The following is a 144,179-nucleotide window of genomic DNA, read 5'->3' as shown; positions in this document are numbered from 1 at the left end:
CCATAGAGTAAGTTGTTCTGCCAGGCTTAGCTCACCTTGGGAGGTACAAGGTAATCAAGGCTTCTACCAGAGAAGCTCAATGTGCAAGAAGGTCTGAGCTAGTTGCAGCAGCTCAGACCGCATGCCACTTACAAGCCACTCTTGAGTTCCTATACCAACAGTTTACTTACAAACTCTCCAGGTCAGATTCATGTGCCTTTTCATACAGCATTCAGAAAAAGTTGCACAAGAAGTAAAACTTGGCTTATTTCCTCACTGTAGTTAAGCCAAGTTTTACTGCCTGTTCAACTTTTTCTGAACGCTGTATGGAAAGGCATATGAATCTGACCTGGAAAGTTTGTAAGTAAAGCATTTTAAACTTATCAAACACATGGTCTTTTTTTTCTATGCTGGGGAAGAGGGAAACTTTGGAAGGAACTTAGAAGGGCGTATTTGAAAGGTCTAACCACCTATATTTCCATGCTAATTTCCACGCATATGTAGTGATTTTAGATTTGCCATGTGTCAAGAATTTTTCTTTTTGAAATATGGCAACCCTAGTGATTAAAAATATCTGCTGAGGTTCTGTCTCCAAAGAGTACTTACCCCAAATATGGATCTTTGCATCCTGGGAATTCGCCTTTTATACCTATTTCTTCTTTGACACCAGCAAAGTTAGCTCTGTTGACAGAAGACCTGGGCATTATGTGAAGCCACTTAGCTGGTGAATGTGCTGTGAAAACACAATGATTTTAGTATGCGCAAACTGCTTTGAAAGCAATTTATATAAAGTTCCCAAAACAGCAAAAACGCCAAAGAGTACTTGCCCCAAACTTGGATCTTGGCATCCAGGAATTCTCCTTTTATTTTTATTTTCCCTTGCCACCAACAGAAAGCTCCTATTGGAGTCAATAGGAGCTTTCTTCACTACAAGAACAGAATCATGGCAATAGGGCCATGGGGAAACTTCCACTCTCTGTATGCTGAGGTTTTTTCTCTATAATTACTATTATTTTAAATCCCTGACGTGCTTTCAAAACACATTTAGTGCACTTCCAGGCTGCCACCATTTGGGGTTAGGATTCAATTGCATACCAACAAATTTAGGTTGGACAATTATAACTCGTTGGAAGTACATGCACAACAAACCCACTTCAAACCCTTATTTTTGTTATAAGGAAAGGGACAGGAAAACGCAATGGAAAATGTGGGATAACGCTTGCTTTGACACATCATCTAACATCCCTGCAAACAAATTGGAATGAGTTCTCATTAAGGAGCCAACATCATCTACAAATAAACCAGGGACTCGTTTACATTCGTGGACCTATGATGTTATAAATGTGTTCTAACAATGTGACACTAGGTGGTTCTGTAGAGCTGAAATCCCAAGTCAACAAGAGTTTCTATTGTAATATTTTATAATGTTTCTTTTCATAGGGTTTCACAGCATTTTTATAGCTGTATAGATCCAGCCCAGGATGAACGTTCCATAAACAGCTCATCTGAAGGCACCCTCAGCTTCATGTGCAATTTGGCCTGAAGATGGCTTTCTAAGAATACAAATGGCAAGGAGCTATATTTTTAATATGCAAATGAGGCTAGTAGAACAATAGGAAAGCCATGCTGCCATAGCACAGAAGTCAGATATCACAGAAGTCAGAAGAAAGGTAAAGTACAAATGTGCCAGAAGTAAATCCAATTAAAACTGAATACCAATATTTCTTCCTATCCCTCACAGAAGGCAACATCAGGCTACAGAGCTTTTTGCACCTAAGTCATGAGTCCAATGGGGAAGAATTGTGGTATCTTCTTCACAGTGGTATGACACAGACAGTTCCCATATAGCAAGAAAGCAGGTTGTTCCTTAGAAAGGGGAACAATCTCCTACTCCAGTTACAGAAACAGATAACTAGCTCCTATCCACAAACAAATCTCCGGCTCAGAAGTATAAATACTACTCACAGGTAGGGGGAGCATTTCCAGATTATGGTGGTCTCAGAGGCAGGGGGTTAGCAGGTGCTCCCCTTCAATATTTCCTGCAATCTCATTTACTCTCCATTTCATTCACCAAACAGTCGTATTTAACGCGCCACAGGTGGCACTGTGGTCTAAACCATTGAGCATCTTGAGCTTGCTGATCAGAAGGCCAGCAGTTCAAATCCACAGGATGTGCTCCTGTTGCTCTGTCCCAGCTTCTGCCAACCTAGCAGTTTGAAAGTATACAGTGCAAATAGATAAATAGTTAAACCATAGCTGTCAACTTTCAGATTTGAAAATAAGGGATCAGCAGCCTCACCTGTTCCGGGGACAGTCTACGGGATATCTAACAATCTGGGATAGCAGCAGGAAACAGCACTGGAATAAGGGAATTTCCCACAAAAAAGGGAAGGTTGACAGCTATGTAGGTAAACAGTGTGTCCATGCACTCTGGATTGTGCCAGAAGCAGTTTAGTCACGCTGGCCACATAACCCGGAAAGCTGTCTGTGGACAAATGCTGGCTCCCTCAGCCTAAAAGCAGAGATGAGCACCGTACCCCATAGCTGAATTCGACTGAACGTAACCATCCAGGAGTCCTTTACGTTTTGTTTAATGTACGCAGCAAAAGTTTTGCTCCCTAATAATTCCCAGTGTTATCCCTTTGCTCCTCTAAACCAGTTTTCTGTAGTCATCCTGGTAGGAAACACTTTTACGAAAACATAACTGAAAGTCTTTTACAAGTCAAATCTGTCTGCCTGAAATCTGGTTCAAAATCAAATTACTATGTGTTTGGGGGGGAAACCCACAGCAAATGATCTCCCTTGGCCTGTATGTCAGCTGTCTGTTGACCTACGTGTGACACACACGTAGAATTGCAGCAGCCAAGGAAACAGCAGAAAAGCAAATGCTAGTGTCCATTCTACCAGGTGTGTCAGCAACTTGTAAAGAAGGGGTTGCATTTTATTTTTTTTAAATAGGTTTCTAGCCCTCATGGTTGCTGGGGAAATTGTGAAGACTGTTTGTGCCCTCAGTGTCCAGCACTACATACCGCTGCTTCAACAAATGCATAAATCACAGCAAAAGAGACAGACTTGCAAAATGTTTTTCATACATATTTTATAGGAAAGTAAATGAACATTAAAAATACAACAACTGAAACATAGTAGGAAATATATAGAGGGTTGTATCCAACAAAGTTATACTCAAGAGTAGAGCCATTGACATTAATGGATCTGAGTTATTCATTCCTAAGTTATTAATCCATACATCATTTCCAAGCCGGCTCAGTAGCAACAGACTGTTGGGAATGAGGGAAACAGGAAACGGCGAAAGCGAATGGAAAGGAATATCCTGAACTCTCCACACGGCAACATTTTGTTGCAGCTTGTAGGCCCACTTACGAGTTACTAATTTGTCTCTGGGCTTAGTTAGCTATTTGCAGAGCAGGCATTTTTACAAGTGTCGCATAACCTTTGTTCCACGCTTACAAGAAATTGATCCTTTAGTGTGGCAGCACCTGCACATTGGAACTCCTTGCCTGTTGATGCCTTTGCTGTACTGTTTTCAGAGGCTGCTGAAAACTGCTTCTCTTTACAGCAAGCCCACCCAGACATGCATATTCGCCATGTATTTTAATATGTACTTTTTTTATCTTATAGCATATATTTTTAAAGCTGTCGATTTTATTTCGAGAGGAAAAGATTAGGCTGACTCCCCCCCCCGCCCCCCGCATCCAATTCTGTCAGTAATTTTAGTGTATATTTGATGCAAACTGCTTAGAGGTTTTGATGATTAAATGGTAATATAAAGCCTGTCAAAATAATTAAATAAATAAAAAATAGCCCCCCCCCCATTAACCTTCAAAGCCTTATGCAACTTGTACCTAAAAGGACTACCTTCTCACATATAAAGGCTGCCCCACCTTTGAGATGTGGTCTTCTGGGTTCCTTTGCTGTGCGTCCATGCCTTCTTTCCAGTAGAGGTGCTTCATTTTGGCTGAGGGGGAAATTCTCGTGGAAGAATTTTCAGGTTGTTGTTGTTTAAAATAACCCCCCCCCTTTTCCAATTTCCTCAATAAATGGTGCAGAATGTCCATACTCCTCTGGAGAAGATAATGTGGATAATTTTGGTACCTGGGTTGCAGTTAGGCAATTTGAGATGCTTGAACTTAATTTATTTATATTTATTTATTTACTGCTGTAGCTGCCAGCTCCTAGGGGCTGAGATTCGTTCACCACTACCACCACAAAATATCTGAGGGGGCTGCCCCTCCCCCCCCAGTTTATGGGCATTGCCATTCAAATGGTGTGTCTGTGCCGCATCTTCTGATCGATTATGCAGGGCAGAGCAGGGCCCCTGTTTACTGCATTTATACATTCCACTTTTGCATCAAGAATAAAGGGGGAGAGGAGAGTGACATTGGGATCCACTGCCCCTGGGGATTCTGCCACCTGAGGCAGTCAGCTCACCTTGCTTCATGGGTAGACCAGCCCTGAACTTAAAGCCTTCCTCATTTACTTCAGCATGTATAGTCAGCCCTGCTGAACAGTGTCCTCCAGGAATTTTGCTCAACACTTCCCTCAAAATCCTACCCTGATGGCGCCCTTGTCTGAGAGGCCATTTTTGCTCAGCCTTACCCGAAACAGGAAAGGCTTCAATGGCAGCATTTAAGTGACAAGTTAAAATGGTAATATCCCTTTTTAAAGCAATCGCTCTCCTGTTTTATTGGGCTTACGGTTTTTGCTGCTGGTTGCCTTGGTTATTAATGTTCTCCTTTATTGTTTTAACTGTTATAATTTTGATCCGCATTTACCATTGTACATCACTTCAGGATTTTTGTACGGAAGATTCAAAGATTGAAATGAGCTCTCTGCACTGGAGATGTGGGGAAAGGGGCGCAATTTGCAAACCTGGCAAGGGGGCAGCTTGCCCCGTGCCCCATTGGGCTTCCCTCACCTTTTGGAGGAGGAGGAGATGCTGAACAGACATTTATTGTAGAGATGGGGAACCATTTTCCACCCAAGGGCCACATTCCTTTCTAGGGGCCAGAAGCCAATGAACTGTAGTGCCAGAAAAATGAATGCAATTTTCACCTTTGTACAGTAGACAGAGCTGTACAAAACTGCCCAGAGTGGCTGGGGAAACCCAGCCAGATGGGCAGGGTATGTATGTATGTATGGGACGCGGGTGGCGCTGTGGGTTAAACCACAGAGCCTAGGACTTGCCGATCAGAAGGTCGGTGGTTCGAATCCCCGCGACGGGGTGAGCTCCCGTTGCTCGGCCCCTGCTCCTGCCAACCTAGCAGTTTGAAAGCACGTCAAAGTGCAAGTAGATAAATAGGTACCGCTCCGGTGGGAAGGTAAACGGCGTTTCCGTGTGCTGCTGTGGTTCGCCAGAAGCGACTTAGTCATGCTGGCCACATGACCCAGAAGCTGTACGCCAGCTCCCTCGGCCAATAAAGCGAGATGAGCGCCGCAACCCCAGAGTCGGCCACAACTGAACCTAATGGTCAAGGGTCCCTTTACCTTGTATGTATGTATGTATGTATGTATGTATGTATGTATGTATGTATAAAATTACTATTACTATTATTATATTACTACACACACATTCCTCTCTATCCACTATCCATCATAAGGTCAAGATTAAGCCCAAACTTCACTAGACAGTCATCTGAGCATGGCTGACCACTCCCTTTTAATGGACCACCAGTCATGCCATCTGTGGTCAAGCAAAGACCACACCAAGAACACTGTGCATTTGGACAAAAGCAACTTGGGTCAGCCCCAGTTATCGTGGAGGCCACGAAGCTCTGGGCTAGTCCAGAGGAAATCTGCATGAAGCTGCCAATAACTACCAACCTCTAATAGCTTGGTAAGGGGCGCTGCTGGGTACCAGCACCATCTCCATTCTCTCTCTTTGGCCCAAGGCACTTGAGCTCTGGCCGGAGTAAGTTAGGATCTGGCCATTGTACGAAATCCCACCCTGCTTGTTATACGGTGAACAATGCTGAGCGCAGCCGAACAGCCCTCCTCAATCAAGACAAATTGTGCTCCGCGTGATTAAACGTAAGGGGATTATATTATAGTTAGGCAAGACAATGATGAACACTACTTCTGCTAGTACACAATGACCATGTCATCTAACTCAATTAATCACCATCTCGCACAAACACAGTGAGTCTTGTAATATAGTCAAGGATTAGATGAATGAGTCTCTGTTAGGCCTGGCGTTTCATTGGGCTCCTGAGCCCTGATCAAGCATTTCGAAGCAGCTCCTTTGAGCTGGTGAATCCTATCAGAGAGGCACACGCACTCGAGGGTGCACAAGGCAGGTGTCCAAGAAATCCAACGCTGTTGCGCCTAATTTACTACATCCATAGGAGCCAATTCCTAGAGGCCAAGGTCCCTTCAGGTTCCGCCCAAATAAAACACTTGAGGAGGCCAGCCATCTCCCCCTAAGTTGATGGGCATTGCCATTCAAATGGTGTGTGTGTTGGGCATGTCTTGTGATCAATTATGTGCGGCAGGGCTTACCTGGGCCCTCCCGATATTTTATTCAAATTGTCACCCCTGGCTGCATCTGTGCCCCTTCCTCTGCAAAGCTGTGCAACCTGCTGCCATTTTGATTCCCAGAGAAATAGGCAAGGAATGTCAACAGCATTGATCGGATGAATGAGCCTCTCAGCTGCTTGGGGACTTTGTTTCATAGACTGAACCACAAGAAGCTGGTAAAAACCAGTGAAGAATTTGACAGATTGTATAGCCTACTTCCTCTCTTTTTAGCTTTCTTTTCCATGGATCAGATTTATGCCAGCAGTCCATGCACTTGCCTGAGTTGCAAAAGAAGTTTCATACCCTCCAACACTTCTCCAGTGAAAATTGGGACGTCCTATTCAAGAACATTAATAGTACTTTTTATACCCCCACCTATCTGACTGGGCTGCCCCAGCCACTCTGGGTGGCGTCCAACATATTAATAATAACAAAAACTTCCCTATACAGGGCTGCCTTCAGATGTCTTCTAAAGGTTGTCTAGTGACTTATCTCCTTGGCTCAGGGGTTATGCAACTCCATACCCTCCAACATTTCTCCAATGAAAACAAGGACGTCTTATGGAAAAGCGGGACATTTGGGATCAATCGGAAACAGGGACGGCTTCTGTAAATCATGGACTGTCCCTGGAAAACAGGGTATGCAGTTCACCCTGTGGACACAGCCATAGGAAAAACACTGGACACTTTCCCATCATTAATCTGCACTAGGTACCATCTGTTGATACAATTCTGCTTTTTAAGAGATTCTCATATTCTTCAGCCCACGTAGCCTAAACTTCTTATCCTCCTTCACCTGGGTACAGCTTTGCTGAAGTTAGTCAGAACCTCATCTATTGATCTTCTGCTTTTGAAATCCCCTCTGGTGCTTGAGCTGGAAGAACAGACTTGATCAGGTTGCAAACAAGGCCTGCTCCAAACCAGCAAGATGCTTTTCTATATTAGTTTCTGTGGTGACTTACTCTCTCCTCACCCATGAGATCTGTGTGTTCAATTTATTTTCAGCTTGTAGATTTCACACGTAGTTTCACTGTTCTCTATATTGTTTTCCCTTAAACTTTCCACTCTACAGGTGACTATAGAAATAAGGGTATGCACTGATCACAATGCTCTTTCTTTCTGTAAAATGCTTTGAGGGTTATTTTTCTACAATCAAGCAGTAGATGAATGTTATGGAATAAGTAATATGAGTGATATTTGGTTCCAACTTTGATTTGGCGCTTCAGAAATCGGCCTGTGCTGAGCTTTGACTGCTTGGGAGAACACCTGCTTTGCCTTTGGTACAAATCATAACCTTTCTGAATGCTCATTGGCTCTCATGTGAAAAAAATCAACCAATGGCAGTAACTGTTTCTTGACGGAACATAATGAAACTTGCAGTCAGAGTAGCCTCTTTTAAGTGGACAAGACCTGTCAAGTCCCAAATAAATAGGTTCAGGGTTTGTTCTGGGCACCTTAAAGTTTGAGATTACTCAATATTTGTGTATAGTAGTAGCAGCTCCTACTGAGAGGATGAACATTGTTAAGTTTTAGAAGGCATACGGGGGTTTGGAGATGGTTAAAAAAACCCAAACTTTGACACACACACACACACACAATTGTTTTGTGAGCAATTTATATGAAAATAGCTTACATTGGCGAGGGTCCCCTTGGTAAGACACTTGCTAAATTTCAGGGGTTTATGCTTGGCACATTCCAAGTTGATTTTAAAGAAGACTGAAAAAAAGGATTTCCTCCCTTCCTTGAGGTTTTGTGAACTATTTGTATGAAAATGACCCATGACAAAAGTGCTTCTAGTTAATAGCTGTAATTTGCAAAGTGAACTCTGAGAAACATAGGTGCAGATATTAGGGATTTTTGATGGATGGGGACAGGGAAAAAGCTTCAGACTTGTGTTCTACTCCATCGGCCCCAACTCACAGAAGCCAAGTGCAGAGCAGATTTGACAAGACTGGACACGTGCAGATGTGGCGGAAGCAAAAGGAACTGAGCATCTAACGTCTTCCAAGCAAGCAGCACCCGCAGAATTAGCAACGGCTACAGAGCCACCAAGATCAAGGCTGATGCATTCATTCAACTTGCACCCCCAAAAGCATTGTGATTGGAGAGCCCTTTATAGAAGCCAGGTATGAAACTATATGCCCCCAGTGCTCCCCAACCCCATGGCATTTTCCTTATATGCAAAACCGGGGGAGAAAATGCTACGTTTTGCCAACACATTGTCTGCAGCTTTGTCCTGTTCCAAATTGCTTTGGGAAGGCCTAGATTTGCCTTGGGAGTATTCAGAATGAGCTTGCTGCTTCAGAAAAGTCCCATTATCTCCCCCGCAAAATTCAGCTCAGTGTCAAGTACACCCCTATGCAGAACCTACTTTTCAAGTACCTAGATCCACTAAATCTGCATTCAAGAGCATTTCAGAGTGTAAAATTCTGCGTTTAAATTTGTATCTGATCAAGCCTGTGACAGAATTAGTTGTGCCTACACTCAACGTCTCCCGTTCTATGAACATGGGAGAGGAAAGCACATGATTTGATTGCATGTTTACATCTATTACACACACACACAGAAAAAAGGGAAAAAATGTCAGCTCACATTCATAATAAAATAATAAAAATTATTAAAATAATAAAAATAAAATAATACAGTGGTACCTCAGGTTACAGACGCTTCAGGTTACAGACTCTGCTAACCCAGAAATATTAACTCAGGTTAAGAACTTTGCTTCAGGTTGAGAACAGAAATCGTGCTCCGGCGGCGCGGCGGCAGGAGGCCCCATTAGCTAAAGTGGTGCTTCAGGTTAAGAACAGTTTCAGGTTAAGAACAGACCTCCGGAACGAATTATGTGAGTACTTAACCTGAGGTACCACTCTACATCAATTCTGACATATATCGTAGGATCGGGACCTCGAGAGTCATCCAGTCCAACCCCCTGCAAAGCAGGAATCTCAGCTAAAGCGTCCATGACAGATGGCCACCCAACCTCTGCTTAAAAAACCCTCCCAAGGAAGCAGTCTATATGTCCAAATAGATATTCAAACGGGGCATACTCTCAGATTTTGAAAAGCTACCTGTTCTGCAAGCCAGCAGGTTTTCAGCATACCTGAATTTTAGGCACAGGTTCAACTCCACCAAACTTGGCCACACTGAACTAACTGGGGTCAACCTGTTCTACTGATAGCTAACAGGAAGAACACAGCTGTGTGGGGGCCTTAAGATTAAAAATACTTTCCGTACTGTGTCTCAAAAATGTAGCAACCTGGTGAATGGGACGTGGGTGATGAAACTACTTCATCTTGCTCTTTCCTTTGGACAGCAGCCGTCTGAAAATGCTGGGCCCCTGCCTGTGAGTAGCTAGCTAGCCAGGCTCCATCACTGTTTGTATGCATCACTGCATACAGCATTCACATGTGGGTATCTGATCCCTGGTCTTGCCCATCTTAGTCCTTCACCCATCAACGGGGTTTTGGGATTCAATTGCTGCTCTCTCTCACATACACACTCTGACCCAATCATTTCGACACTATGCTCGGCTATCTCCAAAGCATGCTGAAATTAAGCTAACAGATCATTTAGACCAGGCATCCCCAAACTCGGCCCTCCAGATGTTTTGCGACTACAACTCCCGTCATCCCTAGCTAACAGGACCAGCGGTCAGGGATGATGGGAATTGTAGTCCCAAAACATCTGGAGGGCCAAGTTTGGGGGTGACTGATTTAGACTGTCAATATTAATCTATACATTTAAGTTAGGATTGATGAGATATTCTTATTGTCAATGCCACAGGGCTGTTTCATCGTGTTATCTTCGTTATATTTGCAAAATAAAATAAAAAGGCCAACAGAGCCTGCGCTCACTGTAGATGAAGAATCAATGTGTATAAAGTTTATTTACTTCAAAATTTGAAGCAAATATTGACAAGGAACAGAATAGTAATGTTTAAAGATGGGGAAGTGGGATACTGGCATTTTATGGAGGGACCCCCCAAAATAATTTAAGTTTTATTCTTGACTACTAGAATCCTCCCTTAGCCCTTTCATTACGGACAAACTGGGCCCTCAAATCACTTGGCAATGCAACACCATTAAAAAACAACATCCAACCCTCTCATTAACACATTCCATTATCAAAGACTAAAAAACAGAATAAAATCAAAGAAGAGCACCAAGCATTAAGAGAAAACACCAAGTAGAAGTTTGAAAAAGTGAAGGCAGATTCTCAGGGTGCCAAACTGCAAACATGGTTTAATCAAAGGAATGCTGCACTCCAACCATTTCAGATCTAAAGGCAGATGGAAAAGCTAGGTACACAAAAGAAGTTCTCAACAAATCTTAAGTTTAGATGCTACGGAAGCTTTGGCAGTCATCTGGTTTGCATCTGGCACCTACAAAATGCTAACTATACACCTAGCAGGTGTGATTAGGGATGGTGCTTCCAGTCTGGGTGCCACCACCGAAAAGGATCTGTACCTCGTAGCCAACTTATCTCACCTCTCAAGGTGAGCCACCCAGGGCAGGACCACAGCTGAACAGGCAGATTCATATGTGAGCAGTTACTCCTTCAGATACCCAGATTCCTTTACATTTATGGCTCTCTAGATCAGAACCAACATTTCTTAAAATACCACATTGCAGAAGTCCCATTTAATTCTGCACATAAAATAGCAAAAACAATGGCCATTTCCAAATTCACTCAGATTTGCCCAATACTGTCTCCTCCTCCTATTTATAGTACTGCTCAAACCCCATTTCACAATGAGATATTTTTCAGGCTTGTGATCTCAACACAGAATGAGAAATTGCCTACAGGTTTCACAAACTCAATCCACAGTAGTACAGAGATTTCCAAATGTGTTAAGAGAGTTTTGAATAATCGCTTTTCCAAATTTTTAACTGTCACTTATTTACCTCAGTTTGACTTTGAATACTTATTAAGGAAAAAAGGCTATTTAACAATTGACTCAAAAAATGTTGTTGCATACTCAAAATAAGATGATTTTTAGATACACTTGCTGGGCAATACTCAACAGCATAAAACAGCAACTGCAGAAACAGTGCTGTGAAGAATCTCCCCATCTTTCAAGAGTTTTAATCTGCTGCAAAGAAGCACTTCAATTTTTCTGTCTCATTTGAGAATTTCAGTGGGTCCAGCACTATAAACTTACCTTATTACTGTGAGGCGATCGATGGTGGTGTGTTTTTATTTCCAATACAGTGGTACCTCAAGTTAAGAACTTAATTCGTTCCAGAGGTCTGTTCTTAACCTGAAACTGTTCTTAACCTGAGGTACCACTTTAGCTAATGGGGCCTCCCGCTGCTGCCACACTGCCGGCGCGTGATTTCTGTTCTCATCCTGAAGCAAAGTTCTTAACCCAAGATACTATTTCTGGGTTAGCAGAGTCTGTAACCTGAAGCATATGTAACCTGAGGTACCACTGTAAACATTTTCCCCGCTCTCTGCAACCTTCCAAGCTGCCTGAGCTTTCCGATTTGAAAGTTTCATGGGAGGATCCACCTCATGGAATCTTCCCTTGAGCTTTAATTTAAATACAGACACCTGAGAAGACTGAAGAGCGCAGACCACTGGTTAAAAATTATAGAACGAAAGGACTCACTAAAACTCTTCTGCCCACTCAGAAGGCAAGTGCTACAAAAACCCTACACCAGTACCATGATAATTTCACCACCAGCGTTCCCTCGCTTGTTTGATAGTTTCCAAATGCAATTTCTTTTCTCCTTCTTTGATGGAGAATGGTTGAAAAACACAGGAGAAAATTGCAGTACAGGACTAGCAGAAACAATTCAGAAGTATTTTATAGCAGCCGAATACAATGCTGGGCACCATAAGGGGGTGACCTTTGGCTTTCCAGGTGTTGCTGAAGGACAACTCCAATCAGCCCCAGCAAGCAAGGCAAGTGATGATGAGGTAAGGTAAAGGCAGAGAACCCCAGGACGGTTAAGTCCAGTCAAAGGCGACTATGGGGTTGCAGCGCTCATCTCGCTTTCAGGCCGAGGGAGCCAGTGTTTGTCCACAGACAGCTTTCCAGCTCACGTGGCCAGCGTGACTAAACTGCTTCTGGCACAATGGGATACTGTGATGGAAACCAGAGCACATAGAAATGCCATTTACCTTCCCACCGCAGTGGTACCTATTTATCTACTTGCACTGGCATGCTTTTGAACTGCCAGGTTGGCAGGAGCTGGGATAGAGAAGCGGGAGCTCACCCCATGACAGGGATTCAAACAGCTGACCTTCTGATTGGCAAGCCCAAGAGGCTCAGTGGTTTAGACCACAGCACCACCCGCATCCCTATGATGCTGAGTTCTGCAACATCTGGAAAGCCAAAGGTCATCCACACCTGATATACAACCTTCAGTCTCTGCCCACTTCATTACTACCACACCAGCAAGTCACTGCCCCTATTCAAAGCTTGCTGTCAATTAAACTTTACGTACCAAGTTCTCAGGTGTCCAAATTTGCTGTTTTAATAGCGGTCGTTCTCTTTCTACAATGTAAAAGGACTTGCAAATGTTGCTAGATGCTTCACAGTTCAAAGCACTGTTGACTTAAAATGTACTCAGAACACAACTTGATATTGCATTCTGGGGTTGGGAGAGAAACCAGTTTATTTTTTAAACTCAAAGCGCCACTAAACTATATAGTTCTATAACAATCTGTATAACTGTGAAATGAGCTCAGAGCTGTCACACATGGAAAGGGAGAGAGAACTAGACAAGTCTTCAAACACTGGTATATCAGCCAAGAGACTGAGCTACAAATCCTATTGTCTCCAGGTGAAATATCGCTCTACCATTCAATTTATAGTGGTCTTAGGAAAACCACTTACACCCACCATATGGGGACAATACTTGCCTTTCTTTACAGGGATGTTTGTGTGGATTACAATAAAATAAGGGATGTGAAACGCATCTAACACCGGAGGCACTTCACCACATGCTATGTATTATTGCTATGTACTGTTTTGCTTTTGTTTATGGGTGCCATGCATACCTACACAAAGCAAGTCCTGCTAAAATCCATTGGATAAATGCACGGCAGAGAAAGCCAAAAAGGGGCATGGTATTAGATGACCCAAAGGGGGTGGGGAAACGTTTCGAGGAAAGGGGAATATTTTTATGCAGCTGTAATGCAAAATCGGCTAAGTGCCTTAGAATGGAGTGACATGCTATTTGTTTTTTAAAGGCAAAATGGCCCTTTGCATCTAGTTCAGATATCGGGGGGGGGGGGTTGCAGGGGGAAATCAAATGCTTTAAAACAGATTGGTTATTACCAGAGACTTAGTTTGCACCACGCAAGAATATCAAGATCTTTGGATTATTCTAAGAAAAGGTATGCCTTTAAAAGTATGCCACCGAAATTCTGAGCTGGGTTTCAAGGCTTTTCCAGGTCTGCCTTAAGATCAAACAGCTTCCTGCTATTAACATTTAATCAAAATGCCCCTTTAAGCATATTTCTAAATCTGGCAAATGTACCACATGACCTGCTAAGGTAAACACATTGTGGGAAAGCAGCAGATGAATGACATGCATTTTACCAACTGCTGCACCAGTACAAGGCCAAACCATGTTTGCACAGTTGATCAGCGCCTGGAAAATGTTCTGCTTGAGAGATGCAAACTGCACTCCTCAAACCACTTGCGCCAGAGGACAAGTTCCACACGCTTTATTGAAGTTACCCAATAAATGCATTAGAAGGAGCAGTTTAGAGAAAGTAAAACACACACACTTAAGGTTTCAACATGTACACCAAAACTGGAAGCAGCACTCAATAGTGTGAGCTATTGTTAAAAACATCTGCAATGGCATAAGCAAACAGCTGAGTTTTCTAGCAAATTACCGGGTCAGGGTTTTAAGCGCTGTTCAAGTCACATCCTGCACTTATCCCAAAAAAAGTAAATGGGAGGTTCTCTTAAATGCAACATTGAAAGTGCATCAAATCTAGGGAGCTGATTCAATGCTGGAGATCTTGCTTCAAATGTTGCATTTGTTCTTACACTGTTTTATAGAGGGCTGCTGGTTCTGATCAAGACTTCCATTGCAAGAGTTGAAGTGGGTGCCCATTTTGGAATTTGAAGAGCCTGAAGCAGATGTTAGGCAAACAGTGGAACTTTAATTGTAAGAAGTGTTTCTACATAGTCTTTTGTTTCAAGATGTTGCAAAATTTGATATAAGCCACATTCGAAGCATAAACAAAAAGTTTTGCACCACCTTAAGTACTAACCAATAAACTGTTGGCATAGGGTTTTTTGGATTACAGTCCACATGAACCCACCTGCAACATCCCGGGTTGCAGGTATGGTATATAAGCCCGCCATCTCTGAACCATGTGCACAGATCCTGACAGCATTATCTGAAGAAGTGGACTGTAGCCCCAGGGAAGCTTGTGCCAAAATGAGTTTGTAAATCTTTAAGGCAACACAATACTGTTTGGTGCAGTAAAAACAAACATTGCTGCTCCTCTGAAAAAAGTTTCAAAGCAGAAAACAATTGGTGTAGAGATATTCAGCAAAAGTACGTCTCCAACATCCCCTCTACCCAAGTTTGCATGAAACGGGCTATAAAAGACTGTCTTGCAGATGGAAATGAGTCAGGGTCAGTAACGTTTTCTATTAAAATTACTAAAAATTCTATTAAAATTACTAAAAATTACTTTACGCTCCCCCAGCTTGGCTGACGGAGTAACTACTTTTGCTATTGCCAAATCTCAGTAAGTCTCCACGTTGGAAGTGAAAGGTTGCTTAATTATGGAAAAACTTAAGTCTTAAGGACATGTTTCATCTCAGAATTAACATATTAGGTTAACGTTATACTAAAGTTTGAGGAAAGATCTTTCAGCCAAAGTGTCTAGCAGTTAACATACTTAATTGTATTTTCAATAATGTATTAGTACAGCTTCCATTCAGGCACACTATCAGTTGTGTTCTTACTAAAATGTTTAACTTTACAAAAAAAAAAAAAGGATTTTGAATTTTAGATATTTCACTCTTCAAATATATTTCTGTCTATAAAAAATAAAGGTTACCTGATTTAGACCCTGATCAATTTTCCAAAGCCCTTTTACCATAAGACAGCAATACCTACTCCAACAGTCTTAATATGTGGCAACATACTACTATACCCTGAACAAAGGCTTTCATATTAAATGTTACTCTTTAAAAACCTTCATACAATTAAGGGGTGAAGTGATGTTAAGAAAGCAAAAATCTGGTATACGTTAAGAATTCAAGAAAAATAGCAAGTATTCTGAACTTGTGGCATGATCCCACCTATGCATCTAAGTTTCACCAAGTTTACTCTTAAGTTTCACCAAGTTCTATGCAACTTACTTCCAAGTGAGTCTAGGAGTGTAGCTTAGGTAGTGCTACAGAAACTATTCAAGCCCCATCAAAGTGGTGCACTGCCTGTAGCCTTTATTACCTAGTCTCTGAACTACATGACAAGTTCAAAGACTAGGTAACAGAGGCTACTGTTAGTTCCTTTAGAATATTAGTATATTTAGCAAAGCAATTTTTACAGTGGCATTTAGAAAAAACAGGTTATTTCACAGAACACAACAGCTAGCACAGTTATTAGCATTTACATTGTGGCACCTTAAAGACCAACTTTATTGTGACATTAAGAGAGCTCTCAGCTAGCGTTCGGTTGATCTCAGCGTATCATTCACCTTTCCCCATTCAGTAAAACAGCGCATTTAAATATCCAGATGTTGTGCTACTTCAGCTTTCAGAAACTAGGAGGCCACAACCTTCAAAAGAGCAAAGGCTTTATTTAAACACAGGCGTACAGTCTGGTGCTTTTGCATAACCACTCTGAGTAGTGCCACCTCTTCCAGCCCATTTGCTTTCAAGCCCTCCCATCCCACCCTGTTGGAAGCAGCTTGTAGTGACGTGTCCACCTGGGTTTCAGGAGTGCTGCATTAACTCCTTGGCTGCTGCAGCCCCTGGAGACAAAGTTCTGTAGTGCACTGACTTCTATCATAATCAGAGTCTGAGTGTCACAGAACTTTGCTTCCAAAGGCCAAATCTTCTTTTTCTCCACTAAAGGGAGTTTCGTCAACTGCAAGGCATCCTTTTCTTGCCAAATAAGAGGAGGATGAAGGAATTAAGAGATGCTGTTAAGACAACAAGCAAGCCACTTATATACAATTAGGTAACCCAAGGAGCAAGAACCTGGCATTTAACAGGCTCCTGTTCCTAGATAGCATATTCCAGTTTGGGGGGTCCCAAGAAACAGATCTGAAAACCACAGAGAGAAAGGAATTTGTCACCAGCTGGATTCCCAGCTGCAAGTAGGGGCCTATCCTTAGGTACTCTCCAACTTGGCACCACTGGGGGTGGGGGAAAGCTTCCTTTAAAGCACAGCCCAGGTTGGCAGCTTACCCCCCCCCCAACCAGCTGAGGAATAAGGGGAAGCTGGAAAACAATAGATGACAAGGCAGGGGCAAAGCCCATTCCCCATATGCTGAAGACAGGACACCAGGCACCTATTACAGGGACTGCCTTAAAAAAAAAAAAAGGGTGGAGGCAGCAAAGCGCTACTAGGGAAGATCACAGAAGGCCACGTCTACATATATCGTCCATGTACAATGCACACGCTGCACATGCAAGCTTACCAATGCTCCCCCACAACACACCCACCCAGAGCATTAAAACACCCTCTTTGCACCAAGCGACGCCCGACAGAAACCAACCCCCTTTATAGGCAAGGTTCTGCAGCCCGGTCCAGGGAGGGGGAAGCCCACCTGTCTCGTTCCGCGAACGGATCCGGATATGCACGAGCCCGGGCGCGACGCCCCCCGAAGGCAGGAGCCTCCGCCACCCACCCAGCCCGGCTGCGAGCATGCACGGCGAAGCGGAGGCGGCGTCGCAGGCAAGAGAGCCCTGCCCGTGAAAGAGGAAAGCGAGCCCCCCCCCCAAAGGTGCAGAGGAGGCGGCGTCGACATGGCAAGCAATTCCGTCGCGTGTCCCCCCAACACACACCTCTCCCCCTTTTGCACCTGGAGCAGCTCCCAATGCAACAGGTCCTTGCCAGCTGCAGCGGGCCCCGGTGCAAAAAGGGAGGGCGGGCGTCGTCCCTCCCGCCCCCCATACACAAACCCCAGCGCGGGAGAGAGGGGAAGGGGCTGGTGCAGCGCCGAGCGGCGGCGCATCTTGGCCGCGGCTGCTGGCGGAGGCAGCGCCCCCACTTCCCACTCCGGGGTTGCAACGGCGGCAGCAGCAGCCGCCGCCTCTTCCTCCTGCTTGCTTGCTTGCCTGCACCGCACCGCACCGCACCCCACCCCGCCGCCTGCCTCCCTCCGTCCCCCTCCGCCTCGCCGCCGCCTGCCGCTCTCCCTTTCCTCCTCATCCTGCTGCTGCTGCTGCTTCTGCTGCTCGCTCGCTCGCTCGCGCCCGGCTCCCGCGAGCCCCGCTCCATCTTGACTTTTGCCGACGTGGAAATTTTGGGTTCGGAGACGAGCTGCGCTCTTATTGGCTGGCGGAGGGCGGGGTCGGAGGTCACGGCTGCTGTCGCTGCTCCGCGCCAAGGAGTCTCTCTCTCTCTCTCTCTCTCTCTCTCTCTCTCTCAGGCAAACGGCAGAGAGAGAGAGAAAGAGAGAAAAGGGGTGGGGCGCAGCCAGCAGCACGGCCACGCCCACCCCGGGGAGAGGCGGAGGGAGCACCTGGGGGAGCGAGTTTGGGGGAGGAAGCGGGAGGGAGAGAGAAAGGAATGGGGCGGGAGGGGGGAGTGCGCGTGCCCCGTCCCAAGCGGTGCGCTGCCCTCGGCGGGGAGGGGGTCGTGAAGGCGGGCGGGGTGGGGGGGAAAGGAGGGGAGGGAAATGGGTGTGCCTGGAGTTCGAGGAAACCTATGGACCCCGGTAGAAGGAGGGGGCGATATAGGGGAGCAGAGGAAGAAGATAGGAGGGGAGCCCCACCCCCAAAGCAGGTTGTCCTGCCCTGCAGAACTGCAGTGGGCAGCTTAGGTGGGTTGAAGGAAATGACATTATTAGGGTCACTCAGCGGGATGGGTGGGGTAAGGGATAGCGAGCAAAGCGAAATGCCCTCAGAAAAGGTAGAAGGGGGTTATCTGAATTGCAGGATGCCTATAGAAGCTAGGAGAGGATATGTTTAGTAGATCTTTAGTCTTCCTTCCTCCCATGAATGGGAAGCAGTTTGTAGCAAACACACCCCAGTGGGAATGTGCTAAGGTGGTGGAATAGCATCTTAGGGGTGAGTTGAGGTGGCTGGGAAAGCAAGCAAGTAAGGTGACGTTTGAGCAAGGGTTTGTTTCAAAGAGGTCTCGGTCCCTGGATTGTATGAGGTATTAATCAAAACAAGAGGGTATGTGAGCATGCCGCAGTACCCAGGCCAATGCAGGAGGCCATAACCGGCCTTGACCCCTCTGAGGTAGCACTGTTTCACTTCCCACCTCTGGGCGACTGTTACCCTGATGTAAGCAGACACATAGAAACTGTACATAGTAAATAGATATTTAATGCACCTTGTGTGTATCGTCAAGTTTAAAGTTGGAGGCCCTGAGCTTGGAAGGAATTGTGCATGTGTTTACCTTTGAGGCTTGTCGTAGTTGTTATTTACCAAGGTGTAAACCAAGAAAGGAGCAATTGCAAATTGCCACTCTGATACTCAGCCCAGCCCAGTCCTGCCTGAACGTAACTACCCTATGAGGAAAAGTTACAATGCTTTGTACTTTTTAAAGAAAAAAGCGAAGTAAACGAAGGGGATGTGTGGCTGAGATATGTAAAAGTGTGGAGAAAACGGATGGGGAGGGGGGCAAATCTCCCTCTCCTATTTCTGGAACATGGGATCATCCAATGAAACTAAATGTTGGGGAGATTGTGGACTGCAAAAAAATTTACTTTTTCATGTAGCATACGGATAAGTTAAATTATTTGCTGCAGGATGTAATGGTGGCTGTCAAATTGGACAGCTGTCAAAGTGATTAGACAAATTTATGGAAGGTAAGTCGTATCAATGGCTACTAGGAATGGTGGCTCTACATTGCCACTAGTACCAGAGGCAATATGCTGGGAAACAAGGGCTGAAGTGTGTCCTGCTTGCAAGTTTCCCATTTGCACCTAGTAATCCTATTGTGGGACCAGATAGAATAGATAGGCCTTTGGTCTGATGCAACCCAACTGTTCTCACATTCTTTTGTATTCCGTTCCAAGTAAGTATGCGTAGGTTTGCAATAGTTTAAAGTTAATGGAATTATCTTCAGTTAGATCAAGACAAGTCCAAGTTGGTGGACCAGGGCTGCACATATTTAAATAGCTGCAAAGTTAGAACCTGCTGTCCCGTAAGAAACAACATGTACCTACAGAACATACTGTGAGTGCAAGGTGTGCGTAACAGTTCTGATTTATATCGAATCAGCTGCCACAACCCAATTGTCTGGTCAGTGTGTTTTTAGGCACTGTGACGAAAAAGAGGGTCTTCTGCGGAGTGTTGACTGTATGATAGCGATGCAGATTTCTGCTGGCGAATTGGTCTTCATTGATAAATAGGATGCATAAGACCGATAACTGCAGCCCTCAAGTAGTAAAATTATATCAGTAACCTAAAGCAGCTGGGAGATGGCATTCCACACAAAAGGAGCCAAAGTAGGTGTAAATCTTCACCCTCATCTTGAGCTAACCAGTAGCAAAACAATTAATACAAGGTAAGGCGTTTTCCAGCAAGCACAATGTTAACCCAACTTGCATGAACACACATAAGTCTGCCAGCTTCTGAACCGTGTCTATGCAGCTGTCGCTATGATAGGTTTAAGCACAATGCTTAGCTTGGATAAGATTTCCAATGACCAATCAGCAATTCTTCTCAATGGTTTTCTAGGGTTGTTTAGCTCATAAATATGCATTGCTCAAAGGGCCCCAATGAAACAGTCAGGCTAAGTTGATTTGTTGCCACACCCTGAAGTTGCCTTTGTGCACTCATTTTCAAACTAGCTTAAAGAGCTGACATGCAAACACAAAACCAGGCTTACAGTTGTCACAGCTACAGCTTTCTAAGGCTTTCCTGCCCTTCCCTTTCTTGCTGCACAAATTTGCTGCAGTTTCCCCTTTCTGGTCTGCACACCTAGGCTTCCCCCCCCCCCTTCAAAGCACTGTGCAGTCTCAGTAAAGCCACTGTCACCATCTAAAAGAAATGTTTTATCAGATCCTTTTTCACGAAAGGCTTCTAAACCTAACGGTGACAGAACAGCTGCATTCTAGTATTTTAGAAGATGCCGGTTTCCTCCAAGCAACCCATAAAATAAACTTGATAGTGATTCTGCCCAAAGAATAGCAGCAGTATCTGAAACTAGCAGCTGACCAATACGTTGTTATCTTAAGAGACCAAAGATTTCTGGAAGGTTGGAACTGTTCCCCTTTTATCATGGGAACAGAGGATGCATATACACTGTTGCAGCTATTTCATTCTCTGATGTTGCACATCTAAGCATCACTGAACATAGCAAGAACTTCCAAGGATACGTAGGACCAGGCCAACTAGTCCCATATTTGCGATGGCGAACTGGTGGCCTGTAGGTTGGATCTGGCTTTAAGGTCAATTTTGCTTGGCTCTCACAGTTACATTAGTAAGGGATGGATAAGTTACGAGACAGAACTTTTCTATACCTATTTATGGGTAGGGTTCTATGTAATGCAGCTGCTGTGTCCAGGTCCATGGATTCCATAGTAATATAGGCCTTAAGCTTAGGAAGTACCAGAATTAATATAAACGTAGACAAGGATTGAATATCTCTTGAGAAAGAAGAAGGGCTCCTCCAGCCAATCTGTTTATCCAGCATTCATCCTGATTTGTTTGCACAAACCTTACTGTGGTGGTTAGACTATATCCATTCTTCATTGAGCATTTGTTCTGATTTGTTTACAGAGCAGTTAGACAATGAGCTTTCATCCTGATTTGTTTGTGGTGGGTTTACACTTCTTCCTGTTAATCATTCATTCATCCCATACTTTTCGGTGCATTTTCAAAAAGTTGCTTGGTTTTTTAAAGTGAATTTGTTGTGTTAGGGCAAATGAGTTCTTTAATCCACTTTAATTGCACAAACCTAAAGTTCCGGTAGATGCTTGAATCTCTCTCACAAAATACTGGAGGAACTTGAAGTTATTCGTCCCTAATTCAAACACTAGATCAAAAAGTCACATCCACACCGTACAGTGGTACCTCTGGTTACAAACTTAATTCGTTCCTGAGATCCATTCTTAACTTGAAACCATTCCTAACCTGAGGTACCACTTTAGCTAATGGGGCCTCCCGCTGCTGCCACAGTGCTGGCGCACAATTTCTGTTCTCATCCTGAGGTAAAGTTCTTAACCCCTAGGTACTACTTCCGGGTTAGCGGAGTCTGTAACTCAAAGTGTTTGTAACCCGAGGTACCACTGTACATTTAAAGCACATGGCTTCCCCCAAAGAACCCTGGGAACAGTAGTTTGTTAAGGGTGTTGAGAATTGTAGCTCTACTAGATGTAAACTTCAGCTTCCAGGATTCTTTGGTAGTATAGTATAAACGTCCTTTATTCTCTCAGGTACAACTTTAGGGCTTCATAGGGGCACCTTGGAGGTGTGAATGGAATCCCTTCAAAGTTATGATAAGTGGATGAAGAATACCTGGGTCTCTGGAGTCTCTTTTCCTCTCAGTGTCTAACATTATCTCCATCTCTTCTGAGGAGCCTTCTGACTATATAGATTGGAGCCTTCTCTCAGTAACTTAGAGCTCTCATCTTAGCCTGCTTCTGTGAAGAACCACATATACATCTCTGCTGCTTGGAGGAAGAGTTGGATATAAAAAGAATCAAGAAAAAAAGAAAAATGAAGAGCTGACAATTCCCAAATTAGGATTTAAAGATATAAATGAACAAAGACTTGGGGAACGAGGTTCATGAAAATGATTACCAATGCCTTGTGCAAGATCATTTTAGCCTTATGCCCCTAATATATCTCCCTGTGGTCACCAGTGGAGAGGAAAAAAATGTCCTGATTTGCCCTATGTGATAAATGGAAATGTTTACCCTTACAGACTTAAGCACCAGTATAATTTCCTTTGAAGATGCCTGGTTAATAGGTTTTGCTGACATTCAAGGTCTGTTTGATCATTACATTTTGGGTCAGAAAGGAATTTCCCTTGGGTCAAGTTAGCTGCTACTGACTCAGTGCTTTTCTTTTCCCCCTTCTCCTATAGAAGCTGTCTGAAAACCTGCTTCTATGGGTGTTCTACAGCAGATCTCTTGCTCTCTGGATTACATGGATCAGGTGATGATGGGAATGGCTATAGCTCAGTGCTCTTGCATGCAAAAGGTCCCCGGTTAAATCAGCAGCTAGGGCTGAGCAAGAATCCTGCACAAAATCCTAGAGAGCCACTTCCAGCCATCGTCACTGCACCTTGGGCTATGGGTGGATCATGAGCAGGGCCTCCCTGGTCAATCTCAAAGCATGGGCCGCTTGGCATTGTGGGAGACACTCATTTAAGAACTTAGGTTATGGGTGGTTATACTAGTACAGCAGTTCCCAAACTCGTATCTGCAGCTGTTTTTGGACTACAGTTCCCATCATCCTGGTCCACTGGTCCTGCTAACTAGGGGTGATGAGAGTAGTAGTCCAAAAACAGCTGCAGACACGAGTTTGGGAACTGCTGTACTAATACCAACCCCTTGAATTGAGCCCAGTAGCTCACAGGCAACCAGTGGTGTTTTAAGGACCTCCTCTAACTGCCCCCCATTTAACAGCTGGGCAGTTGTATTATGTATCAGCTGTATCTTCAGGACCATCTTCGGGTGTAGCCCATGTACAGGATGTTTCATCCGTCCAGTTGTGAGAGATCCAATGATCAGAGCATGGATAACTGAGGCTAGGCTATCCTGGTCCAGGAATGGCCAGAGTTGGCAGAACAGCCAGAGTTGGGCAGAGGCAGTCCTTACCACTGAGGCCACCTGCAACAGCTTTGAATCGAGGAGAAACCCACAAGCCACATCCGTTCTTTGAAGGGGAGTGCAGCCACATCCATAATAACCCATCTCCCTAATCCCTAAAATTGAGAACCACCTACTCACCGTATCTCTGTCTTGTCAGAATTCAAGCTCCATTTATTGACCTTCATCCAGTCCACCATGGCATCCAGGCATCTGTCCAGCACCTGCACAGACTCTTCTGGTTCGGGTGAAATGAAGAGCAAACGAGAGAGCTGCAGCCCAGTTCCCAGGGGCTTCATACAGAGGTTGAACAGAATGTGGGGACAGACTCGAACCCCAAGCACAAAGGGAAAGGGCATGAGTCCCCCAACAATATTCTCTGGTACCAACCCTGCAAGTAGGAGCATAATAACCAAAAGACAAGTAAAACACCGCTGAAGGATTGAGGAGAAGTGACCAGGAACGTTGCCCTGTCTGCCAATAAATGTGATTTGGACCCAAGAGGCTTCTTTCAGCTTCCAAACAGGGCATAAGACACTTGGGTAGCTCTTGCGAGAGCCTCCTGTTTTCATCTGCAAGCCATGCTTGCCCCTTTGCCAATATTGGGTTGTGTTATTCAACCCCTTGAGATGCTTAGTCCCTTCTCAAACATCAACTTTTAACTTCTTAAGGAGCAAACAGAATGTTCTGCTTTGGGAACTGAAAGAAATTTTTCAATGTTTTTGCTCAAGACGGGAGCATCAGTATTAGTGCGTACAATCAGGCTGATTGACAGCAAGCTGATTGAGATCCTGGCCTTTCCTCTTAGCAGTTGCTGGTCTCCTGCAGATGACCTCTTTATTGAGCTTTATTGCACAAAGCTTACATGGAGGTGAGAATATGCCCAGCCTTTATTTATTGAGTGTTCGTTGTGATTTGTTGGTGGGTAGTTTATCTGACAATAAGCATTCATCATTGTACATTTGCATGGTGGTTATGCATCTTCCCATCATTCATTGGTTCATCCCATACTTCCCCCTGTCATGTTCCTAACTGCAAAAAACCTGGATTAGGACGACAGATGCTTTCATCCACTTTAACTGTGCACAACCTCAATTTGCAATATGTGGCTGAATCCCCCCTGTGAAATATTGACAGGCCAGAGTGGGCATTGCGGTCTCCCAGTTCCCATCGCAAGCACCAGCTGGAGCAAAGAGGGCCTGTGTATTTTAGCAGCCCCTACTATTACTGAGAGCTGGTCAAATTGAAGAGAGTCTCCTTTTCCTACAGGAGGTGCTACAATTCCATGCATGCTCCAAGTCCTAGAAAGATCTGAGCTAGGGTGAATTGATGTCATCAGCTTGCCCCTTCATAACCAAAAGGATCCTGAGTTGGAGAGGGAAGTGGAACCCAGTTCCTTACCCCCAGCTCACAATGACACTTTTGGGGATTTGGGACCCAAGGACGTATGCCAGGGGACGCACACCCTCTTATCCCATGCTGCCAAAGGTCCTTTCAGTTGTGAAACCACAAATGCCACAGGGCACACACCATGGAGCCCAATGTTGTTCTCCATACCATCAAAGGTCCTTGCCATTGTCAAGGCGTAGCTCTCCCTGAACACCAACAAAATCTGGGGAAGATGTACACCTCGGAAATGTTCACAGGCAGGGCTGGCCCACCCACAAGGCAAGGTGAAACAACTGCCTCGGGTGGCAGGATTCACAAGGCAGCAGATCCAGCCCCCAAGGAATGCATTGCCCACCACTGCTGCCACAGTAGCAGCCCCTCCACTACCGTGCTCCCCCCCCCCGGGTGGGGGACCACATTTACCGAGAGGCCACTGCATAATTCCACCTCCACAACGGCCTCCTGAATATGAAGCACTCTTGGTCTCCTCCCAACCCTAGGAAGAAAATGGCAGGGACTGCCCTCTAGGGTGTCTTGTCTGGCATGATTCAGAGTGCTTCCCCCCCCCCCCAAGACAGCCTTGGATTCCCAGTTCAGCCACGGGGCAAAGTTGGTTTGATTCCCTCCACCCTTGTTCCTGATGTAGATCTTCACTCACCCCTTCCTCCCTGGGGCGGGACCGTTTTGTGGTTTGCCTCAGGTGGCAAAATGTATTAGAATCATAGAGTTGGAAGAGACCACAAGGGCCATCGAGTCCAACCCCCTGCCAAGCAGGAAACACCATCAGAGCACTCCTGACATATGGTTGTCAAGCCTCTGCTTAAAGACCTCCAAAGAAGGAGACTCCACCACACTCCTTGGCAGCAAATTCCACTGTCGAACAGCTCTTACTGTCAGCCAGCTTACTGAGCCAGCTCTGTTCACAGGCCCCCTCTTGGGTGATAACTTTCCAAATTAAAATAAGTAAGCGATTGCTGAGTATAAGGCCATGAGAATTGCAGTGCTGGATCAAAGGAAACGTCCATCTGGCCCAGTCCATTTGTCTCCCAACAGTGGACAGCAAGATGCATCTAACCAGCATTTGGTGAGGTTTCCTATTTAGCTGCTATAGTTAAAAGTCATTGACAAAACCTATCCTCCACTTACCAGTATTCGTCTGTTGCTTTGTAAAAAGTGAGCAAGTCAGTTGCAATCACCATGGCTTTCTACATGGTTTCTCTCATCCTTAATACATTAGTTAATGTACATTATAGTACTTAAATATTGTTATTTTTTATCCTGTATCTCTATTCATTTCCCCCACCTTGCATCCAAGCAGCTCAGGGTAGTATATATGGTTCTCAGCACTACCGTTTTATGAGCCTAGTATAAAAAAGTATTAAAAAAAACATGCAGAATATAAAGTGATCATCATCTCAGCAAGTACTGAATATGTTTAAAAACTGGGATCACACGAATGAACAAAGGCTAAATGCCGAAGTTGACCCTGGAGCTAAATCACTTTCCTTACACCTATTAGGAAGTAGCAAGTGCATAATCAGGGAGCATTGCCGCAATGTTTTCGTTTCATGCGCTTGTGACAGTTCATGTGCATAACCTTAAACACAGGTGGAAGCATTTATCTAAACGACAAAAGACCTTTCCAGAGAAATCTGCATGTATTGACTTTTCAAAGTATTTCAGTGTCATAGCTATCATCCTTTCTAGTTGCTACTCCCAATGTGGACATACATCACAATAATATAAGTGAATCAGCCTATGAATACAGGAACTAAATTACAGCCTTACATACCAATATTCATCTCATGAAACTGTTATCTGAAGGTAAATTTTGGAGAAAGCATTTCTCACCTTTATTTCCTCTCTTTCCATCCCTTTGTCTTCATATAGACTCCCCTTTACTTTGTTTTTGCTTTTTTCCCATGTGATTCTTTTTGCCTTCTATATTTTCCTGCCTTTCCTTGTGCTTCTTTTGCATCTGAGATGTTGCCGTTTCTTGATTACATTTCGTTCCCCCAATTTTTTTCTAATCACACCCCAATATTGGGGCAAAGGCCTGTATATGCAAATGCCACAGAGTTGGCCTTTACACTGTAACCACTCTGCTATGTGTACTGGATATTGATTTTACACTCTGTGTGTGTGCAGCCCAAAAATCAATATTTCAGTAGACTCCAGTGTGTGTGTGCTGGTGTAATGGAGCCCAGCCTGCTAATGCAACACGCAGGGGTCCTCATTCAGAGATTGAGGTCAGTCACTAAATGGAAATGTGTTTTCTTATTTTGTCGACTTCAGAGTTAGTATAAGGGCCAGTGCATTGAACATATCAGGTTGCTTCAACAGAACATTGCACTGCCCACACTATATTTCTATAATATACTGTAGATTTCAAAAGCAAATGCCTTTCCTGAGAAATTTTGCTTCTGCTCCATATTGAACACAACAGGCTTTCTTTCCTCCATAGGAATGCCAGATTCAGTCTAACAGTGCAGTCCTGTGGAGGAAACCTATTGTGTTCAATGCAGAGCTAACATTTCTCAGGAAGCGGTATTTCTGAGATGTTTCTTTTTCTCCACCACCTGGAAAAAGAAGGTCAGGTTAAAGAGTTTTCTCCAGATATTTTCCAGCCCATTCTTGTGATGGGTGCCATCTTCCTCGCCCCCACCCCAAACACCACACAGCAATGCCAGATTCAGGGAATTTCTGAAGACCACGTTGGACAGTGTAGCAATTTAGAGTGTCCTGTGTGCACATTTTCCTTCTGTCGCCCATTTCTTTGAATTGGAAATTGGGAGGGTCCTTGCCTGCCGAGGAAATTCAATCCGTTTGTTGAGTCTTGTGTTTCAGTGAGACGAGGTCGCTCAGAAGGTATGAGTAAAGGCTCACATAATGTCTCCAGGATTAATGTCCAATCAAGTAAATAAATGGTGGAACTCGTTTTTCCAGAGATTAGTCTACCTCCAAGCCAAGGCTGCTATCCTGAGATCAGTGGTGCATGTTCTTGTAACTGATTGAAATCAATGGGACACGACTGGGCATAAATGAACAGAGGATTGCAACCATAAGGTGTATTTTATCTGAAGCTCTGGTTGTCCTGGTTAGCTTCACTATATCAGTGCAATAAATTGTTGGGAGAAGGAGAAGATAAATTATTGTACAGCATCACAGTATCTCATCATATATAGGTAAAGGACACCTGGACTGTTAAGTCCAGTCAAAGGCGACACTGGGATGCGGCGCTCATCTTGCTTTCAGGCTGAGGGAGCCAGCGTTTGTCTGCAGACAGCTTTCCAGGTCACATGGCCATCATGACTAAAAAGCTTCTGGCACAACAGGACACCGTGACAGAAATCAGAGTGCATGGAAATGCCATTTTCCTTCCCGCTGCAGTGGTACCTATTTATCTACTTGCACTGGTGTGCTTTCAAACTGCTAGGTTGGCAGGAGCTGGGACAGAGCAACGGGAACTCCATCATGGGGATTCGAACTGCTGACCTTCTGATTGGCAAGCCCAAGAGGCTCAGTGGTTTAGAAAACAGTGCCACCCGCGTCCCTGTTCATCATATATGCACCATATCTCACACTATGAATGCAAATATAGTCATCACCACACACAGGTCAACTAAGATTAATAGCTAAACCTTTCAGGATAAGCAACCCAACTAAAGAGAACTCTATATTGAATTTGAATCATTAGGTGGCGGCAGCAATGATGATAATTAATATATGTGATAATCTGAGAGCATTGCAGTGCATGGCAAAAGCCATATTATGTTGAAGTTAGATATTCTTACTTCTGGTGAAAAGGAACAGCCGGGCTATTTGTGCTGAGAAATTAATTTTGCTAATAAAGTGTAGGCTTTATGGCATATAGGTCATTCAAGAAATACTCCATTATCCACATGAATCAATACTAGAGAACATTAAAATTAACTTTAGCCCTTTTGTTTTTTAAAAGTTGACAATACGTGTTGATAAAATTATGCATATTGATTGGGAGAATTTCTTAGGTTTAATTTGGCATTGCTATGTCATTTGTAGTTGTTGATTACAGATTAATAGAGTAATTAGTGCAATAGAGGACGGGCAGCTGTGTTGTCAGAGTTAAGTAGTACAGGAAATCCTGGACAGGCAGAGATGTGATTCCTCTCATGGTGACAGCTAGGAGAGAAGTAAAAGTGGCTGAAATTCTGTTTGCTGAAATTCTGTTTTTGGCACAGCTGTCAAAGAGACCCAACCCTTGCCCTAGCTGATAACACCTCAAGACTGCCCCTTCAGCAGGGCTGGCCCAAGATATTTTGGCACCTGAGGCGAATCCCAAAATTCCCACCCCCTTATCAGGGAAGAAGGGGTGAATAGGGTTGCCATACCTCCGGAATTTCCCAGACATAGCCAATATTTGGCAACTGGAAACAGTGCCCAGGCGGAAGTGTCCTGGAAAATATGGACATATGGCAGGCCATGTTGGAAGTGTAGATTCTGGCAATTTTTATTAAAAACACCTCCTAAATTATTATTATTATTATTATTATTATTATTATTATTATTATTAGCAAGAAAAGCTCAACAGCTTTGGGCAAAACTAAAAACAAAGAAGCTCAACAAGAAATAAAACAAAACGGCACAGGCAAAATGCAAAATAGAAGCAGGAACTGACAGAAAATTCCCTCATACTCGGAGGGTCCTGAGTTCCTCTGAAACAGCACACCTGCGCTTGCCACCTAAATGGAAATAGAAACTGGGCAAAGCAAACTTCCCCAGAGGAGTTCTACAACTTTGATGCAACTGTAGAAAAGACAACTGTCCCAGGTAACCTTCAAAAGTGCTGCAAAGGCAGCTGGAGCGAAATCCCAGAGGAAGATCTCAAGGAAAATATTTTCCCCTTTGGGCTGTAGAATAGAGCAACATTCTATAGACACAGCATAGGGAACACGTGGCCTATGAGATGCTTGTGGTCCTTAGTCTGACTTCATGAGGCCCCAGAAATGGGCTGGTTCTGAGAGAAAGAAATGGGGGGGGGGGTGTATGACCCCCTGAGAGTGCAATACAAGCCTGCAATGCTATAGACTCTACCCATGTTAGGCTCTGACTCCACCCAACATCAGCTGCAGCCCCCACTGACTCTTCCCATGGGTCAACAGCCTTTTGTAGGAAGAAATTACTCCACTCCTGCTGTAGACACAGGATACGAGCAACCATTTGTGGTACCAGGGGACAAGGAGTGTGGCTAATAGATGAGCTCTTGCCCTGCTTGATATGATATGGAGATCTTGCTTCTTCTTTTTTTAAAAAATAATATTTTATTGCTTTTTTCCAGATATATATGTAAAGTCAAATACATAATAAAATCCACAAAAGAAAAAAGAAAGAAAAAGAAAAAAGAAGAAACAATAGAACAGAAAAATTAATTTTTTTCAGAACATTTTTCATAACCCTCTGGACTTCCCCGCGTCTCCCTCTCCCTGCATTCTTTATAATAAAGATATCAGCAAATTGCTACCTTAATTCATGCGTTTTCTGTACTTTCAGATAGTTTTACTTTAAGTTTAAAATACTTGTTGTCAAATTACCTTTATCCTGAAATAAACATCAAGATTACTTTAAACTTTGGTTCTTTACTAATCATAACTTAATTTCCAAAGTCCTCAAGTTTTGATTGCTGAAGCTAGACTTTCCCAGCCATGCAAGCTCTTAACATTCATATAGCTTATGTTGTTTTTGTAAATAGTCTTTAAATTTTTTCCAGTCCTCCTCCATTTTTTCTTCACCCAAGTCTCTGATTCTGCCAGTCATCTCAGCCAGTTCCATGTAGTCCATCAATTGCATTTGCCATTCTTCCAGCGTGGGTAAATCTTGTGTCTTCCAGTATTTGGCGATAAGGATTCTTGCTGCTGTAGTTGCATACATAAAAAAAGTTCTATCTTTCTTTAACACTTTCTGGCCGACAATGCCCAGGAGGAAGGCCTCTGGTTTCTTAGGGAAGGTATACTTAAATACCTTTTTTAACTCATTGTAAATCATTTCCCAGAAGGCCTTCACTTTCGGGCAAGTCCACCAGAGGTGAAAGAATGTCCCTTCAGCCGATATGGAGATCTTGCTTCTAACCCACTTTGCACCTCTAGAAGGAACATGGCTCAGTTGTAGAACATTTATTTTGCTTGCAAAAGGCCCACATTCAATCCATTGCTCTCTGGGAAAGACGATGGTTCTATTGTTGTATTCTGCCTTGAATGCTTTAGTCAAGATTTTTGCTTTGCAGAGAGTTGGACCAGATGACCTTGGATTCCCTACTAACTCTATAATTCTAAGCCGTGAAGAGCAGTTGACAGTCAGTGTGGACAACACCAAGCTAGCTGGACCAATGGACTGACTTGACATAACACAGGTTCCCATAAAAATCTTTTAGATCCTTCCTCTTTATATTTCCATATATTTGCCACACTTAATATTTTAATTATCTCTTATATACGTTTATTTTATACCTGTTGTTATCTGATGTGAATCTTAAGGGGGGGAGGTTGGATGTAAATAGGTAGATGTTTAAAGAATAAGATTGTTAATAAGTAACAAGATGAAATAAATAAACCTTATTTCACTTGTATGTGGATTACATAAGGTTGCACTCTTTTTTTTTGGAGGGGGAAACAAATATTTTTAAATGTGTGAGAAAATTTAACTGTGAAACTGATTTCAAAGAACTGCGGCTAATTAAAATCGTTCTGTACAATCTGCTTCTAGTGCTCTCCAAGATATTTATATCCTGAGAACATCTTCGGTTCACACATTGTCCCATGGAAGACAGAGGAGTGACTGCTGACTGCATTTGTAAAGTAAAGCCATTACAGGCCCAAGGTCCGTGGTGGGTTTTGGAGCAAGATCTGAGAGAAACGAGCGAGGCACACAAAGAGGACCACGACATCTTGTGGAAAAGTTAATTAGGTAATTAGACTGAAAGCTGGTGTCTGGTCCAAATTCAAACCAACGAAGCTTCTTATTTGAGCATGGATTTGAACCTGGGTCCTTCTGGAACTAGGAAAGAAAGAGAAATTTAATTCACATTTAAAGGTGAGCTTACCTGATTCACACCTTCTGAAACAATGCATGAACTGGGACGGCTCAGTTGGTAGATTATGAGGCTTTTCATATCAGGGTTGCGGGTTCAAGCCCCACACTGGGCAAAAGATTCCTGCGTTGCAGGGGGTTGGACTAGATGGCCCTGGTGGTCCCTTCCAATTCTATGATTCTATGAAACGGAACCATCCTTTGAAATTCACACTACCCTGAATTTTGCCATGCAGCTCCCCAGCCAAGTAACATGTAAAAGGTAAAGGTAAAGGGACCCCTGACCATTAGGTCCAGTTGTGACCGACTCTGGGGTTGCAGCGCTCATCTCGCTTTACTGGCTGAGGGAGCCGGCGTACAGCTTCCAGGTCATGTGGCCAGCATGACTAAGCTGCTTCTGGCAAACCAGAGCAGCACACGGAAACGCCGTTTACCTTCCCGCAGGAGCGGTACCTATTTATCTACTTGCACTTTGACATGGGCAGGAGCAGGGACCGAGCAATGGGAGCTCACCCCGTCACAGGGATTCGAACCGCCGACCTTCTGATCGGCACGTCCTAGGCTCTGTGGTTTAACCCACAGCGCCACCCGTGTCCCTAAGTAACATGTACAGCGATGCCTATTCTAGAGCAGGGGCAGGCAACCTAAGGCCCGTGGGCCAGATGTGGCCCAATCGCCTTCTCAATCCGGCCCGCGGATGGTCTGGGAATCAGCATGTTTTTACATGAGTAGAATGTGTCCTTTTATTTAAAATGCATCTATGGGTTATTTGTGGGGCCTGCCTGGTGTTTTTACATGAGTAGAATGTGTGCCTGTATTTAAAATGCATCTCTGGGTTATTTGTGGGGCCTGCCTAGTGTTTTTACATGAGTAGAATGTGTGCTTTTATTTAAAATGCATCTCTGGGTTATTTGTGGGGCATAGGAATTCATTCATTTTTTCCTCCAAAATATAGTCGGGCCCACCACATGGTCTGAGGGATGGTGGATCGGCCAACGGCTGAAATAGGTTGCTGACCCCTGTTCTAGTGTAATCTGTGCTTTAAAATGCATGGGATGAAAGGAAAAGAAAACATACAAAAATGCATCACGTCTGGCGAAACTGCTTTGCAAAAATGTGCATATTTGTGTGAGAATATCCTAAACGTGGAAAAACGGACTGAGACCTTTAGCTTGGTTAACCAAGTATATTTATTGGATCGCGTTTGCAAAAGCGGGCTCCCATCACATCTCCGTGTGACCGAAGAGCCCCGTTCAAGCAGTGCCTGAAGGTTTTAAGCCCTAACTGCCGCCCCTCCTTCGGAGGCTTGGCTTACAATCTTCCTGTTACAAAATAACATATTTCTAATACAATGTACTGTTCATTTTAACTCATTGCCTTTTTAGGAATCGCAAGGTCTTAAGCTTGTTTCCTTCCTCTTTTTACCGGAGGAACATGTGCCTGTTTCACAACCAATTTCAGGTTCTGAAATCTTCCACTGCCAGCTTTTACGTGGCACATCCATTCTCTTTGTGATGTTCGAGGCAGGCCCTATTCTCACAATCCCCCCTTTTCTTTTTCCATGCTTGCCTCGAACTCACACAATAGTTCCAAATGGTTCCCTTCCTCCTCGTCTGTAGGCACAGGTTCATACCTCATTTCCATCATCGGGGTGGCTACATTCCGCTGCGTTAACAGGGAAAGGGAGTTGTTGATTGTTCTAACAAAGATAGGTAACACACAAGGGATCAATACACATCCTACGGCTATTAATCCAATTAGGGCTACGATAGCTTGCAACCCTGGTAATTTTGGGAACCATGAGCCGAATAATTCCTTAAAATTCAGCCCCTCCCATGTTTGAACAGGAACATGAGCTAACTTTATCATTCGATCGGCTATGTCCTTCACTACCTTTCCATTGTCATCTATTTCAATGCAGCAATTAGTTAAATTGAATTTTCCACAAACCCCGCCCTCTTTTGCCAATAAATAATCGAGTGCTAACCTGTTTTGCATAATATAAGTGCGACTCTTTGCACTCTCTTTAGCGAGTTTTGTTAATGCTGAAGCAGTTTCATTGGTTATTATTTCTACAATAGCTTGCAAGCGGATTATACGATTCAGCAAATAACTGGGGTCCCGTCCAAAGGATCCAGCGGTTCCATCATTAGCCCAGGTAGCGGGGCCATAATATTGGATTATCCTTTCGGGGGGCCAATCACTGTCCTCCCATTTTCCTATGCTGATTGCCCTTTTTTCCCGGGGTCCAATTTCATCATACACTGGCATACCCAACCTAGCTTTTGCTGTCAGGGGGAGCAAAAAAAAGCTTGGTCGTAGAGTAGCCAGTACACATGACCCCACCCAGTTTAAAGGCAAGCGATTATAAGCATATCCCCCACATGCCCAATAAAACCCATCCGGGGTCGTCCATTCCCTTAAGGTGTTCTGGGGATCCTGGAGAAAAGTCATGTTGGTCATGTTGGCTAAGGCTGATGGCCAATCCTTGGAAGCATTTTTGGAGCTCCACCATTCCTTGCCATTCCACTGTCCCAAGCAAGGGGTATTTCCTACCCTTATACCCTTTTTATCTGAACCGTTCCGGGCAAAGCATTCTACTCCCACCAGGCTATTAGATATTTGCCAAACTTCATTACCTGGATGATGGTACGTGTAATTTTTCTCATTCCTCAAAATTTCAGTATAATTTACCTCATGCGCCACCCAGGGCCATTGGTTCCCCATGTTTGTTCCCCCGCACACAAAACAATTCTTTACTGTTAGTTCTTTGGCTATGGTTTCAGCCAGGTTTAGAAACATGTTATATGCTTTTGGTGGTAAAGGTAAGTTGTTTAGTTGCTGTATTTCCTCTTCGAAATTTTCATATACTGATATAGGTTTTTTGCTTACCTTGGTAGTGTGAATCATTATGATTAAATACCCATAGGGATCCTTCCCAGTTCCATCTATCCCCAACCCTACATGGATATATTTGGGTTTGGTGGAGGGCAATTCCTTAGCCCATAGGCACACAGGGTTGCATTTTCCCGAGCTACAGGTCGTAGAAATTCCTGCCCGGGTAATATTGACACCTTCTGGACCCTGATACGAAGGTGATTCATCAACCCCCTTAGTATACCAATAATTGATCATCCGGGTGGCCCCTACGTTAGAGCCGGCAAATTGCTGGAATAAATACTTATTTTCCTGGAGGTAAGCTCTTTCCCAGCTCAGTGACCCACAGGTAACTCCATCTTGATCGTTAGGCCCCTGTCCCTTTGTGATGGCAGTGCATGCATCAAAGCAAACATGTACCTTATCTGCACCCCTCGTGATGTTGTGGGCTATATACCCTCGCCTTTGTTGTGCCAGGGTAAACATGTGCGCTCTTTCTCCAGCCTTATTTGCCGTCCCTCCTTTATACCCATACACATATATACTAGATGTAATGGGCCCTACTGCTAGGGGCTCATAACACTCGGTCTTGTTTTCCTTAGTTCTGCACCTAAAATATTGGGTTTGGTTATGGACACAGGGTCCTAGTTCTTTTTCACATTCCGGAGCAACATTATAATACATCAATGTCCGTGTAACAACAGTCCCAGTTTTAGTAACTTGGATGCAGTCCGTGCAGGCCTGTTCGTCCGTGATTGCAGCCGTGGCCCATAGCAAAAGTGTCCAGGTCATCTTTGGCCAGTCCATCCTTCTCCTCCTCGAGCTCATCCCCCCCTTACCTAGGTTCGTCGGATCGTGATTTTTAGCGGGTTGCTAGGATCGACCCGAGCGGTCCAATCCTGTGGTGCCTTCTTAACCCGGTGATAGTGTGTCCACCCGTGCTCTCGGGTCCGCACTGCCGATTCAGTTGTCAGCAGAACTTGATACGGTCCCTCCCAAGCCGGGGTTAGCTTCTCAGTCCGCCAGGTTTTTATGAGCACCCAGTCTCCAGGCTGGTGGGGATGTTGGCTTCCAAGGAGAGGTGGTCTCTGCGCCAGAAGACCTCGTCTGTGAAGAGACAATAAAGACTGGGACAATGTCTGCAAGTATTTCCTCAAAAACATGTCTCGGAACTGCGGAATGGGGTTTCCCAAGCAGGCCAAATAGGGCCTTCCCATTAACATCTCGAATGGGGAGACCCCCGTGTCTTTTCTCGGGGTTGTTCGAATTCTCATAAGGGCCAGAGGGAGGTTCTTCGTCCAAGGTAGCCCATTTTCCAAATACAACTTTGTCAAATGTTTCTTAATTTCCCCGTTTGCCCTCTCCACTTTTCCACTACTCTCGGGGTGCCAAGGGGTATGTAGGTCCCATCTTACCCCCAAAGCCCGCATTACTTCCTGAAGCACCTGTTGGGTGAAATGGGTTCCCCTGTCGGAATCCATCGCCTCCATCATCCCATATCTGGGAATGATGTGTTCCAGGATGATCTTAGTGACTACTTGGGCAGTCGCTCTTCGACTGGGGAACGCCTCCACCCAACCCGTAAGGTGATCTTTCAGTATCAGCAGGTATTTCATCCCTCCCTTCTCTGGCAATTCTGTGAAATCTATTTGGACCCGCTGAAAGGGCCAAACAGCTAGGGGGCGACCCCCTTTTTCCCGTTGCTTTGCCCTCGTTTTATTCACCTTTTGACATATCAGACATTTCCAAGCCACCCCATGCGCCATTGCCCATATGTCTGGACTCCAATATAGAGCCTTGGCGGTGTTAATCATGGCCTCAGTTCCTCCATGGCTACTTTCATGGATTTTCTCCAATATTCCTCTCATTGTGTTTTTATTCACCACCAGTTGCCCTTCGACTGTTCTCCATTCCCCTGTCCCTCCTCGCGTACATCCCAATTTTTGCAGGCGTTCCTCTTCTTCTTTCGTAAAAACACCTCCCTTTACTGGTCCTTCGATCACGGGGATCCTTAGAGCCAGTTCCTTAACTCCTGCTTCCAATTCCCCTTCCTCTGCGGCTTCTTTCGCCCGTTTGTCCGCCCACCGGTTTCCCTCCTCCTCGGGACTCCTTCCCTTACCGTGTCCCGGGATGTGTACTACAGCGATCCGCAAGGGGACCATCAAGGCTTTAAGAAGGCGGTCCACTAGTTTCCAATGATCTATTTCCTTTCCGTTTGCTTTTATGTATCCCCGATCTCTCCACATTCTTCCAAACGTGTGAACCACCCCCCAAGCGTACCGGGAGTCCGTCCAAATCGTTACCTCCAATCCCTGTGCTTCTTCGAGAGCCCGCGTGAGAGCCATGATTTCACACTTTTGAGCTGACCACGTCCCTGGCAATGCGGCCGCAACTATGAGTTCGCCCTCCTCAGTCACAACCGCATACCCAGATCTCCTTTTTCCTTCTTTCACATAACTTGACCCATCTGTATACCATCTTTCTCCTCTTTCCAACGGCGTCTCCTCCAAGTCCTCCCTTACTTTTGAGACTATTTCTATAGATTCTCTGCAATCATGTTCGTCCTCCTCCCACTCTTTCCGGGCGCCCGCAAGGAATTCGGCAGGGTTTAAATTTCTATCCGTCCCTATCACAATGTCTTGGCTAGTCCTAAGAATTGTCTCGTAAGTCACCAAACGTCCCTCCGTCATCCAGGTGGCTGCCACGTTTGTGAGAATGGAGGAGATTTGGTGGGGACTGTGCACTATTATTGGAGCCCCAAATGTTAGTTTCCTGCTTTCCACCACTAATAAAGCAGCGGCCGCCACAGCCTGAATGCAGGTCGGCCAGGACCTAATCACAGGTTCCAGTGTTTTACTTAGGAATGCCACCGGCTGAAACCGCCCCCCTTTTTTTCTGGGCCAAGACCCCAATTGCTACTTGTGGAGCTGTTGTCACATAAAGGTGGAACACCAATTTTAGGTTGGGCAGTGCTAACACCGGGGCTTGTGTCAGTAGTTCTTTTATTTTTTCCCATTTTCTCTCATCATTTTCTTCCCAGGTCACCTTTTCCCCTTCCCCAAGTGTTTTTTCATGCAGAAACCGCACCACCTTGGCGTATTGATCTATCCACAGCCTACAATATCCCAATAGTCCAATCATTCGCCTTACATCCGTTTTTGTGGTCGGGGCTTTTAATTCCAGGATCCCTTTAACACGATCAGGGTCCAGCCTCCGAGTTCCTTTTTCCAACCAGTGCCCCAAATATTTCACCTTTTCTTCTACAAATTGCAGTTTTTCCTTTGACACTTTCAGTCCCCAGCTTCCGAGGGCGTTCAACAGCTTAATTGAGTCCACCCTGACCTTATCCCTCTTTTCTCCCGACAGCAAGAGGTCATCCACATACTGGGTCAGGGAATTCCCTTGGGCCGGGAGGAATCCTACCAATTTTTCACCTAGGGCTTGCCCGAACAACAAGGGGGACTCGGTATATCCCTGAGGGAGGACCGTCCACCGAAATTGCTGTTTTCATCCGGTTCCAGGGTCCTCCCATTCAAAAGCGAACAAGTCCCTACTCTCCTCTACCAAAGGGCAAGCCCAAAATGCATCTTTCAGGTCTATTACTGTGTACCACCTTGAACTTGGCGAGACCTGACTCAAAATCGTGTAGGGGTCCGGGACCACGGGAAAGCGGGGAACCACGATGTTATTTATGTTTCATAAATCCTGTACCATCCTATAAGTCCCATCCTTCTTGGGTACCGCAAGGATGGGTGAGTTAAATGGTGACATCGTGGGTTCCAACAGTCCCTGGTCTCTTAGTTTCTGCACCACGGGGTTCAGTCCCTCCCGCCCCTTTTTATTCATGGGGTATTGAGGGGTCCATAATTTGACTATTCCGGGTTGAACCTGGATTTTTATCGGGCTGATATCCATTTTTCCCACTGTTTCCCCATCCGCCCATACCTCAGGTGATATTTGTTCCTCATCCTCCCCACGTAAGGTGTACATTGGGATCTCTCCTTGGAGGTCAAATAATTGAAACCCCAAACCTATCATCAGGTCTCTTCCTAACAAGTTGACTCCTGACATGGGGGCGTACAGGAGATTTCCCTGTATCGTCTGATTTCCCCTACTCAGGGTGGTGGTTTCTAGTATGTCTACCTCGTTTGGAGATCCGCTCACCCCAACCACTCGTAGAGTTCTCCCCGTTTTTCTTATTCCCTTGATTTCCTGATAGACTGACGACCGGGTGGCTCCCGAGTCCACCAGGAACATCAAGGGTTGCTTGTGGGGGCCCACCAATATGTTCACCAGTGGCTCTCCTCGGGCCCCTAAAGGAGAGTCGGAGGACCCCTAGTCAAACAATGTGTAGAGTCCTTCGGCGGGATTTTGATTGCCCGAGACCACCCGGTCCGCCGGAGTCGTCCATTCTTCCTTCCCTGTATTCAATCCCATCGGCTGAGGGGCTCTGCATTCCCTGGCAAAATGTCCCATTTTTCCACACCGAAAACAAGTCAGACGATCCCCTGTCCTCTGACCCGGCCTCCCTCCCCTTTGTCCCCTCCTTGCCGAAAAGGGGAGAACCCCCCTTTCCAGGTTCCCTTGCGGCGTTTGTTTATTCGCCGCTGCCTGAAGGGCTGACACCATCATCTGACATTTCTGTTTGTTTTTCGCCGTTTCCCTATTAACGAACACTTGCTGTGCCGCCCTGACCAGTTCGGTCATGGTGGCGTCCTGCCATTCCAATTTTTGTAGTTTCTTCTGGATGTCCGGCCAGGACTTCGTTACAAATTGCATGCGCAGGAGGTTGGTAAAAGCTTCAGTATCCGGTTGGATTCCTGAATATTTAACAAGGTGTTCCCGTATACGACCCGCGAAATCCCCGGGCGATTCCTCTTTCGTCTGGCAGACCTCAAAGGCTTTTGTAAGGTTTCTTGTCTGAGGGACCGCCTTACGTATGCCTTCCAATATCATGTCTTTTAAGTCATTCATCCTAGTTCGATCAGCTTGAATATTTATGTCCCATGCAGGTTCTGCCAGAGGAAATTTTGCGTCTCCCGCTACGGCCCCCGCCGCCCCTTGGTGTCTTGCATCCCATGCTCTAATGGCCGCTGTGCGGATCATTTGTCTTTCTTCCGGAGTGAACAAGTACCCCAATATATACATTAATTCCGTATACGTATGGATGTGTGGTCCCATCCACAACTCTAATTGTTCCGCCACCTCCTGGCTGTTCTCATGTAATTTGGGTAGGGTTTTCTTCAGCTCCCGCAGTTCACTAGGCTTCAAGGGGCTTACTACGTGAACCATTACGGCTGCCCCTCCATCATTTACCCCTCCCGGGACCTCCCTCAAAGGGTAATTATTCACTCCGGGAGAACTGGCGGGAGATGGCCAAACTGCAGCTATGGGTGTCCCTTCCTGCGTTGCCGGCGGACGCTTCCGTCCACCTGACCCATGGGTGCGGTCCATGGGCAAGTTCTGTAGATCCCTATTCAGGTTTTCTAGTTCCTTTTTCAGACGTCCGTGGTCCAGAGAATAAGGGGGAGGGGACTCCTTTTCGGATTCCGACCCCCTCTCAATCTCCGGAGCACTGGGTTGGGTTCCGGAGGCTTCCGTGCCCGACCCCAACTGTGGTCCCGGTTCCGGTTGTGGGGTCGGACCCGGGCGTCGCCCCGGAGGGACCAAGTCCTCCAAGTCCGATTCGACCGAGAGGGGATACTGCCGGAACCCAGAGGAGGGGGGGTCAGGTCCTATGAACTGTACATGATAAAAAACCTCCAAATAGTCATTCTCCACCTTCTTGCTTTTGTTCTGTAAATAGACTCTTAACTGGTTCATCCAATATTTATCCACTTCCCCCTCCGGGTTCCAACGATAGCCCCCATTTGGGCCAATCGGATAACCGGGCCACAGATCCCGGCAGAACCTTATCATAGTGATTTTAACCAGGTTCCGAATATATTTCTGTAAATTTTCCTCGGACCACTGTTGCAGAAGTTGTCCCAAGGGTGAATTGGGGTCTATACGTTTTCTTTTTCCGGCGTCATTTGCCGCCTCTTTTTCAGATTCCCGTCCTCTGCGGGCGGACTTACTCTGTCCCTTCCCCATCGTCACAAAAATACTCCCCAATCACACACACAAACACGCGGAATCGCCTGGCCGTTTCCCTCGCGGGAGGACGGAACCGCAAGCTAATCCTCCCGCCGGACCACCAGGGATCCGGTCCACTCTCACGCGTCCGTTTGGACTTCTCTTTTACCAGGGAGTTCGTCCCCCTCCCAGTTTTTCCAGTCCCCCTTTTGCTTCTTCCCTTCTACTCACCCCGTCGGTCAGTCCAGTCCTCCGTCAGGTAGTGGACAGGCAGGCGTCCCTGCAAGTTCTCCTGCCCGTTTTTTTTTTAAACGGCGGAGATCCTACCGATCACTACTTTCCTGTGGGTCTCGTCTAGCCCCTTTCGCCCACGGCGAGTCAGGTGGAGAGGACGGACTTCCCTGAAATCAAGGAAAGGCGCCTCAAGCCCCTCGTCTCCACCGACTCCCCTGTTGGACGGTAAGGAGCCCCACGTTGGGCGCCATAATTGTGAGAATATCCTAAACGTGGAAAAACGGACTGAGACCTTTAGCTTGGTTAACCAAGTATATTTATTGGATCGCGTTTGCAAAAGCGGGCTCCCATCACATCTCCGTGTGACCGAAGAGCCCCGTTCAAGCAGTGCCTGAAGGTTTTAAGCCCTAACTGCCGCCCCTCCTTCGGAGGCTTGGCTTACAATCTTCCTGTTACAAAATAACATATTTCTAATACAATGTACTGTTCATTTTAACTCATTGCCTTTTTAGGAATCGCAAGGTCTTAAGCTTGTTTCCTTCCTCTTTTTACCGGAGGAACATGTGCCTGTTTCACAACCAATTTCAGGTTCTGAAATCTTCCACTGCCAGCTTTTACGTGGCACATCCATTCTCTTTGTGATGTTCGAGGCAGGCCCTATTCTCACATTTGGAAAAAGTTGCCTTAGGAAATGTTTCTATTAGGAGAAATTTGTACTACGATGCTGATTAATTTACACAATTACTTTTTTAAAAAATGAATAAATTCAAACTGGTATGGAAATGTGGAGAACTGAATTTAAGATGGCCAAAGGGAGAAACGAGAGAGAAATTGGAACTGGCATAATCTCCTATCCCAAATTTGTAACACACAAGCCACTCTGCTGGCTCTCATGAACATCATAAAGTTTTTTCGCATCACCACTCCTCCTTTCTTTTGTATATTCAGAATCAACGGATCCCAACACAAGTTCACACTCTGTAAGAGCCCATTGTTGCACATGTAATTCCAAAATCCTGTCTAGCAAGTTTGTCCTTCATTCAAAGTGTTTGTTTAATCTGAATGTGAGAATTGTCTTTGTGGGTTTTTTTTTAAACAGCAGCATTATGATTAAAGGTATAACACAATGCCCACTTGACTGGGCTTTTGGGGAAAAACAAAACCAGTTCATTGTTTGAAACCTGGATAAAACCCGAAAAGGGCCTTTGATGTTAGAAATGCAACACGTTGCTTAACTTATGAATGGTTTCGCGGGAAGAGAAATGTATAGAAATACAGTGGAGATTTTATTCTTGTGAAACATCTTTAATATTTCAAACCAGGCAAGATCCTTGGAGAATGTTAACTATCTCTTCCTTTGCCCTGTGTGAAGAAGTACTAATCTGGATCAATGAATCTGAAATCAAGACCACCCTGCTTCAATTTCACCATGATTACCCCAGATTTAAAACTCCCAGTCCTACGCAGGTCTACTCAGAAGTAAACCCAACTGGGTTTGATAGGGTTGCTCTCAACTAGATATAGAAGCAATCTTTTCCGTACAACAGACCAACTATTCTGAAAAACAAGGGAAACCAATTCCTTTCTGACTTTTGTGTGCTGTGCAACTAAACACACATACACACATGGCAGAAGCCTGTCTATTTGTTTTCAGACAGCTGGAGGGGGCTTATTTTGTCCAAGACATAAAACCAAGAAAGAAGTTGTTAAAAAAAATCTTTTTTAAAAAATCAAAGAAACAGCTTTCCAATTGTCCTTTCCAATTGTTTGACTGATCTTGCTTGTGAGCATCCAACTGCATACCCTTTAAGTGTCCTGATTTTCCTCGGACATCCTGGAATTACAGACAGTATCCTGGCTTCTGATTTGCCCCGGAATGTCCCATTTCCCCCTTCCAATGCAGCTTCTGCTGAGCTTGGGGACACTGGAGGAGGAAGGTGGGTGCAGGGGGGGCACGCATCGCCCTGGGTGTCATCCCTAGGGGGGTGACAAAATCCCCCCGTGCAGACCTTTGTGGTGGAGCTCCCCCCCCCCGGCGGGTGAATTTGCCTGGCGCTGCACGCATCCCCCAATGGTCGGCGCTGTCACCCTGGTGGGATTTTTCATGGGATCTGCGTGCTGATTACCACGATCGCAGCGGGAGGATCTGTAGCACGTCGCTGCAGAAATCCGGCTGCCGATCGCTCAAATCCACTCGCTGACTACACAAAAACATCTGGCAGCAGCTCTTCCGCCCCCGGCGGATGTTGCATGCACCCCGCCCTAAGAAAGCTAGAACTCTGGGCTTTGGGGCACCCTCCCTAAAAGAAGGTCAACAACTCTGGGGCAGGGGGCGACAAAAAAATTTCGCTCCGGGTACCACCTGACCTTGCTACACCACTAGATGAGCGAGTGTTTGCAGCCAGTGCTGGTGCCTGCAGTGCTGCCATGCTCTTGCACAAGTCAACTGGCTCCCGCAAGAGCATGCCCCCCAAAGCAGTGGCGTAGCGTGGGTTGTCAGCACCCAGGGCAAGGCAAGTAATTTGCGCCCCGAAACCCGTGGATTTGCGCCCCTAACCCCCAGATGTTGCACCCGGTGCGGCCGGGCCCCCCCTGCACCCCCCACGCTACGCCACTGCCCCAAAGATGTGTGTCCTGATTTTCCTCAGAGGTTATGCAATAGGCCCCTTGTTGGGCACTGTGAGAACAGAATGCTGAACTAGAAGTGCCCGACTTCTATTCTGAAACAACACAGAAGGGGGACCGGTCTTTTAAAAGCCGAGGAAAAACAAGGAGGAAATGAACTTGAAGGCAGGAACCCTGTTGGGATGGAACAGAGGTTCCCAAACTTATTTGGCCTTCCACCGCATTTTTTTTTGGGGGGGGAATTACTCAGTGCCCAGCCCCCTGGAAATCTACCTTTTTTAAGCAAACAAATAGAGAGATGCAGTGACAAATTTGCATCCTTTGATGTACAATGGTACCTCGGGTTACATACACTTCAGGTTACAGACGCTTCAGGTTACCCAGAAATAGTACCCAGAAATAGCTAACCCAGAAATAGTACCTCGGGTTAAGAACTTTGCTTCAGGATGAGAACAGAAATCTTGCTCCAGTGGCAGCGGGAGGCCCCATTAGCTAAAGTGGTGCTTCAGGTTAAGAACCGTTTCAGGTTAAGAACGGACCTCCAGAATGAATTAAGTACTTAACCCAAGGTACCACTGTACCAATGCAATGTATGTGCTGGCCCACGAAGCTATGGCTCCTCCCCTATAAACATTGCTAGCGTTTCTCAATAATGGTGCTGCTTCTAAATTTTTTTCCACGTCTCTTTCAAAACTGCACACTACTGTTTTATATCCATCCCCATGACAGTTACAAAGAAAGTTGTGTGGAACGTGCAGCGATAGAGAGAATGATAGCCGTTTTATTCAGTTGTGTTCACAGCTGCACTTTGGAAACACTTTACTTCCATACAGTTCTAGGAACAGAGGTTGCCTTGCCAGCTTCATAGAAATACATTCCGTTTGTTAATCCTCCACAATTACTAGTGTCTGACTAAGTGGTGCATACGTGGAAATACATTGCTTTAGTGAGAAACGGCTGGATTTTTTCCCCCTGTAGCTCTTACGTTCTGATTCAATATATCTCTTGTTCCCTACCATGATGAAGCAATGTTGTTATCGGGAATTAGGAAATGTTTTTATTTACTTCTTTACTAGGTTCCTGGTCTGATTTTTTTCAGGGTAAAAACCCTCACACGGCAGATTACAGCATACTTTAAAATACCCGGTAAACAATCTATCCATCAAAACAATTAGAAAATGTTCAGTACACGAATCATTAAGTTTTGAAATAAGATAGCAGTAGTAGATAAAACCTCAGTTCCTTAATATTACCCAAGAGTAGACTGGAATAAAAAAAAATACTTCAAAATCCTCCAAACAACCAGCAAAGGGAGGGCAGCGTATGCAGTTCCTGGGAAAGGTTTATTCAAAAAAGTGTGGGGACACTACCAGAAAGGACCTGTCCTTGGTACTTCATTGTTTGGTACTGCTATGTGGGTTTTGCCAGTGGCCTCCATTTTGTGTCCAGAAGCGAAACAAAAATGAATGTAGGAGTCCCAACCCTTGTAGTTCATTTCTCGTAGTTTGGCCCCATAGACCAGGGGTAGGCAACCTAAGGCCCGGGGGCCAGATGCAGCCCAATCGCTTTCTCAATCTGGCCTGCGGACGGTCTGGGAATCAGTGAGTTTTTAACATCCAAAAGTTGCTTCAGCCAGTTGGGAATCCCATAGAATTGCAGATGCAAACTAACATAGAACAGAGGACACTTCTAGGATGAGTCAGGCAGTCTCAAGCCGTAGCTATTGTTCTCAAAAGGCAAATCCATTCCGGAAGGCCATTTCCCCAAGCTAACCTCCAGATGAATCCTCCTTAATGGACTACTTGCTCAAAATGAACTTTCCTAGATTGTATCCTTTCATTTCCTCATTTTTACCCAATCGCCTTCCACTCTCCCCTTTTGTTCTCTCAGTTTGAACCCTTCTCATTGGTTGCTCTTTCAGTTCCACTGGAATACACTTGGTGCCCTTTTGTACACATTGGCTGGAAAACTGCATTGCAAAACTCAGAGAAGTGCAGATTCCAAAGGATTGCTGTGTTTCTGTTTGGATATTGTATAAAGTGCAGATTAAGTAAGCTTGCCTCTCAGTGTGAACGGAATTGAAATTCTCTCCCATCTGTAACTATTGCCTTCCCCGAATCTGTAGGCAAGGCCTGAATCCTGCCAAATTTCACGACAGATGCAGTGGTTTCCATACATGGGTAGCCATTTCAGGTTTTTTTGGTGTGTAAAAAAAAAAAGTCACTTCATCTCCTCTGGTCTGAAAATTGCAGAGATGAAAGAGCTGCCTCTAGGCAAGAAAGCTGCAAAATTGCAGACAGATAGGCCCCAGGACTTTTGCTCTAGGCATCTTTGAAGTTTATTTTGGGATGGGGAGGACTAAAAGGGATTTGTTTTCTGTGGAAAATAATTCCTTCTGATTACAAACTACACCTGTCAGTCACGAAGAAGCTCTCCCTTCCGCTTCCTGATCCTGGCATTTTCTTTAATGCAGATAACATACATTTTGCTCTTTCAAAGCTTCTCCCTTCTCTGAAACGCCGTGGGACTGGAGTGCCCTGGTAAAATCATTCCCTCTGACTAAAAGCTACATCTGTCAGTCATGAAGGAGTTTCCCTTCCACATGCACCCGATCCATGTATTTCCCTTAAGCTAGAGACATAAATTGCAGCTTTGCAAGCTGCTCTTTCTCCCCCTCTCCTAGCCTTTTCCTAATATGGTAGGCTTGGTCACAGTTTTGCATTTAGTTGATTAATAATAATAATAATAATAATAATAATAATAATAATAATAATAATAATTTATTATTTCTACCCTGCCCATCTGGCTGAGTTTCCCCAGCCACTCTGGGCGGCTCCCAATCAAGTGTTAAAAACAGTACAGTGTTACATATTAAAAACTTCCCTGAACAGGGCTGCCTTAAGATGTCTTCTGAATGTCAGGTGATTGTTTATCTCTTTGACATCTGATGGGAGGGGGTTCCACAGGGCAGGCGCCACTACCGAGAAGGCCCTCTGTCTGGTTCCCTGTAGCCTCACTTGTGTGTTTACAAGTTGTTATTGTATTAGAAGATTATTGTATGTTTGTTTTTTAAACAAACAGGATCCCCTGCTAAAACTTGTGTAGCCTTGGGCAAATCCCACTTCAACTCTGGCAAGCCCCAAATCCCTCTGAGCCACCCAACCTTACCTCGAGATTTGAACTTTGACTGAATCCGATGCGCATTCCCATCCTACATCAGTTATACTGGTTCCAATTTAAGCTGCTAGTAATGACCAGGAAAGTCCTAAGCTGTCTGGGATCTGGTTGCCTATAGGACTGTCTCTGCTTTACACTGCAGTGGCTCTCAACCTGTGGGTCCCCAGATGCTGTTGGACTACAACTCCCATCATCCCTGAGCTCTGGCCTTGCTAGCTAGGGGTGATGGGAATTGTAGTTCAACAACATCTGGGGACCCACAGGTTGAGAGATGCTGTTTTACAGGTTCTCAGGACCATCTTCTCAAGCCCTGATCCCTGTTCTTGGTTCATATCAAACCCATTGGATGAGAATCCAAGACGAGGCCTTCTCTGCTGTGGCACCTCAATTTTGGAATTCTCTCCCTGGGGAAATCCAGCAAGTCCACTACTAACGATTAATTAGGAAGAGTGAGTTTCCTTAAGGAAGCTTGGATGCCATTGTTGATTTTCCCTCTGTGAAACATCTGATTTCTTCTAACATCTGTTTTTTTCTATCAGATTGCCAGAAATAATTGGACTGGTGGTCACAAGGCTCTTGCAACCCATGGAAATAAGAAGTATGACGACATAGGATTCTCATATCCAGTTATTATTTTCGTTAACTGTACGTTCTCATCCTTTGCCAGTGCAGTACACCTGAACATTGCTCTGTGTGACTGTGAAGAAGTACCCCAAATTTTTATAAAAAAGGAAAGGGAAGAGAAAACTCATTAGAGTCAACACAGAAAATAGCTATCTATCTTGGGAAGGAAACAGAGCCTTTTGCAAAACAAAATTAGCTACTCCCCTTGCAATCTATGGAGTGAATTGAACTAAGAAGGCAGGTAACTGAAATTGACGTTGACCTTCCCATCATTCCAAGAGCAATATTTTCATTATGATAAAATGTTATTTTAATAAAGTGTCTCCGGTGGAATAGGCATGAAGATTCATTTAAAGTAATGCTTACAAAGCTCCACTCTTACTCCCCACCTTTCTTCTTGCTACCTATGTTGCATGCAACGCAATGAAGAGACTCTTGTTCCTTATTTTAACTTTTGAGTTTCTTTCTCAGAAAAAAAAAATGTTCGTCAGTTTTGGTTGCAAAATATGATTCTGTGGAACATAGAATCATATAATTGTAGAGTTGGAAGGGACCTCAAATAAATAAATAAATAAATAAATCACCGCCCTCCCCAGCCAAGGCCGGGCTCAGGGCGGCTAACAACCAATAATAAAAACGAGTTGAATGAATACAACTTAAAAACAAGATTAAAATACAACATTAAAAGGCTCTGCAATGCAGGAATCTTTGGCCCAATGTGGGGCTTGAACCCACGACCGTAAGATTAAGAGTCCCATGCTCTTCTGACTGAGCTATCCAAGAGAGGATGTATTGAAGAAGCTGCTTCAGACCATGTCAGAAGATGGGCCTAGCAAGGCAGCTCACAACACTGAAAAACCTCATTCTAAAAGTAATAAAAACTAGTTAAAAGCAATAATTAAAATATGGTACACCAGAACACATTTAGAGCCATTCGCACTATAGTTTTCAAAGGCATGTCTGGACAGGAAACTCATAGTCTGCTGACAGAAGATTAACCAGTCCAACCTCTCTCAGGAGAGGATTCCACAACATGTAGAGCAAAGTATAGCTGAAATTGTGTCCTTGGAGACACTCCACAGCTAGCTAGCTAGCCAGCCTGCCTTCTATAAGGCAGCCAGTGGGAGGTGGCAGAGAGGGAACATCTCTGCCAGTCCCAGAGCTGAAGCGCTGAGCAGGCACAAAACAAGCTTTTAAGGTCTCAGCCTTGCTTTTGGGGCAAGGCTTGCTTGGCATGTCAGCTCTGGGGCTGGTAAGGATGCTCTTGGAAGATTTTGTGGGGCCATCCAACTACAGTGGTACCTCAGGTTACATACGCTTCAGGTTACAGACTCCACTAACCCAGAAATAGTACCTCAGGTTAAGAACTTTGCTTCAGAATGAGAACAGAAATCGTGCTCCAGCGGCAACGGGAGGCCCCCTTAGCTAAAGTGGTGCTTCAGGTTAAGAACAGTTTCAGGTTAAGAATGGACCTCCGGAACGAATTAAGTACTTAACCCGAGGTACCACTGTACTTATGAGAATTCCCGCCTTGCCCATGTATAGATGAAATTGGCGCAAGTTTTATGTGCGTAAGCCTCTGTATGACCGAGCTGTGAAGGCTACTCCTCCGGCTCTCCTCCGACGGTCACTAACGACCTAAGCCTTTGAATGAGACTTCAGGCATGCTCTCCATTGCGCAGAGTACCCAGACAACAGCAGAAGGAGACAGAAATATGTGCTACATTGCTGCTTTATTTCTGACTACGCAGGACAGAAAAGAATATGTATCTGCTCTCTGTGAGAGACAGAAAACAACAGGAACAAAGAAAGAGGAAACCAGTAACTTCAATATCTGTCTCCCGTGAGACTTCCAACAGTCTGGAATGTCAACAGAGTCTTGTGACTCCAAGAACTGCACAGTGGCATAACAGAAACTTAACAAGATGTAGGTGTAGTCCAGTGCTTTTTCACCTCGAAAAAGAGGTGCCAGAACACACTTCCCTTGATCTCTTAGAATGGCAATGGTGGCCACCTGAGAGGAGTCAGAACTGAGCTCCAGCGAGTTCTGGCTGACAAAAAGTCCTGGCATACTGCATTGTTACTGTAAACAACTTCAAACTTTCCCAAAGGCCCTTGGTACGTATTTCAATATGGATAGCATAGTTGCTTAGAGCATGGTTCTGATCAGGGGCCAGCAAACTTTTTCAGCAAGGGGCTGGTCCACTGTCCCTCAGACCGTGGGGGGGGCAGACTATAAGCCACCCCCCGACTCTTCTCCACAGCACCGGACGAGCCCCGTGGCTGCTTATCTGTGTCTTGCGAGCTGCAGGAGCTGGTGGCGGCAGGGAGATGATGAGCGGCTCTGGATCGGGGCTGCTTAAAATGGTGGCTGCTTGAGCGCTGCCGCCGCTGTCACCAACAAATCCTAGCCCCCTTCCTCCTCTAGGCAGGGCAGGGAGAAGCCAGGAGGAGGGAGGGAGGAGGCACCACTGCTGCTGTGTGAGGGAGAGGGAAAGAACACGCGCGCTGGCGATCCACACAGCGATTCCCGGACTGTCCGCAGGCCGGCTCCAGAAGGCAATTGGGCCTGATCTGGCCCACAGCCCTTAGTTTGCTGACCCATGGTTTTGATGATGCCAAGGCTGCAAGTTGAAGCCCTGCATGGGCAGCTGCATATTCCTACATTGTAGGGCGTTGGAGTACATGATCCTCAGGGTCCCTTCCAACTCTACAATTCTGTGATTTATATCTAACACCTGCCACTTTATCCTTTTAACTAGAAGTGTCAGGAATGAAACCTTCTGCATACAAAGCACTGGTGTGTTCTATCAGTGCTAATACAGTGCAAATGCCCTTGAAACTGTCCCAGAAGTTCCAGCGGGTGCAGAATGCTGCAGCGAGGCTCCTCACAGGGTTCCTGCCATGGGAGCATATTCACCCAGTGCTTTACCAGTTGCACTGGGTCCTGGTGGAGTATAGGGTCAGGTTTAAGGTGCTGGTTTTGACCTTTAAAGCCCTTTGTGGCTTAGGGCCCTCATATTTATGGGACCGCCTCTCCTGGTATGCCCTGCAGAGGACATTAAGGTCCATGAATAATCATACTTTAGAGGTCCCGGACCCTAAGGAAGTCAGATTATCCTCCACCAGGGCCAGGGCCTTCTCAGTGATGGCTCTGACCTGGTGGAATGCTCTTTCCCATGAGACCAGGGCTCTGCGGGATTTAACTTCCTTCTGCAGGGCCTGTAAGACAGAGCTATTCCGCCTGGCTTTCAATTTGAACTTAGCCTGATCTTTTATTCCCCTTCCTTCCCTTCCCTTCCCCTCCCCTTTTTATGAAGATTACCGCTCTGGGATCCCACAGCTAATTCTCCCCTGGTCTCTTCGCTGGCCCAAATAGGACTAATTTAGCCAGCTAGCCCTGGTGATCATCCAATGTTTATTGGATGGATTTCCCCCCTAAATTGATTTTTGAATTCTGAATTTATTGTTATTCATGTTTTATACTGTATTTTATGCTGTTTTTTGTTGCATCAATTAAGTGTTTTAAATTTGTTGTTAGCCGCCCTGAGCCCAGTTTTTGGAACTGGGAAGGGCGGGGTATGAATAAACATTTATTATTATTATTTATAATGGTTGGCATCCGTCTGTCTTGGGAGACGATGGAGGAGTACGCCTTTGGGGGTGAGATGAAGCTGTTGGAAGGTTACAACACCTGCCGTGGCTGTAGAGACCGATGTGGATGAGACATGTTAATATTGGTAATATAGTTCACAGGGGCCTTCAGTTCATGTGCAACTGAAGCACTCCTTTCTTTGAGATGACAGTGTGAGGGTGGATCTCCATACAGGGTGGAAACAGTATAAATAAGTCAGAAATTATATTGTTATAACAAAGGGGGGGAAGCTATGTAAAAATCGAATCGAAACACTTTTGGCTCTCTGGTGTCACCTGGTGTTGCATGTTTATAATGAATTCAAACTGTTGGTTTTTGACTAATGTAGCTGAGTCCTGAGTTCTAGCCCAGATGTTAGAAAGTAGACCTGAAGAGCATAGTTCATTGAAAAGGTTACAGGTTTGCGGTATCAACCAATCAACCTTGCTGTTGTTTCTACAGTCTTTCCTTGAAATGCACAGCCAGCTACTCCTAGGAAAAACTTGGGGGAAACAGCTGAAGAGCACCTCACGCCAGGCCCAAATGATACTTGCATAGAGGAAAGGAAAAGTCTCCCTCTTCTTTGGTGCCGTCCCAGATAGGAGGCAACCCCATTAGCCCACAGATGGCCACCATGTGTTCGCATAGAACAAACTGATAGGTGGGTTCGGTGTAACATAACCACAGAAATCCCTTAGGCTATCATTTATAGAGCTGCCTTCATTGTGGATGAGTATATAATTAACTGCGACGTGCAATTAGAAAATGGAACACAGCAACAAGTTCTCTGCTACAGGCTCCGTGGAAAGCTTGCTGTAAAGAACGGCTGCATGAGTCAGACCTTTGTGCACTTCTATACTTTTGCATTTGAAAGGCACACATGGAATGTCTTGGAAAACCTCAACGTTGCTAGAAGTCATGTAGTAAATCTGGTTCAGAGTTGCAGCTGCTGATTTGGGTTTTTTCCCCCTGCTGCCCCTCAGTTTATACACTCTGCTTATAGTCAGAGCTCATGATATTTTGCTTTCCACACATGATAATGTTTATTCTTTCCTTCCCATAACCTACAAATTATCTTCTGTTAGCCCTCAGTCAATCATCTTCTCCAGAAATTGCACTGCTTTCTAATTTGTTTTCTAGCACAATCCAAGGTCATGGTTTTGATTTGTGAAATCTTGTGCTATCCAGACCTTTTGGGTAAGTAGCTTTGCAATCTAATCTCTAGATATGTATTGATCTTTCGAAAGGAGTGCCCATTCGAGGTATTGGAGAGCCCTTGGGAAAGAGACCCTCCATCCGTGATTTTACCTTTAGCACTGCCATCGGTCAGAGGTCATTCCTGACCTTGCTGACTAGGGCTGATGGGAGTTGTAGTTCAACAACATCTGGAGGCCACTCCATTGGCTATCCCTACATGACATCAAACCATTTTGTTCAGAACTCAAGCGTCTTTGCTCACATCCACATCATACATTTAAAGAACTCTTATGCCACACTTGTTGCTTCCCCCAAAGAATTCTGGGAACTGTAGTTCACCCCACTTAGCTGCACGCAGACCAAACTACAGTTCCCAGGGTTCCTTGGGGGAAGCCATGTGCTTTAAATGTGTGGTGTGGATGTAACCTAGGATGAAGGCATTTTTCACCAAGATGCTTTGCAAAAGCATCACATTTCCTGATTTATCAATATTGTGCCTAATATGTTTATGAGCGATCAGTGGATTACTATTGTATAATAATCATGTGGAAAGCCCATAAATAAACACTTTCCATTTCCATTAGATGGCAGCATTGCTAGCCTTATCTAGGCACATGACAATCAGGCAGTACTGAAGGAAGTGTTAACTGCAGACTTCAGCAGGCTCTACATTGGAAATCAATGAACACACCCACACACCCACTGCCTCCAATGTGGACCAGTAGTAAAGGCAGCCCACGAATGCATGTCATGGAGCAAGCCAATCCCTGAGGCAAAATCCGCAGAAGTGTGAGGATAACAGCTTAGAAGTACAGCAAGCAGCAATGGATTAAACAGAATGTTGTTTTTATTTTCTGTGATCTATAAACTATTGCATATACAGTAAGGATATATGTCTGTGTGCTTGCATGCACACAAACACAAGCACAATTTTTGTTTGTTTGTTACCAAGACCCTTCATTTTATCTGGTTGGGGGTTTTTTTAAATGAGAAATTGAATATAGGAGAATGAGGGGATGGGGAACAGGAAAGCTGAGCACAGAATGTAAATGGTGGTGTTTTTTTCTGTAGGCGTTTCTTTTTTTTGCAAAAGTTGTCAAAGCAACTGTAGAAAACTTTTTTAAAAATATAAATAGCTGCAAGAAAAAGTAAACAACACCACTAGATTATGGCCTTTGCATTTTGTCATTGTTTGGTTTCATCTGGCTTTTACACACCTCTTCTTCTTCTTCTTCTTCTTCTTCTTCTTCTTCTTCTTCTTCTTCTTCTTCTTCATTATATATACCCCAGACACTCTGAGCAGCTCCCAATAAAATATTAAAAACACAAGAGAACATCAAACATAGAAAACTTCCCTAAACAGGGCTGCCTTCAGATGTCTTCTAAAAGTCAGATAGTTGTTTATTTCCTTGACATCTGATGGGAGGGCGTTCCACAGGGCGGGTGCCACCACCAAGAAGGTCCTCTGCTTGATTCCTTGTAACTTCACTTCTTGCAGTGAGGGAACCGCCAGAAGGCCCTCAGCACTGGACCTCAGTGTCCGGGCTGAACGATGGGGGTGGAGATGCTCCTTCAGGTATACTGGGCTGAGGCCATTTAGGGCTTTAAATCACACACACACACACACACACACCTGTTTTCCTGCTCACTTTGTTCACCTCCTTGGCTGGAGTTTGACTCGAAAGCACGTCAAAGTGCAAGTAGATAAACAGGTACTGCTCAGGCAGGAAGGTAAATGGTGTTTCCGTGCGCTGCTCTGGTTCGCCAGAAGCGGCTTAGTCATGCTGGCCACATGACCCAGAAGCTGTACGCCGGCTCCCTCGGCCAATAAAGCGAGATGAGTGCCGCAACCCCAGAGTCGGCCATGACTGGACCTAATGATCAGGGGTCCCTTTAACTTTACCTTTAGGCTGCCCAGGCGCCATTGGTAAGGAACTCTCCCACATCGTTCTCGATAATGTGGAGGTTCTTTCCACTCTCATTCCCATCCCCAAATCCAGAGACACCTAAATATATTGGTGTATTGTGATTCTTGGATTTGGGGGGTGGCTGCAGATACTGTGAGTCTCTCTCCAGTGGTGGCACCCAGAGCTGTTGAGGCTGGCTGGCAGAGATTGTGCAGAGTTCAAGAACACACCCCAGCCAGGCACTTGGGGTGCAAAGCAGTGAGGGGCAGGGACTGAGGATAGTTCTGAGGCCCAGGCGGAGAGGGCCAGAAGACCACATTTCACCCTTGAGGTTCCCCACCCCTGGATCTTTGGTCTGATCCATCAGGGTTCTCCTTAAGTGAGTAGGGACCACCCAACAAGCCACTGACTTTAGTGCAAGAGCTTAACAAGTACTCTCCTCCATTGAAACCAGGGGGGGGGGCTTCAATATGCACAGAACTGGCTGGAGCATGTCTTGTTTTGGAATACGAGCTTTCAGGTTGCAGAATTCTAGACATCCTATTTTCATCTCTCGTGCATTTGAGGATCTGCTGTGATGCTGTATTCCCTCCAAGTTTCCCTATTTTCCAGGGACACTCCCAGCTTTACAGAAGCCACCCTGGTTTCTGATTTGATCTCGGAATATCCCTCTTTTCCTTAGGATGCCGCTATTTCATCAGAGAAATGTTGGAGGGTATGTGACCTCTGAGCCAAGGAGAGAAGTGACTATACAGCCTTTAGAAGACATCTGAAGGCAGCCCTGTATAGGGATGTTTTTTGATGCTTAATGTTTTATCGTGTTTTTATATGTTGGGGTAGGACGCGGGTGGCGCTGTGGGTTAAACCACAGAGCCTAGGACTTGCTGATCAGAAGGTCGGCGGTTCGAATCCCTGCGACGGGGTGAGCTCCTGTTGCTCGGTCCCTGCTCCTGCCAACCTAGCAGTTTGAAAGCACCTCAAAGTGCAAGTAGATAAATAGGTACCACTCCGGCGAGAAGGTAAACGGCGTTTCCGTGTGCTGCTCTGCTTCGCCAGAAGTGGCTTAGTCATGCTGGCCACATGACCCAGAAGCTGTACGCCGGCTCCCTCGGCCAATAAAGCGAGATGAGCGCCGCAACCCCAGAGTCGGTCACGACTGGACCTAATGGTCAGGGGTCCCTTTAACCTTTACCTTTATATATGTTGGGAGCCACCCAGATGAGCAGGGTATAAATAATAAACAACTTCTTCTTCTTCTTCTTCTTCTTCTTCTTCTTCCTCCTCCTCCTCCTCCTCTTGAATAGGACGTCCCTATTTTCACTGGAGAAACGTTGGAGGGTATTATATTGTTCTTGCCAAACAGTTTGTCATGTTAGTGTCTGCCTTTGGCAGAACTGACCATGAGACACAACTCAAGTGAATCCACAAGTCTCCTGATCTTCCCAGTCAAGTTTCAGATGAGTCTCTGTGTCATTACAGTTATCAGAGAACACAAGCTGCATGAGTCAATGACACTTCGCTGAGGGGAGCGAGTATCCATCAGGAGCATCTGGGTTGCATAGAAAGATTCCCTGCAGTCAAGTGTGCCCGTCACATTTAATTTTAGCCACTTGCTATTTCCATAAATCTGCAGTGCAGAGTCTAAATCACAGGGTTCGTCTCAATGGTGTGGATAAAATCAATAACTTTTTATTTCCTGAGCCAAAATAAAAGTCGCCAGAGTAGCAATCTGTATTGTAACTTTATCGTTGATTATCATCATTCATAGCCAAACTGTAGTGAAATATTCTCAGCCTGCATTTATGAGCAAGGACACTTCAGCATAATGTATATAAAGGGAGTTTTATTGATCAGGGAACATCTGCTGGCACTTAAACATGCAGGCATATAAACATGAACATAAGCTTTGCAAGTCTGCAATTTTTGATCCTCGTAAAATTAGAATTTATAATCAAGTGCACGATGTAATGTTTTCTTTATCACCTTCATAAAGATAAAGCAACGTACGTCAGGTCGGTGGATTGCAAAACCATTACAAGACTGCAAATTCTTAGGTTGTTTTTTTAAAAAAAATAATAATTTATGGAGGGGGAAACTTCATTATTTTCCCCTTAAACCTTACCCTCTCTAATTGCTTCTGCCTGTTGAACTAGAATGGATTTGGCAAAGCCTAGTTATTAAAACCAGAGAAAGAAAGGATATAAAATATTGGGCACAATGCAGAAAAAGTGAAGTTCCCTTGATTTCAGTGGGAGGCCATTAAGCACATGCTCCCACCTCTCCCATGGAAAACAGTGGGTTACATGCAAAGAAAACAAGAGAGTCCTTTCTTGCAGGTTTGTACAATCCAGAATATACAACACACAAGGGGAAAGGGATAAGGAGGGAAGAGGAAAATCAGAGCCAAAACTCAGGCACCAATTTCTAACCAGTTGTCCCTATAACAACTGTTATGTACTGAGTTGAATAGGATCCAAAATGCAGCAGTCTGATTGGTCCTAGAACAATAGGATTCAGAATGCAGCAATCTGATTGGTCCTAGAACAATAGGATCCAGAATGCAGCAGTCTGATTGGTCCGCAGGAGCCACCCAATCCAACTCCAGGTGGAAGTGAATCCGCAACCTGATTGGCCTACAGGAGAATCCCAGAATTAGCCAATCACGTGGGGCCCATTGTCTACATAAGGTATATAAAGCAGACATTTCAGGGGAACTTCCATTCCTCACTACTATGAACTGAATAAATGGCATGAAATCCACACTTGACTCCGAGTATATTTCAACAACCCACCAGCGCAGTTCAGGGGCAGGAGATGCTTGGTGTAGCCGGGCCTCCTGAGAAGCAGATGAAGTGAGCCCTGCTTCTTGTCTCTCTCACTCCTGATGGAATGGCTGCTCTCAGATGGTAGTTGAGGGGAGGCTTGGTGGAGCTGGCCTGCCTTAGCAGAACCGCAGAAGAAGGGCGCTCTGCTTCTCAGCTCTCCTGCGGAGGCAGTCAGATGGAGTTGTGGGCAAGAGGAGTGCTCAGAGGATTTGTAGGCACTAGGGGAAGCCCTCAAGGATGCCATTGGGCCCACAAATGTAATGTTGGCGATCCCTGCTTTCTGCCATTAACTGTTTTGAAGTCAAGTGGAAGAAAAGTGCACCATAAATTTCCGAAATAATCATAAAAATAGTTTTGTTCTCTTTTAATGATCACTTTTAGACATATCCTTATGTCATTATGGCAAAGTGTGTTACAGTTTTAAAGGGGGATGAGCAAACTCCCCCTTGTCTGATTCAGAAATCGTTCAGACTATTAGTAGATGAATTCAGTAGATGCTTGGCTATTGCTGCACAAAACCTCCACGTTGCTTCACACAGAACGAGCTTAGAGCTGTGCTGTTTCAAAGCAGAGAGTTCTGGAATAAAAGCAGTCAAAACGGAAGACCAGTGGATTGCCTTCAGTTTAATCAGTAAAAGCCCAAAGGAACATAACTGGCTCTTGGGCATTATGGTGGTCTTGTTAATATGAATTAAGCCCTCCCTACTGCTCATGCCTTCGTTTTGTGCAGTGGTGACATCAGGACTTCGGGGTTGGATGTTCATGGGGGCCCTTCCAGCAGAAGACCAAGAGGTCACACACACACCCCCGAAAACCCCCCCACACACTATATGGCTGGCTTGCCACATTTTGAATTGGGTGAAGTAATTTGCATGGCAATTGAAAGGGATGGAGTGGAGGGCATAAGACTCTTAGATTCAGATTTTGAAATTACCTGCAATATTGTGTTACTTATCAGAGGCAAGGTGTGGAATTTTAGACCCCGATTCTCAATGCAAAGACCCCAGGCCAATCTGAAGCCAGACGCCTTCATGGCACCACCTGGTTTTCCCTATTGATATACAGTGGTACCTCAGGTTACATACGCTTCAGGTTACATACGCTTCAGGTTACACACTCCGGTAACCGAGAAATAGTGCTTCAGGTTAAGAACTTTGCTTCAGGATAAGAACAGAAATCGGGCTCCAGCGGCGCGGCGGCAGCAGGAGGTCCCATTAGCTAAAGTGGTGCTTCAGGTTAAGAACAGTTTCAGGTTAAGAACAGACCTCCGGAATGAATTAAATACTTAACCTGAGGTACCACTGTACAGACTAACATTCTATTGCCTGGTCTCTTTCCTAGTTTACCCTTGGCAGATCTACAGTTCCCAGCACCCTTAACTACAATTCCCAGGATTCTTTTGAAGAAGCCATGTGCTTGAAATGTATGGTGTGGGTGTGAGGCTAATATGGACACCCAAGTATTTAAAGTAGCCTTCCAAAGTTGACCTGACTTTCTTAAGAGTCGGAGACTTTCTTAAGAGTCGGAGAATTAGGCAGGAAAACCACATATTCCTGGAATCTGCCAGCGTCTCCATCTTTGAATAAACATTTTTCATCACCGAAATGCAAAAATGTTAATCACTTCTTATAACAGATTGGACCCAGAGAGTCCACCAGTCATGAGCGGCCAAACTAATTTTATAGCCCATTGGCACAGCACAAACCACGACACATAGCGCTGTATCTCTTGGCAATGAAAACAGGCACAGCCTGCCAAGCTGTACTTCAAAGGAAGCAAGTGGAAAACAGTAGGTCTATTCAAATACATTTGCCATGTCTACCATATAGCCATTCCCAGGTTTCAAATGGAGGCAAGCACACATAACAAGGCAGAAGGAGGCAGAGGGAGATACAGTAATTTTCTACAAAAACACCCAGCAGTGTTGCATTTTTTAAAAATCACATTAAGTTGTTTTTAAAATGTGAATTGTTTATTTTCGAAACATTGGCGACAACGATGATGATGGAGGTACCAGGAACATTTCAGCCTTAAGTGAAAGAGCCCGCAGAACGACACAACACAAAGGATATAATTGTGGTTTGTTTGATTTGTTCTTCTTGAAGGATTTTTCATCATATCATAAGGAGTGTTTTATCTACTTCCACCCATCCGTTGGAAATGTGAGCTGAACTTTTATGATCAGAGTGAAAAACTGGCATTCTGCATTTCCCTGAATTACCCTCCACTTGTAATCAAGTACAGTGGTACCTCAGGTTAAGTATGTAATTCGTTCCGGAGGTCTATACTTAACCTGAAACTGTTCTTAACCTGAAGCACCACTTTAGCTAATGGGGCCTCCAGCTGCCACTGCGCCGCTACTGCACGATTTCTGTTCTCATCCTGAAACAAAGTTCTTAACCTGAGGTACTATTTCTGGGTTAGCGGAGTCTGTAACCTGAAGCATATGTAACCTGAAGCGTATGTAACCTGAAGCGTATATAACCCGAGGTACCACTGTATTTGAACCATGCATTGAGAAGGACAATTTCAGAAAACACACACCATATTGCTCCTTCTCTCCACCCTTTTTGGCGGGTCCTGTGTCTTTAATAACTGCATGATATGAGGAACTACAACAAGGAAAGGGGGCATTCAGTAACTTCTGCTTGCACAATGGGGCTTTCCCTCATCTCCTCCTCTGACATGTATCACCCCCTCCCAAATTGGCCTGGGGAGGTCAAGAGAACCCCCTGAACAGGAGGAGGAGAAGGATGATTATTCTGTCTGCCCAGCTGAAATACTTGCCCCGATGGAACAATTGGCTTGATGTGAACCTGAATTCCACTCTAAGCTTCCTCCAATTATTCCATATTCTGAAAAGTTACACCTGTTGAATGTCTAACATGACAGTTTTCAAGGTTGAGGAGCCTTGCTAGGTGGAATTAAATAAAGCAGAGGTGGGGAAACTCTGGCTTGTTAAGTGTATAATTGTTTAATTGTGCATTGAAATGGAAAATAACTCTGCATGTGTATGGCTAAAGGTTTAAAAATTGGGTGAAAATGCTTGCTGAAATGTGTACAAAATGTCATGCAAAATGTTTTTATTGGGAGAAATTTGCACTAAAATGAGGAAGAACTGACACAAAAAATCAAAGAATTTAATTTTAGAAAAATGAGCAAAGGAGAGAGAACCAAAATTCTTTCATCTCTATCAATAACAAGAAAAATGTTGTGGCTTTCTAACACTCAGAAAAGTACCAAGGAACATTTATCATGACCTAAATCTATATGAAGCATCTATATGAAGCCGCTGGGAGAGATCATCAGGGGGTTTGGGCTGGGTGTCCATCAATATGCAGATGATACCCAGCTCTACCTCTCTTTCAAATCAGAACCAGTGAAGGCGGTGAAGGTCCTGTGTGAGTGCCTGGAGGCGGTTGGAGGATGGATGGCGGCTAATGGATTGAAGTTGAATCCTGACAAGACTGAAGTACTGTTCTTGGGGGACAGGAGGCGGGCAGGTGTGGAGGACTCCCTGGTCCTGAATGGGGTAACTGTGCCCCTGAAGGACCAGGTGCGTAGCCTGGGAGTCATTTTGGACTCACAGCTGTCCATGGAGGCGCAGGTTAATTCTGTATCCAGGGCAGCTGTCTACCAACTCCACCTGGTACGCAGGCTGAGACCCTACCTGCCCGTGGACTGTCTCGCCAGAGTGGTGCATGCTCTAGTTATCTCCCGCTTGGACTACTGCAATGCGCTCTACGTGGGGCTACCTTTGAAGGTGACTCGGAAACTACAGCTAATCCAGAATGCGGCAGCTAGACTGGTGACTGGGGGCAGCCGCCGAGACCACATAACACCGGTCTTGAAAGACCTACATTGGCTCCCAGTACGTTTCCGAGCACAATTCAAAGTGCTGGTGTTGACCTTTAAAGCCCTAAACGGCCTCGGCCCAGTATACCTGAAGGAGCGTCTCCACCCCCATCGTTCTGCCCGGACGCTGAGGTCCAGCGCCGAGGGCCTTCTGGCGGTTCCCTCATTGCGAGAAGCAAAGCTACAGGGAACCAGACAGAGGGCCTTTTCGGTAGTGGCGCCCGCCCTGTGGAATGCCCTCCCATCAGATGTCAAAACGATAAACAACTACCTGACATTCAGAAGACATCTTAAGGCAGCCCTGTTCAGGGAAGTTTTTAATGTATGATATTTTAGTGGTTTTTTTGGTTTCTATGGAAGCCGCCCAGAGTGGCTGGGGAAACCCAGCCAGATGGCGGGGTACAAATAATAAATTATTATTATTATTATTATTATTATTATTATTATTATTATTATTATCATTATCATTATTAAATGTGAATGTCAGCAAAGGTGAAGTAGAATCTGAAGAGGGTGAGGGAGGACCACCTTTCCACAAACATTTTTAACCTCCCTGCAAAAAGCATCCTTGTTTGGGATGATTTCTGCCATCCCTTTCGACGTAACAATGATGGCAATAATTTGGCTCTCCCCACAGCAGTGCTTTGTAGCCTCACTTTGGCATCATGGCGCCATCACACATCACAATATTGTTCTTGATTGGCTGTGATCACAATCTCGGGAGCAAGTAGATGCAGTTAAGGGAATAAATTGGGCTAGAACGACATTTGAGAAGGGCTACGGATAACCATAAAAGATTGACACTGGGGGGCTTGGGTGGGAGGGGGCTGAACTTCCTTCCACACGCACAAAATGGTCATTTGACAATATATAAAAACGCAACCCTTCTGTGTTGCATCCAGCTAAATCCTACTCGCAGCAGAGTCACTGAAATTAATGCACCTACAGGAAGTTCATCACACCCGTTAATGTCCACTCTGAACATGTTTAATGCTGGATACAACCCCATGTCAGTATTCACTTGAATATGCCCGAAAAGTAGGAAAAATATGTATCTGTATTCAGGCATTCACAGGATTCACCAGGGATTGTTAGCATTTACGGTACATGTGAACGTTAACGCTCACCACATTTCTGACACACTCTGTAACATATTCCATTGTGTAGTAGCAGGTGGCTTGAGTCTGTGTAATTAAACTGAAGCATGTGATAAATTTAGTGCATGCACATTCAGGATCTCTGGTAGAGTCTGATATTTGTTTGATTCAGCATAACATGCCTGAGTAAGGTAATTCAATTCTTCCTCATTTTTAATGTTATTGGAGCCCTTTAATATAATTTGGTGGGCTATTACAGTTGTTACAGCTGCTAGTTTTGCCCTCAATACTGATTTCACTTATGACCTCAGTCAGAACAAGATTTAAACTTTGAGATGATGTAAGTGAATAAGGTTTATTAGATTTATTCATGGGGCAATTTAAATAAGAATCTGCCTGGCTTAAAATAAAAGCCAAATGAAAAATGCATGTGATTTATGGACCTGTCCGTTTTAAAGATTTATATGTAGTGTAGGATGATTAAGTAAGAGACAGGCCTGATTATATGAAATATGTAATTTTTGTAATGCAATATTGGAAGCAAGCTGCTAAACAGCACTGGCATAACAATGACTAGCCAAACATTTTTATTACAATATGACTGCACAGCTGGAATGCAGAGTCCTATAAGTGTTGAATGCAAAGTTCTGTGATCATTTTGATTCCCCTTCCATAGCAAAGGTAGAATCATAGGTTCAAAGCGGGGGGGGGCACCCCTGCTTCATAAAATGAAACCTGTATTCATTTCGTTTGTCTGCTCTATCTCTCTTGCAACCACGGTAATTTATTTCTGATGTTTGCTTCATTACATATAACTACACTTCAGTGCGAGGCCATGTGCTTTAGATCAGAACTCTCAAAAACCCGGTGCAATGAATCTCCCAACGTATATACACAAGGATATCTAAAAGCCTATTCACACAAATATTTCTTATGCTCTCCTTTTAAAGCGACTGGTTGGCATAGAAATTTTTTGAACATTCGGTTTTCTAGGTCATATATATATTTATAATTTATTTATTTATTTTCAAGGGACGCGGGTGGCACTGTGGGTTAAACCACAGAGCCTAGGACTTGCCGACCTGCCAACCTAGCAGTTCGAAAGCATGCCAAAGTGCAAGTAGATAAATAGGTACCGCTCTGGCGGGAAGGTAAACGGCGTTTCCATGCGCTGCTCTGGTTCGCCAGAAGCGGCTTAGTCATGCTGGCCACATGACCCGGAAGCTGTACACCGGCTCCCTCGGCCAATAAAGCGAGATGAGCACTGCAATCCCAGAGTCGGCCACGACTGGACCTAATGTTCAGGTGTCCCTTTACTTTATATATATATATTCATGGTCCATTTTATTGGCATTTGTCATGCTCTTTTTTGAGATTTCAGCCATCCGCAGGGGTGTTTTAGAAATCCTTTATATGCTATGTTTTTTTTATTTTTGGCCTTCCATTAACCCAGGGGTCAGCAAACCTTCTCAGCAGGGGGCCGGTCCACTGTTCCTCAGACCTTGTGGGGGGCTGGACTATATTTGCGGGGGGTGGGGGTGAACGAATTCCTATGCGCCACAAATAACCCAGAGATGCATTTTAAATAAAAGCACACATTCTACTCATGTAAAAACATGCTGATTCCTGGACCGTCTGCAGGCTGATTTAGAAGGTGATTGGGCTGGATCCGGCCCCCGGGCCTTAGTTTGCCTACCCATACATTAGCCTAGTCAAAATTCAGCAGTTACTCTGAGGCATACATTGGACTTCCTGTGATCCAGGCCATCCAGATTGATGGTGGAAACTTGTCTACTAGGTTTGCCAACTTCCGCTCTCAAAAACTCTGCTTCCCAAGTTACCTCTACACAGAGTAACTTTCATTCCGGAAGGGAAATGGTTTTGTTGGATTCTCGCCCAGGCCCTATGATTTTCCATTTTCTTACAACAAATCGATCTGGTAAAATTCTGCTCATTTGGCAACCCTGCCAGCTCCATGGATACAGTATTGATGATGTACATGTGGGCAATGGCCCCAATAATAAATGAAATGTGTACACATCAGTGCTCCTACATGCACGGCACATGCAGCTATTGACTATGTTCCACACACTACAGTTTAGGTAGCCATGCACCATACAATCTGAGGTTATCTCACTGTATCCTCTGAGAATCTTGTAGCTGTAATGAGATAAGTTGCTAACACGACGTGACTATCTTGGCTACAGATAGCTTTGCTTTAAAATTCCTCTTCAGAGGTTTGAAAGAGAGAGTGCTGTTCGTAGCATGTACACAATTAACTTTTGCTTCTGCTAAGCAGGATGTGAGCAAGACTTTATTGGTTCAACATTTTTCAAAGCCCGTTTGATCAGGCAGCAAGTGGGACAAAATACATCTATCTGAACACTCTGGGGTGCAAAATCTCTCACACATCACTTTATAAACACACACTCTGTCAAAACACACACACACACACAACCTATTCTCGATCTTCAGACATGGAGGCATGGAAATTCAGGGTGAAATCATCTGTTTTCCTGGGAATAAGAGCAAAGTGAGACCTACTTCTGACTGAGTAACTATGCATGTGATTCCACAGTCAAACATGTTTACATACTACAGTATGTCAAAATGGTTCCTTAAAGTCCCTGAGGCAGAGAACTGAGGTGAGAAGAATGTTTTTTATTGAATGTGTTAGGTTTTTTGTTTTGTTTCCTTTCTGTAAAGATGCTCCCAGTTGCCTGCAGCAAGGAAAAGAATCTATTAAATGTAATAAATAATAATAGTTATTATTCTCTGACCAATAAAATGTCAGGAAAGGACCACAGCTCAGTGTACATGTTCTGCATCCCACCTTCAGTCTTCATCATCTTCACCTTAAGGATCAAGATAGCAGCTGATGTGAAAGGCTTTTGCCAGAGACCCTGGACAGCGGCTGGCAGGCAAACTTGAAAACACTGCGAGAGATGGGCAGCCTGACCTCATAAAAGGCAGCTTGCCATTCTTCCCCCATCTCCTCCCCTCTCACATTACCAAACGATCTGATATGAAAGCAGATCAATGTTCTACCAAACAGGAACATTTGGAAAATATCTGCCCTCTTCCTCTCTGCTTTCTGCTCTCTGCAGCATACCTGGTTGTCCTGGTTGCTATTGATAACGTTTTCAAGAGGTGGAGCACAAACACTTTTGGAAATTTTGTTCATGGAAAATTATGGCTTCGTTTCCCTTCGTTTAGTACGGTGGTGAGAGTGCTGCATACCCTCCAAGTGTACCTATTTTCCAGGGACATTCCCAGATTTACAGAAGCCATCCCAGTTTCTGATCCTGGAATATCCAGCTTTCCTTTGTGTGTCCCTATTTTCATGGGAGAGATGTTGGAGGGTATGGAGTTATGTGACCCCCAAAAGCCAAGGAGATAAGTAACTACAGTGGTATCTCGGGTTACATACGCTTCAGGTTAGACTCCGCTAACCCAGAAATTGTACCTCGGGTTAAGAACTTTGCTTCAGGATGAGAACAGAAATCACATGGCGGCGGCGCGGCGGCGGCGGGAGGCCCTTTAGCTAAAGTGGTACCTCAGGTTAAGAACAGTTTCAGGTTAAGAATGGACCTCCAGAACGAATTAAGTTCTTAACCCGAGGTACCACTGTATACAACCTTTAGAAGGCATCTGAATGAAGCCCTGCATAGGAAAGTTTTTTTAATGTTTATTTTATATATATATATATATTAGAAGCTACTCAGAGTGGCTGGGGCATCCCAGTCAGATGGGCAAGGTATAAATAATAAAAAATATTATTATTACTATTATAGAATAGGATGTCCCTATTTTCATTGGAAAAATGTCAGAGGGTATGGTGTCAGACTAGGACAAGAAAGATCTGTGTTCAGATCCCCACTCAGCCTTAGGCCAGTCACAATTCCTGAGCCTAGCCTAACCTACCCATACAAGGTAGTTGTAAGGAAAGGAAACCACATATGCCTTCAGCTACTTGCATGGAAGTTTGGATATAGATGCAATAAAGGTAAAGGTAAAGGGACCCCTGACCATTAGGTCCAGTCGTGGCCGACTCTGGGGTTGCAGCGCACATTTCGCTTTATTGGCCGAGGGAGCCGGCGTACAGCTTCCGGGTCATGTGGCCAGCATGACTAAGCCACTTCTGGCGAACCAGAGCAGCGCACGGAAACGCTGTTTACCTTTCCGCCGGAGCAGTACCTATTTATCTACTTGCACTTTGACGTGCTTTCGAACTGCAATAGATCAATACAAAAACGTGTTGTGACTACATGGAGGCATTAGGGGAAAGCCTAGCAGGTTAGAATTATAGTGGTTTTAGTAATCATAGGAAACTGCTTTAGACCGAGTCTATCCATCTAGTTCAGTACTGTATACACTGGCTGGCAGCATCCTTCCAGGAGTTCAGGAAGGAGTCTGTCCCAGCCCTGCCTGGAGGTGCCAGGAATTGCACCTGGGCCTGTTTGTATCTACCATTGAGAGGCAGCCTTTCCCCATCAACTTCCTACAATCATACAGATAAATACAGTAGAAGATCAGTGCAGAACCATGCATAGAAAAATCTTGACTGGTTCCACCTGCTCAGCAGTGGAACAAAATCCTGTGAATTTTTTTTCTCAGAAGCTCTGCTAAATTCAGTGAGACTTACTCTTAATTGTGTGTATGTGTAAAATTTGCCACTTCAGATTCTAGTCACTATCAACTTTCGTTTCCCACCTCTAGCATGGGAATAATAGTGGCACAGGGTTATTGTGAGGACAAAGGCAATTAAAGACTGAGCCATTTGCTGCAAATTAATTTGCTACTTCATGGTTGAAGTCTGGTCATAGTCCTTCATATACAAAAATAGAACCATTTTTGCATTTTTTGTGATTAAAAGTGTTGGTACTGTGCTGGTGCATAAGAAATCCGAGCCAGTAATCAGTATAGAAGCTTATGAGATGATAAGTGAAGCAAATATACTTCTGATGAGAGAGTTTCCCAAATGTATTGTAAATCAAGGGGTCTTACCAGTAACACAATTTGCATGAAACCAAGTTGACCCAGAAAATTCTAATCTAAATTCCAATCTGATTTGTATAGGGTAATTTAATTTCCTCCCTGGTAAAACTACATGGGTTTTATCAATTATACCAATTAAATTGTCAAACGGATTTATTGGCTAGTCATTTTCGAGACTCGTCGTTTGATATACTGTCTTGATGTCATCAATTGGTTCTGCCTGTTTAGTTTCAGATTTTGATATCCTTATGTGTATTGGAAAGCAAATAATCAGAACTGATTTAGAAGGGGGGGCATTCTAATGCGTTTTAGGGAAACTTTGATAAAAATTCTCAAAAAATTGTTGTGCCTGCAGTATGAGGGCATTAATTAATGCTGTCAATATTAATTCAGTTTCAATGTCTGGATATCTGATGTTTGGAACAACAAATGAGTTTGCCACATACCTTTTAATAACTTTACCAAATTTTGCAATCCAGGAGACAAATCTTCACACAGAAAGGAGAACCTATATCACCTGAAGATATTCTTGGGGGGGGGGAGGACTATAGCTTCAACCACTGGGCATTATTGCCCAAATTGTCTTCTATTGACTCTTTACATAGTGCACCATCTAAAATTTAATTACCAGCTTTGTTTATTTAAAAACATGTTTCTCTTCAAAGACTATCTTGTTTCTCTTTACTTCTTCTGCATGTTTCCCAAAAGACCTATTTGTCCAGCTTAGGGCTGGTGACAAACCTGAGTCACTGATAGTGTTTACATCTTCAGAAACATGGGAGAACAGCCACCCCACATCCTGAGTGCAATCTGAAATATGTTTAGCATCTAGCACTTTCTAATCTAATGAACACTGCCATGCCATGCACACTTACACCATTAAATTCAATGGGATTTATTTCGTCCATTTGTATGGTTGGGGTAGCGAACCTTTAGCGCTCCAAATGCAGTAAGACTTCCATCAGTCCTAGCCAGCATAGCCAATGGTCAGAGATGATGGGAGCTGTAGTTCAGCAACATCTGGAGCACCAAAGGTTGTCCACCCCTGGCTGTATGGGATTGCAGTTTTAGCACCTGCAAAATACCTCCTGTATTCCATCTTAACATGTTGCTTTGCTTAACATCAAAGAGTTATGAGGAACTTGAAAGCTTGCTCGCAACTTTTCATAATTCGGGAATTGGAAATCTGTGCCCCTTCAGTCGATGTAGTTGGGACTTCATTTCTAACCACTGACCATGCTGCCTAGGGCTGATGGGGAGTTGAGGAGTACAAACCCTAGACGGCTACAAGTACTCCACCCATGAAATAAATAATTGTAGATTTTGGGGTCGCCTTTAAATAGCTACAGGACGCGGGTGGCGCTGTGGGTTAAACCACAGACCCTAGGGCTTGCCAATCAGAAGGTCGGCCGTTTGAATCCCCTGAGCTCCCGTTGTTTGATCCCAGCTCCTGCCAACCTAGCAGTTCAAAAGCACACAGTGCAAGTAGATAAATAGGTACCACTCCGGCGGGAAGGTAAACAGCGTTTCCGTGCGCTGCTCTGGTTCACCAGAAGTGGCTTAGTCACGCTGGCCACATGACCCGGAAGCTGTACGCCACCTCCCTCGGCCAGTAAAGTGAGATGAGCGCCGAAACCCCAGAGTCATCCGCGACTGGACCTAATGGTCAGGGATCTCTTTAGCTTTACCTTTAAATAGCTACATTCCAATTCAGCAAACAAAGGCTTGCAGTTTGTTATGGTTCAAAGCACCAGGAGCACTCTCTTTATTTATTTTTAAAATGAAACATCCTTTTACATTGTCTACCGTATTTTTCGCTCTATAAGATGCACCAGACCACAAGACGCACCTAGTTTTTGGAGGAGGAAAACAAGAAGAAAAATATTCTGAATCTCAGAAGCCAGAACAGCAAGAGGGATCGCTGCGCAGTGAAAGCAGCAATCCCTCTTGCTGTTCTGGCTTCTGGGATAGCTGCGCAGCCTTCATTCGCTCCATAAGATTCACACACATTTCCCCTTACTTTTTAGGAGGGAAAAAGTGAGTCCTATAGAGCAAAAAATACGGTAAATCCAAGGGAAACTGCTCTGAATAATGTCATCTCAAACTAACAACACATTACTACTGGTAAATTTTACTCCATCTCAAGATGCATAATGGCACAAAAGGGCATCTTGACCTTATATCTCTGATCCTCCCATCCACCTCATTAACAAGCTCTTATTCACGGAACAATGTCTTGCCCTGTGCAAGCTATGTATGAACCGAATATCCAGTGCCACTAAGCAATCTGGTTCAGTCATACGGCATATATTCTCCTTATTTTATAGATTGGTGAGGAATCTTGCTTCCCTTTACTTCTGTCATTTCATACCACTGCATCTGTTACGTTAGTTGTCATCTGTTATACAGCAGGAAGGGGGGAAACAACATCTGACAGGTGGCTCCAATAGCAGGGAAAATCAATACACAAGATGGAATACATCATTTATGCAGGGCAGTTTGACTAAATGCCCACTCATTTTGTATCTCCAGAAGTGCTTTGATGTTCACTTTGACTGGTGTTTAGTGCGATCTGGAGAATATTATCAACTTCCCGCTTCCATATAAGCTCTCTTTTGGTGGGCTTAAGATGAGGTCACCTCCAGAGTATCAGTATTTTGTAGGAAGGTTTCAAGTGCATACTAGAAATTTAGGTTGAGGCCATTAAGGTGGATTAAAGCACTCTGTCACCCTGCTACAGCAAATCCACTGTTTAAAAAAACTGCCTTTTGCAGAAAGGAAAGTGACTGGGGAAAGTATGGGATGAAGAAATGATTAGCAGGAAGAGATGTAAACACTGTGGAAGCAAACCAGGATGAATACTCATTGCCGTACAACTTTCCCCATGAACAAATGCACTAACCCTGGACGTAGTCTGACCTTGGTGTCAGTTTTGTGGTTAAATGCTCCATAAACAGTTATTTGGAAGAATCCTAAGATCTTCCTACCAGCCACACGCTAGACTAATATCGTTATAGGGAAGGAACAACAACAAAAAAAGCCTTCTAGAAACTTTCACAACAGTATTTTCTTTCAAGAAAGCAGCTATCTACAAATAACATGCTATTTTTCCTAAATGTAGGAGTTCTTGATACTACTGTAAGCTGGGGTGGGGTTGGACATGTCTGGTCAGGCACATCCCTTTTGCCAGGGAAATATGGGTGATATGTTGCCACGAGAACTACACACTTTGTCAACATACGTAGGCAATTGAGAATAATTTGTAAAAATGCAAATGCCCCTCAAGAGAAATCTTACCCTGCTAATCCAATCAATATATTTGTTATCATTCCCTTGGGTGGAATCTACTCCTCACAGTTCATCCCTTCTCAACAAATGCTTTGTAAGGCTTTTAAGCTACAATCCAATAATGCTTAATTGGGAATAAAATCCCACCGAATTCATGGAGTTTAATTCTCAGAATATATGCATTGCACTGGGTTATATACAACCAAAGGGCTTGATTGCCATCTTACTGGCTCATAAACCCAGCCATTGGGGGTAAGGGCAGAAGATTCATGGTTTCTGGTCAAGTCAAATGATCTGGAATCTAATGAAAAACTACGTAAATCCTGTATCGTTGTCCCTACTCACTACTTGGGGAAGTGGGTGAGACAATGTTTTGTTTTCTACTATGCTTCTGCTTATTGCCAGCGTGGTGTAGTGGTTAAGAGCAGTGGACTCGTAATCTGGTGAACCGGGTTTGCTTCCCCGCTCCTCCACATGCAGCTGCTGGGTGACCTTGGCCTAGTCACACTTCTCTGAAGTCTCTCAGCCTCACTCACCTCACAGAGTGTTTGTTGTGGGGGAGGAAGGGAAAGGAGAGTGTTAGCTGCTTTGAGACTCCTTAAGGGGAGTGAAAGGCGGGATATCAAATCCAAACTCCTCCTCCTCTTCTTCAAACCAATAAGGGTTTAGCAATGGGCTTCAATTAAAAATGCACAGAAGGAATATAATAGGCACTGGCAAGAACAACTCAAGGCTCACGTAAGCAGGGTGTGTGTGTGTGGACAGACTATGAAGCTACAACAATGAGACGATAAATTCCCCTCTTCCTCTCACATGCACATGTGTATTTATATTGGATCATGTTGTATGATGGATTTCAATAGCAAGCTGCCTTAGGAGCCAATACTGGACTTTATTTTATTTTTTTCAAAAAAAATTAATTGATTTTCCAAAAATTTTAAACAAACAAACAAACAAAAATCTTAACTGTACTTAATTCAATCTTCATAACATTGTTAGATGACCTCCTCTAATCCCTCTGGCTGAGTTTCAGTATACGGTATATCTTTGTAAAGGTTTTTTTTCAAAACCTAATTTCTCATAAAATTAACTTATATCACTTAACATCGTTCGTTCTTTTCATTTTAACTTTAAACACTTATTTTCTAACATCACATATTTAAATCCTAAGCCTATCTGATCTTTGCAAATTTTTCCAATTAAGTTATCTTAACATATTTAACTAAATAGTCTTTAAATTTCATCCATTCCTTCTGGTACTCCTCCTCCTTCTGGTCGCGGACTCTTCCAGTCAGGTCGGCCAGCTCTGAAAAGTCCATCAGCTTCATCTACTATTCCTCCACTGTTGGGACTTCTTGTGTTACCAATACTGGACTTTAGTTGAGCATGCAGAACATCCCAGATTCAGTCCCCAGCATCTCCAAGCAGGGCTGGAAGAGACCCCTGCCTGACATCCTGGAAAGCTTCTGCCAGTCAGTGCTGACAATACTGAGCTAGATAGACCAATGGTCTGACTCTGCGTAAGGCAGCTTCCTATGTCTGATGAAAAGTGAAGTATAAATTAACAGCTGCTTCCTGCTTTCTTCCAGGATTCCTAGAAAGGCAGCCCTGTACCATTAAACATGTGTTCAAACAGCAAAATCCTTTGCATGGTTCCAGTTCCACTGTGTTCAGTGGGACTAAGTTCAAGATCTGTGTGCCTACACTTGCAGCCTAAAATACGGTATATCAGTGATGAACAATGTCAGCCAGTAGAGGTCTCCCTGAATCTTTTATGCTGACTATAATTCAGCTTTTTTGTTGCTGTTGTTGTTAATGATTTACATGAAAAATTATATTGTGCTGACACAATCTATGTCCAAAGCTGAGATACAAAATGGTACAGATAATCGTATTCTTGTGGATGCTTCTCAGGAAGCTCTGCAGAACAGGAAGGATTTTAAAATGTACTGACTGAAGCACAATATGGGTGATGACTTTGAAGCTGTGGTCTAAACCACCGAGCCTCTTGGGTTTGCTGATTGGAAGGTCGGCTTTTGAATCCCTATGACGGGGTGAGCTCCCATTGCTCGGTCCCAGCTCCTGCCAACCTAGCAGTTCAAAAGCTTGCCAATGCAAGTAGATAAATAGGTAATACTCCAGCGGGAAGGTAAACGGTGTTTCTGTGCGCTGCTCTGGTTTCGCTAGAAGCGGTTTAGCCATGCTGGCCACATGACCCGGAAGCTGTCTGTGGACAAACGTCAGCTCCCTCGGCCAGTAAAGCGAGATGAGCGCTGCAAACCCAGAGTCGTTCGCAACTAGACTTAACTGTCAGGGGTCCCTTTACCTTTACCTATGAGTTAAGGTAGCATGGTGAATTCGTGTGATTCCCCCCCACCCACCCACCGCCATCCATCTGTCTCTCTCTCTCAGTCTAAAAAGAGATTTGAGAAAATCCATAAGTTGCAATTTAAGTATTAAGCAGGAAAACAGTATTTCAGCCAGAAATAGGGCAGATCTTAACACGTTCACTTCTAGTTTTCTGGCAGCCTCAGAGGTGTGCGTGAATGAAACCAGCAGCACATGCAGTCTTCAGCATGCAGTTTTCCAGCATGCTAGCACAATCCCCAGAACGTGCATTGAGTTGCCATCAGACTGCATCTAATCACCTCTATACGATAGCACCAATTACTAAATCAGCATGAGCTTTGCCTAGTTTGAGATTAGTCGGGGGGGGGGGGGCTAGCCCTCAGCATTGTTCCTTTCTCTAAGAAGTATAGGTTGAATTTGTCCCAATATTCAATTTATTTGGGGGGGTGGCAGCACCAAGAAGCAAATTCCTTTAAGGCTGCAGTCCTATTCAGAAACAAGCTGCATTGAGCACAGTGGGACCACAGTGCCCATTGTTCTTCTATACAATGGTTGGATTAATAGTTACATTGGCACAGTGGTGTTGCTCCAAATGTCCAAAGAGTATGATGTCCAAAAAGTATGATGAACTAGAAACCTTTGGAGGATCAAAATCCAGAATTACTGTAGGTTATTAGGACCCAACAACAACAACAACAACAACAACAACAACAATAATAATAATAATGATAAAAATACTGGGGTCACCTCTCACACCACTGCACAAAGCTTTGATGAAGATATTGAGATGGAGAAGGAAATCAAGAAAGCAACCCAGAGACTAAGTGTAACCATGATGTAGGAATTGCAGTGAAGGTGAAAGAATGTTCCTAGGCCAGTCTTCCCCAAACTAGTTCCCTCCAGACTTTTTGGACTACAACTCCCATCAGCCCCAACCAGCATGGCCAATGGTAGTTGTAATACAAAGTATCTGGAGAACATCAGGTTGGAAAAGCTGCCCTAGGCAATGTGTTAGGATCGGTAGAATTGATCCACAATTATGGTGCTGCAAGCATAAAGAACTGTTTACCCTGCTGGCCTTACTACTACTACTAATAATAATTTATTATTTATACCCCGCCCATCTGGCTGAGTTCCCCCAGCCACTCTGGGCGGCTTCCAATCAAGTGTTAAAAACAATACAGCATTACTGACAATGGTGGGCACTGATTTCTTTCGAAACATCATACAGTCTAAAGTGAACAGGGCGGGCAATGGTTGGCTCAATTACACTATTTCCTAGGACTATTAATATTAGGAATAGCTATGTTTTACTTCCAGCCTTCCTCCATGGAGTGTTGCGTGTCTTTCCTTTTTATCCTCACAACTCTCTGTGGTAGGCAGGCAAAGAGATAATGACTGGCCCAGAATCACCCCAAGTGACCTTCAAGGACAGGTGGGGATTTGAACCTGGACCGCCCCATTCCAGCCATCAAGCCATACTGAAACGCTGAAAGATGGAAAACTCCTACGTTGTCCCTATTCCTGACACACAATGTATTTATAGGGTACCACAGAGGGACAGCCGGCTGACTGTAGCTATACTTCAATCCTGTGGTCTGAAACTACAGCTGTTTAGGGCAAGGGTGGCTAGAATGTGGTGCTGCAGATGTTGGACTTCAATGTTCATTGGCCCAGCCAACATGGTCAATAGTCCCAGGTGAAGGCAGCTGTAGTCGGGCAACCCCTGCAAGGCAACAGGTTAGGCATCCTTGATCTAGGATCTAGGACTCAACAAATATGAGCAGTTGTTGTGGTTTGTGGAATGCAATAATTCTCCCACCCCAAGTTCCATTCACCTGTCTTCTGCGATACAGTTATGACGTGCAATCTCTTTTTCCTTCACGCATCCACACAATGCTCTCACAATTAGGTCTCTCACAAATGCTATCACAATTAGGTCTCTCACAATGAGGGGAAATCCACAGCAACACAGGAGGCTGGGTTGCCATATTTTGAAGAGCAGAAAAAGATGGCCATTCAAGCAAATAAATGCAATTTGTCTCAAATTTTACCCCTGGAAAAAGAGGACATGTCCTGGAAAAAGAGGACACTTGGCAACCCTCATTTTCTGAGTCCATCTAGTTCACGGGTAGACAAAGTAAGGCCCAGGGGCCGGATCCGGCCCAATCGCCTTCTAAATCCAGCCCCCGGACGGTCCGGGAATCAGCGTGTTTTTAAATGAGTAGAATGTGTCCTTTTATTTAAAATCCATCTCTGGGTTATTTGTGGGGCCTGCCTGGTGTTTTTATATGAGTAGAATGTGTGCTTTTATTTAGAATATATATGAGTAGAATGTGTGCTTTTATTTAGAATGCATCTCTAGGTTGTTTGTGGGGCATAGGAATTCATTCATTTTTTTAAAAAAGTATAGTCCACCCCCCCACAAGGTCTGAGGGACAGTGGACCGGCCCCCTGCTGAAAAAGTTTACTGACTCCTGAGCTAGTTCAATAATGTCTACACTGACTGGCCGCAGCTCTACAGGATGTCAGACTAGGATCTCTCTTGGCCCTACCTGGAGATGCCAGGGATTGAACCTGGAACATTCTGCACGTGAAAGAGATGCTCTGCCACTGAGCTAAGCCTCTTTCCCATGAGACTTTAACCTGAGAAGGTAAATGCTAGCGGCAGCCCAGCTCTCTTTTGTTCGGCTCCACCTGTTTCACACAATGACATGATGAGTCAGGCTTACAGGCAAGAGTAGGAATAGCTACATCAAAACGATTATGGTGCCCCCCCCTTCCTGCAAGTACCAATCTCTTCTCGAAACAAATGTCACCGTGTTCTGTATGCCAATGACAAGCACAGAAAAGGAAGATCTTGACAAAAGAGGTCAGAGCCACACACCCAAAAGCACCTTGGACCGTTTCCAAGTAAGGAACTCCCAGGCTGCCATCAGTTGAGCAATTTCCCCAAGCCTCATCTGACTGGCTTTGCCCCATACAGAGACACCACTAGCAGGTGACTTGTCTGCCATTATGTTTCTTTAGTAACACAAAAGCAAGTTTAATAATAATAATAATAATAATAATAATAATAATAATAATAATAATTTAAAAACTGGGAGGCTATGAAAGTTTGAGAAGCTCTACCCAAACAATAGAGTTACCATTTGTAACATTAGGCCTTTCTTCCTGTGGAGGCGAGTGGTCACAGGTAGAACCACAGACAACTACCGAGAAGGCTACATTTAGGCTGCCTTCTGCAACCTGGTGCCTCCAGGAGTTTTGGATAAGAACTGTCCTTAGCCCATACCAGCCCAAACATCTGATGGGTGAAGCCTGGGAGTTGTGGTGCTGAAAAGAAGGCCGTGCTGATGGGTGCCAGTGCCCAAAATATTTGGAGGATACCAGTTTCGTGAAGGGTGTTTGGAAAGTAAAGAAAACCTTTAGGTCCCATGGATTCAGCTGGAGGACTCTAAAAGGAGGAAGTGAAGGCAATCCTGAAGCTATGGGGTAGCTAGCTGGGTGTGAGGCCTCCAGAGGGGTGCCATTGAGGCTCCCAGCCGAAGGCGGGGGTGCCTTGCCAAACTAGATCTTTCACTCGGGTGAAATAAAGCCTAGTTTCACCCCAGGATTACCCCCTAAGCCAGTGGTTCCCAAAGTGGGTGGTGCCACCCAAAGAGGGTGGGGCAGTGGGCTAACCTAGGGAATAAACAACTATCTGACTTTTAGAAGACATCTGAAGGCAACTCTGTTTAGGGAAGTTTTTAATGTTTGATGTTCTGTCGTGTTTTTAATATTCTGTTGGGAGCTGCCCAGAGTGGCTGGGGAAACCCAGACAGAAGGGCCGGGTATAAATAAATTATTATTATTATTATTATTATTATTATTATTATTATTATTATTATTATTATTATTGGACTTCTGGAGGTGCAAATAACTATCAAGCTTTGACAAGCTGGTCTCGCTGGATCAAGTTCATCAATGTTGTTGGATTAATGTTGTTGGATGTTTAGTTGGGAATTTGTTTGATTTTGATGGATTTGTAATTTTTACAGTTTTTTATTTGTATTGTTTTTTGTTTTCTGGGTTTTCTTTTTTTGTTTTTCTTTTTATTGTTTTAAGGTCTTATTTTGTTCTTAAGGGGAGGGGTCAGGGCTGCCGGGGAGTGGGTCCCAGCCAACAAAATGGCTGGGGCATGTTCCACAGAGGGGGATGCACTGGGACAACCGATCTCAGTGATCACGGGTAGGAGGAGGAGTTACGCTAAGACCAGACCATGTCATTACAGAGGAGGCAGGTTTAGTCGTTGTCTGAGGACTATCCCTGCCTCCGGGTCCGGTCCTGACCGGACGGATACTAGAATCAGCAAGGGATAGCCACATGACCTGAAGGTGCTGCTGTGCAATGCCAGGTCAATGATTCATAAGACCACTGCCATCCATGACTTGATCATGGATGGAGGATTTGACCTGGCATGTGTAACAGAGACTTGGTTGGATGAAGCAGATGGGCCCGTCCTTGCCGCTGCTTGTCCACCAGGTTTCTCTTACGCACAGCAACCCAGGCCTTGTGGGCGGGGAGGGGGGGTTGCAGTGATTTTTGGGAAGTCATTAGTTTGCACCAGGCATCCTATTGGGAAGACCCAGTTCTCTGAGTGCATGTTCTGGAAGTTGGGCAATAGGGGCAGTACAAGATTCCTTTTGGTGTACCGGCCTCTGCTGCACCAAGGATTCCCTGCCCGAGCTGCTTCAGATAGTGGTGGATGTTCTCCTGGAGACACCTAGTTTGGTTGTCCTAGGGGATTTTAATATTCATGCCGACACGACCTTACAAGGGGCCGCTCAGTACTTCGTGGAAAGCATGGTCTCCATGGGGCTGTCCCTGAATAAGTTTGGCCCAACCCATAGCCGCGGACATGCCTTGGACCTGGTGTTTACCTCTATGGATGTTGGTGATCTGACACTAAGTAAAAGCGAAACGAAAGAAGTGCCATGGTCAGACCACTTCCTGGTGCAACTTGACTTCTCCGCGACCCTTCCCCTCTGCAGGGAGGTGGGACCGATTTGGATGGTCCGCCCCTGCCACTTAATGGATCCAAATGGTTTCCAGAGAGTGGTAGGGGATGCTTTATCCCATGTTGATGGCCTTTCAGCTGATTCCCTGGTGGCCCGCTGGAATGTGGAGTTGACCCAGGGCTATTGACTGTTTGGCTCTGAAGCGCCCTCTCCGATTGCATGGAGCCCGGACAGCCCCGTGGTTTTCCACGGATCTGAGGGCAATGAAACAATTGTTGAGACGGCTAGAGCGCCGGTGGCAGATGACCCATTCTGAAGCTGACCGGACACAGGTTAGAGCTCAATGTCAAGCCTACCAAGTGGCAGTAGCGACGGCGAAGAAGACTTCACCGCCTCTATTGCATCTGCAGAAAACAGCAGCAGGAGACTTTTTCAGGTGGTCCGCAATTTAGCGGAACCACCTGCTACATCGGGGCCCAGTACGGGCCACATGATCTCCTGCAATGATTTTGCAAAGTTTTTTTGCAGATAAAGCCTGTGAGTGTGGGATTCGGCGGGCACCTTTTGCGCCTCCCCCACTCGCGGGGAAACCCGATTTCGGGGATCCGGAGCAACGTGGGGTGAGTGGCGCGGTGCTTCGAATCATCTGCTTCTTCCACCGAGCGAAGCCGCATAGCTGTTGTCGGAGAGCGCTGACTTTTTCCTGTGGACAATTTGACTCTAAAGTAACTACCCGTGAGTAGAGCTTAATCGGGAAAATTGGATTTTTAAAAAACATCTAATTTGGCATCGAAACGGGGAAGGTTCAATACAGGAAGTCCGCCTTCCCCTTTTGTAAATAGACTGAAGCAATTGAGGCTGCAAGCTGAAGTCTTGGAAAGCCTTTTGTAAAGACTAAATTTCCATAAGTAAAGAATATAATCCCCCCCCCCCTTGGAGGCAGGAGAAGGGGGGGAGTTGTGGACTGAGTTTGCTTGTGTTAGTTTTGTAGTGTTTTTGTATGATATTGTGTTGTTTTTCGTTTGTTTGTTTCTTCTTTTGTTTGTAGTGTTTAAATTTAAATTTTTGGAAACTCAATAAATATTATTAAAAAAAACAAAAACAAAGTGTTGGTGCTGACCTTTAAAGCCCTAAATGGCCTCGGTTCAGTATACCTGAAGGAGCATCTCCACCCCCATCGTTCTACCCGGACACTGAGGTCCAGCACCGAGGGCCTTCTGGCGGTTCCCTCACTGCGAGAAGCCAAGTTACAGGGAACCAGGCAGAGGGCCTTCTCGGTAGTGGCGCCCTCCCTGTGGAACGCCCTCCCACCAGATGTCAAAGAGAACAACAACTACCAGACTTTTAGAAGACATCTGAAGGCAGCCCTGTTTAGGGAAACTTTTAATGTTTGATGTATCACAGTATTTTAATATTCTTTTGGAAGCCGCCCAGAGTGGCTGGGGAAGCCCAGCCAGATGAGCGGGGTATAAGTAATAAATTATTATTATTATTATTAATTATACTAAAAGTTTTTAATTGGACTTGAAACAAACGTGCAATTAACTGTTACTGTTTTGGATTGCCTTGTGTTCTTAACTTCCTTCGTGGGTCCTGCAAACCACTATTCTGAACAATGCTTTTTTTACAGGGGCTGTTCCCCAAATCCTACTGGAGCCTAGAGATGAGCCCTGCTGCAGCCTCCACCTGCTTCATGACACTCTCTTCCTCAGGTGCTGCAGCAGCAACTAAGCTGAATTTTCAAACTAGATGTCCGGGGGGGGGGGTCCCTTCGGCGATTCCTCCTCCGCCACCCGCCTCGCCGACAATTCACACACAGGCCTAAACCCACGTGCTCAGTTCCTCCTCTTCTCCCGCCCCGCCTCAAGCCTTCATTGGCGGCCTCCAAGCGGGGCTGGCTCAGGCGGCGGGCGGTTGGTTGCTGCTCCTCCGCCCGAGACCCGGCGCGGCGGTTCCCGGGTGCGCTTGCCGCGAGGAGCCGAGGCTGAGGCGACGGAGTCCAGGTCCCTCGCGCAGCGCTGGAGGAAGAGGCGGCCTGAAAGCTCCGGGGAGGCGTTGCCCGGCGAGGCCGGGAGTTCGCCCCCTGCCCGGGCTGCAGAACAACAAGCGAGGAGGAGGCCGCCCCCGAGCAACTCCTGGCCGAGCGCTGGGGACGCCGCCGCGTCGCTTTCCCGCCACCAGGGTGGCCGCTTGGGTAGCGCGGGAGGGCGAGCGCGAGGCGCCTCAGCAGCAAGTGGCGCCGCCGCCGCCGCCCCGCGCAGACCTCGCAGGAGGCGGGAAGCGCAGCCGCCAGGAGGCAGCGCTCGGCGGCGGCTCCCCCTGCCCCGGCCGGCCGCCATGGCTGCCGCGGCGAGGCGACGGCGAGGGACTCGAAGCGGTGGCTGCTGCTGCTGCTGCTGTCGCCTCCTCTGGAGGACTCCGAAACAAGGGCCCCAGTCGAGAAGAGGTAAGGGCTAGGAGCCGACGGGAAAACCCCTCTCCTCTTCACATACCCAAATATGCCAGCGCCTAGGGGGCGAAAGCCCCCCACCCCACCCCGGTTGATGGGCATTGCCATTCAAATAGTGTGCGTGCCCCGCGGCTGGTGATCGATAAACCAATATTTTATTCAAGTTGGCACCCGTGTAAAGCAGCCCAAAGAGCCAGTAGGCTTTCAGTTTCCTTTCCTTTTTACCATCCTGAGAAAGGAAGTATCTGCACCACTTCGGAGGGTCATTGCAGAGCTCCTCCTCCTTTGCATGTTTGCATTTATTTACTTATTAGTTACATTTACTTTTCCCAGTTTTGTTTTGTTTTTAACGATGAACGTCCAAAATCCCCTCCAAACCCATGCCAAAGTTTTGCTGCGAATTCGTAGTTAACGAAGCTCTTTTTTCTCCCTCCCGGGAGCTGGAAAGTGGGGTACATAGACTGCAGTTCTTCGGCTCCCGTTTTATCCACACAGCAACCCTGTGAGGTGGGTTAGGCAGAGAGGCAGTGACTAGCCCAAAGTCATCCAGTAAGTTTCTTGAACCCTGGTGTCTTCCTCCAGTCCTAGTTTGACATCTTAATCATTACCCCTTGCTGGCCAATAATGAAGGACCTGGCTTTAAATGCAGGTTCGACATGAGCAAAAGGATCTTGAGGATCATTAAAAAAAAAATATTCCAGTTTTCATGTGTTATGTCTCATCAGTTGAGAGAGAGAAATGTATATTGTGTGTGGGCTTACAAAGTAAGAGAAAAGCACAAGACTTTTCTCTTAGTTTGGTAGATGTGGGAGATCAGTTTGACATTGCCAGAATAAAGTGGTGCATTTATGGTCCATTGGGCTGGGTAGCCTTGCAAGGGATGGAAGTGCTACAACTAACCCACCTTCCCTTGTTCCTCTGGCTGGTGAGAAAGGCTAACTAGGAAATGCCCAGCACCCTAGAGCATAGTGGCCTGGCAGGGGGGATTGCACTGCACTTGGTGGACCAAGTGCACCTCGTAGCCTTGTACAAAGCCTGGCAGAGAGACATTCTGCTGTGCCATGCCTTGCTTTATTTCATGTAAAGTACCAGCCTGCCTGGAAGCTGCATCTTCTGTCGCACAGCGAAGTCAAAACTTCACAGTAAATGAATAAAGCTTTACTGAGTTAAACATATTTCTTTACAAACACATAATGGAGGAGAGCAAAGTAAAAATCAGGCACCCCCAAACTCGGCCCTCCAGATGTTTTGGGACTACAACTCCCATCATCCCTAGCTAACAGGACCAGTGGTCAGGGATGATGGGAATTGTAGTCCCAAAACATCTGGAGGGCCGAGCTTGGGGGTGCCTGGTAAAAACAGAAGAAGATTAGACTAGGCTAGAGAGCACTCCGTGTGTCTTCCTACAATTGATACAATATTTGTACAAGGAATGAGTCATCTAGCTGAATTAGTCTGCACTTTTCAGCATTTTCCAACACTTTCTGCACTTTACTGTACTGCTTCTGCTCTCAAAGACCTTTGTCACATGACATCTTCTGAGCTATAGCCATTGCAACAAGAAGCCATGGATTGCCCTATCCTCTGTGTCACAACGTATTCCTATTCCTGCATGTATGGAGACGGGTGAGACCGTTTAGTTAGCCTGCACATGTTCAGCGATGCTCTCTTTTTCTCTTGCTTCACAGGATTTGGGGCTGCAGCCTGGCAGTGTAGACAGATCCCAAGGCGTAAGCTCAGATTCTGTTTATGATAACAGCAGTGCCTGTGGTGAGGCAACTCCCAGCTGCTTTTCCAGTTGCTATGAAATATATCAGGGTGTTGCCAAAACTGCTGGAGACGTCCTGGGCATTGAACAGAATTGTCTCTGTGCTGAAAGTTGTAGGGTTTTCTTTACACCTTGTATTACCTCTTCCATCCCCCATACTACTGTTACTTTGGGGGAAATGTGGATCCAAAGCTGTCAGAGAGCCAGCGTGGTGTAGTGGTTAAGAGCGGTAGTCTCGTAATCTGGGGAACCGGGTTCGCGTCTCCGCTCCTCCACATGCAGCTGGGTGACCTTGGGCTAGTCACGCTTCTTTGAAGTCTTTCAGCCCCACTCACCTCACAGAGTGTTTGTTGTGGGGGAGGAAGGGAAAGGAGAATGTTGGCTGCTTTGAGACTCCTTCGGGTAGTGATAAAGCGGGATATCAAATCCAAACTCTTTTTCTCTCTTACAAACTCTTCAAACTCTCAGTGGTTCTTGCTCCCAGTGATGACTTCGTGATGATGTCCAAAACAGTCTTAGTCTAATGTCCAAAATAAAAGTGTGCACTGCACTGTGGGTTTGGGAATTTGATGGGAGCTGAAATTCAGAAATAAGAGAGGTCTTTCTACAAAGCTATGATGCTGTAGAATATACATCAACTTTTAAATGTGAGGGCATCTCACTACCATATTAAAAAAAGTTGGGGCTTCTAGCAGTACACACTCCTAGGAAATAACAATGGTTACCTTTTCAGATTGCTGGTTCACACTCACGCAAGCGGCCTTTCTTTAACAGAACAGTTTGTAGGGTGAGGAGACAGTTGTTTCTGCACATATTTTTCTTCCAAAAGTGTTTTTCAGCTTACCTGCTTGCACATTCAGTTCCATCTTTATTTGGTTATTCAAACATCAACAGGAGTTTCTTTTTTCTTTTTTTTCTAAAAGTTGCAAGTTGCTTTCTGACAGGCAATATACCTTTAGTCATTGTTCCAACTCTCACTGAAAGGGGAGTTTCCCCATTGACACTAATGAGTACTGGTTTTTGCTTTTTAATAATGGCTTGATTAAAGAGAATGTAATACCTTAAGAGCTTGCAGATCAGCTCTGCTGCTGTGTAATTAAATGTATCTACTGGAAAACAGTGTCAGGTTTACACATTCGTCCTAATCCTGCTAAGAACAAAGTATATTTAAAGTTGATGCAAAAGCACAGTATCTTTTAGTTTATCCAACTAGTCTCTCGGCTGTAATTCACAAGACAAAGTTTAGAGGCCATTTAAAACTAAGAAAAATAGAAGAGCAAACAGTGCTAAAATAAGTGTGAAGATAACGATAGCTTTCCCCCTTGCAGAAAGAGGCACATTTTAGTTCATTTAAATCAGTGGAATTAAGCTTGCTTTACTATATAATTGATGGAGGTCATGGTATGTATGTAATATCCCTTCTTATACTTTCCACCAAAAATTATTGTTGAAGTATTCAGACTTAGAGTGTGGTAGATTCTAACAATGCATTCTTATGCTAGTCTCCTCAGAAGTAAGTCCCATTGAGTTCAACAAGATTTCCTCCCAGGTAAGAAGGTATAGGCTTGTAGTCCAAGTTCCTTGACATTGTGGTTCCAGTATATGGTTTATGGATAATTCTCTGGTGCTTAAGACTTTCCGTTGTGTTGTGTTGCGTTGCGTTGTGTTATCCACCTTTTAGTAATGCAAATTTATGTTATGTCTAGTGGGAAGTAAAATTGACACTACTGTCCAGGACACATAACCTAAATGTGCATGCTGCAACTACTTTGAATTTTGTTATATTAGCCTGTACTGCAAATGTAAAAACTTCTGTCAACAAGAATACACACTTGATTTTTTCTTCCACGTTCTGTCCTGAATAATCCTTGGAGCACAACTAGTACACACGAGGTGTGTAAGGAGAGCTCTGCTAGACCACAGATGAGCATCCTTGCTTGTGGCAATAGCCAGCAGCAGAGGTGCTTCCACAAAACACAAAAGGAGGGCTTGAAGGCTACAGCTGTCTTCTCCTCAGCAAGTGGGATTTAGTGGCCTCCTGCCCCTCTGAACTCGGAGGCATTGATCAAAGAGGTTTAATGATGGTCTAGACTAGAGGGTCCCCAACATGCTGCAGATAGCACTTCAAATGCCTGGCTGAAGCTTGCAAGAAGGCATACTTGATCAGCAAAGCTTTGTTTTTACTCAGGCTGAATGCAGCCTATAGTTGCTAAGGGTTTCAACAGCACTGCAATATAAGCTGCAATCCCATGCCATGTGCTTGCATGCTTCAAGATCCAATAGACTTCAGCGAGACATTTGCAAACAGGTTTAATTATTCAGCCTTAGACTTAGGTTTCAAACATGTGCTTGCTTGTTCACAGTGACACTTACTGACAAGTAAAAGAGCATACAGTTGTAGCCATAGGAAAAGAGGTGGGGATTCTTTCATTAAAAGCAGCTTGTGCAGAATTGACCATGAGATAAGTATATTAGACCATTTTATCCAGCTTGCCCTTGACAAATATTTGGTTGGGTAAGACTCTTAGGAGCATAATAATTGTCTTAGCTTTTCGGTTTAGGAACTCTTAAGAGAAGTGTGTGCAAATACCAATGCCTTTGCAAAAAGTAGGTTTTGAGATACAATAAAAATTCTAATCCTGACTTTCAGTTCATTGCCACACAACTTAAAATGCCTATTGTTTCTGTTTTGATATATGTTCCCCTACTTGTAATGGAATTCTGTTTTTACTTGGCTATGATTCGAGATCTGTTACTTCCGTAGGTAGTTGTAAAACTAGTTTCTCCACCCTAACCTAGAGGGATCTGAGCACTGGAGCAAGAGATGACCAATTTTCAATTCTAGTTAACACTGAACTTCTTTTGAGAACTTCAGCTGGAGTGTCTAAAAGATACACAGGGTGTAAGGGAGAAAGTGGGCCTGTTTAGATGGCCTGCCATCAGAGTCTAATGGATCCTGGTGTCTTCCTGAATGCAGGAATTTTCCAGTGGAAAAAGCTGATGATCCTGTTGAAGCTCTCACTGTGGAATGGTGAGATTGGATGTGCAGTTCCAGAATGGCTTCTCCAGCATTGCGGAGCCTGCTTGCCTCCCTGGTAATCTGGGGAGCTTCAGGCTATATAAGATAGACTCTGACTAGTGCTCTCCTTATTTCATTCTGAAACCGACCAAGCACTAGCCAGTGTCTACCATGTGGCAGTGTGAGCTGCGAAGAAGGCTCATTTTGCAGCTTTCATTGTATCCTCTAGTCTAGTAGCTGGCTGGAGAGGTTGCTGTCCCCTGCAACGGGGAGGGGCCTCTGGAAAATTCAAGGGCCTGCTGTGACCAGCTGGCTACACATTTTGTGGATAAAGTTGCTTGACTTTGGAGTGGCCTTGATTCAGTGGTCGTTGCAGTTCCAGATGAAGTACCCAGTGCCAGAGTTGGTGAGATTGGTTTCAGCTTATGCAGGCAGCTAACATGGGCAAGGCTGTATGCTGACCATGCATTCTCTTCACCCCTAACCCTTCTGGGCTTCTTAAATCTAGCAGAGGGAGTTTAATTATCTGGGTCTAGAGCATGGTCAATGTTTCATTGCATTAGCAATAACTATCAACCAGTTGCAAAAACCCGCTTGCTGGGGAAGTGGGTGCAGAGAATTGTGGTGGGGAACCTGCAAGCATTTGTGGTTAACACGGATTATTTTGATTGATTCCCTGGGTTCAGGCATGGGCATGGGACTAACTCTGCCTTGGCTACCCTGATGAATGACATTACAGATAGAGGGACAGGGTATGTGTGAGTTTGCTTTTGCTTTTTGACCTCACTGCTACTTTCTGTACCATTTGCTACTGCATTGTCCTCAATCGGCTCCAGGGAATGGGAATTGGGGTCACTGTGGTACATTGATTTCAGCACTACCTACAGGACCAGGTCCAGAAAACAGCATTGGGAAAGTGCTGTTTGGCTCCCTGGAAGTTATCCATATGAAGTCCCTGGGAGTGGTGGTTGGGTATTTGAGGGCAAGGTGCCATCAAGGTGTTGATGTCTCTCAGCTCTGTTTCTCCATCACATCTGAATCAGGAGAGGCTGTGCAGGCCCTGGAACAGTGCTAGACACGGTGGTTGGATGGAAGAGCAGGGCATTTTTTAAACATAAATATGGGCAGAATTCCTTCGCCACAGCCCTTATGACTCCTCCCCACCTGTGACATGTGCTTTTGCTTGACCCTAGTTTACATTTGGAGAAAAGAAAATGCCTATTTAGAAGCTGTTTGCATTCTCATCTAGACTCTGTGGTTGTAGATTTGCCCATCCTGTTTCACACAAAACTAAGTTTGCTGGCCACCAGTGCAATTTAGGCCAGAAGAACCACATGGTTCAAGGCATGCTGCCAATGATTCTGATATTGGTGTTTTGTTGAGGTGCGCAGTGCCAAAATGCTGAAAGCCATGCAAAGTGAGAACTGGTGGAAAGTGAGGTCTCTCACTGGTGTGTGTTCCTGAAGCAGACAGCACTGCTCACCCAGAAGCACACTTGCTTGAGAGGTGTTGGTTCACCCAGCACACTAAGCCAAGCCATTGCTTTGCAAAACAGCTTGAATGTGTGGGCTTCCAGAGAGGAACTTGCATCTACTTTGCTCTTTGCTGCTACTTTGCTGCTGCACCTTGCGAAGCTTAGCCATGGCTTGGCTTCGGGTGCCATTTGAACTGGGACTCACTGCTAATCACAAGCTGTAACCAAGAATGGGAGACCAAGGTTTGCCTTAGTGTGACATGCAAACCAGACACACATACATTTTCTCCTCTGCTCATATTTGATGCAATATCCATTCCTGATTGATTTCTTTTAAGCAACATCTCTCTTATGTGATGTTCATGTGCAGTTCTTGCAAAAACATGTTTTGAGTGTGTTCACAATGCTGTAGGCTTGAGCAGCTGAGAAGGGCTTTGGGATGTACCAGACCAACTTGCCCCGCTGCAAGAGGTTTTGTGTTTTAACATAAATAGAAACATTACGGGTTGTGGAGTATATAGGGGAGGAGGAGATGTGGGTGGTGAAGTGTTGTTTTGAAGCAAACATACTTTCTCCAGTTAGGTAGGACTCACAGCAGCAACTTTGCACTTAAACAATGAAGCACATGAATAAAATACAGGAAGAGGAGAGTGGGTGTCGAGGTAGGGCAGAAGGTGGTTCAAAATGTGGTTCTGTTCCTTACAGTCATTGCAATTAACTGATGAAGCTACTTAAGTGTGCACTTCTAAAAGCAGTCCTTTCAAATCCCTGCTAACAGCAGAGGGCTTGGGGAGAGGGAGGAGGCATGCCTACTGAACTCAAAGCATAAATTCACATGCTGGATAGAAGGATTTTTTTAAAAAAAACACTGATTGCAGAGCGGAGTGGAAGACCTACAAGCTGCAAAAGGGAGTGGGTTTTTCTTTAGCGGCATGGGAATGGGTTTGACAACAACTGCTGAAGAATGCCAAGATTTCCATACCCTTGCTCTTGCTGTCAGTCAGTGGAAAGGGAAAAGTTGGCACAATGAGGCAATGCCAGCATTTGGCTGCTACAAAGTCTTAAGGCAGGGGTTGACAACCTAAGGCCCATGGGCCACAAGCGGCCCATGGGGGTCGTTTAACTGACCCACGAGCCGCCTCCGAACCGAGCTGCACGCTCGGTGAATCCCCACGCGCTGTGCTAAACCAGTGCCGTGCAGGGACTCACTTCCACGGCGCCAGAAATCGTGTCTGCACAGACGCCAGAAATCGCGGGTGGGTGCATGATCCAGTCCACAGAGGGATCTCCGCTGGCGTGAACAAGCCCAGGCGAGGTAAACCTTGCCGACCTCTGTCTTAAGGGATGTCAAGCAGGAGAGACAGACAGGATGGAGGAAAGCAGACTATGACCAAACATACCATAGTTACTGTGACCATATGCAGAATGTTCATTGGCTTAAGTGTGGCTTGTACGATAAACCATGGTTTCAAATACATGTTCTTATACTGCAGCTGACATACACCCTTGTGGTCTAACCATGGAAACAGGTGCATAAAGAACAGTGAGATGGGATTTCATTTACTATCCCCCCCCCCCAATAATACAAACATATGCCTAATATAATGGAACACAGATGGAACCAGATCTTTCAAGTTTAAATACTTTATGTATAAGACTAAGTGAATATATTCCCCCCCCCAATCTTTTGTTGCGGTTTGGTGTTACAACATTGCCTGAAAAAATGTACATTTGAGGTTTGGTGGCCACATGCAAAAGAGCTTATTGGACAGTGTGTGTGTCATTGACTTACCAGGAAAAAGGTTAGGGGTTGATGGGCTGCAACTATACTACTAGAGAAACAAAATACTATTCTGACGTGTGTCATTTCCTAGTATGCTGGTTGTTGACACATTACAGTGCTGAAAATTATTATTGTTTCCTGTTTCTCCTGATATTTACAGGATGTAGACTTAAAAGTGAGCCACGAACGTTTGGAACACTGTTACGTTATAGAAGATGAAGACTCAGAATCTCAAGAGGAGGAAGAGGGTAAAAGCGACCAAGTGGATTGGAAAGAGAAGCTGAGTCCAGTTTCCAGCTCTTCGGTGAGTCTCATAAAAGTTGTATTGGGCCATATACGGTTAAGTTCTACTCAGAATAGACCCATTGAAATCAAGAGTCTTTTGGTAGTCTTGCCCGTTAAGGTCAATGGTTTTATACTGAGTATGACTCACATTGAATTCAGTCAATTGCCCGGGATCCTAAGTTGCTCATCCATTCATGTATGATGGCGGAGATTCTCACCAAGTCCCCTGCCTCATATCCCACACCATATCCCAAGGGTCCTCAAGCTCCCTGGGGTAGATTTTCAGGTGGCTGTAGAAAGATGGGTGAGGAAGGAAAGTCTCTTTCCATAAACAAGACTTCTGTTCCATTCACAGAAGGAAAATTAGAACCCCAGCCATCAATATTAGTGTTTTTGAAAACTGATTCAAATATTGATTTATTCATGGCAAGTCTTTATGAACATTTTTGAAATGTATATATTCGCAAATATCATTGTGGGAATAACCTGTCATGTCTTAAAAGATATCGTTAACTTCTTGCTGCACCAGTTACTTGGTTATTATTTTCCCCAACCCCAAAGTTGTGGTCCGCTCTTTTCTCTTTAACATCTCTGAATTATTATTTTTTTAAAAGTTGATGTGGTTTTGCTTTAAATCATAAAACAGCTCTAGTATCAAAAGACTCCAGTTCTGACCATTATAAACAATGAATTTATGAAAGCATGTTCGGATAACTGCTGTTTACTAAAAAGTTTTACAATGTGGCATTTAAAAAAAACAAAAAACCATGGGAGTGGTGGCAGCTTGTAATTATCAAACTATTAGGGCAAGTATTACCACTTCCTCTGTAGCTGCATGAAAATCTAATGGAATGGTGAGCCTTAACTGCTAGTCAGGGGTCAGCAAGGTTTACCTCGCCTGGGCTGGTTCACTCCAGCGGAGATCCCTCTGTGGACTGGATTGCAGATGCGCGTGAGTGTGCGCACCCGCAATTTCCAGCGTCTGCACAGATGCGGATTTCTGGCGCCGCAGAAGCGAGTCCCCACGCCGCGCTGGTTTAGCACATTGCGCGGGGGCTCACCAAGCGGGCGGCTCATGGGCCGGTTAAATGACCCCCGCGTGCACCATGTGGCCCATGAGTCTTAGGTTGCCGAACCCTGTGCTAGATGGAAGACAGCAGCCCAGTTCTGGGGTCCTGTTGTAAGCTTTTAATTGGCTGTCACGTGAACTCCTGGTTGTCTGAATCCACTCTCTGTATGCAGCGAACAACATCTCAGAATGTGCTATCCTATAGTGCTTCTTCACAGATGTACTGCTGGCCAGTTAACTTGGTATGAAGATAGCATGCTTTGTTGTTTACAAATGTTACTGTCACTCAGCGACATGCATTATTTACTTAATACATTTTATATACCACCTGTCAGCCAGTTGGTTCCTAGGACAGTTGAGAACAGGATAAAGGGGTTGCCAGCCTCTTTGAGGCCCCTGGGCACATTTAGAATTTAGAATTTTGCAGCTGTATACATCTCCTGTGGCTTGAAGTGGTGTCTTTTTCCTGATCCCTCTTACAATCCTAATTACAACTTTCCATTAACAATGGATAAATGTCTATTAATTGTGAGTTTTTTGCGGGGTGTGGGGTTTACAACAGCCTTACAGAAGCACTACTGGTTCTGCTTTCCCACTGGAAGGTTATTTTCCACTGCCAGCATCACTGACTGAAAATACATTGGAAGTAAGTGTTGCAATTTGCACATAAGCTTGTAAACTATCTCAAAGTTGGAAGCATGCTTCTACAATAACCCAGTTAAAGCAACTCTATTTCAGATCCTGATCTTTTCAGAAATGCTGCAACTCAACTGCACCATTTTTCCCTTTGCTATTTACTTCCAAAAAGTGTGATTTGCCGAAGTAGAATCTGAAGAATTGTTTTAAAACCATTTCCCCGATTTCTGCAGCTCCATTCTAGGTGTTATGACAGAAGACTTTGATTACACCATGGAAGCTAAACCTGTAGTGAATGAAGTGTAGCAAGTGACTTAGGGGTGCATTCATTTTTCCTCAATTCGACTAAAGGGTTCCACGTGGCACACCTTTCCAAGGGTGCATGCCAGTGGTAAGTGGAACAAATGTGACACTTTGCTTTCAGCTGTTGACTACATTTCAGTCAGGCAAGATCACTCAAGAGCAGGGTAAGGCAGGGTGTGTGACCTGGTGAGAGTCATGAGGGTCAAATGGAAAAGCCCTGGAGGGCCTCAATTTGCCCCAGGCCCTGAGGTTCCTCAGCCCTGATTTAGAAAATACCTGTGGTGTCCTGCAAGGCTCATCATAATCACCTGTGCTGTTAATCTTATGTGTGGAATTGTTAAAATGATAACTCTCCTGCCTTTGGACAGCACATTCAACAACATGCTGCCCTCCAAGTCTGTATTTTATTAACGTAAGCACCCAGCAGAAACTGTATGTATTCTAAACCAATGTTTGGATAGTAGGGGAAGGTGTGTAGATATTTCTAAATAGATGCAAGTATGTGAGGAACTACCTAGCTAGGGCAAACAGCTGAAGATGCCTTCATTTAATATACCGGTAATCATAGAGGTGGAAGGGATCCTGAGGGATCATCTAGTCCAACCCCCTGCATTGAAGGAATATGCAGCTCTCCCTTATGAGGACTGAACCAGCAACCTTTGCATTCTCAGCACCACTCTAGCCAGGATGATGGGCCCAATGTTCAAGATGTTAGTTTTGAACCTTTTCAAGCTCTTCTTGCATGCCTCAGTACAGTGGTGCCTCGCAAGACGAAAAGAATCCGTTCTGTGATTCTCTTCGTCTAGCGGTTTTTTCGTCTTGCGAAGCAAGCCCATTGACGATTAGCGGATTAGCGCTATTAGCGGCTTATCTGATCAGATCAGCTGATAAGCGGCTTAGAAAAAAGGGGGGAGGGGGGAAAACCAGCAGGAACTCGCAAGACATTGTCATCTTGCGAAGCAAGCCCATAGAATATTCGTTTTGCGAAGCACCTCCAAAACGGAAAACCCTTTCGTCTAGCGGGTTTTTCGTCTTGCGGGGCACCACTGTATATCTTTCCCTACATTACCTCCACCCCAATGTCTGTTGGATAAGCTCATAAGAATTCTGCCTTTAAAAATGGAGAAGACAAGGTGTGGGCTGTGAAACTCGTGCCTCTATGTTGCAATTTTTAGGGAAACAATTCAAGCTGCTCCTGTTTCAGCAGAGGTGGGTAGTGGTGGTTTTCCAGTTTGTATTGCAGTAGATAGCAGACAAGCTACTGCATCTTACTGGGTTCTTTTTGATGTTTTCCTCAATACTCTTTCAGGCTGCCATTTTTAGTGATCACACTCTTTCTGTAACAGCTGGTATTTGCAGAAAGCATTCTCTGTGTTTAAAGTATTGTGGGGGAGGAGGAAATAACACATTTTAAATTATACAAAGGGCTGCTGTTGAACTGGCTAGAAACTATTTAACCATAGGGAGAGTTGCAAGGTTTCAACATAACATAGAAAACATTTTCATTTTGCTCCCTCTTTTAGGAACATTGGTTGGGAAATACTATGCCCATTATCAACAGCAGAGGTATGAACCTGTCAAACTTCCACAATACAGATAATCTGACTCAGGCTATTAGCCGTGATGTTAGTCTTCATGATGCTACAATGATGAAATCAGACCACAATACTATAGTAAATGCAGAGAAAAGGAATTTGGAGATATTGGAGACTCTGTCATTAACAGATTCTCACACATCGCTAATGAATGGTGTCAACATGCTTGGGGTTTTTGCATCTGATAATTGTACGAATCTAACAAACCAGGATTTGTTCTTGAGCCTGGATGGACATGGATTTGAAGCTTCCTGTTTCTTTGAAGAACGGGATTCTGATTCTGGACTGTCTTTGGATTTAAATCATAGCAATTCATCCCTTGCTTTTACCTGTGACAGTGACGCTGAATCTGCCACCTATGATGATTTAGCTGTAGAAGGCTGCTGCGTAGAATACAGCAAATGTTACCACACAGATTATCAAAGCAATTATCTCAGTGCAGAATTGTTTGTAGATGTGTTGCACGATCACACGTACAGCCAAATCCCACAACAGCTGGCACCCTGTGCGCCAGAAGACTATTACTTCGTGTGGCCAGAGAAATCCAATAAAGCCAGAAGTAGAAATGGAGATAACACAGGAAAAAACCAAAGCCGTGATGAATACCGCGCAGAAGCCCTGAGAATTCCATTCTCTGTAAATGATATTGTGACTCTGCCTGTCGATTCCTTCAATACCATGTTATCAAAATACTACTTGACAGATAACCAGCTATCACTCATACGTGACATAAGGCGGAGAGGGAAAAACAAAGTCGCTGCTCAAAACTGCCGCAAACGTAAACTAGATGCAATTATGAACCTGGAAGATCAGGTGTGTCACCTTCAAGCACAAAAGGAAAAGCTCAAGAAGGAAAAAGCCCAGTGCAATAGATCAATTAGCAATATAAAACAAAAACTAAATGATCTTTATTGGGACATTTTGAGTAGATTAAGAGATGACCAAGGAAGACCTGTTAACCCAAGCCAATACTCTCTACAGTGTTGTAAAAACGGCAGTGTTTTGGTTGTACCTGGAAAAGCCATCAAACTGGAACTGAAAAAAAATAATCCAACCAAAAAAATGGCTAGATAGAAAATATTTCTCTTTAGCTACTGAAATGGAAAGGGATGTTTCTTAATTATTCTTAAATACTGTGACATTCACAGTTAGTTTACACAGCGAAAAATAAAGTTTGGTAAGGATCTACTTTGATTATCCACATTATCAAATTATTTTTAAGACTTGTATACAAAAAAACCAAATAAATAAAATTGTGTACTATAAACGAAATGTCCAAGCTCTAGGTCTGTAAACACAGGCCTAATAGAATCAGTTCTTAACTGAAGATTTCTCTTCATCTGAATAAATTATTAGTTAAACCATATTGCATAATTTATTCAGCTTTGCTAATCATGGGGGGAGGCAGAGTTCTTGCAACTTAAAACTTCATTCTTTCATAGCCAGAACCAGGCAACAGTTTAAATGCTGAAAAGGGAATTGTTATCTTTTATTTATTTTTATTCCTAAACTTATCTACCGCTTGATTACTCACAATCCGAAGTGTACATAAAAAAATCCACAAGCGATAAAATTACCATAAGATCAAAACACTTCCTAAAAATGCCTGTTAGAACAAGGAAGCCTGAAGAACGTGCCTGACGTTTCTCAAGGAAGATGCCAGCCTAATCTGTTGCGATTTCTGCACGCTTGTGCCCACTTCACAAAATACAACTTCCAGTAAGTTACAAGCCATGCATCCAAACCACCAGCAAAGACTCTCCCCAAGAACTCAGTGATTGGGCTGGGTTATAATGGATCTGATAGTGTTTAAGAGATCCTACAACTATGTTGTTAAGGGCCTTGTAAATTGTCAGAGCTGTGAGCTTGGTCTGGAAACATTGGCAGCAATTTCAGTGGCCACTGGTATCAATAGCTGCTGACAGACCGAGATGGAGCAGAGCTATCCATTCCCACAAACCTACTTTTGATACAGATCTTCCCTCAGGGCGATCAAGGCCGATTCAGTTCCACAACCATTGCTGCCCACATCAAGGCACGTAAATGTAAATCAGTCCCATAAAATATGTGAAGGTGCTGCATTGGACACACAAACTTCTACACCTTTGGCACTACGGAGCAGTGATGTTACCTTTGAAGTGCTGGACAAACTGCTTAGTGTTCAGAGAACCACCCACCACTTCTGGTAGCTAGTCTCTAGATCACCTGCAGTAACAACTCAAGGACACAATGTTGGCTGTGAAGTAGTTCTTTGCAGTCTTCACTGCCACTTGGTAGACAAAACTTTGTGAACTTACAAGTGTTTGATCAGCTTTGAAGTGTTTTCCATCATCTGTGTTCCAGTTGTGTCCCAGCCTTTCATTGCCTGCAGCTCCTCAGCGAACCGAGCAGCAGTGCAGACCCTGGGAATGAATACCCCCATTACACAATGAGACCAGGGTCTCAAGAGGATCACTGGCTCAATCCACTGGAAAATCCCCAGAGCAGTCAGGAACCCATTTTGTTCCCTTAGTCTCCACAGATGCACCATCCAAATGGCTTCCCCACATTTGCAATGTTGAGGTTGCTGCCAAAAGCCCAAACTTCACCAGAAAGTAATCTGACCATGACAGGGGGGCTATGGACCACATTTGTATACAATCCTTCTACCCGCTACGTGCAAATACTAAATCATGGGTAAGTCCTGTGAATAACACATCCCCCCCCCCCGTTGACACCTTGTCAAACAGGTTTTTGAAACTCTGTACTAACCTGCTAATCTGGTTTGCTAAGGTAGTTATTTGAATGTATGCATCATGATGGTGTCTTGTCAGTCCAAGCCTATCTTTGCATAAAGTCTTAACCATTTATTTAGGTTCTTGTGTTACTGCCTGCACCATCCTATTAATTTTTACTCAGAAATCTGTGTTGAAAAGGGTTTACGCTCAGGAAAGTATATTTCGGATTGCTGTCTTGATTTGTGTCTAGTACCAAATATTATACTTGCAGTGTTCTGGAAAACAAATGCAGCCCTATCAATGCATAGAAATGGAAAGTAATCAATAGGATTTGCTTTCCTGCAATTTTACAAGCAAAACAGCAAATTAATTGCCACATGAAATGTAAAATGACCACTTAATTGAACGCATTGAAATGCAAGTAGTGCTTGCACTTTATAGAATTTTGAATGGACCCTGTTAGCATTTGAATGGTCTAAATTATAAACTTTAAATTTATAACTTATTTAAATCAATATTTTATATTTTTACCTTTGTGCAGTAGCATAAAGTGTTTCTGTTTGCTTATTGTTGTCATTATTAATGATTTCAGATACTGTTACAATTACTTTATTTTGGAGGAACATGCCAATGAGCTTCTGCAATATAACCAGCCATGCATTACACAGTACACCTGGTAGCAGAGTCCTGGAATAGAAACTTTTCACTCTACAAGTGCTGCGTTAAATTCAGCTCCCTATTTACAATCAACAAGCATGTATGCTTCAAAATAATGAGTGTAACAAATAGTAGAGTAGGTTAACTCTTCCAACACCACACTCATGCAAAGTTTCTTAAATTTAACACACCTTAAGTACACTTTTTGTTTTTGAAGAGGGCCAGAGTATTGCCCTTAACCACAAAAATAAGACATGCCCTTTTGAATAAATCCTAGCTCAGATATGTAGGAATATTCAGAGAGAGATATGTAGCTTTAAAGAAAACCACGGGCTTTACTGCAAGATATAGTGTTAAAAACAAGATTCACAGAGGCAATGTCTTTTTAATGATTTTTTCCAACATTGTGTCAGTGCTTAAGAACTATCTAAAACGACACTCAAATGACATTCTAGTTGTTTGAATGTGTTTCTGTGCAAGGTTCAGTAGATCCATGATCATGTTTAGGTCACACTGGGGAATGGGGTGCAGAAAAGGGGTTGACCCGCTTAACCAAATACTTCTGCAGATATTGATATTGTACCCACATATTGATACCTCCCTCTTACTTGGACACCCAAATTGGATCTAGCCAACGAGATACCATAAAATATGCTGTGTGTTCCCTCAAAGAGTTGCTATCTTCTAGATTGAAGTGTCATGCAGTAGTAGGGCTTATATTTTAACTGTATGAAATGTTAAAATGTTATCAGACTAGAAATATTTTTGTATAAAAGTTTATTATCACTTATAAAAAATATGACACAGTATTTGCTGTCTTAAAACATTAATTTTGATTTCCTATTCAGGCTGAATTCTAAGAACAGGTGCTACTATAGTTTTATATATTTTAAAAAGCATTACATCAGGCTGCACTAATATTAATTTAACCTAAAAAGGTTTTATAAAACCAGCAAAACCATCTATTTTGTGATGAGCATAGAAAAATCTTATTTCTTGAAGTTTCTGTGGTTGACCACTTCTTCATTAGTTACCTGCAGCTGGCACCTTCCTGCCAAAGAAAAAGAAAGTATCTGAAGAAGTTTATCATGTATGCTTCTTTGTATCACCTACAGGAAAACTTCAGCAAATGGCTATAATCCAGATGAGGCAAGTCAAGACCTTTTAGTGTACAGTTTGTACCAGAGACAAACTTTAAAAGACAAATATTTGCACTGAAAAAGCTGTGGCTGGTATGCCTATGACTACAACAGCAGAATTAAACAATATGCTACTCTTTAAATTGCAGCAACAATACATAGCAATCAATGGCAAAGGAACCTGACATTTAACACATCTTCAACAAATATGCAACAAAAACAAATTAGCATCCTAGCCAATTCATTTAGCAAGTCATAAAAATTCCACCTCGTGTATTATTTTCTTGTATACAACTATCATGCGAGAATGGGTGCTCTAAACCAATGAGTAAAATTATTCCTACATTTTAAGTTCTACAATAAGTATCTTCAGACAACACAGTAGACAATTTTCATAACGATAAGATTTCAGCGGCCCTGAATACCTAAGAGTTCACCATTTTCCTTTAGAGTGTTTATTTTTTAAAAAAATGAAGGATAAAAACATGAAATTGTACCATGTAAGTGAGCTGCAACATACCATTTTAACTAACCATAGCAGGGATGGGACCCTTGCAAAGTTTTAATGGACACTTGGCTGGTTCATTTGCTCAGCAGGTCTATTGCTTGTCCATGGTGCATAAAGCTAGATTCCAGCGGGGGAAAGATAGGTTAAGCAGCTGAAGTTAAAATAAATGAAAATATAATAGCAAAAACAAAAACCCACATCCCAAGAAAGAAACAAAAACAGTAATCTTAAACTTTTCAACCACAATTGTTAACTTGGTTCATTGCTATGTTAAACTAGATAATATACCACTATACTGAAACAGTACACTGTCATATAGTATTAGTTTCTTGTTTTTGGAATATTAAGAAAGGAAAAGTAAATAAGATCTTACCTAAAGAAGTTTAACTGAAGCTTAGAACTATTTTGCTCTACACCCTCAGCTCTCGTTGGCATCCTTATAAAACTACTGTAGTTAAAGCTCTGCAGAAGTACAGCACAGCTTTTTAAGACTGGCTGAACTTAGTGCCGTTCTCAAGAGTTCTCTTGCACTAGACCTGTGTCCCTGGAAGAGTACCTCGCTGGGGATATTTCCTTTCCTTGCCATTGAAGAAGCAGCATCTAAAAGATCTAAAAAGGTGTTTCTCCTTGCAGAGATATCCCTTAAGTTATCTAGGTATTTTAAACCTGGTGATTTACAGAAAACATTATCTGACCACATTTACATGTACAACAATGACTTTGTAGTATTTGTGGGACCTTCTACTACCCACTCCTTGCCTTAATTTACAACGTATTTTAAATAAATCTAAGATTACACAACATTTCCTTTAGAATTATTTTATTAAATCATAAATGTACAACAGCTTCTTAACTCTACACACGCACTTAAATTTTTAAAAGGAAAACGTTATGTCTTATTACACCATGATCCTGGCTAATAGCTTTTCAAAACTTTGAGAAAATTCTTTAAAAAAGGTTTCACATGTCACCTGAAACTTACAAATTTAACATTATCAAAGGAATGCTTCTACACTCTTACAAAGACCACTAGAAAGAAACAACAATTAAAAAGCTAAGAAACTGTCTCAAAGGCATTTTTACAATCCTTCCTCCACAGTAAGGTATGTTATTAAATAATCCAATCCATTCACAAAATGGCTCTCTGCATCTGCTCTGGTGTCTTCTGCCATATCACTGCATATTTATGCATGACTGAGATAAGTTTCCTTAACAATGTTATTCGAAAACCTGAAGCTGTTCTTTTACCTCTGGGCTCATCCTCTCCTATTTATACAGTGAAGCCTGTTTCAACAGAAGTAAAGAGTAAAAAAATAGGTTATGAAGTTATCCATCTACCCAATTTCTTTTTTAAAGGAAAGATAATATCCTAAAAAGCTTTTACCCCTGCAGCTAAAGTCAAGAAACACTGCAATTTTAGCATTTTAAAAATGTACACTCACCCATGAAAAGCTTACAGAAGATCAGTAACGGCTCCGCCCTCCATATCCCCCACTTCCTCCACTTCCTCCAGGACCATAGTTTCCTGTATTGTTAAAATGGAAAGCATAAAATTAACACAATTGAACAGCCATTCTCAAGCTTCATCAAAATCTTACTTTTAAACTTCAATCACCCAAAATACTCAATTCTACAACAGTCGATTAGTGCTCTCAGCATCTTGCAATCAAAACTGACATCAAAGTAGATCACCAGATCTAATTAAATCTAACAAATGCAACTTTTAAAGTACATTCCTGTCTTAGAACTGTGTCAACAGGGGGAAGTGGTAGCTGCCCTTTTTAAAAGGAGACACAGATCAATCTGTACATGTATGCCAGGCTTTCACAACCTGATCCACTCCCACTTGTTTTGGAATACAAGTCCCAGTAGCCCAGGCCAGTATGGCTAATTATAGGGGATGGGGGAAGTTGTAGTTTAAAGATGGGGGAAGTTGGTAGTTGGCAAATGGCAAAAGAGATTCCTCAGAATTCTGCTACAATTTGGAATGACCACAACTAGGCCTCCAGAAAGGGTTGTGCAGGTAGAAATAGATTTGATTCTTAATTGCTGGGTCACCAGGGGCAGTCCACTTCAATTGCAAGTTACCTCTTGACTTTCTACTATGTATGAACAGCTTTCACGCCTACTGGGAAAAATAAAGCACTATAATGAGAGTGGGTTGCAGGGTGCAAACCCTCTCAACATTATGTAAGCCCAGCCATCACTCACCGGTGTGCTATTAGGAAAAGATAGCAATGACCCTCTTCCTCTCCTAAAGGCAAATCCAGGATTTGTGGGAAGGGGGGGGGGTAGATACTTTTCTATTTCACTTTTCGTATTACCTCCACCATATGGTCCTCCCATGTTCCTGCTTCCACCAAAATTTCCACTCTTCATTGGACCATAGTTTGAGGGCTGTTGGTTGTAGTTTCCAAAATCATTGTAATTTCCTCCTCCATAATTGCCTGAATCAATAAAAAGTTTATGCTGAATAATCAAAATGCCAGCTTTGAATATAGAATGTCACAAAAAAACATGCCTCCGACTTATATATAACGCTATTGGCCATCACATGGACTGCATTTTTTTTAAATACTCTACTATCAGCCTTTAGATCAGCCGTGATAAACACATTTTTAGACCTTGTAGTTATCAAACACCTCAGAACACCCTTTTGTGTTCCAGTTTCAAGAGCAATGTATTTTTACCTTGCCTTTAAGGCAATTATTATCCCCCACAGCACCCGAAATGTTTTAATAAAGACATACTCTGCCACCACAAATACTTTTGAATTCCCACCACAAGAGAGGACTAAAGCTAAGGCCCAGTGTTCTAATTCCTTCCAACATTACCTCCTCCGTAGTTGTCATAGCCACCTCCATAGCCCCCACCCTGGTTGCCATATCCAGGTCCTCCACCACCATATCCTCCTCTTCCTCCGCCATAACCAGGACTGCCTCCAAAATTGCCACCTATTGTAAAACAAGTCTCAGTAAACATGCAGCTTATATCAGAGTTGAACTTATATTTCATATAGAGTATTATAGCCACAACCATATCCTTTTAAATAAAGAATATGCATGTAGCAGATTTTGAATTTTTCTTGGAAACAGACTTTTATACCACACGATTCTCCTCCATAAAGCAATGTGTCACATAGTGTTGGGGCTGCTGCTTGACAAAAAGCTAATCAACAGAAACATCAATATATGCTGCTATCCTGCAAGCGACTTGATACAATTTTACTCATGTAATTGCACTCTGCAATAATAAAATCATGCGCATGTCTTGAAATCAAACCATAAAGCCACATCTGGTGCTTACAAAGGCACATGGCTTTGCAAGTGCTGATAATCAACAATGCTGCCAAGGTGCAATACACACGCGTATGTGGAAGCCTCGTGGGCCTTATTAGGTCTGGAGGCCAGAGGTCCTCCATCACAGATTTGGAGGAATGATTTGGTTCCAAAAGAAAACTATTACAGCATATTTATATGGTTTGACAATGGATTACGGGCATATGATAGCAATTACATTGATTTTGAGTATTTTTAAACCCGACTGGACCATAAAGAAAATTTAATTGCTTATACCATTTCCACTAGAGCACACAGACATGTCTTCCTAAGCAAATTAAAGAGACTAACCTCCTGGTCCCCCGCCATATCCATTATATCCATCACCAAATCCACGACCGCCTCCATAGCCATCTGTTAAAAATAAAGCTTTTCCTATTAGTTTACCTAGTGCAAAAAATGAAAACATTAATGGTTGCTGGTCATATCATATTCACATAAGGAAAAGGAAGACCACCGTTAACAGTGTTCTTATTTTTATGGAACTCCGGGACATAAAAGTAACAGATTAGTCTACATGGGCTTATTTAGTGCTTTGCAAAGATCACTGATGAACTGACTTACCAGATCCACCTCTGAAGTTACTTCCAGGTCCAGGTCCAAAGTTTCCACCACCTCCACGCGAGTCTCCGAAGCCAAAGTTACCTAAAAGTGTTCATCAGCTTCAGTTAACTACAGTACTATTTCCAAAATATCTAATGTAAACACGATGCAATTTGCAAACATACCTCCTCGTCCACTCCTTGAGCTCTGAACCTCTTGCATTTCTTGTCTAGATAAAGCTTTTCTTACTTCTGCATTATGACCATTGATAGTATGGTATTTCTGCACTGTGTTCACAAAAGATGGTGGGGGAAAATAAACAAATGATACAACCTTCAATCTAATCCCTCACAGCAGTTTCAGTTCAAAATTAGAGAAAACATTAATGAAGACTGCAACACTGGTGAAATTCAATTTTATACACTTTCTACACTAGTACAAAATGTAAACCTGCTCCAGAAATAATTCTATGTATGTCTACTCAGAAATCCCACTCTTCATTGATGCTTACTCCCAGAAAAAAAAGATTGCAGCCAGGCTTCTACATTTTTGTTCAGTGTGCTTCCCAAGGTTGAAATAGCCACTGCCTTCTGGAGAAGTTGCAGCTGCAGATGTAGACAGTAATCATCCTAGCAGTTGTGTGGAGATCCTTGCCACTCCCAATCTCTGGGCTTCAAAGGAAAGTTAGGGGTTGTTTGGCCCAGAATAAAAGGGAAATGATGAGATTACTTGCTCAACATGCATCCTTTTCCTGCTAGAGGCAGGAGAGCCCAGTTCTAGTTTGTTGTTCAGCACGCAGTGAATACCTTCAACAAGAAAGGTGTGCATGGTCCCCATGGCACCTTCCTGCAGGAAAGTGGAAGATGTTCTTGTCACTGCTCAGCAGAAGAGATCCAAATACCTCTGCCATATCACAATCTGGCAAGCAACACTGATTACTTGGCTACCAAGGCCAGCTTAAAACAGTGGCAACCATTTTCTTGCACAGTATAAACTTGGTATGCAATTTACATATATGCATGTAAGAAGAAATGGCAGCCTGCAGTGGTTACACTACATCCTGAAATGACTTGCTTGCTGATACAGTGATATAGAACCAGGCCCAAACATGGGTACATAAAATATGTAACAGTGACAAAGATTGTTAATAGTATTTACTTACATACAATTTTATCCACTGGATCATGGTCATCAAAAGTTACAAATCCAAAGCCCCTCTTTTTACCAGATTGTCTGTCTGTAATTATTTCAATTGTGTCGATTTTTCCATATTCCGAGAAGTAGTCTCTAAGGTGATGTTCCTCAGTATCTTCTTTAATTCCACCAACAAACAATTTTTTCACAGTTACATGAGCTCCAGGTTTTCCAGATTCCTTGAAAAATAAGTTTAGCAAAACTGCCTAGTTAATTGTTGGTCAAACAGAAAACAAAACAAAACCCTGAATTTCTAGTTGCTGGTGTTAATGAATAACTAAAAATGTGAAAACTGCCAATTTCCATTTCTGCTGCATTAAATAAACATCAGAAAATTTTAATATTAGTGTAGGAAACCGAAACCTTAGGCAGTATGAGTTGGGTTATTTTTATTGCTTTATTTTGGGAACGTTTCAGCAGTTGTATTTTTCTGTTATCACTATGACCTATAATTTTGGCACAGTGTAACATTCATAAACACTATAAGAATGCTCAGATCACTTCACGTACATTAGCATGTTGCAATGCTGAGAACAATCCTGTAAAATTGTTTATTATCCCCATATATTGGGGTTTGAGTGGCTTGAGTTCACAGCAGAGGCAAGACTTGAACTAGGAGTTTCCCCATTTATAACAGTTTGAGGCAATATGCCATGCCAACACTCAGTTTCTACCATCAAATATATTAACTTTAGATCCCTGGCTTTTGTTGTACAATCACTGAATTGAAAGGAACTCTGAGGATAATCTAGTCCAGGTCACTGCAGCGCAGGAATATGCAGCTGCCCCATCCAGAGATCAAACATGCAAACCTTGGCATTATGAACACCATGCTGTAACCAACTGAGTTTTTTCCTCAGCTGCATGTTGCCAACATTCCATGAACTGCTTGAGACCTGCCACAGAAAAGCCACTCCATGAAATCCATACCTCAGCACAAGTTAAGGAAGTATTGCTAAATGGGTCTAGCCCACTGAGCATGTACGTCCTCCAAGTTGCAGTATTTTACATGCAGCAGCAAAAACATTTTCTGAACAATATAAACTTGTCTGCTTATCTCAAATTTAAAACAGAACAAAACTTACCTCCCTGGCTACAGCTCTTTTCGGCTCAACTACTCTTCCATCAATGGAATGAGGTCTGGCAGCCATTGCTGCATCAACTTCAGCCATGGAAGAGAATGTTACAAAACCAAATCCTCGTGAGCGTTTGCTTGCAGGGTCTCTCATAACCTACAAGATGAAGGTTGTGCATTTCAACTATTAAGTTCTAAATTACAATTATTGCCACACGCATTTTGCTATCAGCAATAATAATTACTTTTCTAAGAAGTTGCTAAGAAGAAATACAACTGTACCCTAAAGAATGTAGTTTAAGAATTGAAGTCTGAACAAATAACCAAGGAAAAGAATTTGGAAACTATCAAAGGCTGTCAGCGAATAGTACTGCTGCTAACGGGGATTGCTAATCTGTAGCTCTCCATGTTACTGGACTTAAACTCTCTTCAACTCCAGCTAGCATGGTCAATGGTCAGGGATAATGCAAATTGTAGTTTAACAATACCTGGAAGGCCACAGGTTCCTCATCCCTTGACCAACATATATTCTAAGTTATACACAATATATTTCATGAAAAAGGAATTATAGGCTTCATAAAAAGTGATGATTGAATGTTTCAATTTTCTGATTTTAAAAATCACAGTCTATGTTAATCAATGGCTAAATCAGGAAAGCTTACTGACATTAACCTGTCACTACCCGAAAATACCATTTTCTATTTGTGTTATTAAGAGGGATTCTAGACTGAAAGCTAAAAATAGTATACAAGCACCATTAGCTGCAAGGAAGAACTAAACTTCTTAATCTCAGAAAAGATGCAATTGTTCTCATGGGTGATCGATGTCTATTAACCATTGAAGAGTGTATCTCACATTTCAGCACAAAGGAAACAGAAGTCTGCTCTTCTAGACAAATCTGAAGACAGTTATGGCTGCTAATGAACCAAACATGGTTTCATCCTGCATCCTGTCTTCCAGTGCATCTGGGTTCAAAGAGGACCAGACTAGCAACCAGAATATATTGCCTATTTTTTCCAGATTAATTTCCCCCCATACCCAAAGCTATCTAAAATCAAAAAGATTTAATGCACACAACTTACCACACAATCCGTTAACTTTCCCCATTGCTCATAGTAGTTTCTCAAACTTTCTTCTGTGGTTTCGAAGCTTAAGCCACCAATGAATAGTTTGCGGAACTGCTCTTTTTCCCTCTAATTCAAAGGAGAGAAAAAATAGTAATATAGCATACAATTTCTTCCTAAACACATACTAGATTTTATATATCCAACAATAACTGAGACACTATCTTTTCTATTTGGGTCAAGCACTTCAATTGGAAAAATATAAAAAATACATAATCTAGGTTTTATGTTTGCCAGGAAACTGAGAAAAGCCTTTTTGAACTTGATGCCTACCAAAGAAACACAGGATTTAATACAAACTGGAAAATAGTCGTAGCTAATCTTTTTGATTCTTTACAGCAGGGGGAGGATGTTGAGCTGAGAATCGTGCAAGATTTTCCAGATATGTGAACCTATAGACCTCACAATTTAACATCCTGATAATATGGCTTCAAGCACTGATCAGTATGTACTCTAAGACTCAGAAATTCTACTCTGGAACACACACTCTATGTCATTTGTGGCAAATAAAAACCTCCTCAAAACCAACCAGGTGAACTCTAACCATGTACAGTGGTACCTTGGTTCTCAAATGCCTTGGTACTCAAACAACCCAAACACTGCAAACTGGGAAGTAAGTAAGTTCCGGTTTGCGAACTTTTTTCCTAAGCCAAACATGCTCCTGGTTTCTCCAAACTGCAGTAAGAAACACTGCCAGTTTCTTCTCTACTCTTTTTCAAAGTCTGCAACATAGTTGCACATTACAAACTTCTACAAATGGTATTGTGTTTCTATGTATGCTAGTCCAACAATAATTATATGGATATTTAGTATACGACAAGCTGTTAGTTCAGGGGCTCTTTCTATCCCTATGGCCCACTTGAGAGGGCAATACAGTGGTGCCTCGCAAGACGAAATTAATCCGTTCTGCGAGTTTCTTCGTCTTGCGGATTTTTTAGTCTTGCGAAGCACGGATGCACCCTGGCACTGTATTATAATGGGATAGCGGGCAAAGCACAAAGCGGGTCGCTCCCCAGCAGGAGGAGTTTCTCCAGCCTGGAGGATCTGTTTCCGGGAAGAGGCAAAGACACCCCCTCCCACCTCCCCATGAAAACAGCCCCCCTTCCTCTGTCGCCAAGCCTTGCCGCGTTTTCCCTCCGCCAAACCGCGTCCCACATCAAAGCCCCAGCCCGCTCCTCTCCCTCTCTCTCCACGAGGTGCCAAAGGAAGTTTGAGCCCAGGAACCGAGGGCGGACGCACAAAGCGCCCGGCGCGGACTCTCCCTTGCTCCCCCCGTTACCTTGCGCCATGCTTCCGGGCTTCCCACAGTCTCGGCAGCTGTTCCCGGCTTCTTCCCACCCCCGCAAAGGCGCCTTTGCGGCGCTTGCGCAGTGGATGCCTCCTCCTCCTTTGTCCCGTCTCCTCCTGCCTTCGCGCAGTTAAAGCAAAATGGAGCAGCCACGTGGGGAGGGGGAGAGAGAGAGGCAGAGGCGGCGCAGAGACCTAGCCAGATCCGCTGGATCCCAGCCCACCTGCCTCCTCTGTGCCCTCTCCAGAAGAGTATCCCTCTAGAAAAGGTAGGTCGCTCCCTCGCTCACTCCCTGCCAGCCCAGTTCCCGCTTCAAAAGGAAACAAACTCGCAAGATGTTTCATCTTGCAAAGCAAGCCCATAGGGAAATTTGTCTTACGAAGCACCTCAAAAACCGCAAAACCCTTTCTTCTTCAGAGTTTTTCGTCTTCTGAGGCATTCGTCTTGCGGGACACCACTGTATGGTGAAGAACAAGCAGTCACAAGGTGGACCAAGCTTGTTTTTCCCCGCTCTGGAGGCTAGGACCAGAACCCAAAGAAATGGATTCAAGTTACAAAAAAGGAGATTCTGACTAAACATCAGGAAGAACTGAGAGCAAGAGTAGTTGATAATCGACTCACACAAGAGGTGGTGGACTCTTCTTCCCTAGATGTTTTTAAGCAGATGTTGATTGCTATCTGTCCTGTATGATTTAGTTGCAGGGGGTTGGACTAGATGACCCTTGTGGTTCCTTCCAACTCTACAATTCAGTGATTCTAAGAGGTTGCCATAATCAACTGGCAATTACTGACATCACTATTTACTTACATATGATCCCTCTTGATAATTGCCATACTTTTTGACACAGTAATTTCCTTGTGGCATTGAGTTCCATAGTTCAGCTTTCCTCAAGTCAAAAACACTGGCTCTGGAGGTGACATGCCCTAGCATTCCCATTTTAGGCAGAATTTGCTAATCTAGAATCTCTAAAACAGAGCCACATTAGTTTGTATCTCCTGGCCCCCAAAAAGATGCCTCTCAAAGTATTCATCTATCCATCAGTTTGTAGAGAATAGTATTGTTATTTCATTACTTCTCCTTGCTCTATAAACCTTTACTTCCTCCAACACTGGCTTCCTTCTCTAATCACCATGCTGTCTATTCCCAAATAAATAAATATTACCCCACTCTTCTTTCATTTCCAGGCCATCTTTACTCAATTCAGGGAGGTGATTAATGCCTTCTTGGGAAAGCGGGTGGTCCCTACCTGCTTGAAGGAAGCAGTGGTAAGACCGCTCCTTAATATGCCCTCCCTGGATTCAGAAAATCTAAGTAATTACTGGCCAGCTACAAATATCCCCTTCTTGGGCAAGGTTCTTGAGTTAGTGGTTGCAGACCAGATCCTGGCACTCTTGGAGGAAATTGATTTTCCAGATCCATGTCAATCAGCATTTAGGCCCACTTTCAGCAAAGAAATTACTTTTTTTGCCCTGTATGATCTCTGTTAGGATAGGAGATATGCATCCCTGTTAATTCGCCTTCACCTCTCAAGTGGCTTTCAGTACCATCAACCATGGTATCCTTGAGTGAAAGTCCAGGATGGGGGTAACTCGCACCGATTTGCAGTGGTTCTGGTCATACTTGGATGGTAATTTCTAAAAGGTTATGCTTGGGGAGAGCTCTTCAGCCCCATGGAGCCTTCAATGTGGGGTTCATTGGGGTTCAATTTTATCCCCTATACTGTTTTATAAACATTACAGCACATGAAACTGCTGAGTGGGGTCATCCAGAGCTTTGTAGTACATTGCCAGCAATATGCTGCTGGCGCAGCCTGAAGGACTGACTCTTACCTAAGAACCAACCTAAGCCCTACAATAACATCTCAGGCCCTTCTTTGTGTGCCTCCTCCATGAGGTCATAGAATCATGCAACTATAGAGTTGGAAGGGATCCCAGGGGTAATCTCGTCCAATCTCCTGCAATGCAGGAAATTACAGCTAAACAATCTCTGACAGAGGACCACTGAACCATTATTTGAAAACTTCCCATCTTTTGAAGGGTGGCAACACAAGAATAGACCATGGTTCCCCATTTGTGGTATTCTTTCCCCAATGAGGCTCGCCTGGTGCCTTCATTACATATCTTTAGGCACCACGCAAAAACAATTCTATGTAACCAGGCATTTGGCTGATTGAACATTCCATAGCCTTTTAAATGTGTTTTGTATGAAGGTTATTTATTTGTTTTTATTCTTGTTTATGTACATTGTGCTCTGGTTTTGTATTGTTATGCTGTGAACTGCCTATGATTGTCAGATGAAGGGCCATATACAAATTTAAAATAAACTTCCTCCACCTACATGGGTACATGCACAGGGCAGTTGTCCAGTTCCTAAAGCCAGTACAGTCATACCTCAGGATAAATATGCTTCAGGCTAAGTATTTTCGGGTTGTGCTCTGCAGCGACCCGGAAGTAACAGAGCATGTTCCTTCCGGGTTTTGCCGCTCGCGCATGCACACTGTCAAAATGACGTCACGCGCATGCGGCGAAACACACCTGGTGCATCTTACCTTCTATTCAGGATGCGAACAGGGCTCCATACCACTGTATGTTATTCTGAGATAGAGTGAAGTGTTCTTCTAACCAACAGCTTCCTAACTCATAACTTGGGTGGGGGGCAATGCTTAGAGGAGCCAAGAATGCACAGGAACATCCCAGAGGTGCTTTTTTTCCTCTCTCAATCCCAATACAACTGCCCATTTTGCCTCCTGCCTTCCAATTTTTCTCCTCCCCTCACACTTGGCCAGCCACATTGATATCTATTTACTCTTTCCTCCCTTCTACCTGCTGCCACTGTGCACATGGGGACCTGCTGTTGAGAAAAAGTGGATGTATGAGAAGGCACTGACCAGCTCCTTGAAAGGAGGCTGAGGCCCATCAATAATCCATGTCCACAGCTTGATAAATATACTGTTGTTTTTTGCCACCACTACCCAAATTTAGGGCACAGAAATGTGCATAAGAACACCATAGCCAAGAATTAGGATACAAGCAGAAGATTGCCTGTATATCAGTTTTCCAGAGCACAGTACTGTATTCTCCACACAGTATTCCTCAGCAGAAAACAGAATTTGAAATGAAAATTTTCAGATTGTGAGGAAAACAGTTCTATTTTATATGTATGTTTCTTCCTGAGAGCCCTGTTGAGCATAAGCCTTTTTAAAACAGCAACCATGTTTAATTCATACTAAAATAAATCATAACTATAGTGGAAAAGTTGCCATAAAATAAGGGATAATTTCAACAAATTTGTAGGCCAAATAACCAACTGAGCAGAAAAACAGCATTATAGTCAGCCCCATATCTTTTTCACAAAATGTGGACCATTTTCAGTTCTCGGTGTGTTTCAAAGACCCCATAAGCAAGAAAACTTTAATTACTTTTAAGATAACTGTGTTTTTCATACTTTTAAAGCTTTACCACACTTTGGTTTTACAACATAATAGAAGCAAACTAACGCTATTCGTTAAGTGCGATAAGGCCCCGCGCTTCGCTGCGTTTAAGCCTTCAAGCCCCAAAGGTTCAAGGAAGTAAGCGGCAACGTGTCTGCTGAGGCAGACTCTTTTGATTTATCGACTTTAACATAACGATCTGAAACACCTGATGAGGAAGGCAGATGCGAGTTTATAAGCCTTGCTCACCCTTCAAGAACTTAAGAATGCCATAGGGTTGGCTGCTCCTCCGCCTCTCCAGCGAGGATGGCTCCGCCATGTGACGGCTCCGAGAACCCGAGGTGCACAGCGGGCTGAGAGAAAATGGCGCCGAGCACCACCGGGAGGGGGCTCGTTCCCAGAAGGCCAAGAAAGGCTACAGCATTCCGCTCTGCTGCGCACGCGCGCTCCCCCCTCCCCATCAGATTAGGGAGGAGGGCGAGGGAACCCGCCTTTTGTCTTTACTCGCTCCTTCACTTCGTACGCTTTCGCTCCCTCCTTTCCGTACTATACATACGGCTCAGTCCTTTTCCAGTAGACTGGAAATGGAAAAAAACTACTGACCTCCATAATTCTCCCTAGTCCTATGTGGGGGGATCCCTAACTTGTCGAAACTACTTAGCCGCCACAGCCTCCCCCCGCCTCCTCAAGGGCTGCCGTCCCTTCCAGAACCTTCCACACTAACGTCTTCAGTAGCAGGCGACAAGCGCCGCCAACTGCGCCACCAAGTGTTTTCCAGTTAACGGACTCTGCGTCATCTCAAGTATCTACGCTACTGGCGTATTGTGCCGCAGTTAGTCCCCGCGCTAGTCAGCACCACTACACCGCAATCCCACGCAAACTGACTAACACCCGAGCTTTAGGTTTCACCCGCTAACGTAACGGAGCTACGTGCTTTGCGTAACGCGGTTGGAGAATGCGATCCCGTCTTTCTGGTAATGGCGGACCTCATTCTTACGTAGTTAAAAATTCAAGCATCCTTGCCGCCCCAGGGTTTTTTTTAAATACGCGAAACCACAAAATTGGCGCGACGTAACGGGGCAGAAAGTAATAACGAATCGAGCACTCTTCCACAGTGTACTGCTTTTTGCTTAAACCATCGTTAACCTGAGGTAACGCAAAGCCGTTTAACATGGCGAGAAATGTTTTTGAAAGGGGCATCCAAAATGCGCATCGTCATCTACAGCGAGGCCATCGTCTGTTTCCGGCGACGTCCGGCTTTGGCCGAAGAGCGCCGAAGAGTACTCGAACCTCGAAAAAGCACCTTCGATAATTTCCGGAAAGAGCCGAAAGCAACAAAAGCCCACCCATTGCTGTAGTCCGGAAATTGCCGAAGATGCACGAAGACTAATAATCGCGCCAAAAAAAATGGGGAGTATAATTAACCAAGGCCCCATCCACCCCGCTTTCTATAACAGCTTAACTAGCACTAACCTAGCGGCGCAAACGGTATGTAAGAGTGCGCTTTCTCCTCCCGCCCCCTCAAGCGCTTCCTTTGTCGCTTGGGGAAAATAAAAGCCCTGTCATTAATGGTATTCAAATTCAGTGCTGTATTATATAGGTCCTGGCAAAAATATCTTCCGTGAGCGAGCGGCTGACGGCACCCGCCATTAGGCGCCTCCTGAGCCCCTTCAAAAAACCCACGGGACCAAATCTAGCCCCTTTTCCCAGCACCCGCCATTTACACCCCACCCCCGCTCTCTCTCTAGAGCCTTGGCTTTCCAGGAGGCTCGCCCGCCCGCCAACCCCATAAGGACACAATGAGTGTAAAAAGGTCGGCCATTACTGAGCCACGCCGTCCGTTACCTCACTCACCCAGTCGCTCTCCCGGTCTCCGCGAGGCATTTTCGGCCGGTTGAGGAAGCAAAGAAAAGCAAGGGAGGAGACGAAAGGGTCTTTTTAAAAAAATTAAAAATCGCTGCGGTCTTTTTTCTGAGGCGAGCCCCCCTCAGCAGGCAGGCAGGCAAGCAGGCGCGGTGACGGCGGCGGCGGCAGCAGCAATGGAAGTGTGTGAAGCGGCTAACGACTGCGCGGGCGGCGGCGGCGGTGACGAAGTCGACGGCGGCGCAGCAGCGAAGGGCGGGAACGAGAGAGGGCGGAGCCTCTGCTTCCTTGCGCAGCGGCGCCGAGGAAAAAAAAAACCTGCCCAGCCCCCCTCCGCGCTCCCGCCCTTGGCTGCGGCTCCCTCCCCGCCCCCTCCTCTTTCCCTCCCCGCCCTTCCGCCTCGCGCGCGCACTCCCCGCCCCCTCAGATGTAGCTGCTGCCGTTGCCGCCGCCTCAGTGCGCGCCGGGAGCCAGGAGACTTCGCGGGAGCCGAGCGCCGCTGTGCACACCATTGGAAGTCCGTATCTTTCGCTTTCTTCACCCCCCCGCCTCACTTTCCTATTTCCTCCCCCCCCTCTTCTAACGGCCGTTCGGAATAACAAGACGGCGAGGGGTGGGGGGGGGAACCAGGGCGCCTCTCTTCTTTCCCTCATTATTAGGATTATGTTTTATGTAACTCTGTGAGGGAGGCTCAGGCGTGGCCGCTTTCCCTTCCCCACCCCGCTCCTCCCGCCTCAGGTTTGGGCCGCCGCCGTTTCTTTCCGCGCCTTGTGGGGCCTTAAAAAAAACAAAAAACCCCACAAGTGCTCCTACCAGCTAGGCCTTTCCCACCCCGAACCCGCTTTGGGGGCTATTTGTTTGGAGGTGGGGGGTGGGGGAAGAGGACGATGACCACGCATCCCCACCCCGCCTCGGGCCTTCACTTCTGAAGTTTAAAAATCGCTTGCTCCCTAGTTGGTGTCTTAATGGGGATTGTAGCCGGGGGCTGTTTCTCACTCCGCTCCCGCTTTTTTCCCCCTCAAAAAAAGAAAAAGAATCAGCAAATGGTGATGGGGGGAGGAGGCGGCACAGGCCGCGAACAAAGCAGAGATCAGAAGCGTGGACTTCTATAGATCTATAGATATAGATGAAGGTTCAGTGCCTTGGATGGGGGTGGCGTTGGGGTTGCAGATGGGGGTCAAAGCGTGGCGGTGTCTTTTCAAGCTCGTCGAAGAGAGGAGGCAGCGACGGCGGCAGGAAGTCGTCCTGAACGACGCGGTGATATGGCGCTTTCCACCGCAGCCGATCCTGCATCTTTGCCTTCTCATGTTCTTGGTGATGGGAGAGGCCCGTTTGGGTCTGCTTTCCTTCCCCCTTGCGCGCTCACCTCGTGCAATTAAGACCTATTTTAGCTTTCATTTCTTTGCAACAGGCCTTTGTTGCTCTCGCGTTCCGGGTTTCTTTTCTTTCCTTTCTCCTAAATGGAAGCACGATTGGCCTGGCTTGAAATTGTCCTATGATATCTTATCTCCTGCAAGGTGGTGGTGGTGGGAGGCGCTCAGGATTGCTGAGTACAAGAGAGCTGCGGGGGAGGAGGGAGGGGGTTGGTCTCTCCCTTGCTTTGCTGAATCTCATGGCTGTGATGCTACTTTTATAGCCCTGCAGAGGAAACGCCATGAATCAGAACTGCAGAATTTGAGAAAGTATTTTGTATTTACTTATCTAATGTTTTGGAATTGGCAAAATGTTTTATTGTACAGTTTATGTGTAAAGTTATGTGTCAAAAGGTGCAGTGGTCACCTATATAGTAGATGTACTGCTGATTAATAGACTAATCCTGAATCTTCTTGAATGGTTGCATCTACCACTGATCTAAGTACATACAAATGGATTCAGGATTCTGTAATATACCTTACAGTTGAAGATTTTATTTCATTATAACTTGTTGTCTTAGAGATTTTCAAAATAACAAGTTCCTTCAAACTTTTTTTTTAGTGCTAACTCAGGCTGTGTGTGATTTGACTAGTGAAAAAGCATATAATGTATTGTAGGTAACTGTTATTCCAAATAATAACTAGCATAATGGAGGTTTAATTTCATACTCTATTAATGTACTTGAAATAGTTTTTTTCCCCATCACCTGGATAGAAGAAGGACCATACTTGTACTGAGATGCCTTTCTCTGAGTAATGCAACATTCCTTTTGTCATGCATTTTTCTAGTAAAAGCTCAGCAAGTCTGCAATAAAAATGGCCACCAATAAATCTACATTGGTAAGTTCATGACCACCTAAAATATGTAAGGATTTTACCACCATATTTCTTCAGATTTATTAAGTTGGCATCTCTGTGTAAAAAGATACATCCACATCTCCCCTCCCCAGCATTATTTTCCAAAAAACACCAGACACTGAAAGTGGGTGATATCCAAATGACTTGGACTCATTTGGCTCAAGTAACATAAATCCATTGATTTCAGTGCATATTCTGAGTATGGCTGCATTGGATATCAACAAGTAAGGTTGCTGGAAACCACTCTGAGGTAAATTTTTATAGCGATGTGTTTTGTTATTGAAGCCTGATACATGATTCAATTACTCACCTCTGTTTTATAGAGGTAATAATGTACGTTTCGCTTGAGGAAATGGGAGATTGCAATCTATTTAAGAGGGCATGTGGTGGCATCTAGTGCCAGTTCCAGTTTATATTAACAATTATATTGTGGTAGCAACATACCTAAGAGACGTGGGTGGTGCTGTGGTCTAAACCACTGAGCCTCTTGGGCTTGCCTTATCTTCACGGGTGGTAGGTATGTAAGCCATGGTTTGTTTGCATATGATCATTTAATATAACTGATCATGATTCCAGCACATACTAAAACACTTGACATGAGGTCAGAGTTGGAGGTCTTGGTTTAATTGAGGTTGTTTTCTAAACACTTGGATGCCTGGGACACAAGAGACCTGTTCAGGCATTAAAGCCTTTTTATGGTTGGAATCATGCAAAGGGGAGAGTGAGACACTTGCTGGCCCTGCTACCTGCACTGGTGCACAGCCTCCACACCTTGTGTAAGGTGTAATGTGATTTAGAACCCTGCACATGAGGAGCACAAGTACTGCAGACCTTTGTCCTCCAATGTGTGGAGGGCAGTGGGGACAGGGCACAAGAGGCAGGACCCTGGTGCCCCCTAATTTCCAGAGTTCTGATGCATCAATAAGGCTTAGTTATATTGTTCCTTCTGAATTAACTGTCACCCTTCATTCTTACACTTAAAATGATAAATATATACGTGCTTCCTGGATCTGCACCTTGAAAATTTGGCACATGTTTTTTGCAACTACAGCGGGGCCTCTGGTTGCGAACGGGATCCATTCCGGAGCCCCATTCGCAACCTGCGTCTGCGTACGCACGGGTCATGATTCGCCGCTTCTGCGTATGACGTCATTTTGCGCGTCTGCACACATGTGAGTGGCAAAACCCAGAAGTAACCCTTTCTGGGTCGCCGCAGGACACAACTTGAAAAAACGTATTATGAAGCAAACATAACAAGAGGTACGACTGTACAGGATGGTGGCCTGCCCGCTTATTGCCTGTGTTCACTCAGTCAAGGATGAAGCTGCGTTTCTAAGCAGTAGGAATATTTTTGGGAATTCCCGTCCTTTAGTTAACTTTGTAGCATAATGCAGTACTATTCAAAGTGGTGGTCCTTGATCAGCTGCTGGTCCAAGACAACTCCACCATAGTCCAGGTTGGGATGCTTCAGGGTCCAAGTAAGATATTGGTCCCTGGCACATGGAATTGGGAAATGGACATCTTTCCTCACTCTTGCAAGCTTAACACAACTTGAGGGAAGATCCATGTGCTTCTCTAGCTCCTAGTTGAAGGTGATCGTTAGAATGGCTATGGTCCTACAAGATGTAGCATGTGTCACCAACTGCACAAATTAGTCCCTTTTACCTCTGGACCTGGAGAAAGAAGCTAGAATGATTTGCATGGTAGCAAATGTACATTGAGTTCCTTGGCTTCCTGGCACCCAAATGAATTCTTACTTTCCTCCCTTCCACGTTTGCAGCCAGAAGGGAAGGGAAGTCAGTGTCCCCAAGTAGCACTGTGTGTCTGAAGCACTTTCGGGTATCTTGTCCCCCATCGCTTTTTGGAGCTGGGGAAGCAGCACTAGGGATAATTTCTGGCCTCAAGCAGAAATACAGAGCAAGGTGAGGTACCAACAGCTCAGTTCTGTGCAGATCTACTCTGTGGTAAGTCCCACGGATTTAGATGAGGCACTGCTAGATAACTGAGGCCAGGCCAGCCAACACTTAGGGACTTGTGATCATGTAGTCCAATGCGTCATTCTTTTTTCCCTGGGATAATGTTTTGCTGCACATATATTACTAAAGAGAGGAGGGAATCAGTGCTGCCTTTGCCCCTCCTCAATCTACCAAGTATGGAACAAGGATGCAGCCAACATAGTAGCTTCATTTTTCAAGGTACACTTCAGCCCCTCTCCTGGAGCAGTATTGGCCCTTGGCATGCAATTTAGAAGGTGCTGAACTGGGAGTATTATCAAATAGTTCCTGAGAGAGAAAAGTGATCTCTTAAGACGGGTGGTAATGGGAATTCAATAGTAAAAATTAGTTGTGTCTGTAAGATTCAGTAAGTAAATTTAGAGATGTAGCGTTTCTAGAAATTTGAAGTTATGGAGGAAAAATACTCATTTTTTGTTTGGGAAAATGGAATTCAGTGGGGACGGGTTAAATATGGACACAATACTGGCTTTGCTGTCAAATCTAAGCTTATTTTACTGTTTTAAGATCATAAAATTCATCATTGATCTAGCAGTTGTCCTATTTACTGTATTTATTAAATTACATATCAATCCAAGGGATGTTTACGCAGAAAACACACCCATTTGGTTTTACTCCCAGGTGAGGAGACAGGAAATGGAAGAGACAAGTTCTGGCGCTATTTATTTTGTTCTTGCTCTTCACATTTCAGAGTTTAAAACTCCTTCAGGAGCTGTAAAAAAAGTGGATCTCCAAAAACATTGAATTGTGAACTTAAGCTTTTTAAAAAACCAACAGTTTCAAACAGGCTGTGAAGGTTGTAAATTAAGAGAAAATTCTTTCTGTGTCTCTGCATGATACTCCCATCATTCCCGATAGCAGTATTCCATACAGAAAGAAAATTCTGGGATTTTCACAGAACAATGCTTTTGGGGAACCTAGAAATTTGCAAGTGTTTACAACTCCTAAATGAGTGCTTAACTCCTAACAATGCATACTATTGCCCAGTAAGCACTGGGTCTTGTATGCTTTTTCTGGCTCATAATGGTGCATCCTGCTCACACATAGGATTGCATCTCTAAAAGTATTGGTGCATTTAACTAATTGCAAAGAGTAGATGATAGAGTTTTTTCAGTGTTCCCCCAAAATTTTCCTTTGGGAGGGGAGAAGGAGGAGAGAGATAGTGTCCCCATTCAATAATTCTCAGCTTTTTTCCATTTGCTTTCACATATCTATCTACAGTATAGGTCTTATGTAATATATTATTACATTGTACAATGGTATGCCATTATTAGTATGCATAAATTTTAATTATGTATCAGTTGCTTAAAAATACGCTGGGAATATTTTTAAAAAATAAATCTAGATCAACAGTTAAGCTTTTAACTGAGGGTGCAGTTTGAAAATTGAGAACTCATTGTATCAGTGCATGGTTTCTAAGGAAGGGATAACATGAATTGCAAATCCCTCCACTCCGCCAAGAGCTTAAAATACTATAGGTCTGTTTGACAGACTGGTGTATGTCCCCTCCTCACATGCAAGATTGGACATGAATGATCCATGCATGTCAGTGCTGGCGTGTCATGTAGAGTGTCAATGCAGACTTAATTAGTAATATGGCATGCATATCTTCGTAAACTTTTGATTTCTTTTGTGCTTTATTCGAAATGTTTTCAGGGATATGACAGTATAACTGCACAAGTAGGTTGCTAGTTTTGTATTATCTCTGAAATTCCCATAGTTAGAGAGGAAACTACCTCCACACACTGGCAGTCTTAACTGATGGAAACTGTCTCCACATATTCGCATTCCCTTTGTAATCTTGGTAGCACTTGGAGGGCAAAAGACATTAACATTGCCTGTTTGGGCATATTATGTGCAGTGTTCTTGTACATATGTATTTTTTTTCATTTCTGCCATACCCATTTTGAATAGGTGATTTCCTATATCATACCTCTGTCAAGCTGTTTTTGACACTTAACTGAGTATCAAAAGACATTTGCCATCTGGAAAAGCAAGTATATTATTATGGAGCTGACAGAACATGGGATTTCTGAATCATGGCCATTTCTTCCTTCAATCTAGTTTTCTCCAAAGGAATGTTTGGTGATCAATATACAACATGATTTCCTCATGTTTGCTATTTTGAATGCCTAAGGATGGTGTTAGAAACTGAGATATGAGAACTAGGAGCTAAAGGGCACCTTAAACCTAAGTTATTGGCACAACAACAGAATATGTCAGTGCGTGTTTTATAACAAGAATACAAAGCTGAAAATGAATGAACTGCAGCTAAAATATTACGTTCATTTTTCACATGGTCTAGACCAGGGACGTCCAACTCCCAAGAGACTGTGATCTACTTGGGGGGGGGGGCTAGCAGTGATCTACCCATTTTAGGGGGGCAGGTCAAAGTTGTTGAGAGCTTTTTTTAGAGGAGTAGGTCAGACTTCTAAATGTGCAAAATTAAAATAAATTGCTCACCAATAACAGCTGCTAAGAGCCGAATGCAGAGCTGCAGCAGACAACAAAGGAACACACACTAAACACGATGCAGGGAAAGACCATTGGGGAGGGGGCGGAAACATAATTCTAAACAACACGAGCAATAGGGATCCCGCGATCGATCAACAACGATCATCCAGGGGTCGACCAGTTGGACACCCCTGATCTAGTCCTTCCCCTGCCCACCACCTAATATTCTTCAGAGGGTCTCTTCTCCAATCTTCAGAGAGTAATTGGAAGTGGAAAGGCAGAAAAAGGTCTTTCTTTCCTTCTACTCTGTAGTTTTAATGTGAAGTCTTAGGTGCATTATTGTGCCCAGAGCTCAGAAACTGCTTGCACTAATGAAATTACCTGTCACAAAATGTGCCTGAACAAGGTGAGTTTCGAACACTGCCTAAGGAGTGCTTCCAAAACTCTGTCTGCCATTCTGCACTTGACTCTTGAACTGCAGCACTTTTAGCATGACACTAATATACTGGTTTCAAGCCAATGCATAGGGAAAATTTGGAAAAATAATCCTGTTACACTAAATTGTGTATTACTGAAGTTGGAATGCTTTGAGGATGATGTGGATGTAGTACTTTGTTATCTGAATGTTTGGCTGTTAAGTGGAGCTTAAAGTGATTTTCAGTCTTATTTAAAGTGTGCTGTGCTTGATTTATAAAGTTCCAGCAATGCAATAGACATTTGTATTAGTGAACAGTAAACACAAAGTTTCAACCTAGCTTTATCAAGAACAACTCTGAAACTTTTGCACAAGTATGTTTTTGCACATGTATGTTCTGCTGTCCATAATGAAAGTCAAAATCATGCATGGATGTAATTGTTAAATAAATGTTTCAGATTTAGCATCTGAAAAATGCTCAAGCTGCTATTAACTGTTGTTGAATTGCTATTAACAAGCATATATAACTCACTGGTCTTCAACTAATGGCTCAGGACCCACTACTGGGTTGCTAACTGATCAAAGGTGGCTTGCAGCAGCAGCACTACCACAATATAAAGTGAAAATTTTGCTATTTGTAGTAAAATTTAAGAAATGGGTTCCCAAATGCATGTTTCAATTGAAGGTAGGTCTGAAAAAGTTGAAGACTATTGGTCTAAGATGTATGCAAGTAATTTAAAAAACTAAAAAAGCTCATCCTTCTATCTTCTATGTGCCTTCCCAAAATTCATTTTTAAAGCTTACTTTTTATACAGTATCTTTTAATACCCATCTGTACAAAGTGAATGGCAATAAGCTATATGGAACAAAATAGCAAACAATTTTTTCAAACAAAAGGATTTAGAATTCATTGCAAAAGAGATTTGGAATTAACTTCATTGACCCAGAAGGGTTCTTTTTACAATAATTTGTTCTCTCACTGAGCAAAATACAAAATTTTCCATGAGAATCTAAGTCCTGTAGACCTAGAATCAAATAGCAGTATAACTGTTAAAATACATCTTTTCGAATGATTTTGTTTTGTAGCATAAAATGGGGAAAAAGCAGAATGGCAAAGGCAAAAAAGTTGAAGAAACAGAACCTGAAGAATTCGTTGTGGAGAAAGTCCTGGACAGGCGTGTAGTTAATGGCAAGGTTGAGTACTTCTTGAAATGGAAAGGATTTACTGAGTAAGGAGCTTCATCCAGAACTACTATTTTCAGTGCTTGGTTGGTTGGGGGTGTAGGCCACAATTCCATGTGTAGAGCTGAAAACATTTTGAAAGAACCACATAGCCAAAAAGAATCACTTTTCCCTGTAAAACTCTGACTTGGCCTGTTTAGAAATGATTTAAATTAATAATAGCTGTATGGTGGGCTGTAGTAAAAAATAAAAACAGCTCTGGCTGTGTGGACGCCTCTTCAGCCCATGCTACCGATGGCAGTACCTCCCTTCACTATTGGCAGTATGTGTCATTTGACACCCGACTATAACTACATTGGTACCTCGGGTTATAGACTCCACTAACCCAGAAATAGCACCTTGGGTTAAGAACTTTGCTTCAGGATAAGAACAGAAATTGCACGGTAGCAGTGGGAGGCCCTATTAGTTAAAGTGGTACCTCAGGTTAAGAACAGTTTCAGGTTAAGAGTGAACCTCCAGAACGAATTAATTTCTTAACTAGAGGTACCACTGTAATCCAAAAGCTGCTGATTGAACTAGAAATTAAAACTGAATTAATATGGTCAAGAACCATGCTGCCATCTTTGTTAACACACATTAGTCACTTTAGAAAAGGTTACAAATCTTAACTACAAAAATAATCTGCTTTTTTCTTCTCAGTCAATTCTATACATCTTGCTGAAAATGTTTCTTAGTGTACTAGTCCTTGTTGAGTGCAAGACCTCTTCTCTCACCCCATCTAGTTTGCAAGCTTTTATAAAGTGTAACATAGTCTGTCCCAGTTATGCATAATTAACAAGCATATGTTTTTCTAGAACCTTGCTTTGTTATTGAGCTAAACATGCTATACTTCTCTACTATAAATAGCAATATAGCAGCATTGACAAAGTAAGCATTCCAAGGTTTTTAAAAGCAAAAATCTAGTTTACCAGGAACAGAAGAATATTGATTCATTTCTCCTGGCGCTTGTGAAAGACTAGAAACTCGCCCTAAGTCTAGAAACATCCAAAAAAATTCTTTGTCCTTGTGTGCAATTCTGCATGTTTGCAAACTGAACATTATTATAGGGCTCAATTGACATATATAGCGTTGCTTATGTTACTATTTGTGGACTCTGAAATAATAATTCAGCTCATTCAACAAACCTTACTGTCTACACGTGGGTAACCCATGACCATTTTCCCATAATCTTAAGTCTAAATGATTGTACACAAGTAGGTTGGAAATATTTTTACAGAATCTGTTGTGACCCAAGTTGGCCCACATAAAATTAAATTGCAGAGAAATATGACTTCAGTGTCTTTAATAACTGAGCACAATTTAGCATTTTGGTAGGGTGGGTGGTCGACTTAATAGAGTTTGGCCATCTGATCCAGATTTCTAATTACTTCCATTCTTTTTTTCATGAATTCTGTTTCAGTGCCGATAACACATGGGAACCAGAAGAAAACTTGGATTGTCCAGAGTTAATAGAAGCTTTTCTGAGTTCCCAGAAAGCTGGTAAAGAAAAGACAGAGGGTGCCAAAAGAAAATCTCTTTCCGATAGTGAGTCTGATGACAGCAAATCAAAGAAAAAAAGAGAGTCTGTAAGTTGGTTTGGTGTTTGGATTTCTCCTAAAATACATTGATGAGGTGTAGTGGTTAGTGTGTTGGACTAGGGTCAGTAACACCCAGGTTCAAATGCCTGTTCAGCCATGCTACTCATCCCAACCTATTTCATGGAGTTGGGAAGATACCCTGCAGGTGTGGGAGAAGCAGGTGTGCTAGGCATGGTGGTGACCTGGTGGATGGGATACAACTTCCATCATCCTGTCCAATGGTCATGATTGCAGTACTGAGGAGTTTTGAGCCCGACAAAATCTGGAAGGCTATAGGCTCCCTATTCCTGATGTAACGTATCCTCGGTTCCTTGAACAAAGGTTGGTATAAAATCATAATATAGTGGTTAGCCATGCAGCTTTTAACGTGATGAATACAAACTTAAATATCTCCTAAGAGCTGTTATAGCCCAGTTTTGCAAGCTGCTTGTACTAGGTTACATCTTGGTATCCTCTTTAACATTCAGTCTGAAAAGTTTCTAAAAATGTCTTCTGATCTGCAGAAAGTTAATATTTTAGTACTGTGAAGTTATCAGTATGTTCATGGAAAGTGAAATGAAACAATTGATGGGTAAAAGAACTGAAAGCTTGGTGTAATTTTTTATTATTATTTTTTGCTGACATTCTGGAAGACCTTTGAGGGGATTTGTGTGTTCTATGGCAGCTTTTCTACAGTAGTTGGAACGTATTTAAATGTTACTCCATATTTAATCAAACAGGTTGATAAACCCAGGGGATTTGCAAGAGGTCTTGATCCTGAGCGAATAATTGGAGCCACAGACAGTAGTGGGGAACTTATGTTTCTTATGAAATGGTAAGTGGTAGAATGGAAATTTCAGCAGCAGTGCAAAGTGTGTCTTGGACTGACCTTGATAAAGAATATAATTTTCCTGTTATAAACTGACTGATAGGATGTAATGACTGTTGGTAGTTGGGTTGGTCCTCCCTCTGAGCATTGGTAATTTTGGTCCTTTACTACTTAAGGAGTTTAGAAAACTTAAGAGCACTCTTGTTGCTGTTTAGTACCAAACTAACTAGTACTAGGCTTTAAACTGAAGAGAGCCCTAGCCTATTTTGTTACCACCTCTATCAAACTTAAACCACTATTGCTGGTATTTAGTTTTTACTGTACTTTTATGTATGATTATTTAAATTGTTACAGTTTAAGACTGAATTTCTACTCCAAAGACCATAGCTACACACTTGCAGCTCAGTTTTATTCATGTGTTCTTGAAACAAAGGCCTACTTACTCCTACAGCATTAGCAGCTACATTCGGAAATCTCCCCCAACAGTTACTATTGACTACTTTACCTCTCAGTTCCAAATGACTGCTTTACTGATGGCATAAGATACCCAGTGAACAGCAACTTAGGTTTTGTTACAAATGGGAAGAGATACCTAGTATGCCCCCCCCCTTTGAAGAGCTGCTACTGCCCAAGATTCTCAGTTAAGCAAACTTTGAATAATTAGAGCAGGAATTCTGAATTCCTTTGACTCTTTTAATGATAAGTCTATAACAGGGGTCAGCAGGCTTTTTCAGCCATGGGCCGGTCCACTGTCCCTAAGACCATGTGGTGGGCCGGAATATATATATATATATATATATATATATATATATATATATATATATGGATGAATGAATGAATGCCTATGCCCCACAAATAACCCAGAGATGCATTTTAAATAAAAGGACTTAAACCACTTAAAAGGACACATTCTACTCATGTCAAAGCATGCTGATTCCCGGACCGTCCGTAAGCTGGATTGAGAAGGCGATTGGGCCGCATAGACCCCTGGCCTATGATAATCATGTACATGCTTGCCTGGGAATAAAGGTCTGCTGCATTAAATCAGACAAACTTTTGCATAAATGTGTCTAGGATTGGGTTGTGTGCATAACTACTACTGAAAAGGTCGAGTAGCGGTACTTCAGACTGCAGGCTCACAAAATCCTGAATGCATGTTCTTTTCTTAAAACAGGAAAGATTCTGATGAAGCAGACCTGGTGCTCGCCAAAGAAGCAAATGTTAAATGCCCTCAGATTGTAATTGCTTTTTATGAAGAACGACTAACCTGGCACTCATGCCCAGAGGATGAAGCGCAATAATTGTTTGAGTTATCCCCCTCCCCCCTTTTTTTATATATGTATGATTATAACTTACCAGAAATGTTGAAAGCTACGTTTTAATGAGACAAGTTTGATTATTTTTGAAGTAATGTGTTTTGCATAAACAGAAAGAAAAAAAAGAGTTTGTGCTGTTTGCTTTGTTTTATTACAGGAGAGCATTTGGTACTGCTTTCTTCATTTTAGGCAAAGTGTTTTATAAAACTTGATAGTTAATAGTGAACCCTAATGGCAGATTGATCAAATTCACAAGTGTTTTTGTAGTTCTCTACGACCGTTGTGCATGCATCTTTCCCCCAGTTTAGTCCTTTCAAGTCTTTAGTATTTGTGGCTACTTGGTTCTTAAGGGACCAGGTAAAAACTTTTTAGTAAGTGGAAGGTGCAGGCTGTATATTATTTACTTTATTGTAAATACTGGTGAACACTTATCAATAAAATAGTTTTATATTATTGTTCCTTGTTTTCCAAACAGTGATAAGCTTAAGAATCTTCAGAAAAATAGCATCCTCCAATAAAAGCACTGGTACAACGTTCACCAAGCAGAATTACTGCAATGAGATTTTGCATGACCCCTACTGTTTTGCCCACAACTTTCCTTGGCTTGTGTCTTAGAATAAACTAACTTTTGTTTCAGGTGGCCATACAAATCTCCAGTAGCATGCTTTTAAGTTTGACCTAACTGGATCATGAGCAATATTACATTTCTCTGTTTCTAGAAGGTCAGTGTCCAGACTTGGTTGCCATTTCTCCAGTCAAAGCAATTTGGTTTCTAAGGTGTATACTCCGGATTGAGATGAGTTTGGCAGAAGTGTGTGAGAGGATACAAAGCCATGTTTTTACCTAGGGCCATACTACAGACTGCTCTGGCATGATGCGTGCAACACAACAGCATAGCTCAGCTAGTTAGAGCATGGTGCTGATAACACCAAGGTTGCAGGTTTGATCCCCGTACCTGCATTGCAGGGGGTTGGACTAGATGACCCTCAGGGTCCCTTCCAACTCTATGATTCTATGCAATATGGGCTAGTTCCTAAAAACATACCAATTGTTGATTTTGTGCAGTGACTTCATGAGAAACAACCCAGTATGTATAATAGTGCTGTGAAAATAACTTTTTTCTAAAGTGAGCTAAACTCACTGTCTCTCGCTGCTGATTTAACTGCAGGTGGAGCAAATTTTTTGGATGCTCTTTTGCCTTGCATTACAGAAGAAGTGTATACCTAAGTTCACATATGGCCTTTACACAGTACAGTCACACTTTGGAATTCGAACAGCTTTGTTGCTGAGCATTTTGGCTCCCGGATGATTGAAAACCGGAAATGATTGTTCCGGTGTTCAAACGTTCTTTTGGAAGCTGAACGTCCAGTGGGGCTTCCGTGCCGATTGGCTGCAGGACCTTCTTGCGGCCAATCAGAAGTTCCTGAATGTTTTGGAAGTCGAACAGACTTCCGAAACAGATTCCATTCGATTTCCAAGGTACGTCTGTATATGTGAATAGCAATTTTGAATCGTTCCCTCCTTTACACGCACATGGAAATACTAGCAATGTGTATACACACATGTGTATAAATATATAATTTGGCCATTCAAGCCACTGATACAGTAGCTTTATGCTTTCTAATTCATTGAATTGTAATCACAACAAAGGGGCTGCACACAATGGCTGAATCATATCCCCTGCCAGTCTGTCTTGTCCATATAAGGGTATTCTTCCAATATTATGATTATAATGGTGTGAAGAAGAGAGCTGGATTGCACTCATGCAGGTAGAACTATATTGAAACTTTGACATAGGCCACAGCAGAGGGAAAGGTCTGAAGAGGGGAACCTGTTGTATACATGTGGATTTCTGGTATAATTTTGAAGCCTGTGTTCTTATGCTTCTTAATCATACTGACCTCTCTTCAGACCCCACCAGTGTGGAATATGGCAGAGATGTGCTGAGGCAGCACCATTGCAGTCCTTTTATTTACATGATTATAATTGTATTATGGGATGAATGCAACTGATAAAACTAAATTATTATTTTTTAGGTAATAAAATATTTTTTTAAAATGGGGATAATCGCCCTCATAAAGCTGTTATGTATTCCTCTTCTGCAGGTGATTATTCATCATAAGCTGTCTTTACTAAGCAGGTTCCCCAATGCACTGGTGTTACAGGAGTTGTACTGGTCCTATTTTAAAAATGGCATTCCATAAAATGCAGCAAAACCATTAGCCATAGAAATGGGGTTTCACCTATTTTTAGGATTGGTAGGTAAATGGCAGTTTTTGAAATAAAACTTGTTCCAGTCTTAATCTTGATAATATTCAATCAACATGATCATTTGAGAAAACAACTTTATTTTCTTTTTTAATATTACTGTAGCATATTAGGACCAAAATGCATACTAGAGTGTCAGGGATTTACCTGCTAGTATGCACAGAATTTTCTTGGTAAGGATAGAATAAGCAGCAAATAAATTCATGTAAAAAAAACAAAAACAAACCCCACTAGTGCTGAAATGAGAGTGTTTAAATTTCAAGATGCCAACTTTACAATAGCAACTAAATTTAAAAAGCTGTGCACAGGGCAGTGAAAAGTTTTTGAGATACCTGGACTGCCATTAAATTCCAGCTTCCTAGTAGACATTTTCATCTGCATTGCTACAGTCAGAAAAGGAAAGGATGCACCCAGTTCCTTATCTTTAGAAAAACTTTCTATTGATTCAATGTGTTACTGCTTGATGGGAAGATTACTGTAACTGGAGATGTAGTAAACTTAACAGTCTGAAGCCCCTTGGAATACAAGGTGGTAAATGTGAGCTTTTTTTTACTGACTTAAGTATTATTGTGCTTTCCCTTGTCGGGTCAGTACATGAGCTGGTTTTAACAAGAATTCTCAAAACTGGTCAAAGTGAGCTACAATGCATCAAGTATCTCCGAAGTGATAAAATGGCTAGAATGGAACATTTCATTTATGAGACAATTGAGTCTTCTAAATATGGTATTGGAAAAAATAAGGTTTTCATATGTGGAATTGACTCCCTACATTTCAATAAAACATTTCCTTGCTCCTGTTGTTGCTCCCATCCTTATTTTTCCCTGTCTTTTGGTGCTGCCCAACAGTGTTCGTGTTGCAGATATATATGCTTTGGGACCCAAACCTTAAGAGTGTATGAATGAATTGGTTTTACAAGTGAGTAGGTGAAAGTTGTGTGCGAGTTACCTGCTTGCTGTGTGCACAAAGATTAATTCCACACATCTTGGGACAGGATAGCTTCCTAAAACACCATCTCCCATATTTTAGTGTCATGCAAAAATCCTGCTCCACTTCAGCAGCTGCAGTTTCAAACCTGGCTAGTTGGGGGGGGGGGGAGGGTGGACGGACAGGGAAGGCTTCACATTTCTAGATGGCAGGGTGCATGAATAAAAATCACATTCTTTTTGTGAACATAGAAAGGAAAAGCTACCTTGGCCACGACATCCGTATAGTTTTCAATCTCTGGATGATAATTCATTTTTTGCTGAAAGTTACGCAGGTGAGTGGTTATTGCAGAGATAGGCTTGGGCCATATTGGTAAAGACTTAATTCTGCAAAACCAGATAATTTACAGTTCTTCCCCTCCAGCCTTTGAATTAAATGGCAATTGCTACACAGTTGCTGCTTTCTGCACATGCAGACAAGCTCTCGTTTGTGCATGTTACTCTGCTAAGTGCATTTGATCATGCAGGTTTGGGGAACTTTATGGTGATTTATCAAATAGAACCTTGTAGGATACGAACAGGCAACCAACAAGAATGTGGTTTGCAGAATAAGATCCAAGAACATAGTCTTATTTGTTAAATTACATTACCATATATATATGGTTAAAACCAGGGTTTCCCAAACTTGGGTCTCCAGTTATCGGACTACAGTTCCCATCATCCCTGACCACTGGTCCTGATAGCTAGGAGTGATGGGAGTTGTAGTCCAAAAACAGCTGGAGACCCAAGTTTGGGAAACCCTGGTTTAAACCAAAATATTTCATGGCATCTGAATCCCTGCCCCCTCCTTGTTAAGATGGTTCGTTTTTGTTCAGCTTTGTTCTTTGTAAAGCAAGGGTCTGCCCATGGTACTGCGTTATACGTATTCATCATGCAAAAGAAATGGAAGCTGTTAATAGCCCTTTTGTGTTATTGCGCCTTCATTACAGATGCCCAAATCCTTTAAAATGTTGCACACTTCAGATTTGGGAGCAGGGAGCGGTATTTGTGTGACGTTACTAATAATCTCCCATCCTGACATCTGGACGTCCAGGGCTGATTTTATAATGACTATAAGATAGGCAGAAGACAAACCAGCGTAATCTTCATTTCTGACCGCCGCCCGCCCCCGCAGTCCTGGAAAGACTGCATGCTGTAAAAGATGCATTGTTATCTTATTATGGAGAGAAGATCTGTTGATCTGACAAGTTCAAGGACCAGCGATCATATTTCCAGCACCTCTCCCCTCCCCCCTCCCCGCTCCTATTGCTCTTTGCAGCACCGGCATTTCCGCATGCGCGATCTACTCTTACCGCTCCTTCCTCTGCGGCTGCTCCATCGCAAGCCCGACCAATAAGAGATCGCCTGCAATGACAGGAAGTAGGTCCCTTCCAGCTCCCGATTCTTTTCCTAGATCTACTGCCGGAGCCTGAATTCACGTGCAACCCGGTCCCATGCACGTTTGCTCAGCGGCGAAAGACACCGACGTCTGTGGCGCCTACTCCCAAGTAAACATACACAGGGGAGCAAGAAGAAGCCCTAGCTGGCTGGATCTTTATTTTATTTTTAATGTTGCACCAAGCAAAGGCAGAACGGGACTCAGGGGACGGCAGTCTAATCTTGGCAAACCATTGACTCGAAATAATGACTTTTTATCTATTTTTGCTCATGCTGCAGAAACATCAGCAAGAAAATACGGTACTAACGCATTGGGAAGCCCCGCCCACCCGGTCCGGAAAGGGTTAAGATGGGCTGTGTGACATTTGCCTATTCCTCAGTTGGTTAAGCTTGTAAATAACATAAGTCGCTCCATGTCAAAAACAAGGATTCAGAAGAGTTGCATGCGCTCCGCTATGAATATGTGTCTCATCCCAACTCTGCTTAAAAACCTCAAATGAAGGAGAGTCCACAACGTCCCAGAGAAGTCCGTTTGGAACAGCTCTTACTATCAGAAAATTCTTCCTTATGTTTAATAATAATAATATTTTTTTATTTATACCCCGCCCTCCCCAGCCTGAGCTGGGTTCAGGGCGGCTAACACCAATAAAATTACAATAAAACATAATAGGGGGGAAACAAACAAAAAACTATTCATACGGGTTAAAATACAATTTAAAATGCAGCCTCATTTTAATAGTAGCCCAAAAATCAAAACCTTAAGGAGAGGGAAACATAAGGGTCAGACTTGAGTCCAAACCAAAGGCCAGGAGGAACAGCTCTGTCTTGCAGGCCCTGCGGAAAGATGTCAAGTCCCGCAGGGCCCTAGTCTCTTGTGACAGAGCGTTCCACCTAGTCGGGGCCAGTACCGAAAAGGCCCTGGCCCTAGTTGAGACCAATCTAACCACCTTGCGGCTTGGGACCTCCAAAGTGTTGTTATTTGTGGACCGCGGGGCATACCAGGAGAGGTGGTCCCATAGGTATGAGGGTCCTAGGCTGCATAGGGCTTTAAAGGTCAAAACCAGCACCTTAAACTTGACCCTGTACTCCACCTGGAGCCAGTGCAGCTGGCAAATCACTGGATGAATGTAACCCCGCGGCAAGGACCCCGTAAGGAGCCTCGCCGTGGCATTCTGCACCCGCTAGAGTTTCTGGGTCAGCTTTAGTGGGAAACTCCTTTCTTTTAACTTGAAGCATTGGTTTGTGTCCAGTGAGAGTGTGCTATGTGTGTGACAGAGAGTGTCTGTGCTGTTGCCACCTTGTATATTGGCGTAGTTTTGTATATTTTTCCTCGTACTGGGGGGACAGCAATGAGAGCCCTCTCCCTGATAGAGTATCATGCTATGTCCCTCTGCCTGCTCTTTGTGTCATGCCCCACACCCACACCCCCAGCAGCCATTTTCTGACTGTCGCCCATAGCACTTTCTCAAAATTGAAAATATGCCCACTGGTCCTAAAAAAGGTTGGTGACCCATTTGTTGAATCAACGTTTGTGCTTTCAGAGTCTGTAAGCTTGGAGTTTACAGAGAATTATTTACAGTGCAGCAAGGGAAAGGCCGGCTAAGAAGTCTACACTACACTAGTTGCTAATGCAAGCATTTTTTTGCTCTAATTTGTTTGTTTTCATTTTTGGACAGTTTTAAAGACAGTTGACTCAGCAGTGTTAATTGCAACTTACAGGCAAAGAGCATATCTGTTTTACTTTTATGTGGATTTAAAAGGGCAGGCACTTATGAGAGCAGCTGCCTTGGCTTAGTGTTTTGCTGATAAGGAATGGTCCTCTTCTGAAGGACAGTGATGAATAGTGTGGACTCCCAGAAAACATGGCGAACTTTCCTATGAGGGAAGGTTTTGTGTTTCTCCTTCTCACCTTTCCTCAGTTGGCAGCCAGGGTATCCCACTGGATGACAGACAATAAAAATCCTCTTTGAAATTTATTGCTACAGATCCCAATAAGATGAAAGTGAGATCTGGGGTCTTACACAGTACCAACCAGTTGTCAACAGGTTCACCATACTCGTTGAGTCAATCACCCATCTCCTACTACCCTTCTGAGAAAAACCCCATTCCATCACCCCACTATATATACCTGTAAGGGTCTGGTGACTTCTGTTTCAGTGTATCTGAAGAAGTGTGCATGCACACGAAAGCTTATACCCAGAACAAATTTAGTTGGTCTCAAAGGTGCTACTGGACATTTTTTTTTATTATTTCCAGTACCAACATGGTCACCGCATTAGTTCAGACCCAAAATGCTTCATACAAAATCCTCTAAAACTCCATTTACAATTTTAATTCAGAAATCTATGCTGGACTATTGTGACTCAGCAACTGGAGCCCAGAGAGGTGGAGGATATTAATTTATTTCATAAAATTACTATACCACTCGATTATAGGCTTGAGAGCAGTACATGTGAAAAGGATCTAGGAGTCTTGGTTGACCACAAACTTGACATGAGCCAACAGTGTGACGCGGCAGCTAAAAAAGCCAATGCAATTCTGGGCTGCATCAATAGGAGTATAGCATCTAGATCAAGGGACGTAATAGTGCCACTGTATTCTGCTCTGGTCAGACCTCACCTAGAGTACTGTGTCCAGTTCTGGGCACCACAATTCAAGAAGGACACTGACAAACTGGAACATGTCCAGAGGAGGGCAACCAAAATGGTCAAAGGCCTGGAAACGATGCCTTATGAGGAACGGCTAAGGGAGCTGGGCATGTTTAGCCTGGAGAAGAGGAGGTTAAGGGGTGATATGATAGCCATGTTCAAATATATAAAAGGATGTCACATAGAGGAGGGAGAAAGGTTGTTTTCTGCTGCTCCAGAGAAGCGGACACGGAGCAATGGATCCAAACTACAAGAAAGAAGATTCCACCTAAACATTAGGAAGAACTTCCTGACAGTAAGAGCTGTTCGACAGTGGAATTTGCTGCCAAGGAGTGTGGTGGAGTCTCCTACTTTGGAGGTCTTTAAGCAGAGGCTTGACAACCATATGTCAGGAGTGCTCTGATGGTGTTTCCTGCTTGGCAGGGGGTTGGACTCGATGGCCCTTGTGGTCTATTCCAACTCTATGATTCTATGATTCTAGGCAAAAGCCTCAGAGCTTTGCTACTGCTTTACTACTGCAGCAATAGGTAAAAAAAGGTAAAGGACCCCTGGACAGTTAAGTCCAATCAAAGGTGACTGGGGTTGTGGTGCTCATCTCGCTTTCAGGCCGAGGGAGCTGGCGTTTGTCCACAGACAGCTTTCTGGGTCATGTGACCAGCATAACTAAACCGCTTCTGACACAATGGAACACCATGATGGGAGCCAGAGCGCACAGAAATACCATTTACCTTCCTGCTGCAGCGGTACCTATTTATCTACTTACACTGGTGTGCTTTTGAACTGCTAGGTTGGCAGGAGCTGGGACAGAGTAACGGGAGCTCACTCAAGCATGGGGATTCGAAATGCCGACCTTCCGATCAGCAAGCCCAAGAGGCTCAGTGGTTTAGACCAGTGTTTCCCAACCACTGTTCTGCGGCACACTAGTGTGCCGCGAGATGTTGCCTGGTGTGCCGCGAGATGTTGCCTGGAGGGAGGCGGGCGAGTCGGGCGGCGAGAGGTGGGGCGGCGGCGGCGAGGAGAGGCCGCCCAGCGCGGGGCTCTCGCCGTCTGCCTGCCTGGCTGCCTGCGAGCTCGGCGGGCAGCGCCTCCGTCCGCAGCGCCCGCCTCGCGGCTCTCATTCCCTGCCCCTGCCAAAGCTCACCCAGCCAAGCTGCGCTCTCCTTCCTGCCTCGCTTTGCTGCCTCCTCCCCCCCCACCCCCAAAGCTTGGAGGTTCCCCGGCAAGGGGGAGGGGAAAAAATTGAAACTTACACTTTCGTTCGTCCCTCCCGGCGTGACGCTGCGCGCTGACGTCACGGGGCTGTAATGGTGGTGTGCCTCGAGATTTTTTTCATCAAACAAGTGTGCCTTTGCCCAAAAAAGGTTGGGAAACACTGGTTTAGACCACAGCACCACCCACAATAAAGCAGGCTTGCTCAACAGAAAAACCTGATACTTTGAGGACGAGGTCTGCGTTTTCATCCAGATGTGTCTTGTTTGCTGTCAGCGTTGGAAAGCTGGCTGGAACGCGTTACTTGTTATCCTTTGCAACGAGCTATTTCAGCTGCCTGATGGAAGATTCATTCATGGTAGGCAGTGCCAGCAGGTGGCACTCTTCATTAGAGTCAGGTCCTGCCATCCATTGGCACCCCAGTTGTTCTTCAACAGAGGCCTAGTTATACTTTGTGCTGATGAAGTGGAAGACTTGCTGGGGATTTCAGGAGAGAAGTTCTGCTACCTGTCCTGGGGTTGATATACTTCTGGACAGAGCTGTTCTAAAATTCTTTGTTTTTGTTCTAGACCTTTGGGGCATAAACATTTGAAGTCTTCCTCCTTTGTTTATATGTTGCATTTACACCTCAGCTTTCCAGCAATGAGCACCGTCCCCACTTCCTCATAATTTTATGTTCACAGCACACCTGTGAAGTAGGTGCGGCTGAGATATAATGAGTTGTCCACAATCACCCAGTGAGGTTCATCATGGCTACATGGGAATTTGATCCTGGGTTCCACCATAGTCTGTCACTCTGACCTACATATTGGAGAACCCAGGGTTTGGTTGTAAATAGTCAAGAAAGTGTTGTTTTGGGAATACACCATTAATAGTTTTCTCTGTACAATCAGAGAAACAGAAGACTCATCATACTGTAGGCTGAGCCTAGTCCATGCCAGGGAATCGTTGGCCCGCGTCCTCAGATCCAGAGAGAGAGTAAAAGAAAACACCAGGAAAGATCCTTCTTTGGAGGAAAGCAGTTTTATTCTCTGTGCACAGGAGACAGCCAGCAGAATAATTTCTGGAAGACTGACTGCCCAGAAAATACCCCTCTGCAGACTTTCTTATACCTTAAGTGGGCTCTCTCCCTCCTTCCCACGCCCTCCAGAAACTTTCCCAATCAACTGGAAAGTTTTCAACTTATTTTTAGCCTTCTATAGCCCTCTAAACAGCTCTCCTATTGTTCCCTATACAGGCGTCTTGCATCCCTTCCTCCCGTCTCCTCCGTATGTGTCTTTTTTTATCTTGCATTCCTAAGGTAAGAAAGCGAGGCTATTCTGCAGGTCTGGCTATTTCTAGCTTACAGCCTCTGTCTTATCTTACATTCCTTCGGGGGGCCTTTTTGCAAGTGAAGTTATTTCTAGCTCAGAAATTAACTTACAGAGAATATGAAGATCCTTCTTAGGTACATATGAAGATCCTTCTTAGGTACAAGGTACAAAATATAGAAAGCAAAGGTACAAAATATAGAAAGCAAAGGTACAAAATATAGAAAGCAACCCTTCCCTCTCCCTTCAATACTTCCAAAAGTAATTCTTTAATTATTTCTCATCATACTTCCATTTGTCTACAATGCAGCTAAATTAGGTAGCTGTATCTGGTTCTTCAGCCACCATTTTGTGTTTGTCTGCAGTTGGTAGGTGGCTGGGTTCTACAGTATGAAGTCTGCCTATCCCCAGTTACACATTATTATTAAATGTGTATATCGTCCTATACCTTCAGATCTCAGGGCTGTGCACAACATAAAATCACAAAATAAAAACACAAAATACATAATAGATGTGTCCACTCAGAAGTAAATCCCAGATTGTTATTGTTTCCCAGTGCATAAAATTTACCTTGCTTTTCAGCCAATACATGGATTTAGATTCAGTGCAAGTTCAAGCCAAGTTAAGTAACTACAATGTGATTTAACTGTTAAATGTTATACTAAAAGTGTAGCCAGAGAGAATGGTCACATTTTTTCTCCTCTGTGTAACCCAGTCTAGTCTTTTACTGCTGCTATAATCCGAAATGTCTATTGTATCTCAGGGGAAAAATTTAAAACCAAGCATTTCTCTCTGAGATTGTCATGACACCGTTATGAGAGAAATAATTAGTAGTTGTGTTCAGATGTTTTCATTAATTGTTTTTCTAATTTCAGATTGGCACAAGTCAACTATGGCATCTGAAATTTTTCAGCTGAACTCACCTTTCCTTTACAGTTCTTAGTGTGTCTTGATTTTGTACCTAACACTTGCTAGTTCTGCATGTGGCTTGTATTACTTAGAAATAGGAACTTGCAAATATGCTCTTGTGTGAATATTTAATAAATGAACTTTTCAAGTGGTAGGAAGTTATACACCTTTTATATTACTATTTAAGAATATAGGGATGGGCTGCCAAAATCCAGTTGAAATTGCTTGCTTGCTTTTGTACTCAGTACCAAAATATCTCTCATGCTCTTAATTCACTAGAATAGATGGGGAGATATTTCCATTGGATCATATGTCAGAACATGGACAAGAGTCCTGATCTGTTGATGGATAAATTCCCAGAAAAAAATACCTTTCAACAATAGCCACTATCTAAGTTGGTAAGAGATGTTGGGTGCCTTAATTTCCTGACCACTACACAGTGTTCGAAACTCCTATTGCTCTAAGCGCATTTTGCAACAGGGAATTTCATTAGCCTGAGCAGTTTCTGAGCTCCAGGCGCAGTACTGCGCCTAAGAATTCAGATTAAAACTGCAGAGTGGAAGGAAAGGAGGACCTTTTTCTGCTTCCCCACTTCCAGCTACTCTCTGAAGGCTGAAGAAGAGACTGTCTTAAGAATATTAGGGGGGTGGGCAGGGGAAGGACTAGACCATGGGGAAAAGGAACATAATATTTTATCTGCAGTTCATTCGTTTTCAGCTTTGTATTCCTGTTATAAACAAAAGTGTGCCTAGACATTCCATTGTTGCGCCCATAATCTAGGTTTAAGGCCCCATTTAGCTCCTAACTCTCATATCTCAGTTTCTAACACTGCCACTATGCTATGCTATGTGCTGTAGCTCTGCAGATATTGTTGGACTTCAACACCCATCAGCTCCAGCCATCATGGCCAAAAGTCAGGGATGATGTGAACTGTAGTCCAACACTATCTAGAGGACTTCAGGTCTGAAGAACCCAGGGCCCTCAACTCTCTTTTAGGTGCCCTTTGTCCAACCAGCATGTAAGAAAAGGTTAGACAGTTTCTTACTATTGCAACAGAGGAACTGTGGATCTGATTGTTCCAGTACTGTACCTAGTCATTAGATGCATTCCTCAGCAAAGTTAGACTGCATGGGACACTGAGTTTAATCCCCTTCGAGACAAATAACTACCTGCATCAACTACCTGGTGAACAGGCCAAAAATGTTTGCAGCTCCTTTGATCTCTTCGATGGCATTGTAAGTTGGAACTGGAAGAAGAAGAAGAAGAAGAAGAGGAGAAGAAGAAGAAGAAGAAGAAGAAGAAGAAGAAGAAGAGGAGGAGGAGGAGGAGTTTGGATTTGATATCCCGCTTTATCAATACCCTAAGGAGTCTCAAAGCAGCTAACATTCTCCTTTCCCTTCCTCCCCAACAACAAACACTCTGTGAGGTGAATGAGGCTGAGAGACCTCAGAGAAGTGTGACTAGCCCAAGGTCACCCAGCAGCTGCATGTGGAGGAGCAGGGAAGCGAACCCGGTTCACCAGATTATGAGTCACTGCTCTTAACCACTACACCACATTGGCCCACTTTGCTTCTGAAAGTATACAAATGTTAGGGGCTGCAAACATACTTTATCTTTTCTCTGCGAAACTCATTCATTGGGCCCATCTGCATGACACTTCCTCGTCATTTATATAAATCTGAGGGTTGTATTGGAAATAACCAGGGAGTCAAATCAATCTAGATGTTCTGGATCAAGAATACTAAACATACAATCCATGGATTTTTTTGTTAAAGGTTGGATTTATCAAACCAAACGTGAATTTGAGTTAAAAACCCTCACTCTGAACTATTATCTCAAAGTTTAACCCTAACACATTTAATTTTATGAAAATGTCACAAGCCACATTCATATGTAGGCCACACGGAATTATGAAGAAATGCCAGATGATAATTATGCTTAATGAATGAGTTGGAGACTTAGTAGACATATTGAAATTATGTGTTTATTTTACAATCGTGTTTAAAAGTTCTTGCGGCCTTTACAGGCAATCATCTTACAGCACAGCACGTTCCTGATATCAGAAATGTTATAGTTGAACAGCAATATGTTGTTGTTTATCATGTGTATTCCACCACCATCACAGCTAGCAGTGATCCCTGTGATTTGGGGGTGCTTTCTGGAATGAGACAGGTGCCTATTGGATAGTGCTTTTGGCACCCCGTGGGTCATCTAGTCGAACCCCCTGCATTGCAGGAATCTCAGCTAAAGCATCCATGACAGATGGCCATCTAATCTCTGCTTTAAAATCTCCAAGGGTGATGGGAGTTGTAGTCCAAAAACAGTTGGAGACCCAGCTTTGGGGAACACTGCTCTAGGATCTACTATCATAGTCTCAAAAGATACACTGTTTGCTAATTATAACGAATTTTCTTCTTCTCCTCCTCCTCCTCCTCCTCCTCCTCCTCCTCCTCCTCCTCCTCCTCTCTTCCCCCTGATAATTACTTGGCCGCTAAATATATCCATTCCATTGTTTATGGCAGGGGTCTGCAACCTTTAAGACAAAAAGAGCCACTTGGACCCGTTTCCGAAGGAAAAAAAAACTGGGAGCCGCAAAACCCATCAATAAAAAATAACTTTTTTGTCACTTTTTTATTATTTATTTGTTTGACCCCTCAGAATTACTCCTCCTCATAGAAATAAACGTTAAATTAACAAGTTACCTTTTTGTGTGTGTGTTCTTCACTCCCCTTCAAAACAGTGACCAGCGTACATGCCCCCTTTCAATGCAGTGACCAGCATACATGCCCCTTACAATGTAGCGGGCGGGCGGGAAGGTGACGTCGGGACGGTGTGTGACTAACGCATGCACTGCCCCCATGCGACATCACAGCCAGAACAGCGCCCGCCACAGTGGGGAGTGTCGGGGTGCACAATGCGCCTCCTCCCCTCGCTAGTATCCGCCCTGGAGCCGCGGCAAAGGTGTAAAAGAGCCACATGCGGCTCCGGAGCCGCAGGTTGCAGACCCCTGGTTTATGGGATGGTCCATGGAACTGCTGTGTGTGTGCATGCATGGGGAAAATTCTTGCAGAGCTTTCCACTGTGTGAACCCTGCAACTTCAAGTGTGGATAGAATTAATCACACCCAAGTTTTTAATAGAATATGGGCGGCAAGGAACACAACAGTCTTATAGGAGCAAAGAATCAGAGTTGGAAGGGACCACAAGGGTCATCAAGTTCAACCCACTGTAATACAGGAATCTTTTGCCCAACATGGGGCTCAAACCCACGACCCTGATATTAAGATGTTTAGCCTGGAGAAGAGGAGGTTAAGGGGTGATATGATAGCCATGTTCAAATATATAAAAGGATGTCACATAGAGGAGGGAGAAAGGTTGTTTTCTGCTACTCCAGAGAAGTGGACACGGAGCAATGGATCCAAACTACAAGAAAGAAGATTCCACCTAAACATTAGGAAGAACTTCCTGACAATAAGAGCTGTTCGACAGTGAAATTTGCTGCCAAGGAGTGTGGTGGAGTCTCCTACTTTGGAGGTCTTTAAGCAGAGGCTTGACAACCATATGTCAGGAGTGCTCTGATGGTGTTTCCTGCTTGGCAGGGGGTTGGACTCAATGGCCCTTGTGGTCTCTTCCAACTCTATGATTCTATGATTCTATTCTATGAAGAGTTTCATGCTCTACTCGACTGAGCATTGATATTTCTAGTTCTGGCGGTGAGCAGATCTAATGGTTGCTTCTTCATGATACATTGTGACTATGTTCTGGAAAAGATCAGAAGCCTGTGCTTTTGCGGAAAGTGCTGCTGCAAATTTCCAGTTTAGTGTGACAAGCAAGACTGGTGAACAGCAGGAAGCTTGTGAATTATACATAATAGAGCAGGTGGGTGATAATTACAAGACAAATAACGTAGCGTGAAGAATTATGCATGGTTCAAAGGATTGCTTCCAGCAGCCATTGTTTCAGGACCACACAGTATGAGCTCTTCCTCATGCCACAATCGTTCTCTCTCTTATGCTCTCTCACACACACACATATATAAGCTTCAGATGACATTAGCATCCTTGTCTAATCAACCCCCCTTCCCCCAAAAATATACCAAGGCAAGTGAGCAGATAGTTCTCTTTAAATCAAGCACACGAGAGCTTAGGTGGGGGTTTTCTTTCATCTGCTATGCCAATTTGACTCTTTCTAGCTGAGAGATAATGGAGTGCGCCTCTAGGAGTGAACAGCACTGAAGTGACCTCCCTGAGGCACAACCCTGGGCAGTGTGTATGGAGGTCCTGGGATGCCCAGTTGACAAGACTCCCGCACTCTCTTGGCCTCACTGGTGTGGTCCAAAGGAAAGCAGAGCAATAGGTTTAGCACCAGCTTTTGTACAAGACACTGTTGTAAAAAAAATCTGCCCTTCTTCCCTTATGGGGTATCCAATAGTCCATATAAAGTCCTTATGTAGGTTCTCTATCAGTAGGAGAAAATAACAGAGGCCAACCAGAGAATACTGAGAAGCAAAGCAGCTAGTAGCCTGATCTTTATTAAAGCTGTTGCAATAGGGTGCAAGCAGGAGGACAGAGGAGGACCCAGAACCAAGGTGTGCCTGCCCGTCTATAGACATTTTAGATTCCCTGCCCTGGAGCTCATGACCACCCCTCCATACATCATACATACATCACAGAAGGGGTGTAGCCCAAGACCACCCCCCACAAACATACCTACATCACAGAAAAGGCGGTCTACAACAGAAATTTGAATGTTCTTGTTTTTCCTGTCTGCCAGGTTATCTGATAATGCCTTATCTTAAAAAAAATAAAAAAATGGAACGCTTCACGAATTTGCGTGTCATCCTTGCGCAGGGGCCATGCTAATCTTCTCTGTATCGTTCCAATTTTAGTATATGTGCTGCCGAAGCGAGCACTGATAATGCCTTATCTGATTGCCTTTCCTGGTAGTCTGCCCATTCCTTTGAGATGGTGATTACCCAATTCCTGAGACAATGGGAAGGTTCCCTCACCCCCTCCCTCCTTGCAGAGAAAACATTTGGTCAGTTTGGGAGTCAAAATGGTTTCAGAACTGTCTTCCTATGCTGCTCCAGATATGTGGTCCACATATCTATGTTTGTGCTTGGTTGGTACATTTATGAACATTTATCATATATATATATATATATATATATATATATATATATATATATATATATATGACCTTAATTTTTTTATTACAACACCATCCATCCATCTTAGGGACTCCACTCTGGATTTGTGTAGGGTTCACTCCCTTAGCCTTTTCTTCTCCTAAAGATACCCCGCAAAGCAGTAGAGGTTTAGGATCAGAATTTCCCCCCTCCTAGATGAGCTACCTTCCCAGGGTGACAAGCCCCACCTGCCCCACACTTCCCTCTACAATGCATGCAGAAACTGTTTTCTTGACCATAGGACCCACTACTGCTGTTGTCTGTTCAGTCTGCCGGTGCCTGCAGGGGAAGTCCCTAACTAACCAAGAGTTTGATACCCTTTGGCTGCCCTCACCTGGTTTAACAGCTCAGTTCAAACCATTCCCAGGATGTGGCCACTGTTGCATGCTGACAGCTTCTAGGAGCCACAGGTGAGAGTTGAGTTGAAGGTGGGGTGCCCAGAAGGAGCAAGGTGCATCCCCCACCTGAAGTTACTATCCCTCCCCAAACAATTGGTATGAAAATTGGCAGGCCAGGAAGATCATGACATGGTATGTTGTCATAATTTGTTTCTCCATTTTAGATGCTTTCCTCAGGCCAGCAAACAAGATTTGTGGGCAGATTAGTGGTGATATGGCAGAAAGGTTTTGTTTGACATGAACTTCTGCATAACCCAGAGTTTTATGCTGGGTTATTCTGCATGCTTTTCAATGCCCTTTGTGAACTTTAGCAGAAAACACCGTATTTTTCGCTCTATAACACGCACCAGACTATAACACGCACGTAGTTTTTAGAGGAGGAAAACAAGAAAAAAAAAATATTCTAAACGAAATAGTGGATATATGATTTTTGTGGTTCATGCTGTGGCCACAGATATGTGATCTGACAGTGAGTTTGGAGTAGCACAATGCAAAAATCCTGAGGATCCATGTGGATCCATGCTTTGTAACCATGGAGGAGGGAAGGAAGGGGAACCATAGATCCTCTGCTCACGACTGCAGCAGATCCCCCCCCGCCACCCGCAGGCATTCGCTCCATAACACGCACAGACATTTCCCCTTACTTTCTAGGAGGAAAAAAGTGAGTGTTATGGTGCAAAAAATACGGTAACTAGCAAAACACAAGGGTTTTAGAAGACATCTGAAGGCAGCCCTGTTTAGGGAAGCTTTTAATGTTTGATGTATTACAGTATTTTAATATTTTTTTGGAAGCCGCCCAGAGTGGCTGGGGAAGCCCAGCCAGATGGGCGGGGTATAAATAATAAATAATAATAATAATAATAATAATAATAATAATAATAATTATTATTATTATTATTATTATTATTATTATTATTATTATGGTTTCAGAGGTTGCACTATAGGTATGACATTACGATTCATCTTGCATCTTTCTTACTTGTGACAAAGATTCCTTTATTTTGTTAAAACATTTTATAAACCAATGTAAAGCAAGAGACAGCCTAGCACAAAATAACTGAGCAATCTAAAACTAGCATAATATTTTAAAACTAGCAGATTTAAATGAATATTTATACACTTGTAAATAAATTTGTAAACAAATAATATTCTAAAATGGCAGTGATCTAAGAACAATGGGAATAAATTAATGGCTGTGGCTTTAAAAAAATGGGACCAATTGCATAGCCCTAGAAAATTAGTTCTGCAGGGAAGGGGTTGTCCCTGAGAAGACCCATCGCTCCTGCCCACCATCCTAACTGATCCTAAAGGTAAGCACACAAGCAAGGCCTCAAAAACTGCTTAACTTTCAAATGCCCTGAAAGTGTTTTGAAGACACTACTGAAGAGCTGATCGAGGGCACCTCCAAAACCCTTTGCAACACTCTCTGCAAGACCCAGCTATCAGCTGATTGTCAGGTCTTGCAGAACAGTTTGCACTGGTCTTTGCAAGACTTTTGGTTCTTGAGAAGTCCCTGGCAGAGCATTCTGCAAGAACTCCACGACGTCTGCTGATCAGCCAGGTCTTTCTTGCAGAGTGCTTTGAAGAGTTCTAGCGCAGGCATCCCCAAACTTGGCCCATCTCCAGATGTTTTGCGACTACGACTCCCATCATCCCTAGCTAACAGGACCAGTGGTCCAGGCTGATGGGAATTGTAGTCCCAAAACATCTGGAGATGGGCCAAGTTTGGGGATGCCTGCTCTAGCGTATGTCTCTGCATGGCTTGATTTCAATTTGCATAGGCCAAAAGATGTCACCAGGTGTCATTGTGATTGACAGATGGGTGGCCACGCCCACCTGTCAATTTTGCCACTGGTGGAGATGATGACCCGGCCTGCTGTGAGTGTGAACATTACTGAACTAAGTGGACCCAATTGTGTTATTAGGTCTAAGGCCGCCTCCACTATAGTTCTCTCTTTGGTCATTGCAGGAGGCAGGACTAAAGGAAGGTTGTGACCTGATCCAGCAGGTCTTTCCTGTTCTCTAGAAACCTGTCAGTCTTCGATTACATGGTGGATAAGTCTATCAATGGCTACTAGCCACGATGACTATATTATCCTTGCATTGTCGGAGGCAGTATGCCTCTGAGTAACTGTTCGCTAGGAATCACAAATGAGGAGAATGATGTTGTGCTCATGCTCCCCATTAACATCTGGTTGGCCACTGTGGGAAAAGAATGCTGGACCAGATGGGACAGGACTTGGGAACATTTTTAAAGCCCTGGGGGCACATTCTCACACATGGACAACCTGGGGGCAGAGGAAAAACATAAAGGTGGTGGACATGGTCAGAGGCACAAAAGTTTGAGGAGCAACTGATATGATCCTTGCCTTTATAAAGTAGGCTACTTTCAAGCCAGGCAAAATTCAGGATTTTCCCACACATACCTCTCTCCACCCAAGCAAGTTACAGCCATTATCCTAATGCAAGGACACATTAATATGTCATCAATATGCTGATGACACTCAGCTCTATCTACTGATGGATGGCCACACCAACTCGGCCCCTTACACACTGACCAGATGCTTGGAAGCTGTGGCTGGATGGTTTCGTGGGAGCCGATTGAAACTAAATCCTTCGAAGACAGAGGTCCTATGGCTAGGTCGGGATAGCATGGGGATGAGGGACCAACTCCCTTCTCTTGCGGGGGCCCAATTAGTGCCATTGCCTTCCGTTAAGAGTTTGGGTGTAGTCCTTGACGCCTCCCTTTCCATGGAGGCGCAAGTCACAGCAACAGCCAAGGCGACATTTTTCCATCTTCGCCGCATCAAGCAGTTGGTCCCTTACCTTTCCCGCCCCGACCTGGCCACAGTGATCCATGCGACAGTCATCTCCAGGCTTGACTACTGTAACTCGCTCTACGCGGGGCTGCCCTTGAAGCTGTCCCAGAAACTCCAGCGGGTACAGAATGCTGCAGCGAGGCTCCTCACAGCGTCTCTGCCATGGGAGCATATTCATCCAGTGCTTTTCAAGCTGCATTGGCTCCCGGTGGAGTACAGGGTCAGATTTAAGGTGCTGCTTTTGACCTTTAAAGCCCTTCACGGCCTAGGACCCTCGTACCTACGGGACCGCCTCGCCTGGTATGCCCCACGGAGAGCCTCAAGGTCCATAAATAACAACACCCTAGTGGTCCCAGGCCCTAAGGAAGTTAGATTGGCTTCAACCAGAGCCAGGGCCTTTTCAGCACTGGCCCCAACTTGGTGGAACGCTCTGTCTCATGAGACCAGGGCCCTGCAGGATCTGATCTCTTTCCGCAGGGCCTGTAAGACAGAGTTGTTCCGCCTGGCCTTTGGATTGGAGCCAATTTGATTCCCTCCGCCCCCTTTTTCTTTTTTCTTTTCCTTCTCCTGCAATGAGGCTCCATTTTAATATTTTAATGTTCCATTATTTTAATGTTGTATTTTATTTTTGTTTTTAAGTTGTAATCACTCATCTTGTTTTTATTATTGCTTGTAAGCCGCTCTGAGCCCGGCCTTGGCTGGGGAGGGCGGGGTATAAATAAAAAATTATTATTACTATTATTATTATTATTATTATTATTATTATTATTATTATTCCCGGCAGGTAAAATTCCTGGGTGACTGTTATAAGAAAAACTGCTCCCTTTCCCTTATTATTGGGTATTCCAGAGCCCATATAGAGTTTTTAAGTGGGTTCCCTATTGGTAGAAGAAATAACAGAGGCCAACCAGAGTATATTGTCTCAAGGCAAATCTAAAAAAATGTAGTATAAACACTGACAACTGGGAAACACTGGCCTGCGAGCGCGCCCCCGTTGGAGAACAGCCTTTACCAAAGGTGTCATGGGCTTTGAAGATACTCGAACTCAGGACGCAAGGGAGAAATGTGCTAAAAGGCTGGCAGAATCCGAGACCAGGGAGAAGAGTCGGTGAAAGAAGACTGGAAGAAATTCAAAGACTACTTACAGAAACATTGTAAAATTAATGAATGTTAGAAGGATGTTGGATAGAAACTAAGCGGTTTCCAGCTGTAATGTTTTAAGAGATATGGAAAAAAAAGAGGTTTCACAAATGGGTAAAAGTTTAATGGTAAGGATTTGCTGAACTAACAAATCGAACTGGAATACAAAGAAGGGAGGTATGAGGAGGTCCGAGGAAATAAGTGTATGGAAGTTATGTTATTGAAAATTAATGTGTGTTTTTAACTGTTTTTTATTTTGTATGTTTATTTTTCTTTTTTCTTGTTATATCTTAAAAACTTTTAATAAATATCTTTTAAAAAAAGAGAGAAATGTGCTAAAAGGAAGGCATGCTTGGCAAATCCACACTGTGATCAACTCCCGCCCGGAAACCAATGTCCCCACTGTGGAATTGGCCTCCATAGTCACTTACGGAGTCATTGTTAAAACCGTGTTTATGGAAGACAATCTTACGCGGCTAAGAGTGATCGCCAAAGAAGAAAATTGAGAAGCAAAGCAGCTAGTAAGCCTTATCTTTATTCAAAGAACTGTTGCAACAGGGTACCCACTCACCACAGACAGGAGGGAGGAGAACCCTGAGGAATGGTGCGCAAGCCCTTATCTAGACTTTTAAATAAATAAATAAATAAATGATGATGATAATTTATTATTTGTAGCCCGCCCATCTGGCTGGGTTTCCCTGGTCACTCTGGGCGGCTCCCAACAAAATCCACCCTGTAGCCCAAGACCACCCCCCTAAAACATCATACATCCATCACAGAAGGAGGCGGTCTACAGCAGAAATCCTGCCTCCCAGGATACCTGATAATGGTCACTGATTGCATTCCCCAGGCAGTCTGGCCATTCTTTTGTGATGGTTAATACTTTAGTTCCTGAATCCAGGTCACAGGCTCACCCTATTCATACACA

General features: G+C 43.9%; 3 protein-coding genes and 1 long non-coding RNA gene across 10 annotated transcripts; 3 read left to right on the top strand and 1 right to left on the bottom strand.

Annotated features, from left to right (window-relative positions):
- Positions 1-30,919: 30,919 nt before the first annotated feature.
- Positions 30,920-31,892, top strand: LOC308570283. The gene is made up of 2 exons (XR_014001075.1): positions 30,920-31,212; positions 31,566-31,892. It is a non-coding gene; the product is annotated as an uncharacterized lncRNA (long non-coding RNA).
- A 43,525-nt stretch (positions 31,893-75,417) lies between these two features.
- Positions 75,418-96,215, top strand: NFE2L3 (NFE2 like bZIP transcription factor 3; the record flags this gene model as incomplete). Its single annotated transcript, XM_081163369.1, has 5 exons — positions 75,418-75,523; positions 79,520-80,097; positions 88,305-88,448; positions 90,061-90,144; positions 91,961-96,215. The coding sequence occupies 5 exons, from the start codon at positions 75,418-75,420 to the stop codon at positions 93,104-93,106; spliced, it is 2,058 nt and encodes a 685-aa protein (XP_081019495.1). The 3' UTR covers positions 93,107-96,215.
- HNRNPA2B1 (heterogeneous nuclear ribonucleoprotein A2/B1) lies at positions 96,167-111,085 on the bottom strand. 4 transcript variants are annotated; one of them, XR_014000946.1, is made up of 12 exons: positions 110,892-111,085; positions 104,286-104,396; positions 103,214-103,360; positions 102,097-102,307; positions 101,120-101,221; positions 100,956-101,036; positions 100,683-100,745; positions 99,888-100,007; positions 99,378-99,500; positions 98,496-98,578; positions 97,066-97,170; positions 96,167-96,457 (listed from the first exon to the last, which is right to left on the bottom strand). XR_014000946.1 is itself a non-coding variant. In XM_081164859.1 (11 exons), the coding sequence occupies exons 1-10, from the start codon at positions 110,928-110,930 to the stop codon at positions 98,517-98,519; spliced, it is 1,059 nt and encodes a 352-aa protein (XP_081020985.1). In that variant the 5' UTR covers positions 110,931-111,085; the 3' UTR covers positions 96,167-97,170; positions 98,496-98,516. The 4 variants fall into 4 exon arrangements, 3 of the variants coding, with proteins under 3 accessions (XP_081020985.1, XP_081020984.1, XP_081020986.1); XM_081164859.1 differs by having other exon boundaries at positions 96,167-97,170; XM_081164858.1 differs by lacking the exons at positions 96,167-96,457; positions 97,066-97,170 and adding an exon at positions 97,857-98,337 and having other exon boundaries at positions 110,892-111,084.
- A 202-nt stretch (positions 111,086-111,287) lies between these two features.
- On the top strand, positions 111,288-123,456 carry CBX3 (chromobox 3). 4 transcript variants are annotated; one of them, XM_081164982.1, is made up of 6 exons: positions 111,288-111,426; positions 113,111-113,161; positions 119,147-119,289; positions 120,702-120,867; positions 121,599-121,693; positions 122,862-123,456. In XM_081164982.1, exons 2-6 carry the CDS (start codon positions 113,138-113,140, stop codon positions 122,986-122,988), a joined length of 555 nt encoding a protein of 184 aa, XP_081021108.1. In that variant the 5' UTR covers positions 111,288-111,426; positions 113,111-113,137; the 3' UTR covers positions 122,989-123,456. The 4 variants fall into 4 exon arrangements, with proteins under 4 accessions (XP_081021108.1, XP_081021110.1, XP_081021109.1 ...); XM_081164983.1 differs by lacking the exon at positions 111,288-111,426 and adding an exon at positions 111,509-111,647; XM_081164984.1 differs by lacking the exon at positions 113,111-113,161.
- The last annotated feature ends 20,723 nt before the right edge of the window (positions 123,457-144,179 follow it).

The sequence above is a fragment of the Podarcis bocagei genome (assembly GCF_964188305.1).
Source record: "Podarcis bocagei genome assembly, chromosome: 12".
Classification (NCBI taxonomy): Eukaryota; Metazoa; Chordata; class Lepidosauria; order Squamata; family Lacertidae; genus Podarcis; species Podarcis bocagei.
This window is presented reverse-complemented; position numbering and strand designations above follow the sequence as displayed.

What these genes read in the sequence shown, in the direction of transcription:
- HNRNPA2B1 (XM_081164859.1), bottom strand. Translation starts at nt 110,930, where the DNA reads ATGCCTCGCGGAGACCGGGAGAGCGACTGGGTGAGTGAG. An exon ending in GAAAGTTAACGGATTGTGTG is followed by an intron (nt 103,361 to 104,285) that starts GTAAGTTGTGTG and finishes TTCATCTTGTAG; the next exon opens with GTTATGAGAGACCCTGCAAG. An exon ending in ATATGGCGGGGGACCAGGAG is followed by an intron (nt 100,008 to 100,682) that starts GTTAGTCTCTTT and finishes GTTTTACAATAG; the next exon opens with GTGGCAATTTTGGAGGCAGT.
- CBX3 (XM_081164982.1), top strand. Translation starts at nt 113,138, where the DNA reads ATGGCCACCAATAAATCTACATTG. An exon ending in CAAAGAAAAAAAGAGAGTCT is followed by an intron (nt 120,868 to 121,598) that starts GTAAGTTGGTTT and finishes TTAATCAAACAG; the next exon opens with GTTGATAAACCCAGGGGATT. An exon ending in CTTATGTTTCTTATGAAATG is followed by an intron (nt 121,694 to 122,861) that starts GTAAGTGGTAGA and finishes TTCTTAAAACAG; the next exon opens with GAAAGATTCTGATGAAGCAG.